The sequence below is a fragment of the Melospiza georgiana genome, chromosome Z (assembly GCF_028018845.1).
Source record: "Melospiza georgiana isolate bMelGeo1 chromosome Z, bMelGeo1.pri, whole genome shotgun sequence".
NCBI lineage: Eukaryota > Metazoa > Chordata > Aves > Passeriformes > Passerellidae > Melospiza > Melospiza georgiana.
The window spans coordinates 5,764,669-5,908,847 of NC_080465.1; the positions used below are offsets into that span (position 1 = coordinate 5,764,669).

Below are 144,179 nucleotides of genomic sequence, written 5' to 3' on the forward strand. Positions count from 1 at the left end.
TGGAATGTGAGTTCATGGACTAAATCTATCATTGAGAGTGTGATAATCTTACTGATTGTATTCTTAGCAATTTGGTTAGTTTACAGCATCTTAAAGTGAGAGATACAGAAGAAAACATCCTGAAACCAGAGGATAATAAAGGCACTAACACGAGATTCACGCCCACCATCTTCTGGTTCTCCAGTTCGTAACAGTATCCACGGCAACGTTTACATCAACCCTGATTTGAAGAACCAAGTACGAACTGAGGAATAAAGGACTGCATCAAGTGAAAACATTTACACCTATAGAAAAGTGAAAATGCTTTCAAAGGGGGGAGAATGATAATGGAGCCCTGGAAAAAGTAAAAGATAGAATCTAAAATGTTAGGCTTTGTGCTTTCCCAGATCAACTGCACCTGCGTAAGCAGTATGATAAATTATATAATTGTTAGATGTGATGATAGTTTAATAATTAAACATAATTATTATATAACCATAAGAAGAATAATGACAAACTATGTTGGAAATTCAGAGGGGAGCTAAGCTTAGTTGAAATCTATCTATACAATAGAACAATATAAGTTTAATAATTAACATGAAAGTTATATAATGATAGAGTATAAAAACATGATCATCGGATGTATGGTCGGAATCAGATTTGGGTAATACCCTGATTCCCTGAGCTCTTAAATAAAAAGCAGCGCATATAATCGCTCCGTGATTATGTGTTTTTGAACGCTAACACAGCAACCCCCTTCCATGATGTGCAGACATATCCAGCTGCTCCCTGGAACTCAGTCCCTCTGGGCACACAGGCTTCTGGAAACATCTGATGATTCCAGCCTTTCTCCTGCTCAAGAGAATCTAACCTAAGCTGAGCTCCAGTTTGTTCTACAAAGCTAAGGATGCTCACTTCCATGCAGCTGACAGTGTCCATGGAACTCAGCAGGTCTTCCTTATACTCCTCAGGCCAAGGAATTACTGTGTAATTTGGCAAGACATCAAGGGTACAATATCCAATGTGGTTCATGCGGAACCAAGCTCTAACACGCTAACAAGCCAAAGGGAGAGAGCTCATTCTGCTTTTGCAAGATGGCATTTAGAAACAGACTTGGAAGTCCTCAAACCTCAGCTTGCAGAATCCACCTAAAACAGACAAAAATAACAGTGGCAAGAGGCCTTGGAGGCTCTATTAAAATACCCACCAGGATAATAATAACTCTGCACTAGTGGCGGTGAAATAGCTGGTGGCCAAAGAGATTTGTTACTTTCCTCTTCCACAAAGGAAAGGAAAAATTCCAAGCCTAAATAGGCCAATACACTCTCCTTGATTAAAAGCAATTATGGCAATTCATTCAAGTATGCAGACACGAGCAGAACAGAGGGATCACAGGTCATGCCTGACATTCCCTCTTCATTGGTGGAACCTGCAAACTCTGATTTTATGCTATTTAGAAATGTGTCAATTGTTGATATAGAGCTATTTTTGGCAAAAGCATGGGGTTTTGTTTTGTTATGTTATGGATTCCCTCTCTTGGACTTAGAAAGGTAAAATTTTAGTTAAAGGTCAAAAGCAAAGGTTTTAAATTGAAGAGGATATGGGAGGATCTTTTAGCTCACGAAAAGCATGGAACAAAATCCAATGATACGCTGGTGTTGGTTGGTGGATTTAATTGCTTTTGTAGTGCAGATTTGCCTGTGGAACAACCAAAACCAAATGTTTGGGTGACTTAAGCCAAGGCATCAGGTTTGGATATCATGTTTGTCTAATGCAGAACCAGAAAAGCCTTTCTCAACCTGTCTAGTCGGTGTGACAGTAAAGGATTTGCCCTTGGTCAAAAAGCAAGTCAGTAGTAAGCCTGATGAAATTGACAATGGGAACCATCCCCAAAACCATTTAGGACAAAGAACTTCCCAAAGCAGTATCTGAGCCCCAAGAATTAGAAATCCTTGGTCCTTTAATGATGGATTTCTGCCTTGCAGCTACATTCTGCCTTACATTGCCGAGAAGGTGATCCTGAAAACTACAATATTACTCCCCATTATTTTGCATACAGAAATTCAAGGTTTTGGTGTAAATATTCAGACAGCACCGGTGTCTGCCACCATGTTCAGTTCAATGGACTTTCCCTTTTGGGAAATAACAGAAGAAATGAGAGGTCTTTCTTTACTTAAAATCTTAGAAAAAGAGATATGAAAGCCATTATCATCATCTAAATAGTCTTGTCCAGATAGGATGTACATTTGGGAAAATAGGGACCCTATGAACAGGGTATAGGGGGGGTCGTAACATTTTACTGTAACAGTGATTTCATTCCCAGGATCAATAGTTACTACTTCGGGGAGGATGGTAAGCTTGTCCAGTGTATGATGAGTGGCTCCAAGGAGGAGCATGGTGGTGATGTGATCATGGTGAGGGGGACCCAAGTATCCTGCAGAGACCCTTACCAGATCCTCGTCAGCAAATAGCAGATGGACAGAGCTATATGAAATTGGACAAGTGTCTTGGTTCAGGTTGCAGGTTCTCCTGAAGAACCTGAGTCCCTCTTCATGGCTCCAATCCTGGGAAATGAGCCATCTGGGAATTGGGTCTCCTGGATGGTACAGAGAGAGAGAGAGAGAGACTTTGGCAATATGCCCTGCCATTTGGTGTCTCAGTGAGAGTCTGCTCCGCACTCTGCCACTCATTTCCTGGATGGTTTGGGGGCTGGTAATCTCCAGGCATTCTTGGAGAAGGCATACATGGTTGATTAAAGTATCCGGGGGGCAAATGAGGGCAGTTAAATTGGAAATGGCCTAATTGGTCACAGTCAAAACACCTCACATTGTTTCTGTTCACCATTGCCTCCCCCACTCCTTTACTAAAAGGCAGTGCCAAAGTGTTTTTTGACAGACGAGGCTTTATTGCAAGCATCAACCATCTGGGGGATGGTCGGCTCAGGCTCTGAGGGAGAGTTCTGAGGATCTTTTCATTTCTACGTTGGCATTGGTTGTGGCCATTTTCCTCAAGAGCTCATCCCTGGCCTCAACATTATCAATTTGGTGCTCAGTGACTTCTCAGAGACGGTCAACAGACTTAATAAATGTCTCTTGAATCCCTTGATGGATGGAAGAAAAGTTCTGGAGGGGGGTATTTCCATCAGGGGCCTTTAAAAGAGCAGTCTTTGCAGCAGCTTTGCTATCATCTAAAACATCAGTGGGTAGCATGACCTGGTCTTCTGGTCTGGAGAACTCCCCCTCCCACACTAAATCCTCAAGGCCTTCTTCCCCTTCTCCTAGCACAGCATTTAAATCTTATTTAGAAAGAATGGGCTTTAACAGCTTTCCCCATTTCATCTCCCATATTAAAAATTCAGTGGGAGAAAGTAGCGCAGTGGCAATATATCATTAAGTTATGAGGGATTAAGATGTGTCCAGTAAAAGTCCAGAATATTTTTAAATTAAGGTGAATTGCAGCCATAATCTTTGGCCACCTTTCTCAGCTCCTTCACCTCGGTGTAAGGAATTTGCTCCCATTGCAGATTCCTCCCTTGTTTTGCAATGACCATTGCCACAAAACAATCAAGGTCTCACACCAAGCCCAAATCACCCTCCCATAAGGCTTCCTCCTTGATCCGCGTCCAGCTTCCTCCCGGTTTGATTGTGCTGCCAGGGGTGTTAGTGTTCCCATTATCCTCAGAGAATGAGACCCGGCAGGCTGGGGCACAGAGTCTCTGACTGACTGGTGGGACCTGGTGTCTTGGGTCCCAGCAGGCTAAGATGGCCTGCTTCTGGCCAGGCCTACTTCTGCTTCTGGCGGCATGGGAATTGGAAGAGGCTGAAGAGGGAGTGGCGTGGCCTGGTGGGGGGCCTGACCCACCCACTGGGGTGTGGCCTTCCTGGAGGCCAGCACACCCCACAGGAGGTTCACCCAAGGGTGTGGTGGAACGGACGGAAGGGGTGGGTCCCGACGGTGACACCATTGACGCATTTGCAACCAAAGGGAAGGGACCCGAGGGGCGGGGCTCGGTGCACAATAGACAGGAGGTGGAGGGGCCGGAACATGAGGGGGTGAAGGAGATACACCAATTTGTGGAAAATATGCTGAGCACCTGACCGTTTGGTTGGGACCATTTTGCACTTAACTGTTAACACTTTTAGAACTGGGGATTGAACTGGGAACAGGGGAGCTAGGGACAAGGGAGTGGACAGGGCTCGGGCTGGAGTGGCCAGGTCCAGCACAAGAGCGGGACTGAGTGGGGTGAGAGGCAGCAAGGAGCAGGAGAAAACCCTGTGCCTGTGGGCAGGATCTGGCTCCCATCCCACTCATAGGGGAAGCAGGGTTAGGATCAGGGAGGGAGGAACATGGGAGAGGAGAACTGGGGACCCTGTATTCCCACTTAGGTTTTAATAATTTCAGAATTGAATCTAAATTAGGATTAAACTGGCCTATTTTATAATTCCCCTTAACTTGTATATCATAAATGCTTCACCCAACTTTTCCCCAAAATAAAACAAGAGAAATGTCATCCCGAGTAATCTTGGGAAAATGTTCAAACAAAAAGCGAACGAAAGATTTGAGGTCCCTCTTTGAAAAAGAAACACCTCCCAAAACCAGGGTAGTTTTAACTTGGACATAGAACTTTTGTTGGTCTGGGGACAAACGATTACCCACCTTGGGCTGCCTTGACAACTCCCCCAGCCCACCAGATGCCTGAGCCTGGATGGTGAAATCAAAGCCTCACCAGAGTGATGAGAGGACTCTCTGCATGGCAGATCCAGCAGGGTTTATTGAGGGAAAATCCAAGGGTCCAGGTGAGGTAAGGGTGAGGCATTCCAGGTTCATCTTCTCCATGGCTGTCTCCCACACTCTGGCTTACTGTATGACATTGTGTGTCAGGTCAATGTATTTTATTTCTTCTTGTGTCTCCTTCCTGCTGTTTCACATCCTCTGAAAAGGGTTTAGTATGTCCTCCATAAATTTGACATGGAATTCTCTAATTGTCCTCTGGTGCTGTGGTTTGTGTCAGGGTTTTCTTATCACTTGGACAGGTTGGTCAGTGGATGACCTTATACTGTTTTTAGTTACACACAAGCCTTTTTTTTCCCCCCCTTATGTTTTGCTAGGGTCTATAACACAATACACTCATCACACGATTTTTTCCATAAGTGACCCATAGATATTATATTCATTACACTACTGTTTCTATCAGCAGCACAGTGCACACTTAAGCTGATAGATTCTATTAGTTTAACAAGCAGATAGAAAGAGTTGTAACTTAGGCTATTTCTAAATACTTATAATCACCAACAATATGCATAAGCTTATACATAAATGCCAAAGCCAATATTACCTGATTATTTGTCACCCAGATGTTCATCCCAGAGCTGGAGGTTGTTTTGGAGGAGCTGTGGCTCACTGCAGAGGGCAGGTTGCAGATGGCAGGGAACGGTGCTAGTTCATAACTCAGCTCCCAGCACCTTCAGCTTCAGCCATTTCAGTGAGGACTGAGGTCTCTCTATCAGCACAGAGAAAGAAGCAGGCTGGGCTTCTTTGTGGCAGCTGGCACTGTCTGTGTTTCAAGCTCTCATGGGGGCCCTTTGCACTGAGAGGGCTTTGAGTTTATTGGGATACTTCAAAACTTCAAAAGTTTTGAACACTTGGGATGAGTCTGGCTCTTTGAAGAGCAGGCTTCAAATTACCAAGTGAGATTCTGCCTTTCTGGCCATCTTTTACAGTCTTTGACAGAAGGACAGTTACCTCCAAAGGGAAAGATGGACACAGGCCAATATTGACCCAGCAGTCCGTATGCTTCCCAGATTTCCACCTGATCTGCCTTGCCAGGAGGGCTGCCCTGCATGGGAAGAAGGATCAGAGGGAGAGCCTGTGACCATCGGGCAATTGGAATCCTTTCTAGTATACATAATTTATAAATTTCTATAATTATATTTCTATATCCATGTTGCTACATCGATGGACTTATAGAGATGTGTTTATATGCGCATATATATACATCTACATAGTTAAAAAGATATATATTGTTATAGATGGGATAGTTAAACTTACAGTTACATTTATAGATAGTTACCTTTATAGACTGGGATTTCCATTGAAACTTACATTTAGACGTCTACTTTTAGATGCCTACATTTAGATGCTTACATTTAGATACTTAGATATAGATTTAGACATATGCATAGTTATTTAGTTAGAGGTATGTGGAAGTTTAGATGCATAGATTGAGCTGTGTAGGCCTAGGCTGCATTTTCACCTGTTTCCCTCCACGGCTGCAGCAGCGACGGCCTTGAAATTATTCACCCAGGCTAGCCGGCCAGCATCAGCTAACAGCACGGGGGGACCCGTCTTGATAGCCAGGCTTCGGGACAGTGCCTCAGGGAGACACCCAGCGCTATGTCGGCAGGTGCTGCCAGGTGTGGACAAGACCGAGTAAAAGCTGCAACAAACAGGAATAAAAGAGCGCTCTCCATTTGGGGCAAGCCCAGGCATTAATACAGTTCAGGGAAGCCAACAAATGAAGAGGCCAAGGGAGTGGCAACATGGGTTTATAAAGGGAGTGGGAGGTAGGGGTGGAACTGGTACAAGGACGAATGGGAATCCAGGGGGGAGTGGGGTACATAAGATGGACATACAGAGAAAACCAATGGATACAACTCAAAGGAGGGCCCCAGTCCCTAAGCCAATCACTCCAAGCCCTGGAGAGAAGTTTCTGGATGAAAAGGTGTGAGCAGGGAGTGACTGGCAGGGCCCTGGGGTGGAGTCAAGGGAAGGATACATTGGGTTGCTGGGGTAACTGGGGAGGAGTATAAATGGATACATTTGCAACCATGGGGACCAGGGAGATTGACACATAATGGGGAGGGGAGTGAGAACCTGTGCAGAACCATTCTAACATAGGGGGGACAGAACAATCCAACTTAAATAAAGGGAGAGCAAAACAAGTACAACACAACACACGGTTGCCTTTTTCACCTCTTGCTTTTCCCCCGGTGCCTCCTGTGTCCCCTATCCCTGTGCTGAGTTCGAGCTGGTGGCCGGGCCGGGCAGAGCAGCACTTCCAGCCCCGGCTGTCCCTGGAGCGGTGGGAGCTGCCGCTGGCCCCAGGCACTGTCCCCTGAGGAGCTGCTGAAGGACGGTGAGACAGAGGGGACTCAGGGGGCTCAGGGGGTGGTGGCGCCGAAGGGACACTGACCCTGAGCTGCTGCTGGGGCTGAGGGCTGTGGGGCAGCCGAAGGCCATGGTGGCCCTGAGGTGACAGGGAAGTGGCACAGGCTGAGGTGTGGCGGGTCTCAGGGGACGGGATGGCTCAGAAGGGACTGAGGGGGGTGAGAGGACTGTGAGGGGCTGAAGAAACTGAAGGGAGCTGGGGCTTCACCCAGAGCATGGTGGGGCTGAGGGGATGGAGCAGGCCAACAGGGAGCACAGAGGGCTCTGGGACTGCAGCTCTGCCAGGCCTTGGAAGCAATTCCAGATCCTCCACTTTTGCCACAGCTTGCAAGGAAGAGCTTGAGGACAGCCGGACTGACAGGAGGCAGCAGGGAGGAGCTGAAGGCCAGTGCAAGAGCAGTGAACGGGGACCTGCTGCTGCCAGCCTGCAGAGAGACCGGCTGAGGCCACAGGCCCGGGGAGGCAGGCTGGGGCTGAGGCTGCTGTGGGCTGTGGCCGTGGGCGCTGCCTGGCGGGGCAGGAGCGGGCCCTGCCTGTGCTGGGGCTGCTCAGCGCAGATGCCCCGGCTGGCACAGGGGCTGTCCTTGGGCAAGGCAGCTGTGCCGGCAGGGCCCGGGAGCTGTGCCGGCTCTGCCGGGCTGCCGGGGCTGCAGGACAGTCTCACTGTGACTGCGCTCACCACAGCCTGGCCCGCTGGGCTGCTCTCTTTCTGACTCTACTGTAGAGGCTCTGACATTTCCTCTTCCTTGATGGAAGTGCAGCTGCTGCCAATGAAAACATCCCCATGCTCACTCAGTGTTCCCTTTGCTTGCCAGATGTCCCATCTGCTGTTCCTGTCCAGGAGAGCTGCTCTGCACGGGAGGAGGAGCCCAACAGAGAGGCTTTGAAGATAGGGCAGCTGGGATCCCTCTGCTTGGAGTTCCCTTTAAACATACATAGACTTTCATGTGACAGGGATTATTATATGGACATATACATATGTAGCCTGCTATTTACACAGGCATATTTCTATACATATGGCGTTATATTTATCAATGTACTATGTATATATGTACGTATAGGTACCTGCATACATACAGGTTTGCAGTTACACATTTGTATGTAAATGTAACATTGCATCCTGGTCGTGGGAGGTGATTGGCACGCTCTCCAGAAGAGGTCGCATCCTGCCTTACACACCAGCAGGCAGGGTCACGGTACGGTCACTGGCTGGGATCCTAAACCACCGAGCGACTGCTAAACTTGTACCCAACACAGAAGGAATGAGCTAAAGGAAAAAGGAAGGACTCTGTGCTTGCATCTTCAAGCAGCTTTATTTCTTTCCCATGCAGAAGCAGTGCCGGGGCGGTGCCACTTGGAACCAGCAGCATGGCACAGGAGTTACTCTTTCCCATGGCAGGCACAGCGCTGAAGTGAGGCAGTGGAGGTAGTGGCAGTGGCAGTGGCAGTCTCTCCCCCGCAGCGGTTCTGTGCAGGCAGCAGCAGAGATTCCCTGTGACCGTGGTCAGAAGTGTTTGCAGGTGAAGAGAGAGGCGAGAATGTTGGTTCCATCATTAGAAGTCTTGATATATTATTTTATGAGATATATATTACGTTATGACTATACTAAAAAGAAATAGAGGGAAAAGTTCTCAGAAGGCTAGCTAAGCTAAGAATAGAAAAGAATGAATAAGAAAGGAGCTCTCTCCAACTCTGTGCCATAGAGATCTCGGTCCTTGATTGGTCATTAATTATACACATCCAACATGGGCCAATCACAGGTGCACCTGTTGCATTCCCCAGCAGCAGATAACCATTGTTTACATTCTTTTTCTGGGGCCTCAGCTTCCCAGAAGGGAAAATCCTAAAGAAAAGATTTTTATGAAAAAATGTCTGCGACAATTCCCTTCATGGTATGAGCTGTGCGGGCAATGGCAGCAACAGCAGTTGGTCACACAGGCCGTGCTGGCAATATGAGCGATCTCTCTCAGCAGGAGCCGCTGCAGTGCCGGTGGTTCAGAGGGAGCACTGGGGAGGGAGTGCAGGAGCGGCAGCATCTTTCCCCTCACCAGGACGGGACAGCTGATGCCACATGGGTGATCTCCTCTCTCGCAGCAGAGAGTGGTGCTGGCTGCATAGGGCTGCACTGCGACGGGTGCCGGTGGGCACAGGAGCTGCGCAGCTTGAAGGGAGACAGTGGCAGAGAGTGGAGAAAAGAGGAAAACAGTGGCTTTTATGCTGGAGGGGGATGGAAATCCGAGAGGGGGCTGTCTGGCTAGCTCTAAACATAACCTGAAGCAGGTAGGACACAGACCAATCGCAAAAAGGAAAAATCGTAACTGACAGGGAACTCTCCAGAAAAAGGGACCAGATCTTTGAGGATAGACAGGGAAGAATCTGGAAGTATTAACTGCCATGGTGAGACAGGGGGCAAACAACTTCAGACAGAGACCAAACATCTTCAAACCACCAATGCCACAGGCAGGGAGAGACCAAACATCCACAAATCACCACTGCCACTGAGGCAGAGTGGAAATTTTCCAGAGTAGAAATCCATTTTGATTTAGGTGGAATGTACGTCTTTGAGTTAAGTCTGTAGCTTGCTGTTTAGTCTGACTGCCTGTTCTTGCAAAGGACCTGCTCTTGGAGAGACTGCTTCAGCCGAAGGACAAGAGGTAGGGGGGGAGGGGGGGGGCAGATAGAGCAGGGGGCAGATTAATATCTCTGAACCTATTGTGAAATAGCATTCATATGTATTTAAGAAGGAAATAAAAGGTGATGTGTGTGGGAATCCATAAAATCAGAGGGTTTTAGGAAGGTTGTAAGAGACAGGCCTCAGATACACCAGAATTATGAACAGCACTAAAGCAGCAGAAAAAATTATTTAAGCTGTAGAGAAGATATGGGAATAAGAACAATAGAACTGTGTATTCGTATTTGTTTGGCTTTCTAAGTTGCCAGAAGTTTATCTAGGAGATATTAAGAAGGTTAAGCTTATGAATGGTGCTCTGTGTGTTGTCTCTTATAAACAGGTATTGTACTCGAAAATAAGCAAGCATTGTTTTAGCCAAAGGTACGTGTGCTTATGGTGATTGGATAGAATTACTGTCAATATGCTTTTGCTTTGTGTAATTGGCTTAGAAGGCTATATGGTATGCTGTAACAGTAAGTTTTCTGGTCTGCTGCCTGGACAGCGAGCTGTTCGCATCGTTCCATTATAATAATCATGTAATGAGACTGATGCTGAAAAATAAATAGCTCAAGACACTCTCCCAGCAGCCCCATCCTGTTCGCGTCTGTAAATAAACTGCCAGCATCAGATCTGGAGTTTCCGGAGGTACGCATGTGATTTTAGGGGAATGATTCCCACATGCGTCCAGCACTGTAATAAACATAAACAGCTTTACAACTTTGACAAAAGTTATGGAGTTTGTTTACTTCCACAAATCACCACAGGCAGGGCTTCAATCCCTCACTGCCACATGTATTTATCAAATTCTTTATGTATGTTGTAATATCTGTGTTTAGATTTCCATAAGTACACAGTTGTGTAGGTATCTATTTGTATTGATGTAGTTTTTGGTATATGTCTTTTTAAATAGCTATATTAGTATTTGTATTGGTATATATGTCTGATTTTATATTTTTAGCTGTGTACTGATCTATTTCTATATATGTTATATTTACATATATATCCGAATAGATACCTGTATATTTGTATTGATGCAGTTGTTTAGATTGGTAGTGCTTTTTGTCTCTTTATAGAGAGGTTTGTTTTATGTATCTGTTTCTGGAATGTAATACCTAACTTTTAATCTGTATTCACATCTGTATATTGTGGTACTTGTATATGTATTCAATTCTATGTAAATGTGTATGGAGTTGTACAGTGGTAGAATTCTATTTGTTGAGTTCTTGAAAAATTCACCCGGTATTTGTCAATAATTTGTGGCAAGAGATTTGACAATACCCTATTCCTGACCCAGAGATGGAGCAACTTAGAGGTGTTTTAAAAACTTTTATTCCCTTTTCAGTCTCATGAGAAGGGTGAGACAATACAGATGTTAAAATTCACACCATCACAATCAGAAGCCAACCATTTCCTAATTCCAGCATACTCGCAGCGCTTCTTGGCCTATCAGCTTTTTGCCACACCATGCTGTAGATGTCTTAAAGCCAATCACCGAAAACTACCCCTCGTACATCCCACTACAATGCATCTTTCATATTTCTGTTTCTCCAAAGTATCAAGTCTCATTTGCAAGGCCATCCTTTGAAACCTTTTTCTAGCTCCATTTCTTTTACAACAATATCTGTCCTATTCCATGGCTAAGTCAGCATTTCTTGTCTCAAAGTTTGCATACAGATGCATATTGTGTAGGCCTCCTGTCAGGCCCTGAGAACTCTCTACAAATCCATCTCCAATGCATGGTTATGACCAAGGTTATGACCCCATAAGTAATGATTATGACCATAGTTATGACCCCATTACAAATGCCACCACTGCCTTTGCACTTACCATACATAGAGCCACAACTGATGTTATCCACCCTATCATTAATCGTGAGAAGGTAGTACTTTACCTCTCTGAACATCGGGTATGAGCCAGAATGGTAGAAAAGAAATGGCAAATTGCAAACATAGAATTCTTTGTTACTCAACAACAGTGGGGATTCATCTGTGAAAGCAATACCATTGATGCCCAACACATATGCTTAGATACTGAACAGAGTGTGTGCCACTTTGAGATCCACCCAGACATCATTCAGAAAACAGCGCATATACACACTGGTCAAGGCTCTGTATGCTTGAGAACTGCCTGTGCCTCATTAAAAATAGACAATGAAAATAGATACTTACTTAATAAAACTTACTCCAACTTTTGCATTTGTAATTTTGTTAACATTATAGACTGTGATTTTACATATTCAGTACCAGTTGTCTCTCACCAACTGATGAAGGCCAACTATAAAATGTATCACCCTTTATCACTTGCACCCATTGGCATAAACCTTACTTTAGTAAAACAGTTGATTAAAGATAAAGATCTTAGTGAGATCTTGTGAAAAATGAAAGAGAATGGAGAGAAAATTTTAATAACTGTTCATCATGATGCAAAAGAAATTAGCAGGGTTCTGCAAAACATAAAGCAAGAAGCAAGTCATCATTGGTGGGATGTACTTTTCGGATGGTCACCAAAAGCAACTGGTATACTTAATGCCCTAATCCCTCCAATTATTGTTTTGCTCATTTTAGCTGCCAGAAGCTTAATTTTGTCCATTGCAACACTTATTTGGAATTGGAGGATGCTACAACTAATGGCAGTCTTGAATTCATTGCCAAGAACATATGGAATAGCCTTCAAAGATACTTACTGTATGACTTGGTTAGATGAGGAAGAAACTGTGTATTAGTAAAAGAATTTACTAACCCTATAGAAAAAGGGGGGAATGAATCAAGGATTTAACAAAACTGAAAGAATTAAAAGCCTACTAGATTTAGTATGGGGGGGAGAGTATAGCAAGAAGAGTAGAAATAATAAGGGATAGGTAATTTTTAGCAGGTAAAGTAGTTAAGGCTAGGGTAATATATCACTTGCCTGTCTTTACTACGTTTAAAGAAACAGGATGGGATGCAGATTTCTTTGTGACAAAGAGGAGGACCGCAGCCTGCACCTGGGCCCCAAAACTTCAGCTAAAGCCAAGGGGTGTGGAAGCCTGCAAACAGGTCATAAGTAAAGAGGTCAAATTCAGGAAAATGTCTCGGCCTTCATCAGAAGGAGACCATTCCTCACTTCAAAACCCACCAACCCATTTGAAGTGAAAGAATCCACTAACGTGAAGGAACTTTGAACTCAATTATAATACATTTTAAAGTGGGGGTGGGTGGATTAGCTAATGAATATGTATTAGGCATTTTGGGAATTATATGAATATATAAGACATTTTTAGATAAAGAGCCAGAGCCTGTGATTCTTCGCACATGTCGTTAGGTGAAGACTCATTGTGTGCCTGCTGCTGTAATAAACACACCAACATCTAACTTTAACTAGTGGCGAGTTTTATTCTGTGCTTCACCATGATGGCTCACGATACCAACCACGTGGCAACAACAGCTCCATTATGCACTGTTCCTCTTTCAAAGGTTAACTACCCACGTGTTGTGGTGTGATGTCATGGGTTGCCTCAGGTACCTCAGGTTTCTCCCTGTAGACTTCTTCCCCAGGTGTGTCAATCACCTCTCCTTTGCCCCACCCTGACCCCTGCTGAGCACTGTCTGTCAATCCTGGCATTCCAGAAGGACATTGAGTGATTGGCAGAGTTCAAAAGATGCCTTAGACCCTGGAGGACATTGGGCCATCCAGGTGCCATTTGTCTCCTGAGACTTCCCCCCCCTTACCTGGTTTGTGGGATCCCTACCCCTTCCCTCCCCCTCTCCCTGGGGTTAAAAGGAACAGCAACCACGCGGTTCAAGGGGTCTGTTAGAGCTGTTACTGGATTCAGAGGCCTGTGGGCCAGGAATAAAGCTCTGGATTGAAACCCTCTAGCAGAACCCGACTCCTTTCCTTCATCCTCGCCTTAAAGCTTCTCCACCAAGGTAAACAAGAGCTCCTGCATGTCTGGACTTGTCTCTAGCACCCAGCTGCAGCATCCAGCTTAGCCAAAGTTGTGTCTGAGGTGAAAACACCACAGTTGCCTCCTTTTTATCAAGCAGCAAGGGCCAGATAAGCCCAGGCACTTCTCTTCTGGCTATATTGGTAATAATTCCAATATATTGGTGCCGCAACCTGGCAGCCCCGAGAAGACACTCTGGAGCTCCCAGAACCTCGGAAAGACTTTAAGGCAGCTTAGTGTCCACTGGCAGAGCTTTGACAGCATAGCTCTCCAGCAGAGATTTTGGGACTTATCCCACAGAGGACACTCTGCACCTCTGAAAAGTGCAGTTCCTTTTTGGTGAGCAGACTTTCCGAGAGGGAGAATAGGGTAGCCCCTCCTGCCCGTGGGGTCCTATTCAGGTTGAAGAGAAGACCCTACCAGACCATGGCAACAACATCACCAGTTTGGGCTGAGTATCTCTGCTCCATAGAGGGGTAGACGCTCAAATACAGTCTCTGCCAAGAGATCTGTTGTTGTAGTATGCTAGGTTAGTTTGTTTAATTGCTCCCCCATTTTGTATAATGGTTCTGCCCTCAACTGTCTTTCCTGCCACTGTGTTGCCAGTCATTCTGTTGCCTTGGTTACTCCCGCCTTGAGTTATGTCAATCCCCTGGTTAACTCCCAGTTCCCCTCCCCTTGTTTCCTTACATAGAGCATACTCCTCCCAGCCTGGGCCCTGCCAGTCACTCCCTACTCCACCTAATTTTCTAGAAGGTTCCTCACTTTGGGAGTTATGATTGGCTGTGGGACCGGAGCCCCTCCTTTGTGGTGTATCGATTGGTCTCCCTTTATTGTCTATTACCATAGGTTCACTCCCTCTATGCCCTGGATTGGTTCTGGTTGAACCCCTTCCCTGGATTCCTCCCCCCTTTATAACTCTGTCACACTCAATGTTCTTTGTCACTCCCTGTTGGACTTATGTTAGGTGCAAGCCAGATTGTCACTCCTTGGCTGGCCTCCATCTAGGCAATAAAGCTGACCGTCCCCAGAGAGTGTCCGTCTCTCATCTCATCATTCCTTGCAGCTTGATATTGGACTCTCAGCGTGATCTTGTCCAGACGGATGCAGCCCAAAGCCACTGCCGCTGAGGGGCGTCCATAGGAGCAACCCTGGGGCCCTGCCACCGGGGTTGACTCCCCACTGCTGTAGCAGCCAGCTGGCTGCTCTGCTAGCCAGACGGATTTTATTTTAAGGCTGCTGACCGCTCCAGTTTGACGCCCAACGTTGGGGCCCAACTGGACCCCACGGACGAGATCGCTGGATCTCACTGGCCGTCAGACTACCCTCAGTTGCAGCAGACTCCGTTTTAGGAGTGGCGCTCCTGAGAGACGCAGGACCAGATCTCCATGCATCCGAGGAGGGTTCTGCCGACGGGACCTGCTTGCCCAGGATTTTGGTTTGCTGCCGTTGGTTTAGGTAAGTTAATCTGAAACCCCAGACTTGGGGACAGTTTATCTTACCCCCCTGTCTTTTTAATTTTTCCCACTGAAACCCTAGACCTGGGGACAGTATCCTCCGGCACCGCGCAGCGTTTCTCTGCCTGCCCCTTCCCTCTGCCGCTTTTTGTGTGCGTGGTTTCCCTCTGCCGCTTTTCATGCGTGTGGTTTTGCAATCACGGCACGCCGCCTGCCCCTTCCCTGCATGGCGGCGCCGGGGCGGGTTTCAGGCTCTCTCGGTGCAGCGCTGAGCAGCTCCTGCGGGTTTTTTTTGGTGCGGGGCGGCTTTTCGGCGTGGGGCGGCTTTTTCGGCACCGAGCAGCTCCCGTGGTTTTTTCAGCGTGGGGTGGCTTTTTGGCGTGGGGCGGCCACTTCCCTGCCCCCGCGGTGGAGCCCCTGCCGCTTTACGCGATTTCATAAGTGGCTCCAAGCTCCCGCGTGGTGATCACATGCCATGGGAAGCCTGGCAGAAGCCACCCGCCATTTTCCCCTGTTACTCTCTGTCCTTTTTAAAACTGCGCAGTTCCCTAGCAGGGGCCAGTGGCAGGCGTGTTTGTGGTTTAGTTGCTCCTTTTCCCTGAGCAAGCAGCAATAACATCAGAGTCGTCGCTCTTTCTCTAAAACCCCAGACTTGGGGACAGCAGCGATGGGTGCTAAACAGAGCACGGCTCAAAAGAGAGTTCTTTATCAAGTTATAGGTTATCTAGTTGGGGGAGGGTTCGATATCCCCAAAGTTGAATTAAAAGAGTTAATAAAATGGGTTTTAACTCAGTTGCCCGACACCTCCCCAGAACTTGTTAGAGAGCCGCAGTTTTGGGATGATGTTTTAGCTAAATTAGAACAAGCGGTTAATTCTGGTGAAGCACATCTTTCGTCCGCGGCATACTGGGCGGGCAAGGTACTGATTTTGCTGCGCCTGCCCGGGGAGCTGAAGAGGAGCCCATCCCATTTAAGTTTAGCCCCCAGTTTACCCAGTTCGTGTGTCCCTACCCCTTCTTCGTCACTCTCTTCCCCTCGGTCCGAGCCCTTGAGAGGAGCCCTTAAGGCCAGCAGCATGCAGAGGGCCCATCCTTCCTCTGCCTCCTCTTGATCGGGTCGACCTCCTCCTCCAAAGGAGGGTCTCCGAAGAGGTCCTGGCCAGACTCTTGGGAGCTCACTTTCCTATCCCACTGCCCTTCTCCCCAAGTCCCCGGTTCTCATTCCCAAAGTTGTCAGGTCCGCCTCATCACCCCAAGATGGGTCCCAGGGAGTCCAAGATGGCGGCAGCCATGTGGCTTTTCCCGCCACAGCCCCTTCTTTTTCCCAAAACCCTTTTTGCTCCAAGTTCAACCCCTTCCTATCCCCTGACCCGTCCCCTTCTTTGCCTTCTCCGCCCTCTGCTCCTTCCTCTGCTCCACCCCCTGCAGACTCCACCCCGAAAGACCAGCCTCCTTATGATGCTCCACCTCCTGACTCCACCTTGGAGGCAGAGAATTCAAAAATGCCCTGCCCATGTCGCTGCTCCACCCAGTCTCCCAGCCACACCTCCGATCCACTCCCTTCCGGTTCCCACGCTCCTCCTTCCAGTTCCCATGCTTTCGGTTCCGGGGGGGGGAAGGTGGGAGCTGGGAACTGGGGCAGGCCTCAGTACTATCAGCCGCCCTGGCGGTCACTTACCATCATAGTGGGGAGGGGAGGCCGCAGGCCCAATGGGTACCAGTATCGCAGGCTCAGATCAATGAGCTGTGCAAGGCCCAGAGGGAGTTTTCCCGGGACAGCGAATACTTCCGGGGACTCCTTCGGAATGCCCTTGCAGATCTGGTCCCTGCGGGCCATCTTCTCCAGCCTCCTAGGCGCCATTGAGTTTAGGGTTTGGGAGGTTGGGTGGAAGAAAGAGATTGTGGAAGCTCTCCCGGGGAAGCTTTCCATGGGGGAGCCCATCCACATCTCATGATACGGAGGGCTTGGTGTTGTCCACCAAACATCTGGTGGGCACTGGGAACTGGGCAAACGGGGCGGCCCAAGCTTGGGCCCTAACATCGGCCCAGATTAGTGAGACGTGTAAAGCTGCTGTGTGAGCTTTCTTCAGGCTTCCCTCTACCACTGCCCAGGGTGATTATGGGGAAATAAAACAGGGTCCTAACGAACCTTTTCTTTCATTTGTAGAACGGTTAAATAGAATAGTAGACGTACAGGTCCCGGGAGATGCGGCTAGAGAGGAGGTTTTACACCAGGTGGCTTTTTTGAACACTACCTCTGCGTGAAAGGAGGCCATCCAGTTACTTCCCTTGGCCCTCATCCCACAGTTGAGGAGATGATTGAGATATGCGCCAGGAAGGTGCCGCTAATGTCAACCAAGCTGGATCCGAAGGTTCATCTCCCACCCCGTCGGGCATCTGTGGCCTTCACCGCTGAAGCTGACCCCTCGGAACAACTAGAAGCCGCGGCAGCTACCGGCTCACAAACACTGGAGCCATCCTGACGGGCATCTGCACCCTGCCACCTCTGCGGGAAACTTGGGCATTGGATGCCGCAGTGCCCATTGTGGCAAAAATTCCTTGAATTCAGAAAAAAAGAGCGCTCTGCTGCTAAGCAGGACAGTGGGGAACAAAAAAACTGAGAGTGAAGAGCAATCCCTCCTTGTGCTCAGACAAAAATAAGGCGGGAAAAACATCATCGTGCAGGGAGGGAGGAGTAGGAAAACCGCCACATGACTTGTCTAAGCAAAATTTTACATTACCGGACTTGACACATTGCACCTGCTGGTTACAGCCCTAGCCTGTTTTAACAACCGTGTCATCTTTTTCACCCTACAGGCTGCAGCTGACCAAAGTGGTACATCTAACTAACGGCGATTTCCACCTGGTGTCTGCCGATGTTCAACATCCTGGCAGCTGGAGGAAACTTGGACGTTGCAGGTGGACCATTGTTGGTGACACTAAACATACACCGCACAATTTACACATTGTGCCGGGCCTTGTCACAATGGACCGGGACAGGTTTGCGGTGGGGCTATACTGTGTCCGACCCCCACTCTTCCTTCCCAAAGGCCAAGTTATCGCCCAGGCCATCCCTGTGCTGGAGGAGGTGCAGGAATCCAAGCCACCTAAGGGATCCTCGCCTCCAACGGTGGCCTGGGCCCAGGTCGTGGGGAGGGAGAAACCTAGATTAACATGCCAGTTATCACTAGGTAATGATAATAAGATAGTGAGGGGTATTTTGGACACTGGAGCAGATGTGACGATCATTCCCTCTCGGGAGTGGCCGTCACATTGGGATCTGCAAAATGCGGCCGGTCACATTCAAGGTGTAGGGGGCCTAAAATTGGCTAAACAATCGAGGAACTTTGTGCAAATTACGGGACCAGATGGGCAATTGGCTTCAGTACGCCCATTTGTTTTGGATTATACTGAGCCCCTGTGGGGAAGAGACCTATTAGCCCAATGGGGAGCCAAAATTGACCTTCCAAAGGCTTCCCAGGTTTTTCAGGCGGTGGCCACTGAGGAGCGCCGTACCTGGAAGCTGGAATGGTGGTCACATAAGCCAGTACGGGTATTGCAGTGGCCACTCAATAAACAGAAATTAAAGGCACTCAACGAGCTTGTTCAGGAGCAGCTGCTTAAGGGCAACATAATCTCCCTGGAATTCTCCAGTGTTTGTAATTAAAAAGCCCAATAAAGATAAGTGGCGGCTCCTGACCTACCTCCGTCAAATTAATGATCAAATTGTTCATATGGGGTCTCTTCAACCAGGGATGCCATTCCCTGCAATGCTCCCTCAAAACTGGGAATTAGCCGTTATTGACATTAAAGACTGTTTTTTCCAAATTCCCTTACACCCTGATGCCCCGCGTTTTGCATTCACGGTTCCTTCCATCAACCGTGAGTCCCCGGACAAGCGCTACTACTGGCGAGTCCTTCCACAAGGAATGAAGAACTCTCCAGTGATTTGCCAGTGGTACGTCGCTTCTCTGCTGTCTCCGATCCGTACAGCCCTTGGGGATGTCATTGTTCTCCATCACTATATGGACGACATCCTCATGTGCGCCTCTAACAATGATCTGCTTTCCCATGCGCTTGACCTGATAATCAATGCATTGATCGCTGCAGGGTTCGAGCTCCAAGCCGAGAAGATTCAAAGGATGCCACCCTGGAGATACCTGGGCCTTGAAATTACTAAGCGGACCATTGTGCCGCAAAAATTGGCTATCAGGACAAATGTCCAGACCCTAGCAGATGTCCACCAACTGTGTGGGTCCTTAAATTGGGTGAGACCCTGCCTGGGTATACCAACTGAAGACCTAGCTCCCCTTTTCAATGTATTGAAAGGGGGAGAGGAGCTTAATTCTCCTAGGGTTCTCACCCCAGAGGCTCAGGTGGCACTCGAGAGGATCCAGAAATCCGTTTCGGCCAGGCAGGCTCATCGCTACCATCCGGGCCTGCCATTCAAATTCATTATACTGGGGAAGTTGCCACACCTTCACAGTTTGATCCATCAGTGGGACAAGAGCTTGAAGGATCAGGGCTTGAGGGACTCCCTCTTAATCATAGAGTGGGTGTTCCTCAGCCACCACAGATCCAAAAGAATAACAAGGCCACAAGAGCTGGAAGCCGAACTGATCCGGAAAGCGAGATCTAGGATCAGGGAGTTGGCAGGTTGTGACTTCTCATGCATTCACATCCCAATTGAATTAGACTCGGGCCAACTAACGAAGACTTTTGATGAACTGCTGCAAACAAACACAATGGTCCAATTTGCCTTGGATAGCTACACTGGCCGGATTGCAGTTGATCGGCTGGCCTACAAATTGTTTAATTCAGAGTTTAAATTATCCATTAAAAGGATTCAGAGCAGAGCCCCTCTGGATGCCCTGACAGTTTTCACTGATGTGTCTGGAGCATCTCACAAGTCAGTGATGACTTGGAAAGATCCTCAAACTCAGAGGTGGGAGACTGATATTGCCATTGTGGAAGGTTCTCCACAAATTGCGGACTTGGATGCAGTTGTCCAGGCATTCGGGAAGGTCCCTGGACCTTTCAATTTGGTGACAGATTCTGTGTATGTAGCTGGTGTAGTCTCCAGAGCGGAATCAGCAGTTCTTCAAGAAGTCTCAAATCAAAATTTGTTTAATTTGCTCTCTGGCCTAGTAGAGTTGGTCTCCCACCGAGAGCATCCCTTTTATGTAATGCATGTGAGGTCGCACACAGATCTGCCTGGGTTCATCGCTGAAGACAACCAGAGAGCCGATTCTCTGGCTGCGGCTGCAGTCACGGTGGGCGCGCTCCGAGATGTGTTCGGCCAGGCTAAGATCAGCCACCAGCTCTTCCATCAGAATGCGCCTGGCCTGGTCAGACAGTTCAGACTGTCTCAGGATTAGGCCAAGGTGATCGTGGCTACTTGTCCCCAATGTCAAGCCCATCAAATGCCGACCATCGTGGCAGGGGCTAATCCCAGGGGCTTGGCAAGCTGTGAAGTGTGGCAAATGGACATGACACACATCCCATCTTTTGGGAGGTTGTGTTACGTCCATGACTCAGTAGACACCTTCTCGGGTGCTATCTTTGCCTCTGCCCACACAGGGGAAAAGGCAGCGGATGTCCAGAAACACCTTCTTCAGGCATTCGCTGTTTTGGGCATCCCTAGGGCTCTAAAAACAGACAATGGCCCTGCGTATACCTCCCAGGAGCTTCGGAGCTTCCTACAGCAATGGGGAATAGAGCATAAGACTGGCATCCCCTATTCCCCAACAGGCCAAGCCATGGTGGAGAGGGCACACCAGAGCCTCAAGAAGGTCCTAGAACATCAACAAGCGGCTGTGAAGGTGGAGACCCCCCATGTCCGATTGTTAAGGGCACTTTACACTCTAAATTTCTTGAACTGCTCCTTTGACAATTTGAACCCTCCAGTTGTCCGGCATTTCGGCAGTCACCAGCAGTGCAGCCAAAAGCCAGGCCACCGGTCCTGATTAAGGATCCGGAGACCTGGTGGACGGAAGGGCCTTTTACCTGGTCACTTGTGGGAGAGGGTACGCTTGCGTATCCACTCCCTCCGGACCAAAGTCGGTCCCATCTAAGTGGGTCAGGCCCTTTCTCCCCAAGCAAGCCAAACAACAGAGGGTTGTACCATAGGTGCATGTGGTATGTTGGTGGCGGAGAAAGGAATTCTCCTCACCTCTTGCTTCTCCATTTTCCTCCGACCTCAATCTGTTTGAAGAAACTGAGTTCTCTCCCTCCTCTTCCCCATCCCTTCCAGACTTACCTTTAATTTGTGTCACCAGACCATCCTCTCCCGTCTCCTCCCAATCTTCTTCTGAGTTGAATTTATTGTTTGAGGCAGAATCATCTGTTTAAGTTTTAAGTGTCTAAATTATTTTCCTTTTATCTTTTAGTACCTCTCCTCAAGTGCCCGCTTGCCACTTCACTGATGGCCCCCAACCCAAGCTACATCCTGCTACTGATGGCCTGCGGTGTCCTGACAACACCAATGGAGTCATGGGTCGTCCCCCAGCCGAAGGCCAACATCTGGCGCACCTTGGCGCAAATATTAGGGCAAGACCATATCTGCCTAGACACAGGTTCAGCAGAGGACCTGATGTCGTCTTGCCTTGTGGGGATCCCTTTTTCTCCAGGCGAGTTTCCTCCTACCTTTCAAGTTGTCCCTTGCCCCAATTTTGGCCCGGAGCCTTCCTCCAATTTTGGCCGGAGACATTCCCTTTGGATTTGATACCAATGCTGCCTGGAGAGACAGAGTAAAGGGGCTGGTCCCCTTAGCCTCCGAGCCTGCTGAGTTAGAACTACTCGGTTCCTCGAATGCCTCAGTATGTTTTCAGTTTGATTACCCATTTGCTCCTGTCAAGAAGGGCGTTGAAATTGTCAAACAACAGAAGAAAGAATATCAGGCTCAACAGTGGTGTGCAGCAGTTTTAAAGATCAACATACCCACCACCACTGGTGAGACCCCCTTCGCCCTTCCAAAGGGAGCGTTTTTAATTTGTGGCACCTGAGCGTGGGCAGGCATCCCCTCTCGTCTGATCAGAGGGCCGTGCACATTTGGGAGGCTGTCGCTGTTTACCCCCAACATGACACAAATTATAAATTGGAGAAAGTCAAACATCACATCAGAATTGGCCAGATCTAAAAGAGATCTTAAAGATCTCACAGCTGAATGTGATGACGAAATTACCCATTGGTCTGAAACTAAAGCTGTCGCCCTTACCCTGTTATTGCCTTGGGTATTGGTGGCCAAATCTCTAGGTGAATTGGGTTGCCTAGAGTGTTGGGTGGCTAACCAAGCCAATCTTACATCAGCTGCTCTTTACGACCTCCTTATGGACGAGGAAATAACAAGAAAGGCGACACTCCAGAATAGGGCAGCGATTGATTTCCTACTGCTGCTCCACCACCACCACTGTGAGGAGTTTGAGGGCCTCTGCTGCTTGAACCTGTCTTCTAGAGCCGAGGGCGCCAGACATACCATCCAACGCCGGCAAGACCAAATCCATCAGGTGAAGCAGGAAACTTCGGACTGGCTGGGGGACATTTTTAAGGGTTGGGGCCTGAACAGCTGGGCCAGTTCCATTTTAGAAACTGTTTGTAAGATTGTGCTGGGTTTAGTTTCACTTTTGATTTTGGTTTCTATAATCCGCGGGCTGGTCAAAAGACTTGTGCTTAAGATGACATTGCCAAGTGTGAATCAAGCGGTCGCTCAGTACAACAAGCTGATTGAAATGGACGACCTCTCTTCAGAGGCAGAGAGAGCCGCTAATGAAGAGGGGCCCACCGCACCACCATACAGCTGCCAGTGGGTCGATGGACTCGATCTAGAAGAAGAAAACACTTGGCATGACCAGCCGTGGGTCCCTTCATTTTAAGTTCTTTACGTGGACATTTCCGTTCTTTTCAATTTTATTTAACAAAAAATGGGGAGATGTTGTAGTGTGCTAGGTTAGTTTGTTTAATTGCTCCCCCATTTTGTATAATGGTTCTGCCCTCAACTGTCTTTCCTGCCATTGTGTTGCCAGTCATTCTGTTGCCTTGGTTACTCCCGCCTTGAGTTATGTCAATCCCCTGGTTAACTCCCAGTTCCCCTCCCCTTGTTTCCTTACATAGAGCATACTCCTCCCAGCCTGGGCCCTGCCAGTCACTCCCTACTCCACCTAATTTTCTAGAAGGTTCCTCACTTTGGGAGTTATGATTGGCTGTGGGACTGGAGCCCCTCCTTTGTGGTGTATCGATTGGTCTCCCTTTATTGTCTATTACCATAGGTTCACTCCCTCTATGCCCTGGATTGGTTCTGATTGAACCCCTTCCCTGGATTCCTCCCCCCTTTATAACTCTGTCACACTCATTGTTCTTTGTCACTCCCTGTTGGACTTAGGTGCAAGCCAGATTGTCACTCCTTGGCTGGCCTCCATCTAGGCAATAAAGCTGACCGTCCCCAGAGAGTGTCCGTCTCTCATCTCGTCATTCCTTGCAGCTTGATATTGGACTCTCAGCGTGATCTTGTCCAGACGGATGCAGCCCAAAGCCACTGCCGCTGAGGGGCATCCATAGGAGCAACCCTGGGGCCCTGCCACCGGGGTTGACTCCCCACTGCTGTAGCAGCCAGCTGGCCACTCTGCTAGCTGGACGGACTTTATTTTAAGGCTGCTGACCACTGCAATCTGGTTTTTTTCGCTCTTATTCAGAGCACAAAAGGGCTGCACAGCCCTGTGGAGTGGTAGCGATAGCGCGTTAGGCATAGCCCAGAGAAGCGCGGCTTTGCCGTTTTTAGAACTCACATGGCAGTGAGCTTGCAGTGCGGCGCCGGCTCGGAGGAGCCAGGGGGACTCTCGCTTACCCTTACCCTTCACAGCGGCACCAGCCTGGCTTCCTGGCTTTCTCAGTGTGGGGTGGCACAGCTCGCATGGCAGCGCAGGGCGGCTCCGGTTTCAGGTTTGCTGTGTGGGCGGGGAGGCTCTGTCTATCCCCCGGGCAGCACGGTGAGTTCCAATTCCGTGCTGCTGCCGGCAGCACTTTAAAAAGCTGTACAAGCAGCTGCACTGTGAAGGGCTAAAGGTCTGTGTGCTTGTACTTCTTAACCATGGTTTTTGGAAATCGCTAGCTGATTTGGTTTTATTTTTGGTAGGCAGGATATTGTGCTGTGCCTTTTACATCTAAAATGGACTCTAAGTTAAGCACAGCACAAAAAGGAGTATATTATCAGATTGTTGAAATTTTAGTTAGTGGAAATGTAACATTTTCTAAAGGAAAATTGAAACATTTTATAAGGTGTTTTTTTCTACACTTCCCACGAATTTCTCCTGAACAAGTCCACAATATTCAATTCTGGGACAAAGTAGGGCATGAATTGATAACCTTGGGAAAGTCCAGGGACATGTCCTCAGCTAAATTTGTGTTTTGGAGTTCAATCAGCCTTACTCAAAAAAGAAGAAGTGGAGAAAAAGCCACACAAGGAATGTACCTCTGCTCTTCCTGTTTCTCCTCCCCCCCAGCTCTGAACCCTCTACCCCAAATCTTGGTGTTTTTAGGAGAGCAGATTCTGCTCATGCCCAGGGAAGCCGGCTCCCTGAGCACCTTAAAATGCCTGAGTTCAGCTGTCCACAAAGTCCTGGCCAGACCACGTGGAACTCTCCCCATACTCCTGTGTCCCCTGCTCTGAAACCCTGAGCACGTGTTAGCTTTTCGGAGAGCAGTCACCCCTAAAATGGCTCCCAGACCCTAGGGGGTCAAGAAAATGGAGGATGCCATGTGGCACCATGCCATATCTGGTCTCCTTCTTCCCATGATTCCCTGCAGCATCCCAAAAATCCCTCCTCACCCCCCACCCTCTCTGATCCTCCTGACACCTTCCCTCCCCCCACCTTGCCTGCCATACCCTCAGCTCCACCCCTCTACCCCTCCCAGGGGGCGTCGGCCAATGTGGTGTCACCAGGTGTCCCCGCCCCTGCCACCCCCCTGTCCCCACCCCCTGTTCCCACAATGTCCCCGCCCCCTCCTGCAGTGGGGGCATGGCCACGGCTTGTCCCCATGGCTGCACCTGTGATCCCAATGCTTCTGATTCAAAGGATATAGGGCAGGGAACTGCAGACCCAATACAGGGTTCCACTTTGTCATTGGTCCCTGTTACATATCAGCATGCACGGCAAGGGGGAGGAGCCCCAACTGCTAATTGAAAAGTTTTTGGATGAGAAACTATAAGAGAGGTCTGCAAAGCACACAAAGAGTATGTGGCCCACATAGCCCACATAGCCTATACTTCTGTGGCCTTTTAAATGCCAAACGGGGTAGGACTGTAGTAGTCCCACATGATTTAAAACAGCTTTTTTCGTTCCTCATGGCCTCTACAGAATTCAAATTATGGGAATTGGCATGGAAACAACTGCTTAAAGAAGCTATCACAGACTTGCTGATACAAACACAGCAAAAGATGCCAATGGCATGCCAATCACCATTGAGCATCTCTCCAGTGATGGCCAATGGTCCTTAGTGCCAGTCCAAGCTGCAGTATTCCTGTAGAAGCACTTGAGAGAGTCAAAGAAGCAGCTGAAAAAGCCTTCTTTACCCTCCAACCTGAAGGCCCATTCGTGCCATACAGTAAGATCAAGCAGCTACCATCAGAGCCTTTTTTTTAATTTGTAGAAAGGTTAACTAGAGCTATTGAAATCAAAGTTGAGAAAGAGAAGGCAAGAGGTTTTAGAGGAAATGGCAATTACAAATGCAAATGAACATTGTCAAGCAGCAATTTTAAGCTTACCTCTAGAAACTCCCCTGTCCTAGGTTGACTTTATGCTTTTATCCCAAATCATCTTGTTCTGTTTATGCTGAATAATAAGTTTTGCACCTTTAAAACTTGTTCCAGAGAGTGAAGAGGGGAGAAAAAAAATGTGCAGTTTGTTTTCAGACACTGCACTCACTCCTCCACATTCCTGCTCCTACACTGTGTTGTCTGTAGATAGTCAGTGAGACAGAGCTCTCCTTTGCTTTTAGTTAGTTTAGCTAGCTGAGGCAAAGAAGTTCCCTGGACTGTAGTTTTTTTTATTTCTTTTTCCCCTTCCTTTAGACCTGTTCAAACCTGCTCTTGACTGAACACCAGAAGAGCACTGGTAGCTCGCACCTGTGGCCCACCGGGCCGGGCCTGGGCCGCAGCATTTCCAGTTCCAGAAATACTGATAAGAGACTGAGTGATCTGGGTTGCAACCTAGGGAGGGGACTTTCTGAATTTGTCATCTCTTTTGGTGCAGCAAGGAGTTTTATTGATTAATATTGTTTAGGTTTTATTGTTTAATAAACAGATTTTTTCCACTTTTCTCCAAAGAGCTATTTTCTCCTGGACCAGCTGGGGAGAGAAGTCAAATTAATCTGCTTTCCTAAAGGAACCCCTTTAGAAGTTCTCTTCCAAATCTGCCCTGAACCAAGACACCCCCCTACACTAAAAGATAATGCTTCTAGTTTGTAACAGGAAAGTGCCTCTGGTGAGTGTTGCTGAAGATGCCAGACCAAAGCTGCTGTCAAGACCAACAGAGAGTGGCCATTTCCAGCCCAGCACCCATTCCCTCTTCACAGCAGTACCCTGGGCAGCAGCAAAAACCAGCAATGGTTGACCCCACAAAGCCATGCCTACTTTGTAACCACCTTGGGCACTGGAGTAACCAGTGCCCCCTGAAAAAGCAGTTTGATGAATTTAGAAATAGCAGGGGAGGAGAACTACAAGCACTCTCTGGTGGTCAATAACAACAAAAAAACTGAGTGGGGAGTGCCGGCCTGCCAGGCACGCAGACACAAAAACAGTAGGCCAAGGGAATGAGGAAAGCAAAAAGGACCAAGTACGCAGTAACATCCCTATTCCTCTGAGTGAAGCAGATGCTTCAAGGACCAATTCTGCTGGTCCACCGCTGAAAGTGAAACCAAATAACCTTTGCTATGACTTAGGTGAACCTATGTTGACCACAACTTCTGTAACTGAGCCTATCACTTTGCAGCTGACAGAGCCACTCCTGAAAGACACTGACTGGCATTTTTTCTCCGTCAGCCCACAACAGCAGGGTACTTGGCACCGAATTCACTGTAAGTACATCATCATTGGGAACACCAAACACACACCACAAGAGATCAAAATTGCTCCAGGAATGACAACATCACATCCTGAGCAATTCGCTCTCGGCCTGCACTGTTTCCACCCACCCATTTCTTCCCAAAGGACAAATCCTTGCACAAGCTATCCCGGTGCCGAGTTTACCTGAAGGCACTGAAAAACAAGGGCCCACAGTCGCCCTGGTCCAGGCTGTTGGGAAGGACAAACCCAAAATCTGGTGTAACGTCAGAGGGAGTGGAGAGTCAAAACGTATTGAGATGCTCATAGACATGGGTACAGACTGCACAGTGATCCCAGTACAGGATCTGGGACTGGCCAGCACATTGGCCTTTGCAAAATGTGGCTGGTCACATTTGAGGTGTAGAGGGCATGCAATTGGCAAGAAAATCCAAAAGTGTCATCCAAAACAAGCAGCCAAATGGACAATTGGCAAATATACATCCGTTTGTGTTAGATTATCTGGAACCGTTGTTAGGGAGAGATTTAATGGCTCAGTGGAAAGTCACAATTGATATTCTGGACTCTCCACAGGATTTTGGGCAGTGGTCACTCAGAAGCACCTTACCCAAAAACTGAACTGGAAGACAGACACACCAGTTCGGGTAGAGCAGTGGCTGCTCAGTAAACAAAAACTGAAGGCGCTTGAGGAGCTAGTGGAAGAGCAACTGAAAAAAGGTCTCATTGTGGAGACCACATCTCTGTGGAACTCTCCAATGTTTGTCATCCAGAAAGCTGAAAATATGAAATGGCGGCTTCTCCACAACCTCCAACAAATTAATAATGTCATTGAAGAGTTGGGCTCTCTCCAACCTGGTATGCCATGCCCAGCGATGCTTCCCCAAGATCGGAAATTGGCCATTATTGATATAAAAGATTTTTTTTTCCAAATTCCCTACACCCTGATGATGCACTGCGTTTCGCATTCTCAGTCCCCTCTATCAACAGGGAAGCCCCGATGAAAAGGTACCATTGGAAAGTTCTTCCTCACGTACTAAAAGCTTTACCATCGATCTGTCAGTGGTATGTCTCTTCCTTGCTCTCCCTGGTGCTTGCAGCCGCAGAAAAGGCCATCATCTATCATTATATGGATGATATCCTTATGCCCCCAATGATGATTTACTCACCCATGTGCTTGATCTAACGATCGATGCATTGATTATTGCAGGGTTCGAGTTCCAGGAAAGGAAAATTCAAAAGATGCCACCTTGGAAGTATTTGGGAATATTCCAATTCCTTAGTAATTGGAAATAGGACCATTGTTCCTCAAAAATTAAAAATCAAAACAAATATCAAGACCCCTGCAGATGTCCACAAGTTGTGTGGGTCTTTAAATTGGGTAAGGCCCTGGCTAAGTCTGACCAACAAAGACCTTGCCCCTCTTTTTGATTTATTGAAAGGGGGAGGGGACCCGAGTTCTCCTGGGGCTATTACCCCAGAGGCACAGAAAGCTCTAGAAAAAGTTCAGACAGCAATGTCCACAAGACAGGCCAATTGATGTCGGCCTGACCTGCCATTCAAATTTATCATCTCAGGTAAGTTGCCACACCTCCATGGAATCATTTTCCAGCAGGAGAAAAAACAAACACCTAAGGTTAAGGAAACACCTAAAAAGGGCCAGGACCAGAAGGACCCTCTCTTGATCACAGAATGGGTTTTCCTCAGTCACCAAAGATCCACAAGAGTGACAAAGTCCCAAATGCTGGTAGCAGAAATGATCCAGAAAGCTAGGACCCGGATCAGAGGTGTCTAACATTGCACTTTTTGAATTGTTCTCAAAACTCGTAAAGTTAGTTTCCCACTGAGAGCAACCATTTTATGTGATGCATGTCAGGTCATACACTGACTTGCCAGGGTTTTCGCTGAAGGCAACAGAAGGGCAGATGCTTGTGCTGCGCCTACAGAGATGGGCGCTCTCCCAAATGTTTTTGAACAGGCAAAAATCAGCCACCAGCTTTTCCAACAAAAATGTACCTGGCCTGGGTTGTCAGTCTCACATCACTCAAGAACAGGCCAAAGCAATTGTGGCCACATGCCCCAATTGCCAACAACATGCACTCCCTACAGTGAGTATGGGAGCAAACCCAAGGGGGTTGAACAGTTGTGAACTGTGGCAAACAGATGTAACACACACACACAGTCATTTGGACGGCAGAAATACATTCATGTTAGTGTAGATATCTTTTCTGGAGCGGTCTATGCCTCTGCCCACACAGGAGAATCATCTTCCAAGGCCATAAAGCACCTCTTACAGGCTTTTTCTTTCATGGGCATCCCCAGAGTTAAAAACTGATAACGGGCCCACTTACAAATCCAAGAAATTTGGGAGTTTCCTGCAGCAATGGGGAGTAGAGTACAAAACAGGCATCCCCTGCTCCCCTACAGGTCAAGCCATAGTAGAAAGGACTTCCCGTGATATCAAAAGAGTCCTGGACCACCAACATCAGGTTCTGAAAGTAGAACCTCCCCACATCCGGTTATCCAGGTCTCTGTTCACAATCAATTTTCTGAACTGTTCTTTTGACAGCCTGAATCTGCCCTTCGTACGCCACTTTGGGGGGAGCAGTCAGATGTCAGTGAAAGAAAAACCTTCAGTCTAAGTAAAGGACCCTGAGACTTGGAAGACAATGGGAGCTTAGAAATTAGTTACATGGGGACGTGGATACGCCTGCGTGTCCAGCCCCTCTGGTTCAAAGTGGGTTCCTTCCAAATGGGTAAGCCCTACATCCCCAAATTCTCAGGGAAGTCTACAGAAGCACCCCAGGTTGCTAATGCTGCTTTGGAGAAGGAAATGCTGGGTGTGTTCCCTGGAAGAAATTCCATTTAGGCCTCCTATCTGGAATAGTTTGAGAAATATAGTAATAGTAATACTATGAGTAATAGTAATATATGTTTAAGTTCCTTGTACCAGTTGAGATCACGCTGTTCGTGTGCAGTGTCGAGACACCATGAGACTGAGCCTGCTCCTCACGATCATTTCACCAACGATCTCCTGCATTGTTCGTCATCCCAAAGCAAACATATAGACCACCCTGAAATTACGACATCAAGAGAGAAACAGATGACTGGCTGAGAGGACTGTTCAAGGGCTGGGGACTCTCAGACTGGTTGGGACCTATGCTGAAAACTGTACTTTAGTATTGTTTATTCCAGTTATTGTTATTGTAGTCATTAGCATTGTTTTCAGACTAATCAAGCGCATGGTTCACAAGTTAATTTCAAGCTCATCTTCCCCTCTGGAAGTATACCATTTGGAAGTCCTCAGTGCTCCAGTAGATGACATGGAAGTTGCAGAAGAAAACACTGACCCTCCTGAAGAGGAGGAACCAATTTACCAACTGTGGTTTGCCAAGAATTTTTCCCCCCAAACCCAGTCCTCTTCATTTTAAACAAAAAAAGGAGGAGATGTTGTGGTGTGATGTCGTGTGTTGGCTCAGATATCTCGGGTTTCTCCCTGTAGACTTCTTCCCCAGGTGTGTCAATCACCACTCCTTTCCCCCACCCTGACCCCTGCTGATCACTGTCTGTCAATCCTGGCATTCCAGAAGGCCATTGAGTGATTGGCAGAGTTCAAAAGATGCCTTAGACCCCTGGAGGACATTGGGCCATCCAGGTGCCATTTGTCCCCTGAGACTTCTCCCCCCTTACCTGGTTTGTGGGATCCCTGCCCCTTCCCTCCCCCTCTCCCTGGGGTTAAAAGGAACAGCAACCACGTGGTTTGAGAGGGTCTGTTACTGGATTCAGAGGCCTGTGGGCCAGGAATAAAGCTCTGGATTGAAACCCTCTAGCAGAACCCGACTCCTTTCCTTCATCCTTGCCTTAAAGCTTCTTTGCCAAGGTAAACCTTAGCTTCTGCATGACTGGACTTGTCTCTAGTGCCCAGTTGCAGCATCCAGCTTAGCCAAAGTTGTGTCTGAGGTGAAAACACCACAGCTGCCGCCCTTTAGTCATGCAGCAAGGGCCAGACAAGTCCAGGCATATCCCTTCTGGCTATATTGCTAATTAATTCCAATACCCACAGATTGATCAATACACTGTTTCTCTTTCAAAGATTAAGTTCCTACCCATTGAACAATATACTTTTCTTCATTTCTTGTTGACCTGCTCAAGCACGGATCAAATATGACAGGGCCTCGGACGCAATTCCATTCCTGCCACAGTTGTTTGCAAAATATCCCATTCCTCAAATTCTCCTTTGCTGGTCAAGAGCCTCCTAAAAACACTTTCTTTCCCTTAAAGGGGTTCCAGCTACCTTCTTAGAAGGAACACTCTCTCTATTCTCAAGGCCAAGAAAGCCACTTGCAGACATTAAGCACTGCAATGAGGAAATACAGGGTTCAGCACTGCCTGCTAAAGCTAAAGGAATTCACAAGACTAAGCCCCATTGGTTACAGCTAAATATTTTCCCAGCGCCTCTCCTTCCTATTGTAGGAATCAAACAAAACATTTGTCATAAAGTCCTGCAAGTGCTATTGAAACATTACAATTTTCTTTCTGAAATTAATGAAGCAAACATAGATTTCCTACTGAAATTATTCTGCTCCCTTCCTAATCACTACTCAGGCAAAACCCTCAGGCACATCCCCAACTCCCTCTCTCCCAGCAGCTCAGAGCTGCATTGCACAGCGCTTGCTTTGTGTCAGAGAGCACAAAGCAGGCTGGCCTGGATATTCCTGCAAAACATTCTGCATCTCACCCCTTTGCTCTGGCTCAGTGCAGAGCTGCAGGATTGCAGGCGCTTCCTCCCAGAGCTGCGTGAGGCGCTGGCTCCTGCAGATGTGCCCTGCCAAGCTGTCCCTGCCTCACGCTGGCCTCGCTTCCCCTGGCACAAGAGCCGGGCCTGAAGGAGGCTGCCCTGTGCTCCAGCCTGCTGAGCAGCCCGGCTCCCTGCCCCGGTGCCCAGAGTGCTGCACACACTGCTGACCTTTGTCAGGAGTTGCAGGGCAGCCAGCAGAAGAGGAGGAATCCTCAGCCAGCCCAGCGGCCCTCGGCTGCCCTGGGCCTTTCTCTGCTCCTGGGCACACTCCAGACGGCCAATGCCTCCAGGCTGGGCTGTGCCCAGCACGGCTGCGCTTCCCCTCGGCAGCAGCCAGCTGCCACCTGGGCTCTGAGAGCGGAGGATTCGCCCGCTGCCAGGAACAGGCACCCAGGGCCTGGCTGCTGCCTCTTGCAGCTCCAAGGGCCTCCTTCCAGCCTGCCTCTGCCAGGGCTCAGCCTGCTCCAGCCTCTGCCGGGGCTCTGCTGGGGCTCCACCCCGGCCAAGGCCGGGCCCGCTCTCACCTCACAGCGCTGACAGCTCTGCACCACAGGAGACCTTCCCGAGCACCCTCTGTGATCTTTCTGCTTTCTCACTTGAGCAAGGCTCTCCTTCCGCCAAAGACATTGCATTTAGGGATACAAATCCAAGTGGCAGGAACCCAAATGCTCTTGAGTGACGACTGAAGTCCTGAATCCACACAGGATGTCTTGGCTGCCTCACCCCTCCTTTGGTTTTGCCTTCAAATGCCATTACCTTTTCTGCCTCAACTACAAATACCACAGCTGTGCCAAAACCAGCCAGTGGGCCATATTCCAAAGGCTGTGTGGTCTGGAGAGGATGAATGAAGAAGAACCTTCTCCGCTTACGACCACACCAAAGAAGCCGTAAGTGTGACTTAGCATCAGTAAAACACAACTGGTAATTCAAAAGAAAATGCTGAGCTGTCTGAAGGGGTCCAAAGGAGGAGAATCTTCCAAATGAGTTGATGTTTCAGAAACTTTATTTAATAATAATCCTACTCTATGAACCTATACTATAAACCTACACTATAAACCAAAACTACTCAACAATCCTACTCTAGAGTCCTACTCTACAATCCTACTCTAAGTTGATAATGGAGATAACATCTTGATTATTATATTCTTCTTCTCCAATCCTCCTTCTTCTTCTTCATCTTGATTGAGTTGATGAGTGGTGCCAAACTGTATGCTGGCTTGGCTGAACGTACAAATGGATGCTGTCCACAGGAAAAAAATACAAAAAAGAACATTGAACCACGACTTTCCAAGCTCAGTGCTTCAGAGTATCAATCAGGATTCCTTTGGGTCCTAAAAAGACCGGGAAAGAGGAGCAGTGGGACCATCTACTCCCCCAGTCATCATGTGCATGACCTTGCCATCACAGGCAAAGGAGGCCCAGAATCCCACTCAATCTGTTTATTGTGATGTCTTCATCTCCCTGGGATTTTTGCCCTGCCAGTGCTCTAGAAATGGTGCTTTCTGTCCCTAGGATTTTTTCCTTTCAGGAAACTCCAAGGACTCACATAGGTCCCTGCCTTTGCAAGACAGGCACTGTGCTGATTTCCACAGGGACAGAAAGCAGTGTCTACCTTTCCATGCTCGGCCCCTTGTGTGCTGGATGGCACCTTCCTTCCCAGCAGGGCCAGCCCAGTGGCACTGGGCCCTGCAGTTCCCTCTCTGCCACACAACCTGGCAGTAACCCTGGCACAGTTCCCGTCTGCTTGAGGGTGCCAGGCAGCAGATGGGGCTGGGACAAGTCCCTCCCAGCTGTCCCTGTTTGCGTGGCAGAAACCTCTAAGGGTGGGCTGGGGGGCACAAACCAGGGCCTCTCAGAGGCTCACAGTGAGCCCCCCAGAGCCCCTGCTGCCCACAGCCAAATCTCTGACTGCTCAGCTGGGACTGGCTTCCCTGGGTTCCTGCACCACCATTTCATGTCTCTGTATCCTGCATTGCTCTACTTCAATTCTTTTGCCATTAGATAAAATGAAACATCCCACCAAATTACAAAACAGGGTGACAGAGACAGTCAGAAAGCAAAGCACCTCTCCTCTCAGGAAATGCAGAGAGGGGTGGAGTTATTCAGTTTTGTGAAGAACAGGCCCCAGGGAGTCTTTGCTGCCACTTTCCAAGACTTCAGAGTGGCTTTGAAGAAAGTGGGGACACCTTTTTTAACAGTTCCAGTTACAATAGAATGTGATGAATATTTTTAATCAAAATGGGAATCAAGTCTGAGTAGGTCTAAGGAAGAGCTTGTTTACTCAGAGCATAGTGCAATACTGGCACAGGCTGTCCCAAGAGCTTGTACGTGCCCCATTCCAGGTCAGGTGGGAAAGGGCTCTGAGCAACCTGATCACTTTTTAAAGATGTCCCTGCTCATTGCAGGATACTTGGACCAAAGGAACTTCACAGGTCCCTGCCAGCCCAGCCCAGCCTAGGATTCCTCATCATTTTCAGCTGAAGAGCAGCAAGAGTGGAGGTGAGGAGGAAGGGGGCTCAGCTGATGCCTTGGACTTCAGAGGAGGAAGAGCCCAACCCTCGGACCCCTGTTTCACCTGCAGCCCCTTCACATTTTACCTTCAGGAGCTCCCTGGCAGACCAGCGCTTCTGCTCATCTGTCTGCAGGCAGCAGCTCAGGAAGTCACGCAGGCAAGACGAGAATCTGTTGGGCTCCCGCAGCTGTGGTCTCTCTCCCCTGGCTGTCAGCTGAGCCTACAGAAAAAGGAAACACCAGGCTGCACCTGCTACTTTCACATCTCTAGGTGCTCTCCCAGATCCCATTGGTTAAGCTCCATTCTGCAGTGGCAGTTCCTGCCCTGGCAGAGACCCAGAGATGACTTTCCTTTACCAACCAAAAACCCAGACCCTGATGCAGCCACAGCTTTTCCACCATCCTGCAGATCTTGCCTTGGTAGCTGATTTCATTGACTGACCTAGTAAGTGGGAACTACTCAGCAAAGCATGTTTACTTCCCTGAGGATTCACACTAGCTTGAGAGGCTTTTTGGAAGAGGGACTTTGCTATACTAACTCTACTATTTGCAAGGATTAGTACATGAAAGGCATCTCTACAGTGCTTGTTGGTCCCTGAAGCACAACTGCCATAAAACAAATCTCATTGAGCTTCTTTTCCTCTTCTAGAAAACAGTGGTAAGTGGAAGGAAAAAAAGGAAATCCACCAGTCATTCCTCAGGAAAAGAAAACAAACATTTGGAATCTCATATTCAACACAGACACATTAAGATGCATGCACAAATATATTGAGATGAAAATGCCTGCTTGGGTGCACAGGAGCCACCTGTAGCTCTGTCTCTCAGCTGCACATTTTGGCTTCTTTATGTTACAAAAGGAAACCTTTTCATGGTCAAATCCGAAGAAGAAGTGCCGTCCTTTCGGCCACCCTCTGCTCATTTGGATGCTCAAGGCAACGCATTAAAGGCGTGCCCATTGCAGAAAGTGTCAGGTAAGAAATGGGAGGTTTGGCAGCATTTCCATGACCCCAGGCTGTGGCCTGATATTCATAAAAATGCCCGTTACAATGCTAACAGCTTTGTGCTGGTGACACTGAAATAGATGGTGACCAAAGAGACTTTGTTATTATCCTCTTCAACCCAAAGGAAAATTTCCAAGCCTAAAACAACAAACACATTCTGCTTGAGTATAAATAATTAGGATGACTTTCTTTCCTTTTCCCACACCACCAGAGGTCGCAAAGGGGTTTTATCCTGTCCCTCTGCAGCTGTGCTCAGCCACTGGCCATGGTGGGGAGCTGGAGTCCTCACTGTCATTAGAACTATGCAGGCCAGGGATGGCCCTGCCCCTGTGGTAAAGAAACACAGCACCGGTGTCAACTGCCCACGTTGGATCCCAGCCCAGGCACCTGCCTGCAAGCTCATCAACTTGCTAAAGTACCAAGAAACAGCCAAGGGTTTGGTGTACAATTCTAACTGCAGTTGGAGAAAAACACATCCTAAACTTATCCAGGCATCCCACACACATGACTGAACAATGTACAGATGACTTGAAAATCTGAAAGCTTCAAAGACCCACAGGACTTGGAAAAGATGCTACAATATGGAGGAAATTTGATGTGCTGTGGTTCAAAAAGGGAAAAGAAAGTAGAACTGCCTGGGCATTGCTTTACTGGTTGTTTCTTTTTCACTTTTTCTTTTTCTGTAAAACTGAAATTGGGAAGACTCAACATCCATTTTGAAGGATATTTATCACACATTCAACTATTTCACTGAAAAATTCTTGTCCTTCAGAGCCAGAGCTCCAACAGGGTTCAAAAAGCAAAAGAGAAATGTCAGGCATGGCTGGAGGCCAAAATGGCAACTTTCTGAACTGGCTAGGTTTCTGAACTGCCACTTCCCTTCTGATGCAACCAAATCTACAGCGGATGCTGCTGTGCTGCAGGGACATTTTTAGAAGGGGAACTTGGTGGAAGTGGGGCCAGCAGATGGCAATGGGATTTTGTCCTATGGCACACAGAAAATGGGACAGGTGAGAAAGACACTGGGATCAGTGAGTATTTGTTCCTTACCAAAACAGGAGTTGCGTTCCTGCAAGGAACTTCTCGTTCCACCATTTCAATGCCCACAATCCCAAAAGACCATATGTCCACTTTGGGGCCATATGGTTGGCCTGTCACCACTTCAGGCGCCAGCCACCCAGAAGTGCCGGCCACGGAGCTCCGTCTGCTCTGCTCAGGGGTGAGCTGAGCAAAGAGGCCAAAGTCAGCTGTGGAGAAAACAACAAACCATGAAAGCCAGCTCTAATTAGGAAACCAAGCAAAAGAATTCCCCATTCTCAGTCTAAGAATGTGCTGTTGAATCCCAGAGAACTTTCCACACTCAGTTTCCTTGGGGCTTTAGCCAAGGTAGTATGAAATTGGCCACATCCAAAAAATCCCAGTTTTTTAATGCTCCCTCCAACAGTGGACTTTATTCCCCTGAAGCTTTAGATTGTAGCTCCCTCCCTCTGGAAGGGACACACACAGACCAAGAGCAGTCTTGACTACTTGTGGTTCCTTCTCATACCTCTGTGCACATTGCAACTGTGCCCTCAGCTCACAGCGGGTGTCCCTGCACTGCCACCAGCACCATTTTTGGGGAGCTGGCAGTCACTCTAAGCAGCCCTACACCCACATCCCTGGAACACTGCACCAGACCAAGAATACACTGACCCAGCTTGACAGAACCATTGGTTCTGAGAAGGATGTTGCAGCTCTTCACATCGCGGTAGATCACATGGTTTGAGTGGAGAAAATCCAGTCCTCGCAGGCACTGAGAGAGAAAAGAGAAAGAAGAGGGGAAAAAAAAAAGTGATGGGATTTCATCACACAAGAAAGGAAACAATCTAAAAGATTCTCTCTCCAGGGCAGAACACAGTGCCACTGAGAGGAAGAGCTTGCTGCTCCAACACTTGCAGAGCAGGACCTTTCTGAGGAAAGGCATGTCAGCTTTTGAAAGAGCAACAGCACCTGCTGTTGTAGACTGTCCCCTGCAAACCAGCCAAGATGACTGCTGCTGCAGTGCATGTGCTATCTCCATGCAGAAGACAAATGAGGATTTTGCTGAGAAAGAAAAAGTCCCTCCCTTTGGTGTGAAGCAGATCACTTTTGGATAGGAGGCTGCATGACAAAGGTTATATTGCTGGCCTCAGCACAGACTTGGAAGTATCACATCAGTCACCTTCCTGAAGTAAAGAGCATTTTGGCTGCATTCCTATCCTTTTTAGATGAGGACTGTGAGAAAGGACTTTTTTCTTTGCTGCTTGTTTCAAATCCTGCCACCAGCACCTTTGCTTTCACAGGCAAGGAATGCAGTGAAGACAGACTCCAGGAAAACATTTAGAGAGGCAAAGTGGAGAACAGCAAATACAAATACATGAGACAGAGCGAGAATACAACAGCAGGAGAGAAGAGTACTGGACCTGAGTACAGGGAGTGCAGGGGCACTGGCAGGCCTTTCACTTGAAGTGCTTTTACTTGCCCATAGCATACCAGCCACACAGAAACAAAGCTTGGCACATGAAACCTCTCCTGTTCTGAGCCCCTGTTTCCCAGACAATCCTGCCCAAGCCCTCAGAAATACAGATGGGATTGCTGACCTCCCGACAGATGGCTGCCATCTGGTCTTCAGACAGGCAAGTCTTGCTGATGATGTCGCTCAGAGTGCCTCCATCCATGAACTCCATTACTAGCCAGAGTTCATCACCCACAAGGTAGCTGAAAGAAGGAAACAAGGGTGTGGAGATCAACATGCATGACTAGGTTGTTTTCTTGATTGATTCTTGTTTCAGGTTCCTTTGTGACTAGGACAGAATCAAAGGAATAGACATTCCCTCTCAGCTGTGCATTGTTTGCAGTCTGTGCAGTCTCAAGAAGAAAGGCATAGCTGTGAAAAAGGAGATGTCCTAAATGGCCAGCAAGTGAAAAATGCAGTTTAGTAACAGATAAAAAAACCTGTCACACTATGTGTTTCTGGAAATAAGCACCTAGTCTTCCTGGCATGCAAAGCAATGGAAAAGAGGGGACACAATCCAAGGGAAATTTATGTTAGTTTATGCAGATGTAAAAAGACACTTGATAAAAATCAAGCCCCAAAACAAAGTGGTGGCTGTGAACTTACAGGCTATTGATTTAGTAAGATATGACTGATCCAGGTTTTTGAGTAATTTTCGAACTATGTATGCCAGAGAAGACTCATGCAGACAAGATGCACTCTCCTCCCATCCATTAGAGGTGAGCAGAGCAATAATAATTAGCCAATAATTACAGCTCTATTTTCTGCCACTGACATAAGTGGGATTTTACCTTGCATGTTTGCTATATATAAAGAAACATTCACAAAAACTCACCAGTCTAAATAGTTGATCAGGTTGGGATTCCTATTAATTTTCATTACCATGAGTTCATTGACTTTTAATTTCTTGCTCCTCAGTCCTTTTAGATTTATTTTCTTTATGGCCACCTACAATGACATTGAAAATCAGCAACTTGAGAAGTTGGTGGCACGAGACCACAACGCACACGGAGCGAGTGATTTTACAATGACACAGCTGAGCTGTGCCAAACTGCCTTGTGATTAGGCACTGCAGTAATTAGGAACTGACATTCCAACAGCCCATTTCTCTGCTCCCTTGGGGGCCAGTTACAGGACACCTGCAGCCACTGACGTTTTGCCTTGTCCACTTGGTAACAGTGGTGTCTCAGCTATCACCCCCAAACCTCTGACCACACTCTCTGCTGCTTTGTTTGGGATTCAGAAGAGGTAATCCATGCCTTAATACTCTGTGGATACATCTTGGGCCACGGGCAGGGCTTAGGGCTTTTAGGGCACCTTGCAGATCTCTCCCTATGTGCAGTTCCCAAGTGCAGCACTGCAGGTGGCTAAGGAACTAGCAGTAACTTTCAGATGGATTTGCTGGCAGCCAGAAATGAGAATTCAGGACTCTGAAGCTGTAGCCCCAAAGAGCAGTGAGGTGCTCTAAGGCACCACCTTTGTTTTAGCAATGGAGAGAAAGTGAGTGCGTCCTTCTTTGAAAGGAAGCGCTGCCCTCCGTGCCTTCCTTCTGGCAGCTGAGGAGGACAAAGACTGTGCCAGATGTATTTTGCAGGCTGACACCACTCTGAGCTTCTTGTGCCTTTTCAGCACAGCTCTACCCAAAGCTCCAGCCACAGCTCACACCAGCGGGGAAAGCCCCTCAAGAGCAGCAGAGTCTGCAGGGCCTGTTGATATTTACCTCTCCTCCTGTGGCACTGTCAATTGCTCTGCACACATCCCCAAACGTCCTAAAAACAAAAAAGCAGCAAGGAAAGTAGAAGCCATTTAGATCTTGCAGTGAAAGCCAGCTCACATGAGAGATCTCTGCTGTGAGTGCTAAAAACCTGCAGGATGCAGGAGAACATTGCCAGAAGGCAGATGACGGATTTTCCTCTCAAGTGCATGGGCACTGGGCCTGTTCCTGAAGTGCTTGGATTTACTGCCTCAGCTCAAAAATAGAGCTGCTTCTTCCACCTCAGGTTTCACTTTCTAAACTGTTCAGTTTTTATCCTGACCACAGAGTATCTCCTTCAGCAAACTCTCAGAAAGAAATGTTCCTGAGAACTGTTATCTGACAGCTATCAGGGAGGAGGTTTCTCTTTCAGGCAAGCAAGTTTCTTCCCTCTTTATTAGTGTGGCAGTATGATTTAGAGATATAAAAAAATGCTAAGGAAATTAACACAGAAGTGTCTCACACTTGAGAGATGAGATTTTCCAGGTCCTGTTCCTTGCTGCAGGCAAGACCTCGGCAGCATGGAGGTGTCTCTGACAGTGCCTTCTGAGCAGCAAATACACAAATTCTGAGCAGCACTGAGAGATGTGACGGTCTATCTCCAATGTGGGAACATGGGGATAGATGTCTGTTTGCAGCTTGCCTGACTTCATGGTGGATAGACATTCCACCAGAAAAAGACCTGGCCCATGGTTATGTAGAAGTAACTGTGGTTGGACTCACCCACTGCCAATATATTCCAGTTTGGTGTATTTCATCCTGGGATTTTCCTTGTTTACTATTTTCCCTGAGGGAAACAAAATGAAGATGCTGACATTAAAGCAGAAACCTCAGCTTCCAGGAGATACAAAAGGCAGCCCCAGTGCTTGGAGCTCTGAGCCCTTTGTGCTCAACTGGGTAACAACAACAACAACCAGGCAGACAGCTCTGCAGCACAGGTGGCCAGCACAGAGACTGATTTTCTACAGCAGTTCCTGTGGGGACTCCTGAATGTGCCTGTGACACCAAACTCAGGAGAAACATTTGGTACAGCTATGCTGGCACCTGCACACAATGCACTGTCCCTCAGACAAGAAACACAGCAGACGTACTCAGTAGCTCCAGAGAATCACCCTCGACCTCCTGTTGCTGAGCAGCAGCTGGGTCAGTGCGGGAGGTGAACAAACTGCCCTGGCTCCACTTCTCAGGTCGGGGAGAAAAGGCTCCTTTAGATGATGCTGCTGCTGCTGCTGCAGCAGGTTTGGTGAAAGAGCCCGTGTAGATCTGGGACAAGAAATGAGTTGATATCAAAAAGGTGGCTGGCAGAAATTACCCTGAGATCCCTTTTTGAAATGCAAGCCCTTAGAAATGTGCTGTCAGCCACATGCAGGGCTTTTAAATGGTTTTTTTCTGATGTCCACTTCTCAAACTGGATGGATCAAAACCAAAGGCTAGTTTTACTCGAGTTCATGGCCAGATTCATGTTCCATTTTCATGGATTTTCCAAAGGATGACTGCCACAATCACCATTCTACTTCCTCTTAAAGATTCCTTTCCCCCTCCAAGAGCTGCAGACACACTTTCAGTTTCTTGTTCAAGTGTTCTGCCTCCTCCCACTGCATTCTCTTTTCCTGTACCATCTTCAGGTCATGCTCAACCTGTAGCACTTCTGGTGGGGATGGTACCTGTGCCTCACTCCTAACTTGGGGCCCTTCAGAGCCAGAGATTTGCTGGTAATCTTCACAGGCTGCCCGGTGAGATGCCAACACTCGCTCCTCAAATGAAACAGAGCAAAGCAGTCAGAGACTCCAGCTTGTCCCTGTCAGCCAGGAGTCATTGACTGTGAGGAAAGGGAAAGAACAGATTGACAAGGGATACAGACAGCTTGTTTCAATCCTCCATCTGGGTCACCATGTTCCACTGTAAAAACACCTTAAGAAACAAGTGGAGCAGGAACAGGCCAGCAGGAATCAATTTGGATGACTGCTGGCCAAAAGGCCAAAGGAAAAAATTCCACTATCCAGGGCAGCAGAAGAGATTGAGCACACCAGGAAAAGTCCTTCAGAGTGATTGTGATACACACTTCAGCAGGATGGCACTCAGAGGCATCACCCCACTCCCTGCTGCTCTGAGTGGAAAGGCAAGAAGGGCAGAAACCACCAGTTTGGTGACTGCAGTGACTGCATCCCTCTTTCACTCACTTGCTTTTGTAGAGACTGAGGGAGGGGATTAAGTTTCTCTCTGATGATTTTTATTTCATCCTCCAGCTTCTTCTCCCTTGCCTTCATCCGAGTTTGAGCTGTCTGAAGCTCTGCGTTCAGCTGTGCCTTCATCTGCTCTAAAAAACAAGAGAGAGGATGTTTTATGGGTGGGGTGTCCACCACTCTTTCACTCACCTGGTTTTGTTGATCGCCCCTCTGCTGACTGAGATTCTCCTCTTGAATTCTTCCCAGATCTTCCTTGCTCTTTCTCTTCACGTCCATGATGTCACTCTGTGCTTCGGGCAGCTCTGCTTGTGGCTCTTCCTTGATCTTCTGTACACACAAATGCAGAGCAAGTGACTGGCAGCTGCCATCAGCCTCAGATTTTTCCTCTTGCAGCCTCAAAATCACATTTATTCAGCCACTTCTTTCTGCTTCCCTACCCACCTCTGCTTCCGTTACAAACTTACTGTCCCAGGGCTGATCTCTGCAGATTCCAAGGCTCTGTGCTTCCAGTGCCTGTGGGACTCCTGGCCTCCTAAGTCTCAAGAGATCTGGTTTATGCCCCTCTTCCTGCCCTTCCCTCTGTGCCCTGGCCAGTCAAGCTTACCTGGCCATTCTCCTGTGGCTCTTCCACCTGCTCCCTGAGCTGCACTTCCTGCTCTTGGGCTGGGAACAGCTCTCCCTGAGTCTGGCATGGCATCTCTGTTGAAGCAATCTGCTCCTGCTCTTTCTCTAGAAACACCTGCACAGAAAGCAAGAGAAGATGGGTTTCAACGTCCCATACAAACTTTGTGGGCCAAGACTCAAAGACTGCTGGGCTCACACGTTCCCAAAGCACTGTGCTGCTGCTCTGCTGGGTCATTCTCTGTTTGAGGGGAGGCACAGATTCCAAAGTGACCCTGGCCCTACAATCAGGGCCATCTGGGACAGAAGCTCCAACAGCCTCTCAGGCAGCTGACAGGGAAGGTGTGGCATTTCTCAAGGGTCTGGTGAGGGCCTCCCTCTGCTTCTGCCATGTCCTGTTTGTCCTTCAGTAGTGACTGACAGCCCACCCTGTCCCACAGCTCCATCCTGGTTCTGCAGGTGCTTCCTGGGTGACCACAGCCCTTGTCAGATTCACTTCTAGAGCTCATGTTCTCTTCACCACCTAAAACATGGAATACTTCACCACTCTAGGACTGGCAGAAAATTAAAGAATTAACTGGGGGCTTCAGGGAAGAAAAGGCTGGAGGAGAAAAACAGCTCTAAGGGGAAAAAACCACAATATCTGAAGGGGGAGAAATCTCTGCCTGCTCTGAATTGGTCGAGGGAACATGTCTCTAATCCTCTCCTGAAAGGGATGCTTTAGGTGACCTTTGCACCTCCCACTGCCTTGGACCAGAACCGGGAATATTCAATTACGCAAATGTTACATAGTGTAGACAGACAGATAGACAGACAGACTGATGGATATCACCACTATCATCTCTGTTTACTATCCTCTCTTTTGCTACACACATCAACACTCGGTAGCAGTGCCCCACTCAGCAGCAATCCTGAGATTGCTCTCCTGTTGCTTCAATAGAGCACACTCTTGGGGAATCTGGAGCATGTAGTTCCTTTTGGAAAGGGATCAGGCTAAGAGTATTGCACGGGAATTGCACTCTCTGTGCATCTGTGCTTGAGCAAGTTCTTCTCCTGGACTCAACCACACTGATGGTGCTAAAGTTGCTGGAATCAGAAATGCAGCCCAGCGTTTGGAGAGTTTTGTGCAGATGTGGCTTGAGGAAAAAGGCCATGATCATATACAGCTGGTTAAGCAGTAAAAAGCAGCTGTAAGCAGTAAGCTCTCAGCCTTTTCCTTACGAGAAGAACAACAACACTGCGTCCTTGAGCAAATAACAAGAAAAACACAGTGCCCTTGAATGGATAACTGTAGTCAACAGCAGGATGTAAAAACAAGTATTAGCCTCAACAAGAAAACCACAAGTATTTTGAGAATGTAGCCACAAAGAAGAGGTTGACATGTAATCTGTAAGCAATGATGAGCTTAGCTTTTGCAATATGTATGAGCTTAATTACCACTACTATAAAAGTATGTAAGCTGGAACAATAAATTTGAGACCAATGATCATCATTAGGATGTGCTTGTCTCCCTTCACTTCCATCACCCAGCCCTTCCTATCTCATCAGATCTTTGAGTACCAGCTAGAATGGAAGGGCATTGATTTCCTCCCCAAATTAAACACAACAAAAACAGATTTCTTGGCTGCAAAAAGACAGAGGTAGTGTTAGCCTGAATGTGAATTGCAAGGCGTAATTAACTAGCCTGGCAGAAGAAAAGTTCCTTCTGCACCAAGACGCACACACCAAACTATGAGTTCTAATGCAAATATATATTGCATCTTCAAGAACTAAAAGTGTGCAAAATAAAATTCAATCAGAATTTCTCATGGTGCTGGAAACAGGGAGGAAAGATGTAGGAAAATCAGCAGAATCATCACCATGAACCTTATCAAAAGCCAAGAGACAGCTGGGGAAAAAGACTTTGTAGAACTAAAGAAGAATTCAAGAAAACCACAGAGCAGTCTCACAAGCTAAACACAGCTTTCCAAAATGGGAAAACAAACAAAGCCCCGTGACCTCCAGCACTACCACATCTGCCCTCAGACATAGCACTGCAGAAGCCCAGAGACAGAGCTTCCCTGAGCCAAGCAGCCACATGCTCTCCATGAGGCACCAGCCCTTTGGGGCCTCAACATCATTGGTCAAAGGCCAAGTTCTGCTGATGCTGCCTGCAGGAAATCCCGAGCTCCTGGCAGCACTCCAGCCCTCAGCATCCTCAGCCAGCAACAGGAAGCACTGGCTGCTCCAAAATTTGCACCTCTGCCTTGCACTAAAGACAGCACAACCCACATCTGGCACTTAGGACTCAGAATATTCCTACTCTGGTGTGACCAATGATGGAATCTGGCGTTCATCCACCTCAATTTGCTCCTCTTGGGCTTCTTCTTCAGGAGCAGTGAGAGCCAGGGGAGAGACGACAGTTGGTTCGGTCAGCTGTGGCATGAGAGAAGCATGAGGCACAGGCCATGACCTATCATTTAGAACTCATTTCTTTTCAGATCTTCCACTACATCTTTTAAGGAGAAATCAGAACATTTCGTTGCGACATAGCCGTTCTAAGTCTTACAGACTAAAAATAAATTGGCTACCTAAAAAGAACTGTGGATGTATATAAGGTTGCTATTGCTCCCTGACTGCTATCAGCAAGCAAGGTTGTCTCTGTAAAATGGAGCTTTTAGCTCTTGAAAGCTCTGAAATGGAAAAGTAGGGAAGCAACAATGGCTTTCCTACTGCTGCTGCAGACGTGGAAAACTAAAATTAGGTCAGAATCTCATCCAGGGCTGAAAAAGTGCAAAAAACGTAGTGCAGAAGCATCTTTGCTTGCTGGAAAAGGAGAAAATGAACATGGCAAACCACTCCTAGCAAAACAACAAGCCACCAAGCCAGCGAGCCAGCCAGCTTCAAGATGGAAGTGTCATCCATTCCAGTGCCTATTGCACTTGGATTCATTGAGGGGAAATTTAGTGGGGAAATGACACTTGTGCTGAGCACTGTCGTGTAGGGATTGGTGGAAGTCTGCCTGAAGGTCCCTCATGAGCCTCCCATTGTCCAGACTAAAGCTCCCTCAGCACCTCCTCAATGGCCTTGTGCTCCATTCCCTTGCCCAGCTCCCCTGTCCTTCTGTGCACACGCTGAAGCCCCTCCATGACTTTCTGCTTCCCAGGGCCCACAAGTGCACACAGCACTCCAGCTGTGGCCGCAGCGCTGCCCAGCACAGGGCCACGCTCACTGCCCTGCTCCTGCTGCCCCACTGCTGCTGACACAGCCCACCATGCCCTTGGCCTTCTTGGACACCTTGTCCCAGGCTGGCTCTTATCCAGCTGATCTTCTACCACACCCCTGGAGCCTTTTGACCCACATACTTTCCCAGCCACAGAGCTGCCCATTTGACTTTCAATACAGCATCCACCATTTCAAGATGTTCTTCTTGTTCTAAGCAAGACATCACAGCAGTAAAAGACTTGCAGCTTCACCCGCATTCCAGGCTCGAAGGCACTTGCCAAAGCTTCAGACTTCATCACTAAATGCACAAACACAAACTTGCCCGTTGATGCTTTTCTGCCTCACTAGGAGGCTTCATAACTACTCACTTTCTTTCTTTGGCCACACAGGATAAGAATGGCCCCCACATCTTCATGGACAGCATAACCATCTCAAAACCCAAAAGAAAGCTGGGCAAAATGACTTAGTAGAACCGAAGAAGAACTTGAGAAAACTGCTGACCAGTCTCACAAGCTGTGGTGGTTTGACATTGACAGGAAGTAGGTTTTCCGGGATGTGCTGTGGTCGCCAATAGGTGCTCTGATTTTAATATTGGCACCTGGTTTGGCCCCTGAGATTTGGACACACCACTGAGAACACACAGGGGTTAAAAGCAGAGCTGCGCCCCTGGAAGTTTTTTTTTTTGGATTTCTGGTGGGGGGAGCAGGTCAGACCTCCCCTGACCAGCGGGGGAGGGGAAAGCCATGCGGCCCGGGAGAGGTAGGCCTGGCCCTGAGGGGCCCATGGGGGGAAGAAAGAAGTACTGGGAGGCACCAGGCAGACCATTACCACCCCCCACCTCAGAAAGAGAGAGAGAGAGAGGAGAGAGCTGTGCTGGGGACTGTTATCTTGAAACCTAATATCATGTGCTGCCTGCATGGCTTGGCCTGTGGGAAGGGGGCCAGCAAGGAGTCCAGCCATTTGAAGGAGCTTTTAACCCTTTGTGGACACTGAAAACTTTACAGAACATTAACCCTTCATAGAAGAGAGATAAGAGTAGAGGCCGAAGAAGGAAATGGGCAAGTGATGAAGGTCTGGGCCAGAGAGAGAGATGCTGGAGGAATAGAGAAGACGGAGTGGCATTTTTGCTGGACTCTTTTTTGTACAGCTATGGACAGAGCAATGTTTCCTTGTGATACACAGACTGGATCCAGGGGGGCAATGTCCCAGACCCAGGAGGGTTCAGTGTGGGTACCCCTTGGCCCCAGGGGGTGCAAAAAATATGGGGGGGACAGATGTTCCAAAGTTGAGACTGTGCCTATTTTTAGAGTGGGATGAGGCGTCCTTAAAAGAGGAAACCCTGGAAGCTGCCCTGGTCCATGCACAGTGGTGGGAGCACTGGGCATGTAAGGAAGATGTCACAATGGCAAATGATTTCTGGGTGGTGCCATATGTGACAAGAAGCCCATGGCACAAAGAAGGACTCCTTCTCGTCTTAATGAACTGAGGATTGAGTATTCTAAAGGGCAGTGCCGGACCAAGAGTTGGTGATTTGGGAGATGTATTGCATTGGAATTTGGTGGGGGGAGGAGGAAAATGTTTTTGTAAGGTATTCATTTTCCTTGTGTGTGTTGTTTTTCTTTCCTTGTAGTTTAGTTATTTTCTTGTAGCTTAGTTAATAAAAATTTCTTTATTTCTAAGTAGGATCCTGCTTTGCTTATTCCAGGTCACATCTCAAAGCAGACACCAAGGAGAGAGTATTTTCATAGGGGCACTGGCATTGTGCCAGTGTCAAGGCATGACACAAACCAAAAACACCTTTCCAAAATGGGAAAACAAACAAACAAAGGCCCATGACCTCCAGAACTACCACGTGTGTACTTGGCCACGCCAAACACAACTTTCCAAAACGGGAACACAAACAAACAAAGGTCCGTGACCTCCAGCACTACCACCTGTGCCCTTGCCCTTAGCACTGCAGAAGCCTAGAGACAGAGATTCCCTGGGCCAAGGAGCCAGATGCTCTCCATGAGGCACCAGCCCTTTGGGGCCTCAGCATTGATAGTGGAACCCTGGAAAAAGTTAAAGATAGAATCTAAAATGTTAGGCTTTGTGGTTTCCCAGATCAACTGCACCTGTGTAAGCAGTATGATAAATTATATAATTGTTAGATGTGATGATTGTTTAGTAATTAAATGTAATTATTATATAACCATAAGAAGAATAGTGAGAAACTATGTTGGAAATTCAGAGAGGGGCTAAATTTATGTATACAATAGAACAATATAAGTTTAATAATTACCATGAAAGTTATGTAACAATAGAGTATAAAACATGATCATTTTTGATGTATGGTTGAAGTCAGATTTGGGTTGAATATACCCCGATTCAAAGAGCTCTTAATAAAAAGCACCGCATATAATCGCTCCGTGATTATGTGTTTTTGAACGCTAACAGCATCACAGGTCAAAGGCCAAGTTCTGCCGTTGCTGCCTGCAGGAAATCCCTAGCTCCTGGCAAGACTCCAGCACTCAGCATCCTCAGCCAGCAACAGGAAGTGCTCGCTGCTGCAAAACTTGCATATTTGCCTTGCACTAAAGACAGCACCACCCACAGCTGGAACTTACAGGCTCAGGATATCCAGGCTCTGGTGTGGGCAAAGATGGAGTCTGGCATTCATCCATCTCAATTTGCTCCTCTTGGGCTTCTTCTTCAGGAGCAGAGGGAACCAGGGGAGAGACGACTGTTGGTTCTGTCAGCTGTGGCAAGAGAGCAGCATGAGGCACAGGCCTCACCTATCATTCAGAAACTCATTTCTTTTCAGATCTACCACCACATCTTCTAAGGAGAAATCAGAACACTTCGTAACCACATAGCAGTTTTAAGTCCCACAGACTAAAAAAAAAAATGGGTAACCTAAAAAGAATTGTGGATGTATAAAGGGTTGATATTTCTCCTGGCTGCAGCAAGCAAGGTTGTCTCTGTAAACCAGAGCTTTTAGGTCTTAAAAGCTCTGAAATGGAAAATCAGGAAAGCAACACCAACACCATTGCTACAGCTGCTGCACTAGTGGGATATAAAATTGGATCAGAATCTCATCCAGGCCTTAAAAAAGTCAGAAACATTGTGCAGAAGCATCTTACTTGCTGGAAAAGGAGAAAATAAACAGGGCAAATCTCTCCCAGCAAGCAAGCAAGCCACAAGATGGAAGTGTCACCCACTCCAGTGTCTAAAGATCTTGGATGCTGTGAGGGCATGTTTATTAGGGAAACACCGTGTGTGGTGAACATTTTCGTATAGAGATTGATGGAAGTCTGCCTGATGGTCCCTCATGAGCCTCCCATTGTCCACACTAAAGCTCCCTCAGCAGCTCCTCAATGGCCTTGTGCTCCAACCCCTTGCCCAGCTCCTGTGTCCTTCTTTGAAAACACTTCAGCCCCTCCATGACTTTCTGCTTCTCAGGGACCCACAAGTGCACACAGCACTCCAGCTGTGGCCGCAGCGCTGCCCAGCACAGGGCCACGCTCACTGCCCTGCTCCTGCTGCCCACTGCCACCATGCCCTTGGCCTTCTTGGACACCTTGTCCCAGGGTGGCTCTTGTTCAGCTGATCTTCAACTGCATCCCTGGGGCCTTTGGACCACGCAGCTCTCCTGCCACAGATTTGACCATTTGACATCAAATACAGTATCTGATATTTCAAGATGTTCTTCTTGTTCTGAGCAACACATGACAGCAGTCAAGGACTTGCTGCTTCAACCCCACTCCAGGCTCCAAGGCAATTGCCAAAGATACAGACTTCATCAATAAATGCATCAAAACAAACTTCCCCCTTCTGTTTCTTGGCTCACAAGGAGGCTTCATAGCTACTCACTCTTTTCTTTGGTTAAACAGGATAAGAATGGCCGCCCAAAACTTCATGGACCATCTCGAAAGCCCAAAGAAAACTGGGCAATAAGACTTTGTAGAACTGAAGAAGAACTCAAAAAAACTGCAGACTAGTCTTACCAGACAAACACACCATTACAAAAAGGGAAAATAAATAAACAAAACCCTGTGACATGCAGAACTACCACGTGTGCCCTCGGCCACAGCACTGCAGAAGCCCAGAGACAGAGATTCCCTGAGCCAAGCAGCCAGAAGCTCTCCATGAGGCACCAGCCCTTTGGGGCCTCAACATCACAGGTCAAAGGCCAAGTTCTGCTGTTGCTGCCTGCAGGAAATCCCTAGCTCCTGGCGAGACTCCAGCACTCAGCATCCTCAGCAAGCAACAGGAAGCACTGGCTGCTCCAAAAGTTGCACCTCTGCCTTGCCCTAAAGACAGCACACCCCACAACTGGCACTTACAGGCTCAGGATATTCCAGCTCTGGTGTGGGCAAAGATAGAGTCTGGCGTTCATCCATCTCAATTTGTTCCTCTTGGGCTTCTTCTTCAGGAGCAGAGGGAACCAGGGGAGAGACGGCTGTTGGTTCTGTCAGCTGTGGCAAGAGAGAAGCATGAGGCACAGGCCATGACCTGTCATTCAGAAACTCATTTCTTTTCAGATCTACCACCACATCTTCTAAGGAGAAATCAGAACATTTCATTGCAACTGAAGGCTGTTCTAAGTCCCCCCAACCAATTTCTAAAGGGCCAATTCAACAGAACTCTAGATGGATATAAGGTTGATATTCCTCCCTGGCTGCTATCAGCAAGCAAACCTGATATTGTAAAAGAGACCTTTTAATTCTTGAATGCTCTGAAATGGAAAAGCAGGAAAGTGACAGCATCGCCTATGCCCTATGCCACTGCTGCTCCAGAAATGGTAAACTCCAACTGGATCACCATCTCATCCAGGGCTGGATAGGGGCAGGAAACATTGTGCAGAAATATCTTTGCTTGTTGGAAAAAGGGAAAATGATCAGGGCAAACCTCTCCTAGAAAACCAACAAGCCAACAAGGCACAAGATGGAAGTGTCACCCACTATATTATCTAAAGCACTTGGTTTCATTGAGGGCATGTTTAGTAGGGAATCAGCCCGTGTGGGGAGTACTGTCACATTGGGATTGATGGAAGTCTGCCTGAAGGTCACTCATAATCTCCCATTTTCCTGGGTAAAGCTTCCTCAGCACCCCCTCACTGGGCTTGTGCTCCCTCAGCCTTGCCCAGCTCCTGTGTCCTTCTGTGCACACGCTGCAGCCCCATCAGTGACTTTCTGCTTCCCAGGGCCCACAAGTGCACACAGCACTCCAGCTGTGGCCGCAGCCTGTTCCCCAGCACAGGGCCACGCTCACTGCCCTGCTCCTGCTGCCCCACTGCTGCTGACACAGGACACCAAGAACTCCTTGGCCTTCTTGGACACCTGGTCAAAGGCTGGATCTTCATCAACTGATCTTCTATGGCGCTCCTGGGGCCTTTTGACTCATGCAGCTCCCCAGCCACGGAGTTGCCCATTTGACTTCAAATAAAGCATCCACCATTTCAAGATGGACTTCATGTTCTGAGCAACACATGACAACAGTCAAGGTCTTGCAGCTTCACCCCCTCTCAAGACACCAAGACACTTGCCAAAGCTGCAGATTTCATCAATAAATGCAACAACAGAAACTTGCCCCTTCTTCTTTCTTGCCCAACTTGGAGGCTTCATAACTACTCACTTTTTTTTTTTTAGCAACACCGGATAAGAATGGCCCCCCACAACTACATGGGGAGGTATATATATGGGAAAATATATGTCCAATTGTGTCAGGAACCCACGCATTACCAAGGAAACCATGGGCCGTGGCAACTACATCCAGCTATGGACAACACTGGACAAACTAGACCAGTGAAGAGCTTTTTTTATTTTCAGCACATCAGTCTCAGGACATTGTTAGACAATGGAGACAGGATGTTAACAGCTCGCTGATCCACAGGGAATGCCAAGGAGGTGGAGCATTACAGCATAGCATAAAACCATGTCAGCATAGATTTCAGCCAATCCTACATAGAACAACTCATATTGACAAGCATTCTATCCAATCTCATAAAACACACATAATGGTAGTTAAAACGAAGACTGGTTCATAAGAGACAAAGAACAGAGCTCTATTCATGCTAACCTTCTAAAGATATACCTTAAATAACCTTGTTGCCATCCATAAGCCAATTCTACAGAGGCCTATTGTGATTTGTCACGTAAGCTCTACTGCTTAGGAAACTTTTCTGCTGTACTTGCAATGCTAACAAAACTTCAGTCTGAGGCCTATACTTTTTTAACTATTTCCTAAAAACCCTCTAACTTTATGGATTCCAGAAAACACAACCACATCTTTGCACCATATGAAAAGCAAAAGTCACCTGGTCCAAACGACTTTGTAGAACTAAAGAAGAACTCAAGAAAACTCCAGACTAGTCTCACAAGCTAAACACACCTTTCCAGAATGGGAAAACGAACAGACAAAGCCCAATCACTTAAAGTACGACAACATGGGACCTCAGCCATAGCGCTGCAGAAGCCCAGAGACAGAGCTTCCGTGAGCCAAGCAGCCAGATGCTGTCCATGAGGCACCAGCCCTTTGGGGCCTCAACATCACAGGTCAAAGGCCTAATTCTGCTGATGCTGCCTGCAGGATATCCCTAGCACCTGGCAGCACTCCAGCACTCAGCATCCTCAGCCAGCAACAGGAAGCACTGGCTGCTCTGAAACTTGCACCTCTGCCTTGCACTAAAGACAGCACAACCCACAACTGGCACTTACGGGCTCAGGATATCCAGGCTCTGGTGTGACCACTGATGGAGGGTGGGGCTCATCCACCTCAATTTGCTTCTCTTGGGCTTCTTCTCCAGGGGCAGCGGGAGCCAGGGGAGAGACACCTTTTAGTTCTGTCATCTGTGGCAAGAGAGAAGCATGAGGGACAGGCTTTCACGTAGCATTTGAAAACACATTTCTGATCAGAAACATCTTTCAGAGTGAAATCAGAACATTTTTTAGCAACACAGGGATTCTAAACACCACTGACCAAATTAGAATGGGCCAATGCAACAGAACTCTAGATGGGTAGATGGTTGATATTACTCCCTGACTGCCATCTGCAAGCAACACTCGGTCTGTAAAATTAAAATTTTAGTTCCAGAAAGCTATTAAATGGACAAGTAGGAAAGAGAAAGCAACTCCTTTGCTACTGCAGCTGGATACATGGAAAACTCTAACTGGATGACAATCTTATCCTGGGCTGCAAAAGGGTAGGAAACATCATGCAGAATCATCATTGCTTGATGGTAAAGAATAAACTGAAAAGGGGCAAATGTCTCCTAGAAGACCAACAAGACAACAAGGCACAAGATGGAAGTGTCACCCACTCAAGTGTATAAACCCCTTGGTTGCAGTGAGAGAAGGTTTAGTAGGGAAACAGCCCTTGTGCTGAGCACTGTGTGGTAGCGACTGATGGAAGTCTGCCTGAAGGTCCATCAGGACCCTCCCATTGTCCAGAATAAAGCTCCCTCAGCACCTCCTCCCTGGGCTTGTGCTCCATTCCCTTGCCCAGCTCCTGTGCCCTTCTGTGAAAACACTGCAGCCCCTCAGGGACTTTCTGCTTCTCAGGGCCCACAAGTGCACACAGCACTCCAGGTGTGGCTGCAGCAATGCCCAGCACAGGGCCATGCTCACTGCCCTGCTCCTGCTGCCACACTGCTGCTGACACAGCTCACCATGCCCTTGGCCTTCTTGGACACCTGGTCCCAGGCTGGCTCTTGTTAAAACTGATCTTCTATGGCGCTCCTGGGGCCTTTTGACTCATGCAGCTTCCCAGCCACAGAGTTGCCCATTTGCCTTCGAATACAGCATTTAGCATTTCAAGATGGCCTTCTTGTTTTCAGCAACACATGACAGCAGTCAAGGACTTGCAGCTTCACCCCCAATCCAGGCTTCAAGGCACTTCCTAAAGCTACAGACTTCATCACTAAATGCCTCAACAGAAACTTGCCCCTCCTGCTTTCTTGCTTCACAAGGAGGCTTCATAAATTCTCACTTTCTTTCTCTGGCCACACAGGATAAAAATGGCTCCCCACAGCTTCACGGACAACACAACCAACTCCTTGCAGCTTGTCAAAAGCAAAAAGTCACTTGGTCCACAAGACTTTGTAGAACTGAAGAAGAACTCCAGAAAACTCCAGACCAGACTCAAAAGCCAAACACAGCTTTCCAAAAACGAAAAACAAACAAACAATGACCTACAGCATTATCATTTATGCCCACAGCCACTTCACTGCAGAAGCCATGAAATAGAGCGTCCCTGCGCCAAGCAGCCTGATGGTCTCCCAGGGGCACCAGCCCTTTAGGGCCTCAACATCACAGGTCAAAGGCCAAGTTCTGCTGTCACTGCCTGCAGGAAATCCCGAGCTCCTGGCAGCACTCCAGCACTCAGCATCCTCAGCCAGCAACAGGAAGCACTGGCTGCTCTGAAACTTGCACCTCTGCCTTGCACTCAAGACTGGCACGTACAGGCTCAGGATATCCAGGCTCTGGTGTGGGCAATGATGGAGTCTGGTGTTCATCCATCTCAATTTGCTCCTCTTTGCATTGTTCTTCAGGAGCAGCGGGAGCCAGGGGAAAGACGGCTGTTGGTTCTGTCAGCTGTGGCAAGAGAGAAGCATGAGGCACAGGCCATGACCTATCATTCAGGACCTCATTTCTTTTCAGATCTACCACCACATGTTCTTAGGAGAAATCAGAACACTTCATAGTGATATAGGAATTCTTAGTCACACTGAACAAATTAATATGAGCCAATTCAACAGAACTCTAGATGGATATACGGTTGATATTCCTCCATGGTGGCTATCAACAAGCAATGTTGCCTCTGTAAAACAGAATTTTATGTTCTTGATAGCTCCATTTGTAAAAGTAGGAAGGAGACCCCAACTCTTTGCCACTGCAGCTGAATACGTGGAAAATTCCAACTGGATGACAATCTCATCCTAGGCTGCAAAAGGGTAGGAAAAGTTGTGGAAAATCATCTTAGCTACTGGAAAAGGAGAAAATGATCAGGGCAAACCTCTCCTTGCAAACCAACAAGCCAACAAGCTAACAAGGCACAAGATGGAAGTGTCACCCGTTCCACTGTCTAAAGCACTTGAATTCAGTGAGGGGATGATTGGCATGAAATGGCCCGTGTAGTGAGCGCTGTTGTGTAGGGATTGATGGAAGTCTGCCTGAAAGTCGTCATGAATCTCCCATTATCCCAGCTAAAGCTCCCTCAGCACCTTCTCCCTGGGCTTGTGCTCCACACCCTTGCTCAGTTCTTGTGTCCTTCTCTGCACACACTGCAGCCCCTCCTTGACTTTCTGCTTCCCAGGGGCCCAAAGCTGCACACAGCACTCCAGCTCTGGCTGCAGCAATGCGCAGCACATGGCCACACTCACTGCCCTGCTCCTGCTGCCCCACTGCTGCTGGCACAGCCACCATGCCCTTGGCCTTCTTGGACACCTGGTCCCAGGCTGGCTCTTTTTCAGCTGATCTTCTATGGCGCTCCTGGGTCCTTTTGACCCACAGAGCTGTCCAGTCACAGAGTTGCACATTTTCCTTCAAATACAGCATTCATTGTTCCAAGATGGCCTTCATGTTCTGAGCAACACCAGAAAGTAGTCAAGGACTTGCAGCTTCACCCCCAGTGCAGGCCCCAAGGCAATTGCCAAAGCTGCAGTCTTCATCACTAAATGCCTCAACAGAGACTTTCCCCTTCTGCTTTCTTGCCTCACTCAGAGTCTTCATAATTACTCACTTTCTTTATTCAGCTACAAAGGATAAGAATGGCCCCCCACAGCTTCATGGACAACAGAACCATTTCCTTGAAGCTTATCCAAACTCAAAAGACATCTGGCCCAAAAGTCTTCTTAGAACTGAAGAATTACTTAAGAATTATTGCAGAGCAATTTCACAAGCCAAACACACTGTTCCAAAAGGGGAAAATAAATAAACAAAACCCTGCGACATGCAGAACTACTACGCATGCCCTTGGCCACAGCACTGCAGAAGCCCAGAGACAGAGCTTCCCTGAGCCAAGCAGCCAGATGCTCTCCCAGAGGCACCAGCCCTTTGGGGCCTCAACATCACAGGTCAAAGGCCAAGTTCTGCTGTTGCTGCCTGCAGGAAATTCCGAGATCCTGGCAGCACTCCAGCACTCAGCATCCTCAGCCAGCAACAGGAAGTGCTGGCTGCTCAAAACCTTGCACCTCTGCCTTGCACTAAACACAGTGCACCCCACAACTGGCACTTACAGGCTCAGGATATCCAGGCTCTGGTGTGGCCATTGATGGAGTCTGACTTTCATCCATTTCAATTTGTTCCTCTTGGACTTCTTCTTCAGGAGCAGCGGAAGCCAGAGGAGAGATGGCTGTTGGTTCTGTCACCTGTGGCAAGAGAGAAGCATAAGGCACAGGCCATGACCACTCATTCAGGACCTCATTTCTTTTCAGATCTACCACCACATGTTCTTAGGAGAAATCAGAACACTTCATAGTGATATAGGAATTCTTAGTCACACTGAACAAATTAATATGAGCCAATTCAACAGAACTCTAGATGGATATGAGGTTGATATTCCTCCTTGGCTGCTATCAGCAAGCAATGTTGCCTCTGTAAAACAGAATTTTAAGTTCTTGAAAGCTCTGATTTGGAAAAGTAGGAAGGAGACCCCAACTCTTTGCCACGGGAGCGGAAGACATGGAAAACTCTAACTGGATGACAATCTCATCCTGGGCTGGAAAAGTGTAGGAAACGTGGTGGAAAAGCATCTTAGCTCACTGGAAAAGGAGAAAATGATCAGGGCAAACCTCTCCTAGCAAACCAACAAGCCAGAAGCCAACAAGGCACAAGATGGAAGTGTCACCCATTCCAGTGTCTAAGGCACTTGAAATCAATGAATGGATGTTTGGCAGGGAAATGGCCCATGTGGTGAAGCAAAGTAAAAATTTTCCAAGATAGAAAGCAATTTTAATTTAAGTGAGATATACATTTTTGAGTTGAGTCTGTAGTTGGAAATCATAATTATTTAGTCAGACTGCAAAGTCTAAGCTCAGTGAAGTTACTTCAGCGAAGGACAGAGATAAAGGGGGGAGACCGAAGATGATAGAGAGAGATAGGGACTGCTGTAAGGGCAAGTAAACATGACCTCAGAATTTTTTCTGATCAATAGGAACTAGTAGTAAAATTCACATGAAACCCATAAAAATAAATATGTATGAACCTATTGTGAAACTGTATGCATATGAATTTGAGAGAGAGATAATAAGAGACCTGAAGTTCTTAGAGGCACACATGACTTTTTTGAGGAGACCAATCTCTGTATGTGTCCAGCGCTGTAATAAACGCAACAAGCTTTACAACTTTTACAAACATGTGAGGTTTTCTTCTTTTCTCCACAAAACAGTGGTGAACACTGTTTGTAGGGATTGATGGAAATCTGCCTGAAAGTCCCTCATGAACCTCCCATTGTCCAGACTAAAGCTCCCTCAGCACCTCCTCATTGGGCTTGTGCCCCACACCCTTGCCCAGCTCCCCTGTCCTTCTCTGTCCTCCTCCACACTGCAGCCCCTCCTTGACTTTCTGCTTCCCAGGGACACACAAGTGCACACAGCACTCCAGCTGTGGCTGCAGCAATGCCCAGCACAGGGCCACGCTCACGGCCCTGCTCCTGCTGCCCCACTGCTGCTGACACAGGCCACCATGCCCTTGGCCTTCTTGGACACCTGGTCCCAGGCTGGCTCTTGTTAAAACTGATCTTCTATGGCGCTCCTGGGGCCTTTTGACTCATGCAGCTTCCCAGCCAAAGAGTTGCCCATTTGCCTTCAAATACAGCATCAGCCATTTCCAGATGGCCTTCATGTTCTGAGCAACAGCAGAAAGCAGTCAAGGACTTGCAGCTCACGCGCATTCCAGGCCCTAAGGCAATTGCCAAAGCTGCCGACTTCATCACTAAATGCCTCAACAGAAACTTGCCCCTTCTGCTTTCTTGCCTCACTTGGAGGCTTCATAATTACTCACTTTCTTTCTTCGGCAACAAAGGATAAGAATGGCCCCCCACAGCTTCATGGACAAAAAAACCATTTTCTTGAAGCTTATCAAAAACCAAAAGACATCTGGCCCAAAAGACTTCGTAGAACTGAAGAATTACTCAAGAATTATAGCAGAGTAGTCTCACAAGCCAAACACACCATTCCAAAAGGGGGAAAACAAAGAAACAAAGTTCTGTGACCTCCAGCACTACCTCGTGTGCCCTGGGCCATAGCACTGCAGAAGCCCAGAGACAGAGCTTCCCTGATCCAAGGAGCCAGATGCTCTCCCAGAGGCAACAGTCCTTTGGGCAACCAACATCACAGGTCAAAGGCCAAGTTCTGCTGTCGCTGCCGGCAGGAAATCCCGAGATCCTGGCAGCACTCCAGCACTCAGCATCCTCAGCCAGCAACAGGAAGCGCTGACTGCTCTGAAACTTGCACCTCTGCCTTGCACTAAAGACAGCACCACACACAACTGGCACTCACAGGCTCAGGATATTCCAGCTCTGGTGTGGGCAAAGATGGCGTCTGGCTTTCATCCATCTCAATTTGCTCCTCTTGGACTTCTTCTTCAGGAGCAGCGGGAGCCAGGGGAGAGACACCTATTGGTTCTGTCAGCTGTGGCAAGAGAGAAGCATGAGGCACAGGTCATGACCTAACTTACAGGACCTCATTTCTTTCCAGATCTACCACCACATCTTCTAAGTAGAAATCAGAACACTTCATAGTGATAAAAGGATTCTTACGCCCACTAAACAAATTAAAATAGCTGAATTCAGCAGAAGTCTAGATGGATATTGGATTGATATTCCTCCCTTACTGCTGTCAGCAAGCAACGTTGCATCCGTAAACAGAGGTTTTAGTTCTTAATATCTCTAAATGGGAAAAGTAGGAAGGAGACACCAACTCTTTTACTACTGCTGCTGCAGATGTGGAAAACCCTAACTCAATAGCATTCTTATCCAGTCCTCAAAAGGGCAGGAAATGTTGTGCGGAAGCATCCTCGCTTCCTGGAAAAGGAAAAAATGAACTGAGCATACCTCTTCTAGAAAACCAACAAGCCAACACGGCACAAGATGGAATGTCACCCACTCCAGTGTGTAAACCCCTTGGTTGCAGTGAGAGCAGGTTCAATAGGGAAACAGCCCCTGTGCCGAGTACTGTGTTGTAGCGACTGATGGAAGTCTGCCTGAAGGTCCCTCATGACACTCTCACTATCCAGACGAAAGCTCCCTCAGCACCTCCTCCCTGGGCTTGTGCTCCATTCCCTTGCCCAGCTCCTGTGTCCTTCTGTGAAAACACTGCAATCCCTCAGGGACTTTCTGCTTCCCAGGGCCCACAAGTGCACACAGCACTCCAGGTGTGGTCTCAGCGCTGCCCAGCACAGGGCCATGCTCACTGCCCTGCTCCTGCTGCCCCACTGCTGCTGACACAGGCAACCAAGCCCTTGACCTTCTTGGACACCTGGTCCAGGGCTGGCTCTTGTTCAACTGATCTTCTATGGCGCTCCTGCGGCCTTTTGACTCATGCAGCTTCCCAGCCACAGAGTTGCCCATTTGCCTTCAAATACAGCATTTAGCATTTCGAGATGGCCTTCTTGTTTTCAGCAACACATGACAGCAGTCAAGGACTTGCAGTTTCATCCCCACTCCAGCTTACAAGGCACTTCCCAAAGCTGCTGACTTCATCACTAAATGCCTCAACAGAAACTTGCCCCTTCTGCTTTCTAGCCTCACTTGGAGGCCTCATAGCTACTCAGTTTCTTTCTTTGGCCTCACAGGATAAGAATGGCCCCCCACAGCTTCATGGACAACACAACCATCTCCTTGCAGCTTGTCAAAAGCAAAAAGTCACCTGGTCCAAAAGACTTTGTAGAACTGAAGAAGAACTCAAGAAGACTCCAGACCAGACTCACAAGCTAAGCACACAATTCAAAAAACGGAAAACAAACAAAGACCAGTGACCTACAGCATTACAATTTGTTCCCACAGCCGCTACGCTGCAGAAGCCATGAAATAGAGTGTCCCTGAGCCAAGCAGTGTGATGCTCTCCCAGAGGCAGCAGCCCTTTGGGGCCTCAACATCACAGGTCAAAGGCCAAGTTCTGCTGTTGCTGCCTGCAGGAAATCCCGAGCTCCTGGCAGCACTCCAGCACTCAGCATCCTCAGGCAGCAACAGGAAGCACTGGCTGCTCTGAAACTTCCACCTCTGCCTTGCCCTAAAGACAGCCAAACCCACAACTGGCACTTACAGGCTCAGGATATCCAGGCTCTGGATATGTGGGCAATGATGGAGTCTGGCGTTCATCCATCTCAATTTGCTCCTCTTGGGCTTCTTCTCCGGGAGCAGCAGGAGCCAGGGGAGAGATGGCTGTTGGTTCTGTCATCTGTGGCAAGAGAGAAGCATGAGGGACAGGCTGTCAACTGTCATTTAGAACCTCATTACTTTTCTGATGTCCTACCTAAATTCTAAGGAGAAATCAGAACATTTCATAGTTACATAGGGTTTCTAAATCCCACCGACCAATTTAAAATGGGCCAATTCTACAGAACTCTAGATGCATTTGAGGTTGATATTCCTCCCTGGCTGCTATCTGCAAGCAACCTTATTTCTGTAAATTGCAGCTTTCAGCTCTGGAATGAAAAGTAGGAAAGCCACAGTAATGAATTTGCGACTGCAGCTGCAGATGTGAAAACTTAAAACTGGATCAAAATGTCATCCAGTGCCGCAAAAGGGGCAGGAAACGCTTTGCAGAAGCATCTTTGCTTGCCGGAAAAAGAGAAAATGATCAGGGCAAACCTCTCCTAGCAAACCAACAAGCCAACAAGCTACCAAGGCACAAGATGGAAGTGTCACCCACTCCAGTGTCTAAAGCACTTCGATGCAGTGGGAGGATGTTTAGTAGAGAAATGGCTTGTGTGGTGAGCACTGTTGTGTAGGGATTGATGGAAGTCTGCCTGAAGATCACTTGTGAGCCTCCTGTTGTCTGAGAAAAGCTCCCTCAGCACCTCCTCATCGGGCCTGTGCTCCATTCCCTTGCCCAGCTCCCCTGTCCTTCTCTGCACACACTGCAGCCCCTCCATGACTTTCTGCTTCCCAGGGCCCACAAGTGCACACAGCACTCCAGCTGTGGCCGCAGCGCTGCCCAGCACAGGGCCACGCTCACTGCCCTGCTCCTGCTGCCCCACTGCTGCTGGCACAGCCACCATGCCCTTGGCCTTCTTGGACACCTGGTCCAGGGCTGGCTCTTGTTCAGCTGATCTTCGACTGCACACTTTGGGCCTTCTGAGGAACGCAGCTCCCCAGCCACTGATTTGACCATTTGACTTTAAATACAGCATCAGCCATTTCTAGATGGCCTTCATGTTCTGAGCAACATCAGAAAACAGTCAAACACTTGCAGCTTCACCCTCCTACCAGGCCCTAAGTCAATTGCCAAAGCTGCAGCCTTCATCACTAAATGACTCAACAGGAACTTGCCCTGTCTGCTTTCTTGCCTGACTCGGACACTTCATACCTACTCACTTTCTTTCTTCGGCAACACAGGATAAGAATGGCCCCCCACAGCTTCATGGACAAAACAACCATTTCCTTGAAGCTTATCAAAAACCAAAAGATGTCTGGCCCAAAAGACTTTGTAGAACCTAAGAATTACACAACAATTATTGCAGAGCAGTCTCACAAGCCAAACACACCATTCCAAAGGGGGGAAAACAAAGAAACAAAGTTCTGTGACCTCCAGCACTACGATGGGTGCCCTCAGCCATAGCACTGCTGAATCCCAAAGACACACCTTCCCTGAGCCAAGCAGCCACATGTTCTCCCAGACGCACCAGCCCTTTGGGGCCTCAACATCACAGATCAACAGCCAATTTCAGCTGACACTGCCGGCAGGAAATCCCTAGCTCCTGGCAGCACTCCAGCAATCAGCATCCTCAGCCAGCAACAGGAAGTGCTGGCTGCACCAAAACTTACACCTCTGCCTTGCACTAAACACAGCACACCCCACAACTGGCACTCACAGGCTCAGGATATCCAGGCTCTGGTGTGGGCAAAGATAGAGTCTGGCGTTCATCCATCTCAATTTGCTCCTCTTGGACTTCTTCTTCAGGACCAACAGGAGCCAGGGGAGAGACGGTTGTTGGTTCTGTCAGCTGTGGCAGGAGAGAAGCATAAGGCACAGGCCATGACCTATCATTCAGAACCTCATTTCTTTTCAGATCTACCACCACATCTTCTAAGAAGAAATCAGAACACTTCATAGTGATATAGGGATCCTTAGTCCCACTGACCAAATTTAAATGGGCCAATGCATCAGAAATCTAGATGGATATGGGGTTGATATTCCTCCCTGACTACTGTCAGGAAGCAACACTGTATCCATAAAACAGAGGTTTTAGTTCTTAATAGCTCTAAATGGGAAAAGTAGGAAGGAGACACCAACTCTTTTACTACTGCTGCTGCAGATGAAAACCCTAACTCAATAGCATTCTCATCCAGTGCTCAACACGGAGGGAAATGTTTTGCGGAAGCATCTTGACTTGCTGGAAAAGGAGAAAATGAACAGGGCATACTTCTTCTAGAAAACCAAAACAGCAACACGGCGCAAGATGGAATTTCACCCACTCCAGTGTGTAAACCCCTTGGTTGCAGTAAGAGCAGGTTTAGAAGGGAAACAGCCCTTGTGCTGAGCACTGTGTTGTAGCGATTGTTGGAAGTCTGCCTGAAGTTCCATCAAGACCCGCCAATTGTCCAGAATAAAGCCCCCTCAGCAGCTCCTCCCTGGACTTGTGCTCCATTCCCTTGCCCAGCTCCCCTGTCCTTCTCTGCACACACTGCAGCACCTCAGGGACTTTCTGCTTCCCAGGGGCCCACAAGTGCACACAGCACTCCAGCTGTGGCTGCAGCAATGCCCAGCACAGGGCCACGCTCACTGCCCTGCTCCTGCTGCCCCCCTGCTGCTGACACAGCCCACCATGCCCTTGGCCTTCTTGGACACCTGGTCCAGGGCTGGCTCTTCTTCAACTGGTCTTCTATAGCGCTCCTGGGGCCTTTTGACTCATGCAGCTTCCCAGCCACAGAGTTGCCCATTTGCCTTCAAATACAGCATTTAGCATTTTGAGATGGCCTTCTTGTTTTCAGCAACACATGACAGCAGTCAAGGACTTGCAGCTTCCCCCCCTGTCCAGCTTACAAGGCATGTCTCAAAGCAACAGACTTCATCACAAAATGCAACAACAGAAACTTGCCCCTTTCTACTTTCTAGCCTCGCAGGGAGGCTTCATACCTACTCAGTTTCTTTCCTTGGCCACACAGGATAAAAATGGCTCCCCACAGATTCATGGACAAAACAACCATCTCCTTGCAGCTTGTCAAAAGCAAAAAGTCACCTGGTCCAAAAGACTTTGTAGAACTGAAGAAGAACTCCAGAAAACTCCAGACCAGACTCACAAGCTAAACACAGCTTTCCGAAAACAGAAATAAAACAAACAAAGACCAGTGACCTACAGCATTACAACTTGTGCCCACAGCTACTGCATTGCAGAAGCCATGAAATAGAGTGTCTCTGAGCCAAGCAGCCTGATGCTCTCCCAGGGGCACCAGCCCTTTGGGGCCTCAACATCACAGGTCAAAGGCCAAGTTCAGCTGTCACCGCCTGCAGGGCATCCCGAACTCCTGGCAGCACTCCAGCCCTCAGCATCCTCAGCCTCAACAGGAAGCGTTGGCTGCTCTGAAACATGCACCTCTGCCTTGCACTCAAGATTAGCTGTCACTTACAGGCTCAGGATATCCAGGCTCTGGTGTGGGCAATGATGGAGTCTGGCATTTATCCATCTCAATTTGCTCCTCTTTGTATTCTTCTTCAGGAGCAGCAGGAGCAAGAGGAGGGATGGCTGTTGGTTCTGTCATCTGTGAAAACAGAGAAGCATGAGGCACCTCATAGCTGCCACCTATCACTCAGAACTTCATGTCTATTCCAATGTCCCGCCACATATTCTAAGGAGAATTCTGAAATATTCATAGTGACATAGGGATTCTAAGTCCCACCGACTACTTTATATTGGGCCAATTCCTCCAGAGCTGCTATCAACATGCAATGCTGTCTCTGTACAATGCAGCTTTTAGTTTTTGAAAGCTGTGAATTGGAAAAGTAGGAAAGTGTCAGCAACGCCTTTCCTACTGCTGCTGCATACATGAAAAATTCAAACTGAATCACAACCTCATCCAGAGCTGGAAAAGTGTAGGAAACAATGTGCAGAAGCATCTTAGCTTGCTGGAAAAGGAGAAAATGAACAGAGCAAACCTCTCCTAGCAAACCAACAAGCCAACAAGCACACAAGCCAACAAGGTACAAGACTGAAGTGTCACGCATTCCTGCATGTAAACGACATAGATTCAGGGAAGGGATATTTGGTAGGGAAACGGCCATTGTGGTGAGCACTGTTATGAAGGGATTGATGGACGTCTGTCTAAGGATTCCTCATCTGCCTCCCATTGTCCAGACTAAAGCTCCTCAGCAGCTCCTCCCTGGTCTTGTGCTCCACACCCTTGCCCCGCTCCCCTGTCCTTCTCTGCACACACTGCAGCCCCTCCTTGACTTTCTGCTTCCCAGGGCCCAAAAGTGCACACAGCACTCCAGCTGTGGCCACAGCGCTGCCCAGCACATGGCCACGGTCACCGCCCTGCTCCTGGTGCCCCACTGCTGCTGGCACAGCCACCATGCCCTTGGCCTTCTTGGACACCTGGTCCCATGCTGGCTGTTGTTCAGCTGATCTTCTACCGCCCCCCTGGGGCCTTTTAACTCATGCAGCTCCTCAGCCACAGATTGTCCCATTAACTTTTAATAAGACATCGACCATTAGTAAATGGCCTTCCACTTCTGAGCAACAAGACAAAGCAATCAAGGACTTGGAGTTTCATCCCCACTCAAGCTTACAAGGCACTTGCCAAAGCAGCAGACTTCATCACTAATGCAACAACAGAAACTTGCCCCTTCTGATTTTTTGCCTCACCAGGGGGCTCCATACCTACTCATATTCTTTCTTTGGCAACTCGGGGTAATAATGGCTCCCCCACAGCTTCATGGACAAAAGACCAATTCATCATACCTTATCAAAAGCCAAAAAAACCACCTAGGCCAAAAAGACTTTGTAGAAGTGAAGAAGAACTCCAGAAAATTCCAGACCAGTTTCACATGCCATTGGCCATAGTGTAGCACAAGCCAGGAGACAGAGTTTCCCTGTGCCAAGCAGCCAGATGCACTCCCAGAGGCATCAGTGCTTTGGACCCCAACATCACAGGTCAAAGGCCTAGTTCTGCTGATACTGCCTGCAGGAAATCCCTAGCTCCTGGCTGGACTCCAGGACTCAGCATCCTCAGCCAGCAACAGGAAGTGCTGGCTGCTCCAAAACTTGTAACTCTGCCTTGCACCAAAGACAGCACAACTCACACGACTGGCACTTACAGGCTCAGGATATCCAGGCTCTGGTGTGGGCAAAGATGGAGTCTGGCGTTCATCCATCTCAATTTGCTCCTCTTGGGCTTCTTCTTCTACAGGAGCAGCAGGAGCCAGAGGACTGATGGCTGTTGGTTCTGTCACCTGTGGCAAGAGAGAAGCATGAGGCACAGGCCATGACCTATCATTCAGTACCTCATTTCTTTTCAGATCTACCACCACATCGTCTAACGAGAAATCAGAACACTTCATAGTGATATAGGGATTCTTAGTCCCACTGACCAAATTTAAATGGGCCAATTCAACAGAACTCTAGACCGATATGAGGTTGATATTCTTCCCTGACTGCTATCAGCAAGCAACGTTGCATCCGTAAAACAGAGGTTTTAGTTCTTAATACCTCTGAACAGGAAAAGTACAAAGGACACACCAACTCCTTTACTGCTGCTGATTTGGATAAGGAAAACTCTACCTCGAGAGCATTCGCATCCAGTGCTCAGCAGGGAGGGAATTGTGCGGAAGCATCTTGGCTTGTTGGAAAAGGAGAAAATGAACAGGGCATATCTCTTCTAGAAAACCAAAAAGCCAACACGGCACAAGATGGAAGAGCCACCCACTCCAGTGTGTAAACCCCTTGGTTGCAGTGAGAGCAGGTTCAATAGGGAAACAGCCCTTGTGCTGAGCACTGTGTTGTAGCGATCGATGGAAATCTGCCTGAAGGTCCCTCATGAACCTCCCATTGTCCAGACTAAAGTCCCCTCAGCAGCTGCTCCCTGGGCTTGTGCTCCATTCCCTTGCCCAGCTCCTGTCCCATTCTGTGAAAACACTGCAGCCCCTCAGGGACTTTCTGCTTTCCAGGGGCCCACAAGTGCACACAGCACTCCAGCTGTGGCCACAGCGCTGCCCAGCACAGGGCCACGCTCACTGCCCTGCTCCTGCTGCCCCCCTGCTGCTGACACAGCCCACCATGCCCTTGGCCTTCTTGGACACCTGGTCCAGGGCTGGCTCTTGGTCAACTGATCTTCTATGGCGCTCCTGGGGCCTTTTGACTCATGCAGCTTCCCAGCCATAGAGTTGCCCATTTGCCTTCAAAAAAAGCATTTAGTATTTCATGAGGCCTTCTTGTTTTCAGCAACACATGACAGCAGTCAAGGACTTGCAGGTTTGTACTTACTCCAGGCTCTAAGGCACTTCCCAAAGCTACAGATTTCATCACTAAATGCCTCAACAGAAACTTGCCCCTTTCTGCTTTCTAGCCTCACCAAGAGGCTTCATATCCACTCACTTTCTTTCTTTGGCCTCACAGGATAAGAATGGCCCCCCACAGCTTCACGGACAACACAACCATCTCCTTGCAGCTTGTCAAAAGCAAAAAGTCACCTGGTCCAAAAGACTTTGTAGAACTGAAGAAGAACTCCAGAAAACTCCAGACCAGACTCAAAAGCCAAACACAGCTTTCCAAAAACAGAAAACAAACAAACAAAGAACAGTGACCTACAGCATTATCACTTATGCCCACAGCCACTGCACTGCAGAAGCCATGAAATAGAGTGTCCCTGAGCCAAGCAGCCTCATGCTCTCCCAGGGGCACCAGCCCTTTTGGGCCTCAACATCACAGGTCAAAGGCCAAGTTCTGCTGATGCTGCCTGCAGGGCATCCCAAGCTCCTGGCAGCACTCCAGCCCTCAGCATCCTCAGCCAGCAACAGGAAGCGCTGGCTGCTCTGAAACTTGCACCTCTGCCTTGCACTCAAGATTAGCTGTCACTTACAGGCTCAGGATATCCAGGCTCTGGTGTGGGCAATGATGGAGTCTGGCATTCATCCATCTCAATTTGCTCTTCTTTGCATTCTTCTTCCGGAGCACAGGGAGCCATGGGTGAGATGGCTGTTGGTTCTGTCATCTGTCACAAGAGAGAAGCATGAGGCACAGGCTGCCACCTATCACTCAGAACTTCATGTCTATTCCAATGTCCCGCCACAAATTCTAAGGAGAATTCTGAAATATTCGTAGTGACATAGGGATTCTAAGTCCCACCGACTATTTTATATTGGGCCAATTCAAAAGAAACCTCGAGGCGTATACGGTTGATATTCCTCCCTGGCTGCTATCAACAAGCAATGCTGTCTCTGTACAATGTAGCTTTTAGTTTTTGAATGCTGTGAATTGGAAAAGTAGGAAAGTGTCAGCAACGCCTTTCCTACTGCTGCTGCATACATGAAAAATTCAAACTGAATCACAACCTCATCCAGAGCTGGAAAAGTGTAGGAAACAACGTGCAGAAGCATCTTAGCTTGCTGGAAAAGGAGAAAATGAACAGAGCAAACCTCTCCTAGCAAACCAACAAGCCAACAAGCACACCAGCCAACAGGGCACAAGACTGAAGTGTCACGCATTCCTGCTTGTAAACGACATAGATTCAGGGAGGGGATATTTGGTAGGGAAACGGCACTTGTGGTGAGCACTGTTATGTAGGGATTGATGGACGTCTGTCTAAGGATTCCTCATCTGCCTCCCATTGTCCAGACTAAAGCTCCTCAGCAGCTCCTCCCTGGTCTTGTGCTCCACACCCTTGTCCCGCTCCCCTGTCCTTCTCTGCACACACTGCAGCCCCTCCTTGACTTTCTGCTTCCCAGGGGCCCACAAGTGCACACAGCACTCCAGCTGTGGCCACAGCGCTGCCCAGCACAGGGCCACGGTCACTGCCCGGCTCCTGGTGCCACACTGCTGCTGACACAGCTCACCATGCCCTTGGCCTTCTTGGACACCTGGTCCCATGCTGGCTGTTGTTCAGCTGATCTTCTACCGCCCCCCTGGGGCCTTTTAACTCATGCAGCTCCCCAGCCACAGATTGTCCCATTAACTTTTAATAAGACATCGACCATTAGTAAATGGCCTTCCACTTCTGAGCAACAAGACAAAGCAATCAAGGACTTGGAGTTTCATCCCCACTCAAGCTTACAAGGTACTTGCCAAAGCTGCAGACTTCATCACTAAATGCAACAACAGAAACTTGCCCCTTCTGATTTTTTGCCTCACCTGGGGGCTCCATACCTACTCATATTCTTTCTTTGGCAACTCGGGGTAATAATGGCTCCCCCACAGCTTCATGGACAAAAGACCAATTCATCATACCTTATCAAAAGCCAAAAAAACCACCTAGGCCAAAAAGACTTTGTAGAAGAGAAGAAGAACTCCAGAAAATTCCAGACCAGTTTCACATGCCATTGGCCATAGTGCAGCCCAAGCCAAGAGACAGAGTTTCCCTGTGCCAAGCAGCCAGATGCACTCCCAGAGGCATCAGTGCTTTGGACCCCAACATCACAGGTCAAAGGCCTAGTTCTGCTGATACTGCCTGCAGGAAATCCCTAGCTCCTGGCTGGACTCCAGGACTCAGCATCCTCAGCCAGCAACAGGAAGTGCTGGCTGCTCCAAAACTTGTAACTCTGCCTTGCACCAAAGACAGCACAACTCACACGACTGGCACTTACAGGCTCAGGATATCCAGGCTCTGGTGTGGGCAAAGATGGAGTCTGGCGTTCATCCATCTCAATTTGCTCCTCTTGGGCTTCTTCTTCTACAGGAGCAGCAGGAGCCAGAGGACTGATGGCTGTTGGTTCTGTCACCTGTGGCAAGAGAGAAGCATGAGGCACAGGCCATGACCTATCATTCAGTACCTCATTTCTTTTCAGATCTACCACCACATCGTCTAACGAGAAATCAGAACACTTCATAGTGATATAGGGATTCTTAGTCCCACTGACCAAATTTAAATGGGCCAATTCAACAGAACTCTAGACCGATATGAGGTTGATATTCTTCCCTGACTGCTATCAGCAAGCAACGTTGCATCCGTAAAACAGAGGTTTTAGTTCTTAATACCTCTGAACAGGAAAAGTACAAAGGACACACCAACTCCTTTACTGCTGCTGATTTGGATAAGGAAAACTCTACCTCGAAAGCATTCGCATCCAGTGCTCAGCAGGGAGGGAATTGTGCGGAAGCATCTTGGCTTGTTGGAAAAGGAGAAAATGAACAGGGCATATCTCTTCTAGAAAACCAAAAAGCCAACACGGCACAAGATGGAAGAGCCACCCACTCCAGTGTGTAAACCCCTTGGTTGCAGTGAGAGCAGGTTCAATAGGGAAACAGCCCTTGTGCTGAGCACTGTGTTGTAGCGATCGATGGAAATCTGCCTGAAGGTCCCTCATGAACCTCCCATTGTCCAGACTAAAGTCCCCTCAGCAGCTGCTCCCTGGGCTTGTGCTCCATTCCCTTGCCCAGCTCCTGTGCCATTCTGTGAAAACACTGCAGCACCTCAGGGACTTTCTGCTTCCCAGAGCCCACAAGTGCACACAGCACTCCAGCTGTGGCCGCAGCCTGTTCCCCAGCACAGGGCCACGCTCACTGCCCTGCTCCTGCTGCCCCCCTGCTGCTGACACAGCCCACCATGCCCTTGGCCTTCTTGGACACCTGGTCCAGGGCTGGCTCTTGGTCAACTGATCTTCTATGGCGCTCCTGGGGCCTTTTGACTCATGCAGCTTCCCAGCCATAGAGTTGCCCATTTGCCTTCAAAAAAAGCATTTAGTATTTCATGAGGCCTTCTTGTTTTCAGCAACACATGACAGCAGTCAAGGACTTGCAGGTTTGTACTTACTCCAGGCTCTAAGGCACTTCCCAAAGCTACAGATTTCATCACTAAATGCCTCAACAGAAACTTGCCCCTTTCTGCTTTCTAGCCTCACCAAGAGGCTTCATATCCACTCACTTTCTTTCTTTGGCCTCACAGGATAAGAATGGCCCCCCACAGCTTCACGGACAACACAACCATCTCCTTGCAGCTTGTCAAAAGCAAAAAGTCACCTGGTCCAAAAGACTTTGTAGAACTGAAGAAGAACTCCAGAAAACTCCAGACCAGACTCAAAAGCCAAACACAGCTTTCCAAAAACAGAAAACAAACAAACAAAGAACAGTGACCTACAGCATTATCACTTATGCCCACAGCCACTGCACTGCAGAAGCCATGAAATAGAGTGTCCCTGAGCCAAGCAGCCTCATGCTCTCCCAGGGGCACCAGCCCTTTTGGGCCTCAACATCACAGGTCAAAGGCCAAGTTCTGCTGATGCTGCCTGCAGGGCATCCCAAGCTCCTGGCAGCACTCCAGCCCTCAGCATCCTCAGCCAGCAACAGGAAGCGCTGGCTGCTCTGAAACTTGCACCTCTGCCTTGCACTCAAGATTAGCTGTCACTTACAGGCTCAGGATATCCAGGCTCTGGTGTGGGCAATGATGGAGTCTGGCATTCATCCATCTCAATTTGCTCTTCTTTGCATTCTTCTTCCGGAGCACAGGGAGCCATGGGTGAGATGGCTGTTGGTTCTGTCATCTGTCACAAGAGAGAAGCATGAGGCACAGGCTGCCACCTATCACTCAGAACTTCATGTCTATTCCAATGTCCCGCCACAAATTCTAAGGAGAATTCTGAAATATTCGTAGTGACATAGGGATTCTAAGTCCCACCGACTATTTTATATTGGGCCAATTCAAAAGAAACCTCGAGGCGTATACGGTTGATATTCCTCCCTGGCTGCTATCAACAAGCAATGCTGTCTCTGTACAATGTAGCTTTTAGTTTTTGAATGCTGTGAATTGGAAAAGTAGGAAAGTGTCAGCAACGCCTTTCCTACTGCTGCTGCATACATGAAAAATTCAAACTGAATCACAACCTCATCCAGAGCTGGAAAAGTGTAGGAAACAACGTGCAGAAGCATCTTAGCTTGCTGGAAAAGGAGAAAATGAACAGAGCAAACCTCTCCTAGCAAACCAACAAGCCAACAAGCACACCAGCCAACAGGGCACAAGACTGAAGTGTCACGCATTCCTGCTTGTAAACGACATAGATTCAGGGAGGGGATATTTGGTAGGGAAACGGCACTTGTGGTGAGCACTGTTATGTAGGGATTGATGGACGTCTGTCTAAGGATTCCTCATCTGCCTCCCATTGTCCAGACTAAAGCTCCTCAGCAGCTCCTCCCTGGTCTTGTGCTCCACACCCTTGTCCCGCTCCCCTGTCCTTCTCTGCACACACTGCAGCCCCTCCTTGACTTTCTGCTTCCCAGGGGCCCACAAGTGCACACAGCACTCCAGCTGTGGCCACAGCGCTGCCCAGCACAGGGCCACGGTCACTGCCCGGCTCCTGGTGCCACACTGCTGCTGACACAGCTCACCATGCCCTTGGCCTTCTTGGACACCTGGTCCCATGCTGGCTGTTGTTCAGCTGATCTTCTACCGCCCCCCTGGGGCCTTTTAACTCATGCAGCTCCCCAGCCACAGATTGTCCCATTAACTTTTAATAAGACATCGACCATTAGTAAATGGCCTTCCACTTCTGAGCAACAAGACAAAGCAATCAAGGACTTGGAGTTTCATCCCCACTCAAGCTTACAAGGTACTTGCCAAAGCTGCAGACTTCATCACTAAATGCAACAACAGAAACTTGCCCCTTCTGATTTTTTGCCTCACCTGGGGGCTCCATACCTACTCATATTCTTTCTTTGGCAACTCGGGGTAATAATGGCTCCCCCACAGCTTCATGGACAAAAGACCAATTCATCATACCTTATCAAAAGCCAAAAAAACCACCTAGGCCAAAAAGACTTTGTAGAAGAGAAGAAGAACTCCAGAAAATTCCAGACCAGTTTCACATGCCATTGGCCATAGTGCAGCCCAAGCCAAGAGACAGAGTTTCCCTGTGCCAAGCAGCCAGATGCACTCCCAGAGGCATCAGTGCTTTGGACCCCAACATCACAGGTCAAAGGCCTAGTTCTGCTGATACTGCCTGCAGGAAATCCCTAGCTCCTGGCTGGACTCCAGGACTCAGCATCCTCAGCCAGCAACAGGAAGTGCTGGCTGCTCCAAAACTTGTAACTCTGCCTTGCACCAAAGACAGCACAACTCACACGACTGGCACTTACAGGCTCAGGATATCCAGGCTCTGGTGTGGGCAAAGATGGAGTCTGGCGTTCATCCATCTCAATTTGCTCCTCTTGGGCTTCTTCTTCTACAGGAGCAGCAGGAGCCAGAGGACTGATGGCTGTTGGTTCTGTCACCTGTGGCAAGAGAGAAGCATGAGGCACAGGCCATGACCTATCATTCAGTACCTCATTTCTTTTCAGATCTACCACCACATCGTCTAACGAGAAATCAGAACACTTCATAGTGATATAGGGATTCTTAGTCCCACTGACCAAATTTAAATGGGCCAATTCAACAGAACTCTAGACCGATATGAGGTTGATATTCTTCCCTGACTGCTATCAGCAAGCAACGTTGCATCCGTAAAACAGAGGTTTTAGTTCTTAATACCTCTGAACAGGAAAAGTACAAAGGACACACCAACTCCTTTACTGCTGCTGATTTGGATAAGGAAAACTCTACCTCGAAAGCATTCGCATCCAGTGCTCAGCAGGGAGGGAATTGTGCGGAAGCATCTTGGCTTGTTGGAAAAGGAGAAAATGAACAGGGCATATCTCTTCTAGAAAACCAAAAAGCCAACACGGCACAAGATGGAAGAGCCACCCACTCCAGTGTGTAAACCCCTTGGTTGCAGTGAGAGCAGGTTCAATAGGGAAACAGCCCTTGTGCTGAGCACTGTGTTGTAGCGATCGATGGAAATCTGCCTGAAGGTCCCTCATGAACCTCCCATTGTCCAGACTAAAGTCCCCTCAGCAGCTGCTCCCTGGGCTTGTGCTCCATTCCCTTGCCCAGCTCCTGTGCCATTCTGTGAAAACACTGCAGCACCTCAGGGACTTTCTGCTTCCCAGAGCCCACAAGTGCACACAGCACTCCAGCTGTGGCCGCAGCCTGTTCCCCAGCACAGGGCCACGCTCACTGCCCTGCTCCTGCTGCCCCCCTGCTGCTGACACAGCCCACCATGCCCTTGGCCTTCTTGGACACCTGGTCCAGGGCTGGCTCTTGGTCAACTGATCTTCTATGGCACTCCTGGGGCCTTTTGACTCATGCAGCTTCCCAGCCATAGAGTTGCCCATTTGCCTTCAAATAAAGCATTTAGTATTTCATGAGGCCTTCTTGTTTTCAGCAACACATGACAGCAATCAAGGTCTTGCAGGTTTGTACTTACTCCAGGCTCTAAGGCACTTCCCAAAGCTACAGATTTCATCACTAAATGCCTCAACAGAAACTTGCCCCTTTCTGCTTTCTAGCCTCACCAAGAGGCTTCATATCCACTCACTTTCTTTCTTTGGCCTCACAGGATAAGAATGGCCCCCCACAGCTTCACGGACAACACAACCATCTCCTTGCAGCTTGTCAAAAGCAAAAAGTCACCTGGTCCAAAAGACTTTGTAGAACTGAAGAAGAACTCCAGAAAACTCCAGACCAGACTCAAAAGCCAAACACAGCTTTCCAAAAACAGAAAACAAACAAACAAAGAACAGTGACCTACAGCATTATCACTTATGCCCACAGCCACTGCACTGCAGAAGCCATGAAATAGAGTGTCCCTGAGCCAAGCAGCCTCATGCTCTTCCAGGGGCACCAGCCCTTTTGGGCCTCAACATCACAGGTCAAAGGCCAAGTTCTGCTGATGCTGCCTGCAGGGCATCCCAAGCTCCTGGCAGCACTCCAGCCCTCAGCATCCTCAGCCAGCAACAGGAAGCGCTGGCTGCTCTGAAACTTGCACCTCTGCCTTGCACTCAAGATTAGCTGTCACTTACAGGCTCAGGATATCCAGGCTCTGGTGTGGGCAATGATGGAGTCTGGCATTCATCCATCTCAATTTGCTCCTCTTTGCATTCTTCTTCCGGAGCATAGGGAGCCATGGGTGAGATGGCTGTTGGTTCTGTCATCTGTCGCAAGAGAGAAGCATGAGGCACAGGCTGCCACCTATCACTCAGAACTTCATGTCTATTCCAATGTCCCGCCACAAATTCTAAGGAGAATTCTGAAATATTCGTAGTGACATAGGGATTCTAAGTCCCACCGACTATTTTATATTGGGCCAATTCAAAAGAAACCTCGAGGCGCATACGGTTGATATTCCTCCCTGGCTGCTATCAACATGCAATGCTGTCTCTGTACAATGCAGCTTTTAGTTTTTGAAAGCTGTGAATTGGAAAAGTAGGAAAGTGTCAGCAACGCCTTTCCTACTGCTGCTGCATACATGAAAAATTCAAACTGAATCACAACCTCATCCAGAGCTGGAAAAGTGTAGGAAACAACGTGCAGAAGCATCTTAGCTTGCTGGAAAAGGAGAAAATGAACAGAGCAAACCTCTCCTAGCAAACCAACAAGCCAACAAGCACACAAGCCAACAAGGTACAAGACTGAAGTGTCACGCATTCCTGCATGTAAACGACATAGATTCAGGGAAGGGATATTTGGTAGGGAAACGGCCATTGTGGTGAGCACTGTTATGAAGGGATTGATGGACGTCTGTCTAAGGATTCCTCATCTGCCTCCCATTGTCCAGACTAAAGCTCCTCAGCAGCTCCTCCCTGGTCTTGTGCTCCACACCCTTGCCCCGCTCCCCTGTCCTTCTCTGCACACACTGCAGCCCCTCCTTGACTTTCTGCTTCCCAGGGCCCAAAAGTGCACACAGCACTCCAGCTGTGGCCACAGCGCTGCCCAGCACATGGCCACGGTCACTGCCCTGCTCCTGGTGCCCCACTGCTGCTGACACAGGCCTCCATGCCCTTGGCCTTCTTGGACACCTGGTCCCATGCTGGCTGTTGTTCAGCTGATCTTCTACCGCCCCCCTGGGGCCTTTTAACTCACGCAGCTCCCCAGCCACAGATTGTCCCATTAACTTTTAATAAGACATTGACCATTAGTAAATGGCCTTCCACTTCTGAGCAACAAGACAAAGCAATCAAGGACTTGGAGTTTCATCCCCACTCAAGCTTACAAGGTACTTGCCAAAGCTGCAGACTTCATCACTAAATGCAACAACAGAAACTTGCCCCTTCTGATTTTTTGCCTCACCTGGGGGCTCCATACCTACTCATATTCTTTCTTTGGCAACTCGGGGTAATAATGGCTCCCCCACAGCTTCATGGACAAAAGACCAATTCATCATACCTTATCAAAAGCCAAAAAAACCACCTAGGCCAAAAAGACTTTGTAGAAGAGAAGAAGAACTCCAGAAAATTCCAGACCAGTTTCACATGCCATTGGCCATAGTGCAGCCCAAGCCAAGAGACAGAGTTTCCCTGTGCCAAGCAGCCAGATGCACTCCCAGAGGCATCAGTGCTTTGGACCCCAACATCACAGGTCAAAGGCCTAGTTCTGCTGATACTGCCTGCAGGAAATCCCTAGCTCCTGGCTGGACTCCAGGACTCAGCATCCTCAGCCAGCAACAGGAAGTGCTGGCTGCTCCAAAACTTGTAACTCTGCCTTGCACCAAAGACAGCACAACTCACACGACTGGCACTTACAGGCTCAGGATATCCAGGCTCTGGTGTGGGCAAAGATGGAGTCTGGCGTTCATCCATCTCAATTTGCTCCTCTTGGGCTTCTTCTTCTACAGGAGCAGCAGGAGCCAGAGGACTGATGGCTGTTGGTTCTGTCACCTGTGGCAAGAGAGAAGCATGAGGCACAGGCCATGACCTATCATTCAGTACCTCATTTTTTTTCAGATCTACCACCACATCATCTAAGGAGAAATCAGAACACTTCATAGTGATATGGGGATTCTTAGTCCCACTGACCAAATTTAAATGGGCCAATTCAACAGAACTCTAGATGGATATGAGGTTGATATTCTTCCCTGACTGCTATCAGCAAGCAACGTTGCATCCGTAAAACAGAGGTTTTAGTTCTTAATACCTCTGAACAGGAAAAGTACAAAGGACACACCAACTCCTTTACTGCTGCTGATTTGGATAAGGAAAACTCTACCTCGGAAGCATTCGCATCCAGTGCTCAGCAGGGAGGGAATTGTTGTGCGGAAGCATCTTGGCTTGTTGGAAAAGGAGAAAATGAACAGGGTATATCTCTTCTAGAAAACCAAAAAGCCAACACGGCACAAGATGGAAGAGCCACCCACTCCAGTGTGTAAACCCCTTGGTTGCAGTGAGAGCAGGTTCAATAGGGAAACAGCCCTTGTGCTGAGCACTGTGTTGTAGCGATCGATGGAAATCTGCCTGAAGGTCCCTCATGAACCTCCCATTGTCCAGAGTAAAGCTCCCTCAGCACCTCCTCCCTGGGCTTGTGCTCCATTCCCTTGCCCAGCTCCTGTCCCATTCTGTGAAAACACTGCAGCCCCTCAGGGACTTTCTGCTTCCCAGGGCCCACAAGTGCACACAGCACTCCAGCTGTGGCCGCAGCCTGTTCCCCAGCACAGGGCCACGCTCACTGCCCTGCTCCTGCTGCCCCCCTGCTGCTGACACAGCCCACCATGCCCTTGGCCTTCTTGGACACCTGGTCCAGGGCTGGCTCTTGGTCAACTAATATTCTTTGGGGCCTTTTGACTCATGCAGCTTCCCAGCCACAGAGTTGCCCATTTGCCTTCAAATAAAGCATTTAGTATTTCATGAGGCCTTCTTGTTTTCAGCAACACATGACAGCAGTCAAGGTCTTGCAGGTTTGTACTTACTCCATGCTCTAAGGCACTTCCCAATGCTACAGACTTCATCACTAAAAGCAACAAAGGAAACTTGCCCCTTTCTGCTTTTTGGCCTCACCAGGAGGCTTCATAACCACTCACTTTCTTTCTTTGGCCACACAGGATAAGAATGGCCCCCGCCAGCTTCACAGACAACACAACCATCTCCTTGCAGCTTTTCAAAAGTAAAACGTCACCTGGTCCAAAGGACTTTGTAGAACAGAAGAAGAACTCAAGAAAACTCCAGACCAGACTCACAAGCCAAACACAGCTTTCCAAAAACGGAAAACAAACAAACAAAGACCAGTGACCTACAGCATTATCACTTATGCCCACAGCCACTGCACTGCAGAAGCCATGAAATAGAGTGTCCCTGAGCCAAGCAGCCTCATGCTCTCCCAGGGGCACCAGCCCTTTTGGGCCTCAACATCACAGGTCAAAGGCCAAGTTCGGCTGTCACCGCCTGCAGGGCATACCGAGCTCCTGGCAGCACTCCAGCCCTCAGCATCCTCAGCCAGCAACAGGAAGCTCTGGCTGCTCTGAAACTTGCATCTCTGCCTTGCACTCAAGATTAGCTGTCACTTACAGGCTCAGGATATCCAGGCTCTGGTGTGGGCAAAGATGGAGTCTGGCATTCATCCATCTCAATTTGCTCCTCTTTGCATTCTTCTTCAGGAGCACAGGGAGCCATGGGTGAGATGGCTGTTGGTTCTGTCATCTGTCGCAAGAGAGAAGCATGAGGCACAGGCTGCCACCTATCACTCAGAACTTCATGTCTATTCCAATGTCCCGCCACAAATTCTAAGGAGAATTCTGAAATACTCGTAGTGACATAGGGATTCTAAGTCCCACCGACTACTTTATATTGCGCCAATTCAAAAGAAACCTCGAGGCGTATGCAGTTGATATTCCTCCCTGGCTGCTATCAACAAACAATGCTGTCTCTGTACAATGTAGCTTTTAGTTTTTGAAAGCTGTGAATTGGAAAAGTAGGAAAGTGTCAGCAACGCCTTTCCTACTGCTGCTGCATACATGAAAAATTCAAACTGTATCACAACCTCATCCAGAGCTGGAAAAGTGTAGGAAACAACGTGCAGAAGCATCTTAGCTTGCTGGAAAAGGAGAAAATGAACAGAGCAAACCTCTCCTAGCAAACCAACAAGCCAACAAGCACACAAGCCAACAAGGTACAAGACTGAAGTGTCACGCATTCCTGCATGTAAACGACATAGATTCAGGGAAGGGATATTTGGTAGGGAAACGGCCATTGTGGTGAGCACTGTTATGAAGGGATTGATGGACGTCTGTCTAAGGATTCCTCATCTGCCTCCCATTGTCCAGACTAAAGCTCCTCAGCAGCTCCTCCCTGGTCTTGTGCTCCACACCCTTGCCCCGCTCCCCTGTCCTTCTCTGCACACACTGCAGCCCCTCCTTGACTTTCTGCTTCCCAGGGCCCAAAAGTGCACACAGCACTCCAGCTGTGGCCACAGCGCTGCCCAGCACATGGCCACGGTCACTGCCCTGCTCCTGGTGCCACACTGCTGCTGACACAGCCCACCATGCCCTTGGCCTTCTTGGACACCTGGTCCCATGCTGGCTGTTGTTCAGCTGATCTTCTACCGCCCCCCTGGGGCCTTTTAACTCATGCAGCTCCCCAGCCACAGATTGTCCCATTAACTTTTAATAAGACATTGACCATTAGTAAATGGCCTTCCACTTCTGAGCAACGAGACAAAGCAATCAAGGACTTGAGTTTCATCCCCACTCAAGCTTACAAGGTACTTGCCAAAGCTGCAGACTTCATCACTAAATGCAACAACAGAAACTTGCCCCTTCTGATTTTTTGCCTCACCAGGGAGCTCCATACCTACTCATATTCTTTCTTTGGCAACTCGGGGTAATAATGGCTCCCCCACAGCTTCATGGACAAAAGACCAATTCATCATACCTTATCAAAAGCCAAAAAAAACACCTAGGCCAAAAAGATTTTGTAGAAGTGAAGAAGAACTCCAGAAAATTCCAGACCAGTTTCACATGCCATTGGCCATAGTGCAGCCCAAGCCAGGAGACAGAGTTTCCCTGTGCCAAGCAGCCAGATGCTCTCCCAGTGGCACCAGCCCACTGGAGCCTCAAAATCACAGGTCAAAGGCCATGTACTGCTGATACTGCCTGCAGGAAATCCCTAGCACCTGGCAGGACTCCAGGACTCAGCATCCTCCAGCCAGCAACAGGAAGTGCTGGCTGCTCCAAAAGTTGTATCTCTGCCTTGCACCATAGACAGCACAACTCACACGACTGGCACTTACAGGCTCAGGATATCCAGGCTCTGGTGTGGGCAAAGATGGAGTCTGGCGTTCATCCATCTGAATTTGCTCCTCTTGGGCTTCTTCTTCTACAGGAGCAGCGGGAGCCAGAGGAGTGATGGCTGTTGGTTCTGTCACCTGTGGCAAGAGAGAAGCATGAGGCAAAGGCCATGACCTATCATTCAGAAATTCATTTCTTTTCCTATCTACCACCACATCGTCTAAGGAGAAAGCAGAACACTTCATAGTGATATAGGGATTCTTTCACCCACTGACCAAATTTAAATGGGCCAATTCAACAGAACTCTAGATGGATATAGGGTTGATATTCCACCATGGTGGCTATCAGCAGGCAATGTTGCCTCTGTAAAACAGAATTTTAAGTTCATGAAAGCTCTGATTTGGAAAAGTAGGAAGGAGACCCCAACTCTTTGCTACTGCTGTGGAAGACATGGGACACTCTGACTGGATGACAATCTCATCCAGGCCTCGAGAAGGGTTGGAAATGTGGTGGAAAAGCATCTTAGCTGCTGGAAAAGGAGAAAATGATCAGGGAAAAACTCTCCTAGCAAACCAACAAGCCAAAAAGGCACAAGATGGAAGTGTCACCCATTCCAGTGTCTAAAGCACTTGAATTCAGTGTGGGGATGTTTGGCAGAGAAATGGTCCGTGTGGTGAGCTCTGTTGTGTAGGGATTGATGGAAGTCTGCCTGAAAGTCCCTCATGAACCTCCAATTGTCCAGACTAAAGCTCCCTCAGCACCTCCTCACTGGGCTTGTGCTCCACACTCTTGCCCAGCTCACGGGGCCTTTTGACTCCTGCAGCTCTCCAGTCACCGAGTTGTCCATTTGCTTTCAAATACAACATTTAGCCTTTCAAGATGGCTTGCTTGTCTTCAGTAACACATGACAGCAGTCAAGGACTTGCAGCTTCAGCCCCTCTCCATGCTTCAAGGCGCTTCCCAAAGCTACAGACTTCGTCACTAAATGCCTCAACAGAAACTTGCCCCTCCTGCTCTCTAGCCTCACCAGGAGGCTTCATAAATACTCAGTTTCTTTCTTTGGCCACACAGGATAAGAATGGCCCCCCACAGCTCCACGGACAACACAACCATCTCCTTGCACCATATCAAAAGTCAAAAACAGTTGGCCGAAAAGACTTTGTAGATGTGAAGAATAACTCAAGAAAACTCCAGACCAGTTTCACATGCCATTGGCCATAGCGAAGTAAAAGCCCAGAGACAGAGCTTCCCTGAGGCAAGGAGCCAGATGCTTTCCCACAGGCACCAGCCCTTTGGGGCCTTAACATCACTGGTCAAAGGCCAAGTTCTGGTGACGCTGCCTGCAGGAAATCCCTAGCACCTGGCAGGACTCCAGGACTCAGCATCCTCAGCCAGCAACAGGAAGCGCTGGCTGCTCTGAAACTTGCACCTCTGCCTTGCTCTAAAGACAGCACTACCCACAACTGGCACTTACGGGCTCGGAATATTCAGGCTCTGGTCTCACCAGTGATGGAGTCTGGCGTTCATCCATCTCAATTTGCTCCTCTTGGACGTCTTCTTCAGGAGCAGAGGGAGCCAGGGGAGAGACGGCTATTGGTTCTGTCAGCTGTGGCAAGAGAGAAGCATAAGGCACAGGCCATGACCTATCATTCAGAACCTCATTTCTTTTCAGATCTACCACCACATCGTCTAAGGAGAAATCAGAACACTTCATAGTGATATAGGGATTCTTAGTCCCACTGACCAAATTTAAATGGGCCAATTCAACAGAACTCTAAATAGATATCAGCTGGATATTCCTCCCTGACTGCTATCAGCAAGCAACGTTGCATCCGTAAAACAGAGGTTTTAGTTCTTAATACCTCTGAACAGGAAAAGTACAAAGGACACACCAACTCCTTTACTGCTGCTGATTTGGATAAGGAAAACTCTACCTCGAGAGCATTCGCATCCAGTGTTCAACAGGGCGGGAATTGTTGTGCGGAAGCATCTTGGCTTGTTGGAAAAGGAGAAAATGAACAGGGCATACCTCTTCTAGAAATCCAAAAAGCCAACACGGCACAAGATGGAAGAGCCACCCACTCCAGTGTGTAAACCCCTTGGTTGCAGTGAGAGCAGGTTTAATAGGGAAACAGCCCTTGTGCTGAGCACTGTGTTGTAGCGATCGATGGAAGTCTGCCTGAAGGTCCCTCATGAACATCACATTGTCCAGAGTAAAGCTCCCTCAGCAGCTGCTCCCTGGGCTTGTGCTCCATTTCCCTTGCCCAGCTCCTGTGTCCTTCTGTGAATACACTGCAGCCCCTCAGGGACTTTCTGCTTCCCAGGGGCTCACAAGTGCACACAGCACTCCAGCTGTGGCCACAGCGCTGCCCAGCACAGGGCCACGATCACTGCCCTGCTCCTGCTGGCCCACTGCTGCTGACACAGACCTCCATGCCCTTGGCCTTCTTGGACACCTGGTCCAGGGCTGGCTCTTGGTCAACTGATCTTCATAGCGCCTTTTGACTCATGCAGCTTCCCAGCCACAGAGTTGCCCATTTTCTTTCAAATGCAGCATTTAGCATGTCATGATGGCCTTCTTGTTTTCAGCTACACGTAACAGCAGTCAGGAACTTGCAGCTTCCCCCCCAGTCCAGCTTACAAGGCATGTCCCAAAGCTACAGACTTCATCACTAAATGCCTAACAGAAACTTGCCCCTTCCACTTTCTTGGCTCACAAGGAGGTTTCTCTCCTCTCTACTCACTTTCTTTCTTTGGCCACACAGGATAAGAATGGCCCCCCACAGCTTCACGGACAACACAACCATCTCCCTGCAGCTTGTCAAAAGTAAAAAGTCACCTGGTCCAAAAGACTTTGTAGAACTGAAGAAGAACTCAAGAAGACTCCAGACCAGACTCACAAGCTAAACACATCATTCCAAAAACCGGAAAACAAACAAACAAAGACCACTGACCTACAGCATTACAACTTGTGCCCACAGTCGCTACGATGCAGAAGCCATGACAGAGAGTGCCCCTGAGCCAAGCAGTGTGATGCCCCCGCAGAGGCAACAGCTCTTTGGGGCCTCAACATCACAGGTCAAAGGCCAAGTTCTGCTGTTGCTGCCTGCAGGAAATCCCGAGCTCCTGGCAGCACTCCAGCACTCAGCATCCTCAGCCAGCAACAGGAAGCGCTGGCTGCTCTGAAACTTCCACCTCTGCCTTGCCCTAAAGACAGCGCCACACACAACTGGCACTTACAGGCTCAGGATATCCAGGCTCTGGTGTGGGTACTGATGGAATCTGGCGCTCCTCCACCTCAATTTGCTCCTCTTGGGCTTCTTCTCCAGGAGCAAAGGGAGAGATGGCTGTTGGTTCTGTCAGCTGTGAGAGAAGCTGAAGAGAGAAGCATGAGGGACAGGCTGTACACTGTCATTTAGAACCTCATTTCTTTTCTGATGTCCTACCTAAATTCTAAGGAGAAATCAGAACATTTCATAGTGACATAGGGATTCTAAATCCCACCGACCAATTTAAAATGGGCCAATTCTACGGAACTTTAGATGCATTTGAGGTGGATATTCCTCCCTGGCTGCTATCTGCAAGCAACCTTATTTCTGTAAATTGCAGCTTTCAGCTCTGGAGTGAAAAGTAGGAAAGCCACAGTAATGAATTTGCGACTGCAGCTGCAGATGTGAAAACTTAAAACTGGATCAAAACGTCATCCAGTGCCACAAAAGGGGCAGGAAACGCTTTGCAGAAGCATCTTTGCATGCCGGAAAAAAAGAAAATGATCAGGGCAAACCTCTCCTAGCAAACCAACAAGCCAACAAGCTACCAAGGCACAAGACAGAAGTGTCACCCACTCCAGTGTCTAAAGCACTTGGATGCAGTGGGAGGATGTTTAGTAGAGAAATGGCTTCTGTGGTGAGCACTGTTGTGTAGGGATTGATGGAAGTCTGCCTGAAAATCACTCGTGAGCCTCCTGTTGCCTGAGAAAAGCTCCCTCAGCACCTCCTCATTGGGCCTGTGCTCCATTCCCTTGCCCAGCTCCCCTGTCCTTCTCTGCACACACTGCAGCCCCTCCTTGACTTTCTGCTTCCCAGGGCCCACAAGTGCACACAGCCCCCCAGCTGTGGCCGCAGCGCTGCCCAGCACAGGGCCATGCTCACTGCCCTGCTCCTGCTGCCACACTGCTGCTGACTCAGGCCACCATGCCCTTGGCCTCCTTGGACACCTTGTCCAGGGCTGGCTCTTGGTCAACTGATCTGTTATGGCGCTCATAGGGCCTTTTGACTCATGCAGTTCCCCAGCCACAGAGTTGCCCATTTGACTTAAAATACAGCATTTTGCATTTCAAGATGGCCTTCTTGTTTTCAGCAACACGTGACAGCAGTCAAGGACTTGCAGCTTCAGCCACACTCCAAGCTTCAAGGCACTTCCAAAAGCTACAGACTTCATCACTTAATGCCTAAATAGAAACTTGCCCCATTCTGCTTTCTAGCCTCACCAGGAGGCCTCGTAACTACTCAGTTTCTTTCTTTGGCCACACAGGATAAGAATGGCCCCCGCCAGCTTCACAGACAACACAACCATCTCCTTGCAGCTTGTCAAAAGCAAAAAGTCATCTGGTCCAAAGGACTTTGTAGAACTGAAGAAGAACTCAAGAAAACTCTAGACCAGACTCACAAGCTAAACACATCATTCCAAAAACCGGAAAACAAACAAACAAGACCAGTGACCTACAGCATTACAACTTGTACCTACAGCCACTGCACTGCAGAAGTCATGAAATAGAGTGTCCCTGAGCCAAGCAGCCTCATGCTCTCCCACAGGCACCAGCCCTTTGGGGCCTCAACATCACAGGTCAAAGGCCAAGTTCTGCTTTCACCGCCTGCAGGAAATCCCGAGCTCCTGGCAGCACTCCAGCCCTCAGCATCCTCAGCCAGCAACAGGAAGCACTGGCTGCTCTGAAACTTGCACCTCTGCCTTGCACCAAAGACAGCACAACCCACAACTGGCACTTACATGCTCAGGATATCCAGGCTCTGGTGTGACCAATGATGGAATCTGGCGTTCATCCATCTCAATTTGCTCCTCTTGGGCTTCTTCTTCAGGAGCAGAGGGAGCCAGGGGAGAGATGGCTCTCGGTTCTGTCCGCTGTGGCAAGACAGAAGCATAAGGCACAGGCCATGACCTATCATTCAGGACCTCATTTCTTTTCAGATCTACCACCACATCTTCTAAGGACAAATCAGAACACTTCATAGTGATATAGGGATTCTTTCACCCACTGACCAAATTTAAATGGGCCAATTCAACAGAACTCTGGTTGGATATGAGGTTGATATTCCTCCATGGTGGCTATCAGCAAGCAATGTTGCCTCTGTAAAACAGAATTTTAAGATCTTGAAAGCTCTAATTTCGAAAAGTAGGAAGGAGACCCCAACTCTTTGCTACTGCAGCTGAAGACATGGAAAACTCTAACTGGATGACAATCTCATCCAAGCCTCGAAAAGGTTAGGAAATGTGGTGGAAAAGCATCTTAGCTGCTGGAAAAGGAGAAAATGATCAGGGCAAACCTCTCCTAGCAAACCAACCAACAAGGCACAAGATGGACGTGTCACCCATTCCAGTGTCTAAAAAATCTGAGTTCAGTGAGTGGAGTTTTGGCAGGGAAACGGCCCAATGCGTGAGCATTGTTGTGTAGGGATTGATGGAAGTCTGCCTGAAATTCGTCATGAATCTCCCATTGTCCAGACTAAAGCTCCTCAGCAGCTCCTCCCTGGTCTTGTGCTCCCTCAGCCTTGCCCAGCTCCCCTGTCCTTCTCTGCACACACTGCAGCCTCTCCATGACTTTCTGCTTCCCAGGGGCCCACAAGTGCACACAGCACTCCAGCTGTGGCCGCAGCACTGCCCAGCACAGGGCCACGCTCACTGCCCTGCTCCTGCTGCCCCACTGATGCTGACACAGACCACCATGCCCTTGGCCTCCTTGGACACCTGGTCCAGGGCTGGCTCTTGTTCACCTGATCTTCTACGCTTCCCTGGCGTCTTTTGACTCATGCAGCTTCCCAGTCACAGATTTGCACATTTTCCTTCAAATTCAGCATCCACCCTTCTACGATTGCCATCATGTTCTGAGCAACACCAGAAAGCAGTCAAGGACTTGCAGCTTCATAATTACTCCAGGCCCCAAGTGACTTGCCAAAGCTACAGACTTCATCACTAATTGCATGAAAAGAAACTTGTCCCTTCTTCTTTCTTGCCTCACTTGGAGGCTTCATAACTACTCACTTTCTTTGTTTGGCCAGACAGAACAAGAATGGCCCTCCACAGCTCCATGGATAACACAACCATCTCCTTGCACCATATCAAAAGCCAAAAACAGGTGGCCGAAAAGACTTTGTAGATGTGAAGAAAAACTCAAGAAAAGTCCAGACCAGTTTCACATGCCATTGGCCATAGCGAAGTACAAGCCCAGAGACAGAGCTTCCCTGAGCCAAGCAGCCAGATGCTCTCCCACAGGCACCAGCCCATTGGGGCCTTAACATCACTGGTCAAAGGCCAAGTTCTACTGACGCTGCCTGCAGGAAAATCCCGAGCTCCTGGCAGCAGTCCAGCACTCAGCATCCTCAGCCAGCAACAGGAAGGGCTGGCTGCTCTGAAACTTGCACCTCTGCCTTGCCCTAAAGACAGCACCACCCACAGCTGGCACTTACGGGCTCAGGATATCCAGGCTCTGGTGTGGGCAAAGATGGAGTCTGGCGTTCATCCATCTCAATTTGCTCCTCTTGGGCTTCTTCTTCTACAGGAGCAGAGGGAGCCAGGGGAGAGACGGCTATTGGTTTTGTCAGCTGTGGCAAGAGAGAAGCATAAGGCACAGGCCATGACCTATCATTCAGAACCTCATTTCCTTTCAGATCTACCACCACACCTTCTAAGGAGAAATCAGAACACTTCATAGTGATATAGGGATTCTTTCACCCACTGACCAAATTTAAATGGGCAAATTCAACAGAAGTCTAGATGGATATGAGGTTGATATTTCTCCCTGACTGCTATCAGCAAGCAACATTGCATCCTTAAAACAGAGGTTTTGGTTCTTAATAGTTTGGAATTGGAAAAGTAGAAAGGAGACACCAACACCTTTAGTGCTGCTGATGCACATAAGGAAAACTGTAACTCAAGAGCATTCGCATCAGTGCTGAAAAGGGCGGGAATTGTTGTGCGGAAGCATCTTGGCTTGCTGGAAAAGGAGAAAATGAACAGGGCATATCTCTTCTAGAAAACCAACAAGCCAACAATGCACAAGATGGAATGTCACCCATTCCAGTGTGTAAACACTTGGTTGCAGTGAGAGCAGGTTTAGTAGAGAAATGGCCTGTGTGGTGAGCACTGTGCTGTAGTGATTGATGTAAGTCTGCCTGAAGGTCCCTCATGAACCTCCCATTGTCCAGACTAAAGCTCCCTCAGTACCTCCTCCCTGGGCTTGTGCTCCATTCCCTTGCCCAGCTCCCCTGTCCTTCTCTGCACACACTGCAGCCCCTCCATGACTTTCTGCTTCCCAGGGGCCCACAAGTGCACACAGCACTCCACCTGTGGCTGCAGCAATGCCCAGCACAGGGCCACGCTCACAGCCCTGCTCCTGCTGCCCCTCTGCTGCTGGAACAGGCCACCATGCCCTTGGCCTTCTTGGACAGCTTGTCCAGGGCTGACTCTTGTTCAGCTGATCTTCGACCGGACGCTTGGGGCCTTCTGAGGAACGCAGCTCCCCAGCCACAGATTTGACCATTTGACTTTAAATACAGCATCAGCCATTTCTAGATGGCCTTCATGTTCTGATCGACACCAGAAAGCAGTCAAGGACTTGCACCTTCACACTCCTACCAGGCCCTAAAGGCAATTGCCAAAGCTGCAGCCTTCATCACTAAATGCCTCAACAGATACTTGCCCCTTTCTGCTTTCTCGCCTCACTCGGACGCTTCATAACTACTCACTTCCTTTCTTCGGCAACACAGGATAAGAATGGCCCCCCACAGCTTCATGGACAACACAACCATTTCCTTGAAGCTTATCAAAAACCAAAAGATATCTGGCCCAAAAGACTTTGTAGAACTGAACAATTACACAAGAATTATTGCAGAGCAGTCTCACAAGCCAAAATCACTATTCCAAAAGGGGAAAACAAAGAAACAAAGGTCCGTGACCTCCAGCACTACGACGTGTGCCCTCGGGCATAGCACTGCTGAATCCCAGAGACAGTGCTTCCCTGAGCCAAGGAGCCAGATGCTCTCCCAGAGGCACCAGCCCTTTGGGGCCTCAACATCACAGGTCAAAGGCCAAGTTCTGGTGACGCTGCCTGCAGGAAATCCCGAGCTCCTGCAGGACTCCAGCACTCAGCATCCTCAGCCAGCAACAGGAAGCACTGGCTGCTCTGAAACTTGCACCTCTGCCTTGCACCAAAGACAGCAAAACCCACAACTGGCACTTACAGGCTCAGGATATCCAGGCTCTGGTGTGACCAATGATGGAATCTGGCGTTCATCCATCTCAATTTGCTCCTCTTGGGCTTCTTCTCCAGGAGCAGTGGGAGCCAGAGGAGAGACGGCTGTTGGTTCTGTCAGCTGTGGCACAGGAGAATCATGCCATGAGTTACAGGCCATGATATATAATTCAGAACCTCATTTCTTTTCAGATCTACCACCACATGTTCTTAGGAGAAATCAGAACACTTCATAGTGATATAGGGATTCTTACAGCCACTGTTCAAATTTAAAAGGGCTAATTCAACAGAAATATAGATGGATATAAGGTTGATATTCCTCCATGGTGGCTATCAGCAAGCAATGTTGCCTCTGTAAAACAGAATTTTAAGATCTTGAAAGCTCTGATTTGGAAAAGTAGGAAGGAGACCCCAACTCTTTGCTACTGCAGCTGAAGACATGGAAAACTCTAACTGGATGACAATCTCATCCAGGCCTCGAAAAGGGTAGGAAATGTGGTGGAAAAGCATCTTAGCTCACTGGAAAAGGAGAAAATGATCAGGGCAAACCTCTCCTAGCAAACCAACAAGCCAACAAGCCAACAAGGCACAAGATGGACGTGTCACCCATTCCAGTGTCTAAAACATCTGAATTCAGTGTGGGGATTTTTGGCAGGGAAATGGCCCCTGTGGTGAGCACCTCTTGTGTAGGGATTCATGGAAGTCTGCCTGGAAGACGCCATGAATCTCCCATTGTCCAGGCTAAAGATCCCTCAGCAGCTCCTCACTGGGCTTGTGCTCCCTCAGCCTTGCCCAGCTCCCCTGTCCTTCTGTGCATACACTGCAGCCCCTCCATGACTTTCTGCTTCCCAGGGCCCACAAGTGCACACAGCACTCCCCCTGTGGCCGCAGCACTGCCCAGCACAGGGCCACGCTCACTGCCCTGCTCCTGCTGCCCCACTGCTGCTGACACAGCTCACCATGCCCTTGGCCTTCTTGGACACCTGATCCCAGGCTGACTCTTGAACCTTCAGCTGATCTTTTACCACAGCCCTGGGGCCTTTTGACTCATGCAGTTCCCTAGCCACAGATTTTCCAATTTGACTTTTAATAAGACATCGACCATTAGTAAATGGCCTTCCACTTCTGAGCAACAAGACAATGCAGTCAAGGACTTTCAGTTCCATTCCCACTCAAGCTTACAAGGTACTTGCCAAAGCTGCAGACTTCATCACTAAATGCAACAACAGAAACTTGCCCCTTCTGATTTTTTGCCTCACCAGGCGGCTCCATACCTGCTCACTTTCTTTCTTTGGCTACTCAGGGTAATAATGGCTCCCCAACAGCTTCATGGGCAAAAAACCAACTCATTGCACCTTATCAAAAGCCAAAAAACACCTGGGCCAAAAAGACTTTGTAGAACTGAAGAAGAAGTCCAGAAAACTCCAGACCAGTTTCACATGCCATCGGCCATAGTGCAGCACAAGCCAAGAGACAGAGTTTCCCTGAGCCAAGGAGCCAGATGTTCCCCCAGAGGCACAAGCTCTTTAGAGCCCCAACATCACAGCTCAAAGGCCAAGTTCTGCTGTCACTGCCTGCAGGAAATCCCGAGCTCCTGGCAGCACTCCAGCACTCAGCATCCTCAGGCAGCAACAGGAAGCGCTGGCTGCTCTGAAATTTGCACCTCTGCCTTGCACCAAAGACAGCACAACTCACGACTGGCACTCACAGGCTCAGGATATCCCGGCTCTAGCGTGACCACTGATCGAGTTTGGACTTCATCCACCTCAATTTGCTCCTCTTGGGCTTCTTCTTCAGGAGCAGCAGGAGCCAGAGGAGTGATGACTGTTGGTTCTGTTACCTGTGGCAATAGAGAAGCATGAGGGACAGGCCATGACCTACCATTCAGAAATTCATTTCTTTTCAGATCTATCACCACATCTTCTTAGGAGAAATCAGAAAATTTCACAGTGACATAGGGATTCTAAATCCCACCGACCAATGCATAATGGGCCAATTCAACAGTACTCTATATGGATATGAGGTTGATATTCCTCCCTGGCTGCTATCAACAAGCAATGCGATCTCTGTAAAATGCTGGTTTTTGTTCTTGAAAGCTCTGAAATGGAAAAGCATGGAATCGACATCAACGCCTTTGCTACTGCTGCTGCAGACAGGGAAAACTCCAACTAGATCACAATCTCATCCATGTTGGGAAAGGGACCGGAAACGTTATTGAGAAGCATCTTTGCATGCTGGTTAAGAAGAAAATGAACATGGCAAATCTCGCCTAGAAAACCAATTGCCCACAAGCCAACAAGTCAGAAGATGCAAGTGTCCCCAACCGAGATCATGTTTAGTAGGGAACCGGTCCTTGTGCTGAGCACTGTCACGTAATGATTAAAGGAAGTCTGCCTGATGGTCCCTCAAGAGACTTCAATTTTCCAGACTAAAGCTCCTTCAGCACCTCCTCACTGGGCCTGTGCTCCATTCCCTTGCCCAGCTCCCCTGTCCTTCTCTGCACACACTGCAGCCCTTCCATGACTTTCTGCTTCCCAGGGGCCCACAAGTGCACACAGCACTCCAGCTGTGGCCGCAGCGCTGCCCAGCACAGGGCCACGCTCACTGCCCTGCTCCTGCTGCCACACTGCTGCTGACACAGCTCACCATGCCCTTGGCCTTCTTGGACACCTGGTCCCAGGCTGGCTCTAGTTCAGCTGATCTTCTACCACACCCTTGGGGCCTTTTGACGCATGCAGCTCCCCAGCCGCAGAGTTGCCCATTTTACTTAAAATACAGCATTTAGTGTTTCAAGATGGCTTTCTTCATTTCAGCAACACATGACAGCAGTCAAGGTCTTGCAGCTTCACCCCGAATCCAGGCTCGAAGGCACTTCCCAAAGCTACAGACTTCATCACTAAAAGCAACAACGGAAACTTGCCCCTTCTGCTTTCTAGCCTCACAAGGAGGCTTCAAAACTACTCACTTTCTTTCTTTGGCCACACAGGATAAGAATGGCACCCCACAGCTTCATGGACAACACAACCATCTCCTTGCAGCTTGTCAAAAGCAAAAAGTCACCTGGTCCAAAGGACTTTGTAGAACTGAAGAAGAACTCAAGAAAACTCCAGACCAGACTCACAAGCTAAATACACCATTCCAAATCCGGAAAACAAACAAAGACCAGTGACCTACAGCATTACAACTTGTGCCCACAGCCACTGTGCTGCAGAAGCCATGAAATAGAGCGTCCCTGAGCCAAGCAGCCAGATGCTCTCCCACAGGCACCAGCTCCTTGAGGCCTCAACATCACTGGTCAAAGGCCAAGTTCTGCTGTCACTGCCTGCAGGAAATCCCGAGCTCCTGGCAGCACTCCAGCACTCAGCATCCTCAGCCAGCAACAGGAAGCGCTGACTGCTCCAAAACTTGCACCTCTGCCTTGCCCTAAAGACAGCACAACCCACAACTGGCACTTACATGCTCAGGATATCCAGGCTCTGGTGTGACCAATGATGGAGTCTGGCGTTCATCCATCTCAATTTGCTCCTCTTGGGATTCTTCTCCAGGAGCAGTGGGAGCCAGAGGAGAGATGGCTGTTGGTTCTGTCAGCTGTGGCACAGGAGAATCATGAGTTACAGGCCATGACCTATAATTCAGAACCTCATTTCTTTTCAGATCTACTACCACATCTTCTAAGGAGAAATCAGGACCCTTCATAGTGATATAGGGATTTTTACTCCCACTGACCCCATTAAAATGGGAAAATTCAACACAACTCTAGATGGATAGAATGTTGATATTCCTCCCTGACTGCTATCAGCAAGTAATGTTGCCTCTGTACAACAGAATTTTAATTTCATGAAAGCCCTGAAGTGGAAAAGTAGGAAGGAGACAACAATTCATTTGCTACTGCAGCGGAAGACATGGAGAACTCCAACTGGATTACAATCTCATCCAGGGCTGGAAAAGGGTAGGAAACGCTTTGGAGAAGCATCTTGGCTTGCTGGAAAAGGAGAAAATGATCAGGGCAAACCTCTCCTAGCAAACCAACAAGCCAACAAGCCAAGAAGGCACAAGACTGACGTATCACCCATTCTAGCATGTAAATGTGGATCAGGGAGGGGATATTTGGTAGGGAAACAGCCCTTGTGGAGAGCACTGTAATGTAGGGATTGATGGAAATCTGTCTAAAGTTCCCTCGTGTCCCTCCCGTTGTCCAGACTAAAGCTCCCTCAGCACCTCCTGAAAAAATGTTGCAGACATTTTTTCACAGAAATCCTTTCTTTCAGATTTTTTCATCTTCTGGGAAGTAAAGGCCCCAGAAGAGAATGTAAACAATGATTATCAGTTGCTGTGAAATGCAATAGGATGCATCTGTGATTGGTTCGTGTTCCATGTGTACCATTAAGAGCCAATCACAAGGCAAGCTCTCTGGAACACAGGGACAGAGAATTCTCTTGTTTTAGTATCTATACTTAGCTTAGCTTAGTAAGCCTCTGCAACTTCTCTCTTTATTCTATTTAGTATAGTTATAATGTATTATATATATCATATATCAATAAATCCAGCCTTCTGATCAAGAAACAAGATTCTCCTCCTTCTCTCCCCAAGTGACCTCCTCAGGTCGCAGTAATAACCTCCTCCCTGGGCTTGTGCTCCACACCCTTGCCCAGCTCCCCTTTCCTTCCCTGCACACGCTGCAGCCCCTCCATGACTTTCTGCTTCCCAGGGACCCACAAGTGCACACAGCACTCCAGCTGTGGCCGCAGCGCTGCCCAGCACAGGGCCACGCTCACTGCCCTGCTCCTGCTGCCCCTTTTGCTGCTGACACAGCCCACCATGCCCTTGGCCTTCTTGGACACCTTGTCCAAGGCTGGCTCTTGGTCAACTGATCTTCTATGGCGCTCCTGGGGCCTTTTGACCCACACATCTCTTCAGTCACAGGGTTGCACATTTTCCTTCAAATACAGCATCCACTCTTCTAACATGGCCTTCATGTTCTGAGCAACACCAGAAAGCAGTCAAAGACTTGTGTCTTCACACTCACTCCAGGCTCCAAGGCACTTCCCAAAGCTACAGACTTCATGTCTAAATGCCTCAACAGAAACTTCCCCCTTCTGCTTTCTTGTCTCGCTTGGAGGTTTCAAACTTGTCACATTCCTTCTTTGGACATGGAAAGGGAATGGCCCCGCACAGCATCCTGAGCATAACAATGATCTCTTTGAATCTTATCAAAAGCCAAAAGACAACTGGGCAATAAGACTTTGTAGAGCTGAAGAATAACTCAAGAAAACTGCAGAGCAGTCCCAGAGGTGAAACACACCTTGCCAAAAGGGAAAACAAAGAAACAAATCCCTGTAACCTCCAGCACTATAACGCGTGCCATCAGCCACAGTGTTGCAGCACAAGGCAAGAGACGGTTTTCCTGAGCCAAGCAGCCACATGTTCTCCCACAGGCACCAGCCCATTGGGGCCTCAACATCACTGGTCAAAGGCCAAGTTCTGCTGTCACTGCCTGCAGGAAATCCCGAGCTCCTGGCAGCACTCCAGCACTCAGCATCCTCAGGCAGCAACAGGAAGCGCTGGCTGCTCTGAAACTTGCACCTCTGCCTTGCACTAAAGACAGCACCACCCACAACTGGCACTTACAGGCTCAGGATATCCAGGCTCTGGTGTGACCAATGACGGAGTCTGTCGTTCATCCATCTCAATTTGCTCCTCTTGGGATTCTTCTTCAGGAGCAGAGGGAGCCAGGGGAGAGATGGCTCTCGGTTCTGTCCGCTGTGGCAAGAGAGAAGTATGAGGCACAGGCCATCACCTATCATTCAGATCCTCATTTCTTTTCACATTTACCACCACATATTTTAAGGAGAAATCAGGAATTTTGATAGCAATGGAATACCAATTGAAATGCACTGCAAGTTGCTCTCATTTAAATACTTCACCCTGCCTCTTATCTGGTAACAATGTTATTTTTGTAACACCTTGCTTCAAGTTCTTTAAAGTTCTGAAATGGAAAAGCGGGAATTAGGCAGTGATTCCTTTGTTTTTGATGCTGCAGTCACCAAAAGGGATTTTTTTCTGGCCTATCCAGCTGGCCCTCTACTCTCTACTCCCACTGGCCAAGCTCTCAGCTTGCTCTACATTTCTTCATCACCCCAATATGAAATCTCTCTTTCTCACTCACCTCATGAGCAGCTTCTCTGAATGTACGCCTCACGTGACCTGTAGTGGGGAAGAGAAAATTAACCAGATGCTGTGAGAAAACTGCTTGGGCTGCTGAATCCCACAGAACAAGTCAACCCAAACAGAGATGACTTCCTGTTTCACAACTTCCCTCCAAAAGACACATTTCATTCACAGCCAGCAAGAGATCAGGACAGTACTCTTGGTTGTGCCTACACTTTGGCCTGTTTTGCCATAAATGAATACAAATATGATCAAGAAAATGCATATTGTTCTTTATCACTCAGTGCTCCTGTTCTACCAAACACATCAGGCAGCTTTTTTTATCCTCTCCCTCAGGTCCTTGTTTTAAAAATTCATGCACTAATTCTCATTCATTCTCTTGCTGGAAACAAGTTGCCCAGAAAAGCTTCCCGCAAATCACCTGGAGCTGTGGCACTTCTATTGTGAAACAGCACAGCAGCAGCTCCAGGGTTCTGCAGCAGACACTCACTGCTTTGGAATTTGCATTTCCTTGCAAAGGGAACCACTGTTTAAGCACTCAGTAAAAGATCAAGTTAGACAGTCAAATACTTTCAGGAGAAAATTTACAAAGAAAGAAGCTTTTCCGAAATTCTGGGAACAACTGCAGAGTTTTTAGAAGGCCCTCCAAGGAGATCTCCCATTCTACATTTTCAAAGGTGTCTTGCAATTCCAGTAAACTGAGGAAATGACAGACCCTGCTGCCCTGCTCCCTTCCTGTGGAGGGAACAGAAGCCCTGCAGGTTGCCTTGCAAATGCTGCCCCTGTGGCTACAGACGCTCCCTTTTTAGCTGAACTACTTGAAAGGACGTTTACCAAACTAGTGGCATTCTAATGTTCTAACTGTTTTAAAATCATAAACCCGGTCACTGAGAAAGAGCAGGAAGACATACAAAAGCCAGGATAGGTTACACCCAGGGAAAACCTCTACTTACATGCCAGCTGAGTCAAATAATAGCCGGAATAATAAACCGCATAAGCAGCGAAAATTGCAGCCTTGAGTTCCTCCATCTCTGTGGCACTGGTTTACAACTCTGCTGGCTCTGCTCACACAGTTGGAAAAAAACAGTTCTCGTCAGTGCACAGCTACCGCCGACAAATGCCTTAACCAGCAGGATGTGCCTGCTCTCAGCAAGACCTACAGCTGCTCTGACACTCAGGCACTCAGGCCTTCTGTGCACCAAGGCAACCTTCTGATGTCACTATGACAACGTGGAAACCATGCCCTGACATCACAAAGCAAACCTTCTATGTTGGTATGTGAGTTTATGCAAAGCAATAACCAACCTTCCCTACAGCAAACACAAAATAGCCTGCAAAGTTCTCCTCTGTCAAAAAGCAGCACAAATTCCCCTCACGGGCCAAACCCTGTTGTTCAAGAGATCCAAGAGGAACTCCAAGAGTGCACAAAGCACCTACAGCCTGGACCCCAACTGAGCACTCAGATGGGACCCAAGCAAAGGAAACCAGGCCAAGAAAATGGCCCACAGCATTGCACAGAACCAGGAGAGAAGCCACTGCTGGCATAACAGCTGAAATAATTCCTAAAAACTCTCCCCACATATTTGCACATTTATTGGACATGCCCAGGGCTCTGGTGCATGTACATCTCTGCCTTTATTCCCCTTTGGAAGCAGTCAAACTGGCAGCATCTGCCCGCCCACAGGAGCTGCTCCAGGCTGGGAATGTGATTGGCAGTGCTGATTTCCAGAGGCTTCTGTGTGCCAGGGGAAGCCAAGGCAGGAGCGGGCTGAACGGTGCTGCTGCTGCTGCTGCTGTTCTGTGCCAGAGAGCCCCGGCTGGGCAGGGCACGGTGCCCACTGCGCTGCGGGCTCTTTCTCCTGCCAGAGCTGGGCACACCTGGAACAAGGCATGACAACTTGTGGGCAAACCAAGGGGTTTCTGGGGCTGCTCTGCTCTGCACACACCCAGGACACCTTGGCTCCCAAAAAGATCAACCAGAGAAAAAACATAAAGTGAAAATGTTTCATTTTGACCTTTCTTACCTGCTAACAGAAGTTGCCAAAATGAAAGTTCCCAAGCAGGGTCTGATCCCTGCTGCCAGCTCAGGGTTGGAAAGGAGGCATTACTGTATTTTAGTACTCGGTGCATAGGGAATCACTTCTCTTACATATGTACACCCTTCAATCTCACTTACTACTTTGTATCTATGGAATTAAGATATATTCAATACAAACTCACAGGCTAAACATTGCCCCAATTTATCAAACACATTTCTATCACTTCTCAGAATTTATTGACATCAGAGCAGGAGCGTTCTCTAGCTCCTTGATGGTCACTGTCACAGGTTCAGGAGGAGACCCATGCACAAAAGAACCTAAGCCACAACCGGGCCTGCAAAGCAAATAATACATTCCAACCCCTGGATTCCCAAAATCTGCTGAGCAGGAAGAGATGGATTGTGGTGCTCGGCACCAGGGGCAGGTAGGCAGTGCACTTCCAGGACATCCCCTGGATCAAAACGCTGTGCATCTCATCCTTCTCACCCCTCCACCCCAGAACCAGGCGGTTCAGGAGTGGAATTTTCCCAGTTACAGCATCGGCCCACACATGGCCGGTGTGTGAGATGAGGCCATGATGGCTCACGATACCGACTCCCTGCCACCAAGGGCTCCGTTATGCACTGCTCCCCTTTCAAAGCCTGACTGCCCACCGATTGACCAATACATTGTTTATCTTTCAAGGGTCTCCTGGCCTGACTATATCATGCTTGTATCCCAGGTCTTCTGTTCTGGTTTTGCTGAATAATAAGTTTTGAACATTTAAGACTTGTTCCAAGAGTAAAGTGGCGGGGAGAAGAAGTATGGAGTTTCATTCAGAAACTGCACTCATTCCTCCACATTCCTGCTCCTGCACTGTGATGTCTGCGGATGGACAGACAGCAGGACAGAGTTATCCTTCACTTTTAGTTAGTTTTAGCTAGCTGAGGCAAAGAAGTTCCCTGGACTGTGGGTTGTTTTCCCCTTTTCTTTGGATCTGTTTAGACCTTCTCCAGACTGAACACCAGAAGAGCACTGGCAGCTCACACCTGTGACCCACCAAGCCAGGCTGGGCCGCAGCATTTCCAGCCCCGCAGGGACTGACAGGAGACTGAGTGAGCTGAGCCACAGCCCACGGAGGAGACTTGCTGAGTTTGTCTCACTTTTGGAGCAGCAGGAGGTTTTATTGTTTAATATTGTTTGGCTTTTATTGTTTAATAAAGAGTTTTTTCCACTCTTCTCCAAGGATGTGTTTTCTCCCAAACTGGTTGCGAGAGTGGCTGATTGAATGTGCTTTCTAGAGGAACCCCTTCGGGGCTTCTCTCCCAAATTTGCCCTCAACCAGGACAAAGGGTCAAGTTCCCACCCATTAAACAAGATACCTTTCTTCATTACCTTTTCAACCTGCTCAAACATCAAATACGGCAGGGCCTTGGACACAGTTCTTTGAGAAATATTCCCATTCCTCAAATTCTCCTTTACTGATCAAGAGCATCCTAAAAACACTTTCTTCCCTTGAATGCATTCCAGCTAGCATCTTGGAAGGACCATTCTCTTTATTCTCAGGGTTAAGACAGCCACTTGCACACATTAGGCACTGCAATGGGGGAAGGCAGCTTGGACACATTAAGCGCTGCCTGTTAAAGCTCAAGGAATTCACAAGACTAAGCCCCATTTGTTACACTTTAACATTTTCACAACACCTCTTCTTCCTACTCTCAAAATCAAACACAAGCATTATGCCAAGAAAGCCTGCAAGTGCTTTTGCTGAGTAAAGACACCTTGCATCCTTCCTTCAGAAACTAATAAAAAAACCACAAATTGCCTACTGCAACCATTCTGCTCCCTTCCTAATCAGTTCACTACTCAAGCAAAACCCTCAGGCACATCTCTGATTCCCTCTCTCCCAGCAGCTCAGAGGTGCATTGCACAGTGCTTGCTGTGTATCAGAGAACACAAAGCAGGCTGGCCTGGTGGGCCTGAATATTCCTGCAAAACACTCTGCATCTCACACCTTTGCTCTGGCTCAGTGCAGAACTGCAGGATTGCGGGCGCTTCCTCCCAGAGCTGCGTGAGGCGCTGGCTCCTGCAGATGTGCCCTGCCAAGCTGTCCCTGCCTCACGCTGGCCTCGCTTCCACTGGCACAAGAGCCGGGCCTGAAGGAGGCTGCCCTGTGCTCCAGCCTGCCGAGCAGCCCGGCTCCCTGCCCCGGTGCCCAGAGTGCTGCACACACTGCTGACCTTTGCCAGGAGTTGCAGGGCAGCCGGCAGAAGAGGAGGAATCCTCAGGCAGCCCAGCGGCCCTCGGCTGCCCTGGGCCTTTCTCTGCTCCTGGGCACCCTCCAGACGGCCAATGCATCCAGGCTGGGCTGTGCCCAGCACGGCTGCGCTTCCCCTCGGCAGCAGCCAGCTGCCACCTGGGCTCTGAGAGCGGAGGATTCGCCCGCTGCCAGGAACAGGCACCCAGGGCCCGGCTGCTGCCTCTTGCAGCTCCAAGGGCCTCCTTCCAGCCTGCCTCTGCCGGGGCTCAGCCTGCTCCGGCCTCTGCCGGGGCTCTGCTGGGGCTCCACCCCGGCCAAGGCCGGGCCCGCTCTCACCTCACAGGCGCTGACAGCTCTCTACCACAGGAGACCTTCCCAAGCACCCTCTGTGATCTTTCTGCTTTCTCACTTGAGCAAGGCTCTCCTCCAGCCAAAGAGATTGCATTTAGGGATACAAATCCAACTGTCAGGAACCCAAATGCTCTTGAGTCACAGCTCAATGCCTGAATCCACACAGGGTGTTTGGGCTACCCCATTCTTCCTTTGCCTTTTCCTGCAAATGCCATTGCTCTTTCTGCCTCAATATCACAGAAATATCACAGCTAGGCAAAAACCTGTCACTGGGTCCTATTCCAAAGGCAGTGTGCTCTGGGGAGGATGAATGAAGAAGATCCGTCCCCACTTTCAAGGCACAACAAAGAAAGCAATAAATTTCACTTTGCACATTTAAGAGACAGCTGATAACTCAGAGGGAAATGCTGAACTTATTCGCAGGGTGAAAAATAATGGAATCTTCCAGATGAGTTGAAGTTTCTGAAAATTTATTGATTTACAATCCTACTCTACAGTCGTACTCTAAGCTAGTTATGGAGTAAATGGTCCTGATGTCATTATCACAGTGTTACTGTCTCCTTCCTCCTCTTCACTGAAATTATGAATGGCACCAGGAATGAAGCAGGCTCAGCTGATGTTACAAATGGATGCTGCTCACAAATAAAAACCAAAACAACAACAAACAGTGAAGCATGACATTCCAAGCTCAAGTGCTTCACAGGCTCCATCGGGATTCCTCTAGTTTCTAGAAAGATGTAGAATAAGCATCAACAGGACCATCTGCACCTTCATCTTCATGTGCAGGATCTTGCCATCACAGGTAAACCTGGCCCAGAAAAATGCTCATCCATTTTTTCTGGTTGCTTCATCTTGCTGGGAATTTTGCTCTGCCAGTGCTCTAGAAATTGTGCTTACTGTCCCTGGGGTTTCTTCCTCTCAGGAAACTCAGGGCAACAAAAACAAAACAAGGCAACAGAAACAGTCAGAAAACAGAGTACCTCTCTGTGGGAATTGTCAAATCAGAGAGTTTTGAGAAAGCTGCAAAAGGCAGGCCTCAGAGACAGCAGAACTCTGAGTAGAGCTAACCAGTGTCACCAGCAGGGCACTATTTACAAATCACCAACAGAAGGGGACTGCTGTGGAATGTGCCTTGAACTGTTTTATTTTTCAGCATCAGTCCCATTACATGATTATTGCAATGGGAAGATGCCATCAGCTCACATCCCAGGCAGCAGACAAAGAATTTCATGTTACAACTTACTTTATAAGTTTCTTGACCAATCACACATAGCAAAAGCATACTGACAGTAGTTCTCTCCAATCATCATCATAAGCACGTATACTTTTGGTTAAAACAATGCTTGCTTATTTCGAATACAACACCTACTTGTAAGCCCTAAAACGCAATGCACAGAGCTCTATTATTAAGCTTCAATCTTCGTAATATCTTGCTAGATAAACTTTTCAGTAGCTTAGAGAGTTATTCTAGACAAGCATTAATACACAGACCATTGTTTGTCCTTGTTTTTCTACAGTTTAAATAATTTTTCTGCTGACCTATCTCATGGCTGCTGCTTAGCTCTAATCACAGTTCTACCGTATCTGAGGCCTGCCTTTTGCAGCTTTCCCAAAATCCTCTAATTTTGTGGATTCCCACAAAGCAGTAGCCATCAGATTTGTCAGCAGAAACCTATATAAAAAGTAGAAAAGAAATTATAAATAAAACAATGGTTTGTGTATTAACGCTTGGCTAGAATAATTCCTTAAGCTTCAGAAAAGTATATCCAGCAAGATATGAGGAATTCTAAGCTTAATAATGGAGCTCTGCGCATTGTGTTTTAAGGCTTACAAGGAGGTATTGTATTCAAAGATGTGGAAACCCAGGGCACCAGGAATATTTCTCTGTCGGCTCTGGGGGTGCCCTGATCCCCAGAGGAGCACTGACTTTGACCCTCATTCATGGAGAAAGTTGCCAAGATTTCAAGATAGACTAGAATCAACAAAAGTGTGGAATAGATTCTAGAGAGCAGTCTAGGTGAGAAATTTAGATTTGGGATTTTTAGGATGTTGTGGATGGAAGCAAGATGGAGGGCACAGGGTGTCATCCTGGGTTTCTTCTTCATGTTTCTTCTTCCTTCTTCTTCATGGGTTTGGGTGGCATTTTGTAATTGGGGGCAGAAAAGTCCGCATTGCAAGGTCTTTGGGATCAGTTATTGGGTTGAAAGGGAAAATAATCTAGGCGTCAGTTCTTAATTGGATAGTTTAGTCTTAAAAGACTTTATAATAAGAGATTGTTAGCCATATTTGCCTTCTGAAGAAAAGCTGCCGAACTCACAGTAGTGAGACTGTTTTACTGATAAGAAATAATAAACACCTGAGTGCGAACATGAGCTACTGTCTCAAGTGCCTTCAATCCAGACCCAGAGAAACCAACAACTGGAACCATCACAGAAATAAGCAAGCATTGTTTTAACAAAAGGGATATGTGCTTGTAGTGGTTGGATAGATCTACTGTCAATATGCTTTTGCTTTGTGTGATTGGTCAAAAAACTTTTGAAGTAAGTTATAACATTAAGTTCCTTGTCTGCTGCTGGGGATAAGAGCTGCTGGCATCTTCCCATTGTCATAACCATGGAATGAGACTGATGCTAGAAAACAAACAGCTCGAGGTGCGTTCCTCAGCAGTCCCGTCCTGTTTGGGATTTGGACACAGACCCCTGGCCAGCAATAGGGTATAGATGTTAAATTACATCTATGATAAATGAACATGCATTATTTCGTTCATTTTGATATATTTTTATTTCATATAGATTTGATAAATTCCTCCAGCTTGGGAGAGTGGAGATGTACAGCAGTCCAAAACCTTCTGCCCACACAGCAGTCAGCCCCGAGTGTGTGCATGCACACCCACCCACTGTGCTTGCTCTTCTCAGCATCTTGGGGCTGCTGTTTGCACAGAATTGGGATGAATTTACCTCAACAGAGCCATGAGTTGGGTATCCAGCCTGTTATGAACACTCATGCAGCAAGGCACAACACAGAGCTCTCAAATCACAAGACTACATCTTCTTTCATTCCTGTTGGGCACTGAGGAACTCTTAAAAGCACCACACACACACAAAAAAGTGGGAAAAATTGGCATCATGCTACTGCTGGTATCCTCCTGGAGGAAAATCTGTTGGGTTTCTTAAGGTCATAGCTTTCCAAAAACTAGGGGGAAAAACCTAGTGCTCAGCACCAGTAGCCCAATTGTGAATGATTTCCTTGGCTTGGCAAAAACTGGGGTCTTTACAGTGGACTCCATCCTTGGTTCAAATCACCTGCCCTCACCTGCAGACAAAAGCACCACCATCAGCAGCAGAAGCTACATCAGTCAATTTTCTCAAAGAGCTGTGTTAAATTTGGGAGAGGAAAGGAAAACATGTCTATCACTGAAGGGGTATGGGAGACAGACAAAGGTGATACAGAGACTCCATCATCAGAAGGCAGGAAAAGGTACTTGGGTTTTAGAAATCTACATTTCTTATATAAACAATGGTGGACCTAAGACCTGACTTGCCTTTAGGAATCTTCTCTCACAATATTGGTGAACTATGAATAGCACACTCTTTAGAACCATATCTATAAACAATGCTTACAGAAAGAGAAATAATCATTGTTTTAATTCTTTCCTCTAAGTTTCCCGGGCTCGGCTTGGGAGAAATTATGTCTGTTCTTTCTTCGACTGAACTAAGAATATCTACATTTAACTATGTAATTGACTGAATTTTTCTGCCTTTCTAAACAGGATATGATGATACTGGCCCCTTGTGTTTACAATTCTGCATCATGTTGTTTAATTGTAATTTCATGATTTCTTACAGTATTTGTTAATCAGCTTTTGTCTACTGGCACATTTCCTCCTATATAGCCATGGCAATTCAGAAATTTGTTTTGCTCTCAGCAAATTTGCTGACAGACTGCAAATCGGACCTATGAGGATTTCAGTTTACCTAAACTTCAGTTTACTTGCAATGTTGAACAGCTCCTGGGAATATCTCATGATGGCAGTCTATGTAATTTACAACACTTTCTGATACTTCACTGACAAATCAAGTGATACTGGTTCTGTTCTGCAAGCTGTAGCTGTGTGTTTGTCTTTTAAATCTGTAGGCTGTGACTAAAATAATCAGCATTAATTATTCAGCAACATAAAAGAAGTGATGAGTTTTCAAACACTATAAATCTAATCCATATAAAATACATTTTAAGTATAACTAAGATGAGCTAGATAAGCTCTTTTTATTGTTATCAAATGATTCTTGGAATCTTCAAGGGTCAGTGTCTCTTGTCTCCATCATTTATGAGACCTTCATATTAAGTTCTTTACTGTATCTAGGAGATACTTTGTGCAACCCTACTGTTAACAATGCCTGATGTTTACTAGAGATAACATGTCAATTTTGTTTTTCTTTGATGACAATTAAATTTATTGTTTGTACATTCCTAAATCAAACTTCAGACTTGTCAATATTTTAACTGGTTCATTTTTCAAAGAACAGCAGTGTTTTTCTTCCTGATTTTACTAAGAAAGAACACGAGGATAGCAAAAACATAAATGAGAACTTGCTTCTGTATAGCATTTATTCAGCTAATACTTCATACCAAGTACATATATACATTATTTTTAGATAATAGTGTAATTAACCAAGTTTACAAAGTGATGTAAAATAACTCTCAGTCATTGCTTTAAATGTTTTCCTCTCTTCCCTTCATTTAACTTTTCTATTCCTGAGAGCCATGAGTACTTGTAAATGATAAAGATGTTCCAAGGTATCAATTAGTCCAATGGTTTACTGTCTTTAAAATAAAAATCAAAAGTAGATACATGCCTTGTTTCCCAGAAAAAAAGAGAACAAAAGAGAAATCTTCATTTTTATTCCTGGGCATTAATCAGATTTAATGGAAATACTGCACAGAATTATATAGAAGTTGGATAAGATTTTAATCCAAAATACAGCCCTGAAATTCTTATCTTTACTAGTTTCAGCAAAGTGTCTTTATACTATAGGTATGTTAGCGTTCAGAAACATATAATCACGGGGGATTATATGCAGTGCTTTTTATTAAGAGCTCTGGGTGTAAGGGGTATATTCAACCCAAATCTGACTCTGACCATACATCCGAAATGATCATGTTTTATACTCTGTCATTACATAACTTTCACGTTAATTATTAAACTTATATTGTTCTATTGTATACATAAATTTAGCCCCTCTCTGAATTTCCAACATAGTTTCTCATTATTCTTCTTATGGTTATATAATAATTACATTTAATTACTAAACAGTCATCACATCTAACAATTATATAATTTATCATACTGCAACCAGTCCTGACGTCTTATAATTTCTATGATTTATGCTCAGGTTTGCTTCCTGCTGTGGTTGGAAGAAGCCAAAGAGAGCCTGCAGGACAGGTGACTGCACTGTGACTGCAGCCCCAGGAGGCGTCACCTTGGCGGCTCAGGAGCGGCTCCGCTGTCCATCCGCGATGTGCCCGCTGCTGCTGCGTCCTGCGAGTCCTGGCAGCAGGAGCTGCTCCCTGCCGCTGGCCAGTTCTTCTGCCTGGAGTCCCTTCCCCTGCTGGCAGTACAAGCTCCCTCTTGCCTGCAGCCAAATGCGTGCCTGTGCCTTGGGCTGGCTTTGCCACGTCTCTTTTTCCAAGTGTTCGACTCCCAGCCTTCTGCCCCAGCCCAGGGACGTTTGTTGTTTCCACCCCCAGGTAGGTTTACATGGTGGACCATTGTGTCTTTACCTAAGAGGTGAATCATTAAGATTGTGGTGCTTTCCTGTATACAATTTCCTGTTAAGACCAAGAACAGGCTGCTCCTGCAGCTTGGTTTGTGCCTATTCCCACACCATTTATTCTACACTGCATGACTAAAGAAAATCTATCTTTTTCCTTACTGAGTTTAGGCTATAGCTTAGTGAAAATACATGTTAAAGGAGAATAAATGCCATAATCCCCATACATTTTTCCCCTCTCCTCCCCAGAGAGGGTGCTGCCTGAAGGGGTTCTAGAGATAGACCACAACTCTTAGACGAATAACCTGAGAAGGATGTTTCACAGAGAAGACATGTTTATTACCCACAGCTGGACAGACCTGTGAGCAATTGGGTGCCACGGCTTGTCATACACTCATCAGAGCTTCAGGATCAGTGAAGAATTAGGCACAAACATTGGTGTGGTCACTCGTCATGAAAATGAGAAGTGCCCCAAAGCCAATGCCAGTTTAAAAGGGAACTTTATTACAGATTGCTACAACTGCGCTGCTTAGACAGAGTGACCACTGTTACAGGATGGCTACAGAATGGCACAACTCTGCTGACCCTATATATAAACAGAGAAGAATCCATTTCAGTTCACACAATCCCACAAGTATGGTACAGGTTACTAAGTGCTGCCTACATATATCTGTGTGTGTGTATGTATGTAAAGAACCAAACATGGACTGAATTATCTGCATATCCACAGAGCAGGAGTTCTGTGCTCCCAGAGTTTTCTCAGCAGGCCTCAGTGGAGTCCCGGAGTTTTCTCAGCAGGCCTTTCCAGTGAGTTCTGAGCCAACGTGGGGCTCTGCTGCCATCCCAAATCTGCGCTTCCCTTGCCCAGCCTGAGTGCAGGTGGGGCACGTGCTGGGCATGGCTGGAGATTTTCATGGCCAAAATCCTGCAGCATTTATATCTGCCCATGGCTTTGGGTAGCACAAATCACAGAACATCCATCTCACTTGACAAATGTGATATTTCTTGCAGACTGCTACAGCCACACTGCTGATCGACAAATACACGCTGTAGCTGCTGCTCTCTGTGAAGAGAGGTGTGGTTACAACTCACAAGAATCGATTTCAGTTGAAAAATGTCCTTTTTTTACAAATTGCTACACCCATGCTGACAAAATAGAAATCTCAATTTCTATATAGCAATTGAGAACTATAGAACTATAGCTCTATAGAAATCTCAATTTAGGTTAAAAACAGGAATTTATTACATTATTACAACCAGTCCATGTTAAATTATATAAACACCAACTTCAGTTAACAAAACCTAATTTATTGCCAATCACTACAACTCACCAAACACAAAGATCAATTAGGTGTTTAACAACTTAATTTATTACATAATTCTACAAGTATACAGCCCATATAGAAATACAAAAATATGCATTCCCTCCCCAAGTAATCTTGTACCAAAAACCCTATGGATAGAATTATACAACTATCCCACTCCATGCATGTTAAAATAGTACTAAATATATATATACCGAAAAAATATATAAATACATATATAACAAAAACCTATCTAGAAATATACAAATATCACTATGCCTAACTAAATATCCACACAAATGCATCAATACAAATAAACAACTATACATTTGGATACATAGGTAAAAATAATTACACATAGAAATGGATCTATATACATATAAAAACATAAGAATAGGCATGTATAGGCACGTATACCTATACAAATACCAATATACTTATTTAAAGGGCCATATATTTATGACTGCATCCAGAGACATAGATAGCAACAAAACTGTATACATAGGAAATAGAACTAAAGACAGATATATCAACTTCCATATGCTATGTATATGTTTATATATGGTCGTTATTACATTTATGTGTATATATGACACTTATATATATATAAATCTATACATAGCATACATCCATAAATATAATGACATATAGAAATATGCCTGTACAAATAGCAGGCTACATATGTACATATCCATATAATAATCTCTGTCCACATGTAAGTCCCTGTTTCTTTAAACAGAGCTCCAAGCAGAGGGATCCCAGCTGCCCCATCTTCAAAGCCTCTCCCTCGGGCTCCTCCTCCCGTGCAGAGCAGCTCTCCTGGACAGCGACAGCAGATGGAACATCTGACAAGCAAAGGGAACACTGAGTGAGTATGGGAACGTTTCCCTTGGCAGCAGCTGCACTTCCATCGGGGAAGAGGAAATGTCAGAGCCTCCCCAGGAGGGTGGGAAAGAGAAAGCAGCCGAGCGGGCCAGGCTGTGGTGAGCGCAGTCGCGGCGGGACTGTCCCGCAGCTCCGGCAGCCCGGCAGAGCCGGCACAGCTCCCGGGCCCTGCTGGCACAGCTGCCTTGCCCAAGGACAGCCCCTGTGCCAGCCGGGGCAGCTGCGCTGAGCACTCCCAGCACAGGCAGGGCCCGCTCCTGCCCCGCCGGGCAGCGCCCACGGCCACAGCCCACAGCAGCCTCAGCCCCAGCCTGCCTCCCCGGGCCTGTGGCCTCAGCCGGTCTCTCTGCAGGCTGGCAGCAGCAGGTCCCCGTTCACTGCTCTTGCTGCTGGCCTTCAGCTCCTCCCTGCTGCCTCCCGTCAGTCTCCGGCTGTCCTCAAGGTCTTCCTTGCAGTTGTGGCAAAAGTGGAGGCTCTGGAATTGCTTCCAAGGCCTGGCAGAGCTGCAGTCCCTGCTGTGCTCCCTGCTGGCCCGCTCTATCCCCTCAGCCCCGCCATGCTCTCGGTGAAGCCCCAGCCCCCTTCAGTTTCTTCAGCCCCTCACAGTTCTCTCACCCCCCTCAATCCCTTCTGAGCCATCTTGTCCCCTGAGATCCGCCAGCCCTCAGCCTGTGCCACTTCCCTGTCACCTCAGTGCCACCATGGGCCTCGGCTGCCCCACAGCCCTCAGCCCCAGCAGCAGCTCAGGGTCGGCGTCCCTTCGGCGCCACCGCCCCCTGAGCCCCCTGAGCCCCCTCTGTCTCACCGTCCTTCAGCAGCTCCTCAGGGGATAGTGCCTGGGGCCAGCGGCAGCTCCCACCGCTCCAGGGACAGCCGGGGCTGGAAGTGCTGCTCCGCCCGGCCCGGCCGCCAGCTCGGACCCAGCACAGGGACAGGGGACACAGGGGGCACCGTGGGAGAAAAAGTGTGTTTAAAAAACGACTGGATGTGGCACTTGGTGCCATGATGTAGTTGAGGTGTTAGAACATGGGTTGGACTCGATGATCTTAAAGGTGTCTTCCAACCTAGAAATTTGGTGGTTCTGTGATTCTGTAAAAAGCAAGAGGTGAAAAAGGCAGCTGAGAGGGAAGAGAGCTAAAAATGCAGCCTAGGCCTACACGGGTCAATCTATGCATCTAAACTTCCACATACCTTTAACTAAAAACCTATGCACATTTCTAAATCTATATCTAAGCGCTCAAATGTAAGCATCTACATGTAAGTGTCTAAATGTAACTCTATAAATATATAAATGTAAATCTCAAAGTCTAGAAATGTAACTAATTTTGTCCCATCTATAACAATATAGATCAGTTACCTGTATAGATATATATATATGCACATACAAACACACCTCTATAAATCTGTACTACATGGATTTAGAAATAGAATTGTAGAAATCTATAAATCTATGTGTACACTTAAGGATTCCACCTGCCCGATGGTCACAGGCTCTCCCTCTGATCCTTCTTCCCACGCAGGACAGCCCTCCTGGCAAGGCAGATCAGGTGGAAATCTGGGAAGCAAAGGGAACACTGGGTCAATATTGGCCTCTGTGCATCTGTCCTGTTTGGAAGTAACTGTCCTTCTATCAAAGACAGTAAAAGATGGCTGGAAAGGCAGACTCACACTTGATAATTTGAAGCCTGCTCTTCAAAGAGCCAGACTCCTTCCACGTGTTCAAAACTTTTGAAGTTTTGAAGTATCCCAATAAACTCAAAGCCCTCTCAGTGCAAAGGGCCCCCATGAGAGCTTGAAACACAGACAGTGCCAGCTGCCACAAAGAAGCCCAGCCTGGTTCTTTCTCTGTGCTGATAGAGAGACCTCAGTCCTCACTGAAATGGCTGAAGCTGAAGGTGCTGGGAGCTGAGTTATGAACTAGCACCGTTCCCTGCCATCTACAGCCTGCCCTCTGCAGTGAGCAACAGCTCCTCCAAAACAACCACCAGCTCTGGGATGAACAGCTCTGTGACAAATGACCAGGTAATATTGGCTTTGGCATTTATGTATTAGCTTATGCATGTTGTTAGTGATTATGAGTATTTAGAAATAGCATCAGTTATAACTTTTTTTAGCTGCTTGTAAAACTAATAGAATCTATCAGCTTAAGTGTGCACTGTGCTGCTCATAGAAATAGTAGTGTAATGAATATAATATCTGTGTATCACTTATGGAAACAATTGTGTGATGAGTGTATTGTGTTACAGACCCTAGCAAATCATAAGGAGGAAAAAAAGGCTTGTGTGTAACTAAAAACAGTGTAAGGCCATCCACTGACCAACCTGTCCAAGTGATAAAATAACCCTGATACCAATCAGAGCACCAGAGGACAATTAGAGAATACCATGTGAAATTTAAGGAGGACATACTAAACCCTTTTCAGAGGATGTGAAACAGCAGGAAGGAGATACAAGAAGAAATAAAATATATTGACCTGATGCACAGGACGTCATGCAGTAAGCCTGAGTGAGTGTGAAGAAGTCAAACAAATGAGTTTCCAAAACATCAGAAAGTTCCCAAGAATGTTTGAATACAGCATGACACGCATGAATATGCTTGCATCTCAGCAATGTAACCCTATAAAGATAACACTGTCTCTGTACAGCAGGTGCTCTTTGGCTGTTGGCCAGGAGCACCCAAGTGCTGCAAATATTGTCTTTTTTTATCCTATTAGTATTAAACTTTTAAAAATTCTAAGCAGTGAATTCTGTTTTTCACATGTGGGAGGGAAAGAGCTCCCTACCAGGCCTGCATTCTGCCCCAGTTTTGCTCAAGAATGCAGACCCAAAGTGCTCCTTTAGTTCTCTCTACTTTTAAGGGGTGATTTCAGTTTTTCCTTGAGGTACTGGATTTGTGACTAATGATTTCCTTGGCCTCAGAGCTTTTGCTGCTTGTATTTTTAATGTATCTCACTACACCTATCACCACAGTGGCACTACATTGATTTAATGCTTGGAGACAAAAAGCTCAGACTTCTACACTGACCTTTTGCTGGGCTTTTCCTCTCTTGCTTCAAGAGTCACTCAGGGTTGCCTCCAGGGCACTGACATCCTGCAGCAAACTTCTCCACGGACATCAGCACAAAACTGGGACACCTGGCTTGGTGACACAGCTGCCACAAGGTCAGGTTTATTCCCTGCTCTCTTGCCCCAGCAGAGGACTCAGTGTCAGAGCCTCTGGAGAAGCGTGGAGGGCAGGGCTCAGGCAGGTTGTGCCCATGCAGGATTTGAACTCAAGGCACCAGGAAGCACCAAGCCTGCAGACAGGAACTCAACCCTTCTCATCTCCCTCACTGCCAGAGGCAGGCTCAGAGCAGTCATCTCACCCCTCTCTAAACCAGTGGGGGCTCTGTCCTTACCAAGCTCCTCGGGCTCCTGGGAATTGTTCCTGCAGCTCTCGGTGCCAGGCAAAGCTCCCCCTGCTGCCGCTCTGCCCACAGGCTCCCCTCCTGAAGACTCAGGGGCAACAATAATATTGCCCTTGAAAGAGAAAGAGAAAGGAAGAAACCCTTCTCACCACTGACACAAAACACCTGGTCCAGCAACTCGATGGCTCACAGTTCATAGTCTCTTGTTCCTAACAAGAACTCTGGGCCCCAAAGGCCTTCAACAGTCAAAAAGATTTGACTTCTCAAACACAGTCCAAAAGCTGTCAAAGCTGGCAGTGTTGAACATGGGGGTGACACTGAAAACATGGAATGGCTGCTAAGGATGAGTCCTGCCAGCTCCTGCCACAGGGATGTGCTCCTTCCTCAACAGCCCTGAGCACAGCAGTCTCATCCAAGCTGCAGCTTGGCAGGGTCATCATCTTCCCACAGAGATGCCCAAGAGCAAGGGGAAAGAGCTCTGCAACATGGACAGCAAGACTGGCCAGTTTGCCCAGCTGAGGATTTCCCAGATGGAAACTGGACTGCAGGCAGCAGCTTCCTGAGAGGACAAGAAAGCTGCAGCTGCAGCCCAGCCCCAGCCACGGCTCTGGGAGTGCCCACACGCACGGCAGGGCTCACACAGCAGCAGCAGCTGCAGCCCAGCCCTTGCTTTGCCTTGGCCTTCCCACCCAAAAGAGGCACAGCCCACATCTGCAGCTGCAACAGAGGCACCTCTGGCATGCCCCTCCCTGCACGGGACGCTGGACCTTCAGTGCCACTTCTCCAAACACTCTTCTCTTCTTTCCCATCAAACAAAGCCTCTTAGAACCTGCAGAGCTTCCACTTCCTCACCAGAAATGCTCCTGCATCAGGGGTTCTTCCCAGGAAAAGGAGCACCCAAACTTGGCCAACACAGGCTCACACCTTTCCATCCTTACTCATGGATGACATTTTCATTCCCTCTTCTTTAGGAAGTCTTATTTTACCAGACAAAGCCTTCTTTGTCCATTCACAGCTGAACTCAAGAAGCCTTTGCTCCTCAGCCAAGCAACAACATTCAGAAGCTCCCAGTCCAGCCCCTTACTTCCCTGTTGAATGCAGTTACCTGAGCAGAGGGAGAAAATATCTCCTCCGGTGTCTCAAGCACCATGTCCAGATCTGGTGGTGGCAATTCCTCTTCCCCAGGAATATTCCACAGCCAGCTGTGGCTGTCCATGCTGCAGAACCTACACTGGCAGCTGGAGTGCTGGGGGTGAAGTTTCTGGGGTGGCTGCAAGAATCCAAACACATTGGTCAGGCTCCACAATGTGTCTTTGGGATGCAGAGCTCTAGTGCTGCCTTGGATCAAACATCACAGGAAGCACACAGCAACCTCCGTTCCAGAAATGTATTCAGACTTCCCAGGGGATTTGAGGAGTGAGTTCTTCCTCTTAAAAATATTTATCCGAATTGACATGTACATAGATTAAAGCATGGATTGTAAATCGGATACAAATACACACACAAACCCCTTATAATCACAGTCTTTTGCATCTTCCCAGCAGTTTTGGGATTTGGCTACATTTGGGTTCTTATCACAAAAGAACACAGCAAGTGGATTCAGCCAGGAAGAGCCCAGATCTTCAGACACACATGCTGAAATTAAACTGTGAGTTTTTCCTAAAACCATCCTTGAGGGTGAGGCTGTATTCTGCAGCTCCAACTGTTCTGGGGCACACAGAGCTCATTTCAATGACACAGCTTGATTTGCAGGGCAGACAGTCTTAAATATCTGCAGTATCCTATCAGGGTACTAGTTTGGTTTAATTCAGATAAAGAGGGGAGTCCAGCTAACACTGACTACTTGTTAGGCAATATCTTTCACCTTGCCTTTGTCCCCCTACAGAGAGGCTGTCTGGAAAATGCCCAGAACACCCTCCAAATCTGCAGCAAGGACAGGAAAAGCAGGAAGAGAATCTTTCTGTTTTCAAGGACCCTCTCCCTAGGCGCCTTGACACTTTCTACCTGATTCTCACTTGAGATGTACCCATGATAGAGCACTGCAGGAAAACACTTGAAAGGGTCATTTACTAGGACCTGCTTGGAAAGCAAGGGTAGAAGCTCTTTCCCTACCTGATGGGCTGCGGGCTGGCAACTGCTGCTCTGAAGATGTGCAGCTGCTCCTCTCTGGAGAGGCCATGGAAGGGTTGTGATGATCTGTGGGAACCAGAGGAAGGATGAGCTCAGGGTTGCATTTAAGGTCCATGGGACCAAGCAGAATGAAGAGCTCACAGTTGAGATGAAATTTGCTTGTGCCTGGCTCCTCCAATGAAATCCCAAGAAGTCCAGATGTGGCAAACACTTTCTTGGGAGAAGCTAGAAAAACCTCAGAGTCCTGAGCACCTGCGCTTAGCCTGGAGGCAGCTCTAAATCCTCAGGTGAAGCGGTACTGAGCAACTGTACTTCTGTCAGGGAAAACAAAAGCTCCCAACATCCCAAACAGGGCGAGAAAGCAGAACACAAAGACCCCCCATATATTCTGGGGCTATTCAATTAGCAATGCCTTTTCCATTTAGCTCTCCTCTATTTGTTCAACTGTCTGGGAAAACTGTGCTGCTGCTGTTTCTTGACAGGAGGCAGCTGCCAGAAAGCCAACTGGCAGGTCTTTTCCCCAGTGCCCCAGAGGGACAGGAGGCTCCCTCCAGCTGGGCGTGACCAGGACCAAGCCCTAGGCTCACACGCACTCATGGAGAGCTCCCCAAGCATCCCAGAGCAGGGCAAGGAGCAGCGCCAGCCACGGCGCACGGCTGGGCCAGCTGCAACCGAGTGGGCCAGGCTGTGGTGAGAGCAGTCGCAGCGGGACCGTCCGCAGCCCCAGCAGAGCCGGCAGAGCCGGCACAGCTCCCGGGCCCTCCCGGCACAGCTGCCTTGCCCAAGGACAGCCCCTGTGCCAGCCGGGAGAGCTGCGCTGAGCAGCCGCAGCACGGGCAGGGCCCGCTCCTGCCCCGCCGGGCAGCGCCCACGGCCACAGCCCACACTGCCCGCAAATCCCAGCCTGTCTCACTGGCTCTGGGTGGCTGCCCGGTGGGGAAGAGGGCACCACCTGCTCATTGTGGAGCTGCTGGAAGCAGCTGTGACCTTCCTGCCCTGCTGCTGCCTGTTGGCTGTGCTCCAGCGCTTGGTGTGGATAAGGAGGTTGGGGCAGTCGCAGCCATGCTGTAGTGGGGCCAGACCCCGGCATTGCCCAGCACAGCTGAGCCAACCCAGCCCGGCACCCTGTGGAAGCTGAAGCAGTGGAGCTGGAGCACGAAGCTGCAGAACTGTGTGGCTTGGAAGGAGTACAGAGCATCACACAGGCTGAGCAGCGCCCACTGGAAGAGGGAGAGGTCAATGAGCAGCCCCTGGGCCCGGCTGTCCCAGCGCACGGAGCGGACACGGGGGCTGTTCACCAGGTGCTCGGCTTGGCAGGGAAGGTGCTGACGCTGAGCCCGGCGGGCAGCGGCAGCGTGGCCCCAGCCCGGGCCAGACTTGGCGGGGACGAGCACGGCAGAGCCGGGGCTGCGGGCACAGCGCGGGCTGGGCAGCTCCCACGGCTGACTGGCCTCCGCAGGGCAGGGAAGGGAAGGGCAGGGCCTGGTAGTGCAGAGCAGGGCAGTGGAAGCTCTTGGCAAGGGCACTGGGAGCAGTGACAGGCTCTGTCCCCACGCTGCATGCCATGCCTGGGTCACCATCAGTGACTGAGAGGAAGGACATTGCTCTGTCTTGACTGGGGAAAGGATAAAAAGGGGGGAGGTTAGAAAGCATTCATTTGGTCCCCTTTTCAGCCGAGTAGGTCTTTTTATCTCACCATGTCTGCATCTCTTTGGCAGAGTTGGCACATTTCTTGTGATTTGGAGTCAGCTACAGCAGCAGAAAGGGGCAGGAAGTTTTTCAGCATTCATATCAAAGCTGAAGTGCTGCCCCATTGAGAGATGTTGCTTTATTCAAAAGATTTTTGGCCTAGAATTATGGGAAATTCACACTGGTGTCTTCCCAAACAGCGTTGCCTTTTTCTTTTCTCAGGAATCACCACTTCTTCTTCCCATCTGGAGAGAGTTCCCATGCAAATGCCTCCTGCAGCTAACTCTTGTCACTGTAGACTGACAAAGGAGATCTTGCAGTGGAGAGAGACTCCCTAGAGCTGCTGTGGAGAGGTGAAGGGGGAAGCTTTGTCCCTTCATCTTGAAGTCTTGTTGGGAGCTGCTTGTGGTCTGAGGGACGGAAACCAATGATGTTTATCCAAGCCTTGCAGTTCATTCCCAAGATTCCTGACACTGACATACCACAGACACTTTGAGGTTGTCGTATTGGCAAAGAAATTTCAGCCTGGGGACTTTTTGAAATGCTTCAAGTATTTTTTTTTTTTTTTTTTTTTTTTTTTTTTTTTTTTTTTTTTGCTTTTCTGCAGAAATATTGTCATCATCTTTTGCTTCCAGAGAATCTTTTCCTACTTTCTGGGGAATTCCTTTTGCTGCTCTCCCAGATTGGGCCAATTTCCAGGGCTCCTTCCCAGAGTGAGGTGTAGCCCATGGCCTCCATTCTCCAGCTTGAATAGAAGGAAGCACAGAGCTTGCTGTTGTGGGAGAGGAGCTTTTCTTTCCTGCCTGCTTTCCCTTTGGGACAGGTTGGTGTGTGCTCATTTGATAAAGGCAGGTTTAAACTCTGAAGCAGTTGTGTTTCAAACTGGTCCCTCCTCGAGCTCTTCTGTGGGTATCGTTGGACAAAAGGCCTCTTTGTGGGGGCTCCTTGTAGGCAGGTTAAGGAAGGAGGTTGATATTTCAGGGTTGTGAATGCTGAAAGCAGCTGGTTTCTGGAGGTGTCCAGAACTGGGAGTGGCTCCTTTTATTACCTGCCTGCAGAAAAGGAAGTTGCAAAGTGGGAATTTCATTTGTGGAGATGGCCGCCAGGGGTGTTTGCCAAGAGATGGGCTGGCAGAGAGGCAGGTCTTGTGCTAAACTGGCTGTGTGTTTGTTTAGATGGTGGGGAGGGTCAGACACAGACACCATCTGAAGGAACAGTGTAATTTACTGTAATGCAAAAGTGTGAAAAAGAGTCAGGAAAAGATAAGCTAAGCAATGCACCTCAGCATTATTACAAAAGGGTGCCTCTGGCTATTAAGGAAGATGCATCACCAGGTACCCCAGTGCTTTCCCCTTCATCCAGTGCTGCACATCAGCTGGGGGAAGCTGTCCCAGCCAAGCCCTGCAGAGCCACGGCCGGGAACCGGGAAATGCTGCGGTGCCTCCACCTTTGCCGGCCACGAGGCTCCCGAGTGCGCTGTGAGAGTAGCCCGGCTCTGACAGTGCTGGACGAGCAATGTGCCAGAGCTTCTGCTGGGGGCACAGCTGGTTTCATTCTCCTCTTGGTTTTCTCCCCGAGCCTGCCCAGGGCTCAAGGAGGAACCAAGGCCAGGTGTGGCCTTGTCCATTTTCCTCATGCGGAAAGGTGAAGACGTGTTTCACCAGTGAATGGATGCAACAATCCTTTTGATAGTAATACTTGGTTAAGGAGCAGATACATAGAAGACTGGGTTGGAAAGGTCATCTAGAGGGCAGCTTTGGCTCAGGTCCTGTTGTGGAGGCTTCAGTTAGGGTCTGTTGTTCAGGCCTTAGTCCTTCAGTACTTTGTGGTGTAAATCAATGCTGTGCAGAGCTGGAAACAAACAAGTCTGTCTTTAGTACATTTGAGACAGGGAACAGGATTAGCCCTGCAAGGCCAGGCTAGGGCCAAGAGCAGAAGGCCAGCACCCTGCTTTTGCCCACAGGCAGCCCTGCAGAGCAAGCAGCCACTCCTGCCCAGGGCTGAGGTGCCCGAAGCTGCCTCCCCGCTGTGCAGCTCTGCAGAGTCCGCGGGGCGCAGGGTCCTGGGCAGCCAGGGCAGCCCGGCCGCCTTGGAGCACAAGGAGTGGCCCAGAGAGAATGGCTGCTGCCCTTTGCTTTGGAACTGTTCCTCAGAGTCTTGTCATTAATCCACAGTGTCTGATGTGTTTTCTTTTCCTCTCCTAGATTTAACACAGCTTTTTGAGAAAACTGACTGATGTAGCTTCTGCTTCTGGTGGTGGTGCTTTTGTCTGCAGGTGAGGGCAGGTGATTTGAACAAAGGACGGAGTCCATTGTTAACACCCCAGCTTTGCCAAGTCAAGAAAACCGTTCACAACTGAGGTACTGGTGCTGAGCACTAGGTTTTTTCTACCTAGTTTTCAGAAAGGTGATACCTTAAGAAACCCAACAGATTTTCCTCGAGGTGGTTACCAGCAGTAGCATGATTCCAATGTTTTCCACCTCTTTTCTGTCTCTTTGGTGCTTTTAAGCATTCCTCAGTGCCCAACAGGAATGAAAGAAGATGTAGTATTGTGATTTGAGAGCTCTGTGTTGTGCCTTGCTGCATGAGTGTTCATAACAGGCTGGATACCCAACTCATGGCTCTGTTGAGGTAAATTCATCCCAATTCTGTGCAAACAGCAGCCCCAGATGCTGAGAAGAGCAAGCACAGTGGGTGGGTGTGCATGCACACACTCAGGGCTGACTGCTGTGTGGGCAGAAGGTTTTGGACTGCTGTACATCTTCACTCTCCCAAGCTGGAGGAATTTATCAAATCTATATGAAATGAAAAGATATATATTGATATGAAATCAAAATAGATCAAAATGTATGAAATAACAGATATTCATTTATCAAAGATGTAATTTAACATCTAAATACTATTGTTGGGGGGTCTATGAACAGGATGGGACTGCTGCGGAACGCGCCTCGAGCCGTTTGTTTTCCAGCATCAGTCTCATTCCATGGTTATGACAGTGGGAAGATGCTAGTAGCTCTTATCCCCAGCAACAGACAAAGAACTTAATTTTATAACTTACTTTAAAAGTTTTTGACCGGTCACACAAAGCAAAAGCATATTGACAGTAGTTCTATCTAACCACTATAAGCACACGTCTCTTTTGTTAAAGCAATGCTTTCTTATTCTGAATACAATACCTGCTTGTAACCCTCAAAACACAATGCACAGAACTCTGCTATTAAGCTTACAAGTTCCTCATATCTTGCTAGATATACTTTTCTGAAGCTTACAGACTTATTCTAGACAAGCACTAATACACGCACCATTGTTCTATTTGTCCTTTCTTTTCCATTTCTTATATAACTTTTCTGCTGACAAAAAATGATGGCTACAGCTCAGCTCTAATCAAAGATAGGCTGTCTCTGATGCCTGCCTTTTGCAGCTTTCCCAAAACCCTGTGTTTTGACAATTCCCACAGAGAGGTACTCTGTTTTCTGACTGTTTCTGTTGCCTTGTTTAGTTTTTGTCGCCCTGAGTTTCCTGAGAGGAAGAAACCCCAGGGATAGTAAGCACAATTTCTAGAGCACTGGCAGGGCAAAATTCCCAGCAAGATGAAGCAACCAGAAAAAATGGATGAGCATTTTTCTGGGCCAGGTTTACGTGTGATGGCAAGGTCCTGCAGATGAAGATGGAGGTGCAGATCCTTATTCTAAATCTTTCTAGCAACTAGAGGAATCCTGATAGAGCCTGTGAAGCACTTGATCTTGGAAAGTCATGCTTCACTGTTTTTTATTCTTTTGGGATTTTATTTGTGAGCAGCATCCATTTGTATTATCAGCCAAGCTTGCTTCATTCCTGGTGCCACTCATCATTTCAGTGAAGAGGAGGAAGGAGATGTTAACACTGTGATAATGACATCAGGACCATTTACTCCATAACTAGCTTAGATTAGGACAGTAGAGTAGGATTATAGAGTAGGATTGTAAATCAATAAATTGTCAGAAACTTCAACTCATCTGGAAGATTTCATTATTTTTCACCCTGCGAATAAGTTCAGCATTTCCCTCTGAGTTACCAGCTGTCTCTTAAATGTGCAAAGTGAAATTTATTGCTTTCTTTGTTGTGCCTTGAAAGTGGGGAAGGATCTTCTTCATTCATCCTCCCCAGAGCACACTGCCTTTGGAATAGGACCCAGTGACAGGTTTTTGCCTAGCTATGATATTTCTAGTTGAGGCAGAAAGGGCAATATGGCATTTGCAGGAAAAGGCAAAGGAAGAAAGGGGCAGGCCAAACACCCTGTGTGGATTCAGGCATTGAGCTGTGACTCAAGAGCATTTGGGTTCCTGCCACTTGGATTTGTATCCCTAAATGCAATGTCTTTGGCTGGAGGAGAGCCTTGCTCAAGTGAGAAAGCAGAAAGATCAGAGAGGGTGCTTGGGAAGGTCTCCTGTGGTGCAGAGCTGTCAGCGCTGTGAGGTGAGAGCGGGCCCGGCCTTGGCCGGGGTGGAGCCCCAGCAGAGCCCCGGCAGAGGCCGGAGCAGGCTGAGACCTGGCAGAGGCAGGCTGGAAGGAGGCCCTTGGAGCTGCAAGAGGCAGCAGCCGGGCCCTGGGTGCCTGTTCCTGGCAGCGGGCGAATCCTCCGCTCTCAGAGCCCAGGTGGCAGCTGGCTGCTGCCGAGGGGAAGCGCAGCCGTGCTGGGCACAGCCCAGCCTGGATGCATTGGCCATCTGGAGTGTGCCCAGGAGCAGAGAAAGGCCCAGGGCAGCTGAGGGCCGCTGGGCTGGCTGAGGATTCCTCCTCTTCTGCCGGCTGCCCTGCAACTCCTGGCAAAGGTCAGGAGTGTGTGCCGCACTCTGGGCACCGGGGCAGGGAGCCGGGCTGCTCGGCAGGCTGGAGCACAGGGCAGCCTCCTTCAGGCCCGGCTCTTGTGCCAGGGGAAGCGAGGCCAGCGTGAGGCAGGGACAGCTTGGCAGGGCACATCTGCAGGAGCCAGCGCCTCACGCAGCTCTGGGAGGAAGCGCCTGCAATCCTGCAGCTCTGCACTGAGACAGAGCAAAGGTGTGAGATGCAGAGTGTTTTGCAGGCATATTCAGGCCCACCAGGCCAGCCTGCTTTGTGCTCTTTGGCACACAGCAAGCGCTGCGCAATGCAGCTCTGAGCTGCTGGGAGAGAGGGAATCAGAGATGTGCCTGAGGGTTTTGCTTGAGTAGTGAACTGATTAGGAAGGGAGCAGAATGGTTGCAGTAGGCAATTTGTGGTTTTTTTATTAGTTTCTGAAGGAAGGATGCAAGGTGTCTTCACTCAGCAAAAGCACTTGCAGGACTTCTTGGCATAATGCTTGTGTTTGATTTTGAGAGTAGGAAGAAGAGGTGTTGTGAAAATGTTAAAGTGTAACAAATGGGGCTTAGTCTTGTGAATTCCTTGAGCTTTAACAGGCAGCGCTTAATGTGTCCAAGCTGCCTTCCCCCATTGCAGTGCCTAATGTGTGCAAGTGGCTGTCTTAACCCTGAGAATAAAGAGAATGGTCCTTCCAAGATGCTAGCTGGAATGCATTCAAGGGAAGAAAGTGTTTTTAGGATGCTCTTGATCAGTAAAGGAGAATTTGAGGAATGGGAATATTTCTCAAAGAACTGTGTCCAAGGCCCTGCCGTATTTGATGTTTGAGCAGGTTGAAAAGGTAATGAAGAAAGGTATCTTGTTTAATGGGTGGGAACTTGACCCTTTGTCCTGGTTGAGGGCAAATTTGGGAGAGAAGCCCCGAAGGGGTTCCTCTAGAAAGCACATTCAATCAGCCACTCTCGCAACCAGTTTGGGAGAAAACACGTCCTTGGAGAAGAGTGGAAAAAACTCTTTATTAAACAATAAAAGCCAAACAATATTAAACAATAAAACCTATTGCGGCTCCAAAAAAAAGACAAACTCAGAAAGTCTCCTCCGTGGGCTATGGCTCAGCTCACTCAGTCTCCTGTCAGTCCCTGTGGTGCTGGAAATGCTGCGGCCCAGCCTGGCTTGGTGGGTCACAGGTGTGAGCTGCCAGTGCTCTTCTGGTGTTCAGTCTGGAGAAGGTCTAAACAGATCCAAAGACAATGGAAAAAAAACCCACAGTCCAGGGAACTTCTTTGCCTCAGCTAGCTAAAACTGACTAAAAGCAAAGGAGAGCTCTGTCCTGCTGTCTGTCCATCCGCAGACATCACAGTGCAGGAGCAGGAAGTGTGGAGGAATGAGTGCAGTTTCCTCCGTGCTTCTTCTCTCCCCGCCTTCACTATTGGATCAAGTCTTAAAGGTGCAAAACCAGAACAGAAGACCTGGGATACAAGCATGATATAGTCAGGCCAGGAGACCCTTGAAAGAGAAACAATGTATTGGTCAATCGGTGGGCAGTCAGGCTTTGAAAGGGGAGCAGTGCATAACGGAGCCCTTGGTGGCAGGGAGTCGGTATCGTGAGCCATCATGGCCTCATCTCACACACTGGCCATGTGTGGGCCGATGCTGTAACTGGGAAAATTCCACTCCTGAACCGGAGATACAGGGCCTGGTTCTGGGGTGGAGGGGTGAGAAGGATGAGATGCACAGCGTTTTGATCCAGGGGATGTCCTGGAAGTGCACTGCCTACCTGCCCCTGGTGCCGAGCACCACAATCCATCTCTTCCTGCTCAGCAGATTTTGCGAATCCAGGGGTTGGTATGTCCCACTTCAGAATAGGTATGAGGTCCTGGATCTAGAGACGCAACTAGATGATTTAGGAGAAAATTGTCTGCCCAGTGAACCCGTCAATTATCATTCATCTGTGAGATGGATCACTGCCTCTAAGATCAAGAAGAAAAGAAGGGTAATCGTAGTCGGTGATTCCCTTCTGAAGGGAACTAAGGGCCCCATATGTCAGCCAGATCCATCCCACAGGGAGATCTGTTGCCTCCCTGGAGCCCGGGTACAAAATATCTCTGAGAGACTTCCTGGGCTGATTCAGCCCTCTGATTATTACCCACTGCTGATACTCCAGGCTGGTAATGATGAGATTGAAAGGAGGAGTGTCAAGGCAATTAGAAAGGACTTCAGGGTACTGGGTCAGGTAGTTGATAGGGCAGGAGCACAGGTAGTGTTCTGCTCAGTTCCTCAGGTGACGGAGGAAAATTATGAAACAGGAGAATCCACATCATGAACAAGTGGCTTAAGTGTTGGTGTCATTGGCAAAATTTTGGATTCTTTGATCATGGGGAAACTTTTACAGCATCTTCTCTGCTAGAACCAGATGGGGTACATCTCTCTGTTAAGGGCAATAGGTTTTTCGCTCATGAACTGGCAGACCTCATTGAGAGGGCTTTAAACTAGGTTTGAAGGGGGAAGGGGAAGCAGCTTAGCTGTCTGGAAGCAGGCCTAAGGGTTGCAAGGCTGAGTTAGGGGTGAAGTCAGTAGCCCAGATGAGGTGCATGTATACCAATGCACGCAGCTTGGGCAACAAACAAGAAGAGCTGAAGGCCATGGTGCAGCTGCAGAGCTATGATGTAGTTACCGTCATGGAAACGTGGTGGGATGACTCATAACTGGAATACTGCACTGGATGGATACAAGTGCCTCAGAAGAGACAGGAAAGGAAGAAGAGGAGGAGGGGTGGCCCTTTATATTAGGCAGATTTTCGATGCCATAGAAATTGAAACTAAGGAAGATGGAGTTGAATGTCTATGGGTAAGAATTAAGGGGAAGGCCAAGAAGGCTGACACCCTACCGGGAGTCTGCTGTCGTCCACCCAAACAGGAAGAAGAGGTAGATGACTTATTTTATAAGCAGCTAGGTAATGTTTCAAGATCATCAGCCCTTGTTCTTGTGGGTGACTTCAACCTACCAGACATCTGCTGGGAACTTAATACAACAGTAAAGAGGCAGTCCAGGAAATTCTTAGAATGTATGGAGGACAACTTTTTGTCGCAGCTGGTGGGGGAACCCACCAGGGGAGGGACTATGTTAGATCTGCTGTTTGCAAATAGAGATGGGCTGGTGGGAGATGCGGTGGTTGGAGGTCGATAGGGGCAGAGAAATCATGAAATAATGGAGTTCTCAATATTTGGTGAAGTCAGGAAGAGCGCCAGTAAGACTCTTGCACTGGACTTACGGAGGGCAGACTTTGGCCTGTTTAGGAGACTTATTCAGAGCGTCCCTTGGGAAACAGCCCTTAAAAACAAAGGAGTTCAGGAAAGGTGGGCATGCCTCAAAATAGAGATCTTGAGGGCACAGGAACAGACTGTCCCTGTGTGCTGAAAGATCAGTCAGTGGGGTAAATGTCCAGCATGGCTGGGCAAGGATGCTTTGGAGGAACTTCGGAATAAAAAGAGGATGTATCAGCATTGGAAGGAGGGTCAGGCCTCTAAGGAAGTATTCAAGAAGGCTGCTGGAGCATGCAAAAAAAAAATTAGGGAGGCCAAAGCTCATTTTGAACTTAAATGGCAACTTCTGTAAAGGATAATAAAAAATATTTTTACAAATATGTTAATGCTAGAAGGAGGAGCAGGACCAGCCTTTGTTCTTTATTGGGCAAGGGAGGGAACTTAGTATCTGTAGATGAGGAGAAGGCAGAAGCGCTTAATGCCTACCTTGCCTCAGTTTTTAGTGGGAAGATGACTTGCCCTCAAGACAACTGCCCACCTGGACTGGTTGATGGTGTCAGGGAGCAGAATGGTCCCCCCATTATCCAAGAGGAGGCAGTCATAGAACTACTAAAATGCTTGGATGTTCATAAACCTATGGGACCAGACAGGATCCACCCCAGGGTAATGAGAGAGCTAGCAAATGAGCTTGCAAAGCCACTCTCCATTGTTTACCAACAGTCCTGGCTCACTGGTGAGGTTCTGGATGACTGGAAGCTGGCCAATGTGGTACCCATTCACAAAAAAGGTGCAAAGGAGGATCCTGGTAATTATAGACCAGTCAGCCTGACCTCAGTACCTGGCAAAATAATGGAACAGTTTATATTAAGTGCCATCACACAGTATTTACAGGATGGCCAGGGTATCAGACCCAGCCAGCATGGGTTTAGGAGGGGTAGGTCATGTTTAACCAACCTGATCACCTTTTATGACCAGGTAACCCGCCTAGTGGATGCAGGGAAGGCTGTAGATGTTGTTTATTTGGATTTCAGCAAGGCCTTTGACACTGTCTCCCACAGCATACTCCTAGACAAGCTGGCAGCCTGTGGCTTGGACAGGAGCACTCTGTGCTGGGTTAGGAACTGGCTGCATGGCCAGGCCCAGAGAGTGGTGGTGAATGGTGCTGCATTCAGCTGGCGGGCAGTCACCATTGGTGTCCCTCAGGGGTCTGTGCTGGGACTAGTTCTGTTTAATATTTTTATTGATGACATGGATGAGGGTTTAGAGTCTTTCATTAGCAAATTTGCAGATGACACTAAACTGGGAGCATGTGTTGATCTGTTAGAGGGATGGAGGACTTTGCAGAGGGACTTGGAACAGTTGGATGGATGGGCAGAATCTAATGGGATGAAGTTCAATAAGTCCAAGTGCCGAGTCCTGCACTTTGGCCACAATAACCCCCTGCAACGATATAAGCTAGGAACGGTGTGGCTGGGCAGTGCTCAGGTGGAAAGGGACCTCGGGGTGCTGGTTGACAGTCGGCTGAACATGAGCCAGCAGAGTGTCCAGGTGGCCAAGAAGGCCAATGGCATCCTGGCCAGTATCAGCAATAGTGTGGCCAGCAGGAGCAGGGAGGTCATTCTTCCCCTGTACTCAGCACTGGTGAGGCCTCACCTGGAGTATTGTGTCCAGTTCTGGGCCCCTCAGTTTATGAGGGATATTGAGATGCTTGAGCATGTCCAAAGGAGAGCAACGAGGCTGGTGAGGGGCTTGGAGCACAAGCTGTATGAAAAATGAATGAGGGAGCTGGGGTTGTTCAGCCTGGAGAAAAGGAGACTCAGAGGTGACCTTATCACTCTCTTCAACTTCCTGAAGGGTGGCTGTGGTGAGCTGGGGGTCGGTCTCTTTCTCCGGGCAACAACAGACAGAACAAGAGGACACAGTCCCAAGCTGCACCAAGGGAGATACAGGCTAGAATTAAGGAGGAAGTTTTTCACAGAAAGAGTGGTCAAACACTGGAATCATCTACCCAGGGAGGTGGTGCAGTCACCATCCCTCGATGTGTTTAAAAAAAGACTGGATGTGGCACTTGGTGCCATGATCTAGTTGAGGTGTTAGAACATGGGTGGGACTCGATGATCTTAAAGGTCTCTTCCAACCTAGAAATTCAGTGATTCTGTGTATTATTTGCTTTGCAGGCCTGGTTGTGTCTTAGGTTCTTTTGTGCATGGGTCTCCTCCTGAACCTGTGACAGTGACTACCAGGGACCCACTCCTACTCTGATGTCAGTAAATTCTGAGAGTGATTGAAATATGTTGGATAAAATTAGAGTAATGTTTAGCCTGTGAGTTTCGCAAAGTATTGAATATATCTTAATTCCATGGATACAAAGTAGTAAGTGAGATTGAAGGGTGTACATATGTCAGAGAAGTGATTCCCTATGCACCGAGTACTAAAATACAGTAATGCCTCCTTTCCAACCCTGAGCTGGCAGCAGGGATCAGACCCTGCTTGGGAACTTTCATTTTGGCAACTTCTGTTAGCAGGTAAGAAAGGTCAAAATGAAACATTTTCACCTTATGTTTTCCTCTTGTTGACCTTTTTGGGAGCCAAGGTGTCCTGGGTGTGTGCAGAGCAGAGCAGCCCCAGAAACACCTTGGTTTGCCCACAAGTTGTCATGCCTTGTTCCAGGTGTGCCCAGCTCTGGCAGGAGAAAGAGCCCGCAGCGCAGTGGGCACCGTGCCCTGCCCAGCCGGGGCTCTCTGGCACAGAACAGCAGCAGCAGCAGCAGCAGCACCGCTCAACCCGCTCCTGCCTTGGCTTCCCCTGGCACACAGAAGCCTCTGGAAATCAGCACTGCCAATCACATTCCCAGCCTGGAGCAGCTCCTGCGGGCGGGCAGATGCTGCCAGTTCAACTGCTTCCAAAGGGGAATAAAGGCAGAGATGTACATGCACCAGAGCCCTGGGCATGTCCAATAATGTGCAAATATGTGGGGAGATTTTTTAGGAATGATTTCAGCTGTTATGTGAGCAGTGGCTTCTCTCCTGGTTCTGTGCAATGCTGTGGGCCATTTTCTTGGCCTGGTTTCCTTTGCTTGGGTCCCATCTGAGTGCTCAGTTGGGGTCCAGGCTGTAGGTGCTTTGTGCACTCTTGGAGTTCCTCTTGGATCCCTTGAACAACAGGGTTTGGCCCGTGAGGGGAATTTGTGCTGCTTTTTGACAGAGGAGATATTTGTAGACTACTTTGAGTTTGCTGTAGGGAAGGTTGGTTATTGCTTGGCATAATTCACAGAGAAACACAGAACATTGCTTTGTGATGTCAGGGCATAGTTTCCACATCGTCATAGTGACATCAGAAGGTTGCCTTGGTGCACGGAAGGCCTGAGTGTCAGAGCAGCTGTAGGTTTTGCTGAGAGCAGGAGCATCCTCCTGGTTAAGGCATTTGTCATTGGACAGCTGTGCAATGACAAGAGCCTTGTCTTTCTAACTGTGTGAGCACAACCTGCAGACTTGTAGAGCAGTGCCACAATGCGGGAGGAACTCACTGCTGCAGTTTTTGCTGCTTTTGCCATTTTTTATTCTGCATATTACCTGACTCAGCTGGCACGTGAGTAGAGGTTTTCCCTGGCTGTAACTTAACCGACAACTCTTGTATGCCTTCCTGCTCTTTCTTGGTGACTCCATTGAATTAGAAAGAAAAGAACATTAGGCGGCCATTGGTTGTGTAAGGCTCCTGTCAAGTCATTCAGCTAAAAAAGGGGTTTCTGTACCCACAGGGGCAGCATTTGCAAGGGAACCTGGAAGGACAAGCAAGACAGCTTTGGAAATGTAGACTGGCAGACTTTCTTGGAGGGCCTTCTAAAAACTCTGCAGTTGTTCCCAGAATTCAGGAAAAGCTTCTTTCTTTCTAAATTTTGTCACGAAGGGATTTGACTGTCTAACTTGATCTTTTACTGAGTGCTAAAATATTGATTCCCTTTGCAAGGAAGTGCAAACTCCAAAACAGTAAATGTCTGCTCCAGAACCCTGGAGCTGCTGCTGTGCTGTTTCACAATACAACTGCCACAGCTCAGGAGGATTTTGGGGAAGCTTTCCTGGGCAACTTGTTTCCAGCAAGTTAATGAGAATTAGGGTATGCAAATGATTTTTTTAAAAAAAGTACGTGAGGGAGAGGATAAAAAAAGCTGCTTGATGTGTTTGGTAAAACGGGAGCATTGAGTGTTACAGATGAATTTGCATTTTCTTGGTCATGTTTGTATTCATTTACTGTCAAAACAGCCAAAGTGTAGGCACAAGCAAGAATATTGTCCTGATCTCTTGCTGGCCGTGTGAATGAAATGTGTCTCCTGGAGGGATTTTGTGAAATGGAAAATCATCTGTTTGGGTTTACTTGTTCTGTGGGATTCAGCAGCCCAGGCAGTTTTCTCACAGCATTTGTTCATTTTCCCTTGCCCACTACAGGTCAACTGAGGCATGTATTCAGAGGTACTGATCATGAGGTGAGTGAGAAAGGGAGATTTCATGTTCATTTCTTGTGTTAAGGAATTGTAGAGCCAGCTGTCAGCTTGGCCAGTACAGTAGAGTGTAGAGGGCCAGCTAGGGAGGCCGAAAGGAAATCATTTTCATGCCTTCGACAAAAACAAAAAAAGCATAGTGGATATTTTTAAATTTTCATCTCAGAGCCCTGAAGAACTATAAACTCAGTTTGGCAGTGAAAATGTCGCATCCTGACAGCAGCTAGAGAGGAATACTGAACTAAGACCAATTCCCTATAGAGTAGAATTAGCCCATTTCAATTTAGTCAGAGTGATGCCAAATTTTGCCCCAAACAGGCAGAGTGACTGCCTAATCAGACTCAGCTTAAGTCAATTAAGCAGGAGGTATTTTTATTAGCGACGCGTCGGAGAAATCACAAAATGGATTTCTGAGTTCACATAGCAAAAGCAAGCCTTATATACAATTTTGGGTATAGGATTACATCAGATCAGATACATAATCATGCATATTCATATGGGGCGTGGTGTAGGCTGAGCGTGGGCGGAGCGTAGGTGGAGACATCTCTTTTGGGGAATTTTCAGGTGGTCATTCCTGTTGCCTTCATCATAGACGGGGTCTTTCCGATGAGTCTTCCTCTTTAAACTTTTGAACTCTTTTCCTAATTTGGTCAATTCCCGGTGTATTTGGCTTAGATCCCGTGGCTTGGCAAAACCCTTAGGGTCGTTTCGACATTGCTGGCTCTAAACCTGCTTAGCCCATTAGTTTCTCCTATACCTATCTCTTCCCCTGTCATGATGCTCTACCTCTTATCTAATTTGTTGCTCTGTTTTCCTAGTGCTGTGCTTTCTCCGTGTGTTCTAGTGCTAGGCCCTTCTTTACATGCCTCTCATTCCATGTTTTAACCCATTACTTCTGGAAGGCTATCTGCTTTAGGGCTTCATTTTCCCCCTTTTTCTTGTAACTTACGAATTCTTTCGTCAAGTTCTGGTCCCACAGGACGCTGATAGGCTCGTACCATTGCCCAAATCATTTGGGTCCTTTTCATTATGCTCCTTAGTGTCCACCACAAACAAATGTTTGTAAGAGTTAGTAATAACAAAGCTACAATTACTACTAGCATTGGGTGCACCAGGTAATGGAAGGCCTGTGTAGCTGTTGGGGAGTATCCTGTAAAGATGTCCCACCAGTGATGCTGGCCTACTTGTTCTACTTCGGTCAGGACATTCTTTATTCTTTCTGAATTGTGTTCTATCTGCCATACCATTCGTTTAGTTGTTTGATTCACCTTTTGCACCAATTTCTTTACTTCAGGGTGTGCAAGCATTGCTTTGAGAATCTTGACGTCCATCCCTATTTGTAATTTCGGTATCTCTTGATATAGGTTGAAATTTGCGTTAATTAGCTGTTGGGTAGTTATTGGGACAGTGTAATGAAAATCACAACCTACGATCTTGGTAAAGTTACATACACAAAAGTTAGTATTGTTAGTCTCTTCTTGGCAATTATCTATAGTGACGTTGTCACAAGCTGTCCTTACGCAAGCACACCCATTTCCTATATAGTAAACTTGTGATTGTGTTCTATCATGCGGAAGCATTTCTAAGGTACATACACTATTTTCAGCATCTAAGCATAAATCTTCGGCTTCTACCACAGCATTTTCGCAAACATAGCCTAATTGTCCTCTAGGGATACATGCTTCTGTGCTAACCGATTGCCACCTATTTTTGGTGTAATCATAACTGGCCCAGACGTTATGGTTTATTGGCCTGACAACGACTTCTTGGTGTATTGTCCCTAGAGTGAGGATGGGAAAGATAGCTCTTTCCTCTGCCGCACTAATGGTGAGGACATAAGCTTCAATGTGTTCTTGTTGAGGCTCATAAGTGAAGTTCACTAGTTGCCACCAAGCCTGATGGTCCCTCTCAAATTGTGTAGTGTGATTGTCCTTTAATATTGTTTCCCTTATTTCTTGAGGTAATATACCTGACGTTCCTTCTCTCATTATTCCTGCCGCTACTGATTGTACCCATTGTTGCGTCTGAGAGCATTGGATAGCGAGTGCAACGTCTCTGCTGAGTTCCCCTGTGTAGTCAGTGAGCTTTACAAAATCCTCTGCAGTATGGTTTGCTACCATGGTTAGTAATTTCACCACTAGCGATTGTGTTTCAGCTAATGTAAGCATGGATGAACTGAGGGGCATCTTGAGCTTTCCTAAGCTCGATGTGACGGTACTTAATTTGTTTACTAATACCTCTTGATCTATTGTGTTTACTATGCCAAATCCGGTGCCAATCCACCCACTTAGATCTCTTTTTGTTCTTCTGTGATGAGACCTTGTCGCTAGCCATGCATTCCATCCCTTAAGGCTTTGCTGTATAAATGGTCGGCAATCCTTTTGCAAATAAGTAATATCGGTGTGAATGTTCATTTGCACCTTTTTCAGGGAATAAGTGGGGTCTAACAATAATTTTAGTTCGTTAGATTTTCTTATCACCTGAGGCCCTATAAAGGTTAGGTTATGTACTGCTTTACATTCCACTGGTAGGGTGGTTTCTTGGGGCAAGTCTAGATCTGGATAAAATGGGATTACGTCTCCTGGTAATTCTATCCTATATTCGACAGCACACCCGGGGAAGCTAAAACCCCGTCCCAGTGTTTTCAACTCCCTTTCACATGTGAACGTCATTGACTGATCCAATCTAAATGCCATCTCACACTGTGCTTTTCCTTCCTCAGGACCACTAGATGCTACAATTTCTCCCGGAGAATGGAGAAGGGGGTGAGGGTTATAGGTTATGTTTTGAGGGTGTAGCTCCCCAAGTGAATCTTCTCTATAAATCACCGAGTTTCGGGGTTGTGATCCAGGTGGATCTTCCCTGAAGTCGCTCCACTGACATGAAATTGGGCCCTTTTGCTGAGTCCAGGCAATAGGCTTGCCCATTTTCACTAGACTAAAGGTAATTAGGTTATGTTCAGAGGCTGGCATCGAGGGTTGAATTGTTAATACCAGCCGCCTTGTTTTTCCTTCTCTTCCTTCTGCTGGGTCAAGCTCTCGACACCCAATTTGGATTTGGTCTCCCTTGTATGCTATCATGGAGGGCTGATCCCATACTTCACTTGCATATGGCTGATTGTTACGTAAGGCATAAACCTCGAAATAGGGTCCGCTCATTCCCAATTCCGGGTGGATACACTGATGTGCATGAGACCATGGGTCTATTGGGGAAGAGTCTTGGGGAAGAGCTATACTTATCGAGAGTCCAATGATCAGAGTTGTAAAGGTTTGAGGTGGAGTCGGGGTCATGATGTCTGGCTGTCAATTTTGTTACTTTTGGCGCTCTCGTTGCTTGATGTGAATTTGTTCTACCCGTAAAATAACCTTTTCTAGTTCAGTGTCTAAATCTCTTTGTTTTTTAAAGGGTCCAATTTGGTCACTTGTTAGTGGATGTCGTGGGACAGAAGAATAGCAACGGGTCGATAAAACCTTAGAACGACTAAGTTTTAAACAATATTGTAACCAGCGGTGTACTTTCCAATGGCACCACCCTAATACAATTTGTTCGGGAGCTTCAAACAATTCCCTAGCCTCTAAAATGGGTCTGTTGGCGAATTTCTCTAAGGCCAAATAGTCGTCATTTTCCCTTGCTTCTTTGCAGCTACACTCATAACATTGGAGGTCCAGTAAACAACTTTGTACGTTCCAAAATTTTCTATCACAACCTCCACAAAGAAATCCAATTAGTCCCACACAATTTCTTTCCCCACACCCAAAACACGGCTGATCGTGAATAGGGTCCTGTGGGTCAGGTCCTTGTTGACTGTATGTTTCAACCCACCCTGTCCACTGTATTGGCGTGCTACGCAATGCAGCTCTAGCTTCGGCATTAAATTCTGCTATGAGAGATAAAGGTTTTGGCAAAGTCAATGTTAGTTTATGTTGGATTCTCACGTGATCCTGCGGAGACAGCTGACTCAGAAGTCTGTACATCTAGGGCAGGTTTAAGCTCCTCTTGTTTGTTTTCCGGAGCTCTCTTGACCCGTGAATAGTGGATCCACGTAGGTCGTTCCTTGATCCGAACCGCGGTGAAGGTAGTCAGCAGCACTTGGAAAGGTCCCTCCCACTTTTCTTGTAGGGGTTTTCCTAAAAGATTCTTAACATACACCCAATCACCGGGGTTAAACGGATGCAATTTACAATCAGGTTGTTTAGGTTGGTGCTCTATCATCACAGTAGCATTCTTATCAAACTGTTTCCCCACCGCAATTACATAATCGTAAATGTATTGATTACCGATCTGGTCTATGACATCCCCATTTACAACTTGCATAGCATAAGGTCTACCATACAGAATTTCAAAAGGACTTAACTTTTCCTTCAATCTTGGCTTGACTCTCAGTCTCAGCAGAGCAATAGGCAAAGCTTGATACCACTGCAAATTAGTCTCTTGGCATATTTTAGCAATTTGCTGTTTGATAAGATGATTCATCTTTTCCACTTGCCCACTGGCCTGTGGACGGTAGGGCGTGTGCAATTGCCATTTGATTTGTAATGCTTTGCTTATTGCTCTCACTACTTTTGCACAGAAATGTGTACCTCTATCCGAAGAAATGCTCTTCGGTACCCCAAACCGTGGAATAATTTCATTCAACAGTACTCTAGTTACCTCTCTTTCCTTATTTGTCCTACAGGGGAATGCTTCAGGCCACCCAGAAAATGTGTCAGTTAATACCAACAGGTACCGAAACCCCCCTTTTCTTGGGAGTTCAGAAAAATCAATTTGCCATACCTCACCTGGGAATTTACCTCGGTTTATGGCTCCTTGGTGTACTTTGGTTCCTGTATTCGGGTTGTTCTTCAGACACCGTTCACACTGGGACGTAACGTGTTTTATAGTAGTAAATAATTTTGGTCCTGCTATTCTGGTCTGCAAATATTGGTAAAGCGAATCTAGGCCCCAATGGGCCTTCTCATGTTCTGCCTTCACAAACTGCCACATCACGTTTCCTGGTATCACTAACTGTCCTGTTTCTAATCGACCCCAACCATTTTCTAGTATTTTGCCCTTATTCCTTTGAATCCACCTATGATCTGATTCTTGGTAATCTGGCTGGATATTGATATCCAGCTCCCCTGGTATTAGGGCCGCTATTTCCGCTTCCCTATTTCTTGTGGCCGCCAATTTAGCTTCTGTATCTGCCTTCCTGTTCCCTATTTCTGGAATAGTATTGCCTTTCAAATGCCCCTTGCAATGCATTATGGCCACCTGTGTTGGGAGTTGGACCGCCTCCAGCAGTCGCAGAACCTCTTCTGCATGTTTGACTGTTTTTCCTTGTGTAGTCAACAGTCCTCTTTCTTTCCAGATGGCTCCATGAGCATGTACGACAGAAAAGGCATATTTAGAGTCTGTCCATATATTAATTTGCATGTTCTCTGCTAATTCCAGGGCTCGGGTCAGAGCTATCAGCTCTGCCTTTTGAGCTGAAGTCCCTGGAGGCAGGGGGTTTGACTCAATTACCCTTTCTGTAGTGGTGACTGCATAGCCAGCCATTCTTACTCCTTGCTTCACGAAGCTGCTGCCATCCGAAAACCAGTTGTCCGCGTCTTCGAACGGTTCTTCTTTGAGATCTGGGCGACTGGAGTAGACGGCTTCAATTGTTTCCAGGCAGTCATGTTCGATGGGTTCTGCTGGGGCTCTTCCTTCTAAGAATGAAGCTGGGTTCACAATATTAGTTACCTGAATGGTTACATCATCTGATTCAGCCAGGATGGCCTGGTACTTTAAGAATCTGGAAGGCGACAACCAATGGTTGCCTTTCTGTTCCAGCACAGCTGACACAGTGTGGGATACTAACACAGTCACCTTTCGGCCCAGCGTGAGCTTCGTGGCCTCCTCTATGTTAATTATCACTGCGGCCACTGCCCTCAGACAGCCTGGCCATCCTCTACTTACTTCATCCAATCGCTTGGAGAACTAGGCCACAGCTCTCTTGTGTGGTCCCAACTGCTGTGCTAGTACTCCTAGGGCCATCCCTTGCCGCTCATGGGAAAATAGCCAGAATGGTTTTGACACATCTGGGAGACCTAAGGCTGGTGCTCTCATCAGCTCCCGCTTCAGCCTCTTAAAGGCCCCTTCCGCCTTGGGAGTCCAAACTAGGACATTCTTGGTTTCCTTTAGCAAATCATACAATGGTTTAGCGAGTATCCCATACTGGTAGATCCATAGCCGACACCAACCTGTCATCCCCAGAAAGGCGCGCAGGTCTCTCACCGTCTCTGGTTTGGGCATCTGGCAGATGGCCTCTTTCCTGGCTGCTCCCAGGGATCGCTGTCCTCTGGAGATTTCGTATCCCAGGTACACCACTTCCTTTTGCACCAGTTGTGCTTTCTGTTGAGAGACTCGATATCCACTTAAACCCAGGAAATTCAACAAGGAAATAGTCCATTCAATGCATTCTTCCTCCGTCACTGTCGCTATTAGGAGGTCGTCTACGTACTGCAGGAGGGCGCCATCTCCCGGCGGCCCTTCCCATTGTTCTAATTCTTTGGCTAACTGATTCCCAAAGATCGTGGGCGAGTTAGACCAGCCTTGGGGCAACCGTGTCCAGGTAAGTTGGGTCTTTCTCCCCCTATCTACTGATTCCCACTCAAAGGCAAAAATCCTTTGACTCTCGGGGGCTAAGGGAAGGCAGAAGAATGCGTCTTTCAAATCTAATACGGTGAACCAGGCCAGGCTATCCTTTAGCCTAGTTAAAAGCGTATATGGATTAGCAACCACCGGGTGTAATGTCTTGGTTATTTCGTTTACTGCCCTCAGATCCTGAACGAGCCTATACGTTCCATTAGGTTTCTTTACTGGCAAGATCGGTGTATTAAAATCCGATTCACATTCTACCAATAACCCCAGTTCTAAAAACCTTTTGATTATGGGCTCAATTCCCTTTCTGTCTTCTATCCTCAGAGGGTATTGTTTCCTTACCACTGGTCTTGCCCCGACCTTAAGTTCGACAACAATCGGTGTCGCTCGTTTTGATTTTCCAGGTATATCCGTAGCCCATACTAATGGATAAGTCTTGCTCAGGATTCACTCGAAGTTGTGGTTCTCAGGTTTGGGTTCCACACAACTGATTGTTAGGCTTAGGGCTGTAATCAGTTGTTCATCGTTTACTTGAAATTCCAATTTGTCTTTGTTGAACTTTATTATGGCTCCCAGGTTTTCCAATAGGTCTCTTCCCAATAAAGGCTTTGGCGAATTTGGTAAATACAGGAACTGATGTATTCCCATTTGTTTCCCAATTTTGTATTTAATGGGTTTCAAAAAGTAAGCTTTTTCTGGTTGGCCTGTTGCTCCCACAACTTGTACAAATTCATCACTTTTAGGTACCAATTCCTGATTTAAAACCGAAAAAGTTGCTCCCGTATCAATTAAAAAGCTCAATTCCTTTTTACCTTCCCCTAGCTCCATTTTAACCAGTGGGTCTGCTAGGGTATGGCCCACCGGTCCCCGTCATTCACTATCCTGATGTGTGGTGGTGGTAGTGGCCATAAATCTTTCCCTCAGTTGGGGACATTCTCGCCTCCAGTGCCCCATCTGTAGGCAGTGCGCACATTGATTTGGCCCTACCCTAGTGGGGTGGGGCTGGAGTCTTCCTCCCCTTCCCATTGGGTTGCCTCTACCCCTTCCTCGAGTTCCAGGTTCCGGGTAACCTGTCTTTTGAGCTGCCACTGCTACAGCCACCACTCGAGCTATCCTCCTGTCTTCCTTTTTCTTCTCTTCTGCTTCTCTATTATTATATACCTTCCATGCCTCGTTTAGCAGTGTCTCTAGGTTTTTGTTTGCTGGATGCTCAAGCTTTTGTAACTTCTTCCTGATGTCTGGGTTACTCTGTCCCATCATTAACCCTAGCAAGTGCTGTTTCCCTTCTTCTGTTGCCGGGTCTAGGGGTGTGTATTGTCTCATTGCCGCCCTGAGTCTGTCCAAGAACTCCGATGGGGTCTCATCCTTTCCCTGCCTGATGTTATATAGCACTGACCAGTTGATAGCCTTAGGGATTGCATTACGCAAGCCCATCGCTATCAGTTTCCTATACTGCACTAACCGTTGATAATGATCCACGTTACCTGGGTCCCATTCTGGTTTACTGCTGGGAAAATTATCTTCTATTCTCCCCGGTAACACTTGAGCATGTTGTCTCCCTGTTTCCAACACAAGCTCCCTTTCTGTATCTGTCAGCTCCGACAGCATCACTTCTATATCCTCCCAATCAATATCTAAATTCTTCGCCATTAGTTCAAATCTCTTTGCTACTCCCTCCGGATTTCTCCTAAAATTTTTTGCTTCATCCCTCCAATTGTTCAAATCACTTGTCGAGAACGGCACCTTTACTCTAGTCTTTTCCCCTACCATTGGCATAATTTGTCGGAGAGGAGCTATCGTATGGTTCCCCTCCTCTCTTCGCTTTGCTTTCCCCCCGTGCCACAGATCTGGTATAATACGAGTGACTGGTCCTTGCCCCGGGGTCCTCTTCCTGTGCCTCTATGTCCAGTTCCTCATTTTCACCTCCTATCTCTATTACACAGTCCGTCCGACTCCCGTCCTGGGTCTGTCGTCCCCCTAATATCTGTCGGCTCCTATCCTGCCCCGGGCTACTACCCCTCTCATCCTCTGCTGCTTTCCCATCTCTTTTATCCTCTATCTGTATTATTATACTCAGTCTCTGCGAGTTGTTCTCTGTCTCCTTTTCGCATGTCACATTACCACTCCCCTTACTATATTTTAATTCAGAGACGTCGCCCCCCAATGAGTCGCTCTTGTCCCCAGCCTTTGGTGTGCTGGTTTCCATTCTGCAAACACCAGTCCTTGGTGTGCTAGTTTCTATTCTACAGTCACCCCCATTTCTGGATGTGTTACTATCCCCATATGGACTAAGCTCGGGCGGGCTGCATGTCTCCCCCTGGCTCTCTACTCCTGACGGACTGCCTTCTTCCCTTTCGAGTTCCAGTCTGGGTGGGCTGTCAGCATAGCTCCCCGACCCCTGTGGGCTACCTGGTTCCTGAGGGCTGCCCTTTCCCTCGCTAATCCCCGATTTTGATGGGCTACTCTCTTCTCAGCCGTTGTCTAGCTTCTGAGGGCTGTATCCAAACTTAGATTTCCACCACTGCTCCAATTCCTTTAATGGGCTAGGATCCCCTTGTTCCTCTTTTGGTCTGGGAAGGGGTCCTTCCCGCCCTGGAGCGAATGGATGGTATTCCCACAAGCTTATTTCGCTCTCCTTTCCACTATCTCTCCTTGTTAACTTGAGACACTGCTGTCCAATACTGCATGCATCACAGCAACGGTCCTTTGACTTCGGACCCTTATTATCTCTTTCCAAAGCCAATACTAGGGGGTCCTGAGGGGCTACATTAATTCCACATTCCTTTTGCCACTCAGGTTTATTCCTTAGGGTGAAAAACATGTCTGCGTACATTACCTCATCCCATTTATTGAGCCGCTGGAGGAAGAGCATAAGTTGTAAAATGGTATTATAGTTAGTTGTCCCCTCCGGTGGCCATTTTTCTCCGTCATCAAGACGGTACAGGGGCCACCTTAAGTATTGTGTGCAATACTTAAGAAGTGTCTTTTTACTTATGTTTCCCCCTGGAATCCCTCCCAGGTCCTTCCAGTGTTTTAGGATACATCCTAAAGGGGTTTTCATATTTATATCTTTACTCTGTTGGCTTCCCATGGCTATTCTTCTGTATTCGTGCTCTTTTCCACAAGTACTATATGCCAATATACCTTAACACTTCATTCACACAATTTCCATTCGCTTCGTCCAGGAAATGCGGATCGGGACTCCGCTCTCGTTTCGCAGCGATGCTGCGTCTCACTCGCTCCACACACACCCGTACAGTGAAAGGTTCCTACCTTATGGTCTTATGTCAGAACAGACTGTTTTACCGGGTTTGGTCACAAGAGGTCGCCGATAGACCGTGAAATACCGGGTTCCCAAGTTCATGCACATACATTTCCAATCTGTTTACATAGAAAGTAATAAAAGCGTCCCCTATAAGATTTTACAACGGACACATAAAACAAACACATAAAACCACCAATTAACACATCTTTCTCCCATTTTCAAAGAACAGTAGGCAATCTCCCATACAGCAAAACAAACCAAAGATACCAAGTTCAACTCTTCTCTACCATAACCTAGTCATTTCCTTTTGTACTCTTTTTACGGGACTTTAACCCGCGTTTACGGGACTTTAACCCGTATTTACGGGACTTTAACCCGTAAAATCAGGGATTTTTGCCGAGGCGTCCCTCCGGCTTACCCTGCGAGCGGTCACGTCTAACCCTCGTTTCCCAAACAAAGCGCTTTATCCCAAAACCAACAAACAATTCAAATACCTCTTAAAGCCAATAGGCAATTAAAATACCTCTTAATTGAGCAGGAGATGCAGCCAGCGTTCATCCGAGAGCACCGGTCCAGGGAAGGAGCTTCTCCCGACGAAAAGCCGTCAGAGGCGCCCAGAAGACCCCGGCCCCGGACCCGGCTCGGGAGAGGACCCTTAAGGCTTGGATCTCCTGTCTGGTGCCATATCTCCTGGCTGGCTCGCCAGAAATGATGCCAAATTTTGCCCCAAACAGGCAGAGTGACTGCCTAATCAGACTCAGCTTAAGTCAATTAAGCAGGAGGTATTTTTATTAGCGACGCGTCGGAGAAATCACAAAATGGATTTCTGAGTTCACATAGCAAAAGCAAGCCTTATATACAATTTTGGGTATAGGATTACATCAGATCAGATACATAATCATGCATATTCATATGGGGCGTGGTGTAGGCGGAGCGTGGGCGGAGCGTAGGTGGAGACATCTCTTTTGGGGAATTTTCAGGTGGTCGTTCCTGTTGCCTTCATCATAGATGGGGTCTTTCCGATGAGTCTTCCTCTTTAAACTTTTGAACTCTTTTCCTAATTTGGTCAATTCCCGGTGTATTTGGCTTAGATCCCGTGGCTTGGCAAAACCCTTAGGGTCGTTTCGACATTGCTGGCTCTAAACCTGCTTAGCCCATTAGTTTCTCCTATACCTATCTCTTCCCCTGTCATGATGCTCTACCTCTTATCTAATTTGTTGCTCTGTTTTCCTAGTGCTGTGCTTTCTCCGTGTGTTCTAGTGCTAGGCCCTTCTTTACATGCCTCTCATTCCATGTTTTAACCCATTACTTCTGGAAGGCTATCTGCTTTAGGGCTTCAAGAGTGACTGAGAATTCTATTCCTATAGATTTAGAATCCCATTGCAATCAAAGATTCTCATTCCTGCTTAGAAGATGTGGTGGTAAATGTGAAAAGAAATGAGGTTTTGAGTGATAGGTGACAGCCTGTCCTTCATGCTTCTCTCTTGCCACAGCTGACAGAACCAATAGCCGTCTCTCCCCTGGCTCCCGCTGCTCCTGGAGAAGAAGCCCAAGAGGAGCAAATTGAGGTGGAGGAGCGCCAGACTCCATCAGTGCTCACACCAGAGCCTGGATATCCTGAGCCCGTAAGTTCCAGTTGTGTGTGATGCTGTCTTTAGAGCAAGGCAGAGGTGGAAGTTTCAGAGCAGCCAGCGCTTCCTGTTGCTGGCAGAGGGAGCTGAGTGCTGGAGTGCTGCCAGGAGCTCGGGATTTCCTGCAGGCAGCAACAGCAGAACTTGGCCTTTGACCTGTGATGCTGAGGCCCAAAAGGCTGTTGCCTTTGGGAGAGCATCTGGCTGCTTGGCTCAGGGAAGCTCTGTCTCTGGGCTTCTGCAGCGCTGTGGCTGAGGGCACACATGGTAGTGCTGGAGGCCACGGGGCTTTGTTTGTTTTCCCTTGATGGAAAGGTGTGTTTGGCTTGTGAAACCGGTCTGCAGTTTTCTTCTGTAATTCTTCGGTTCTATCATGTCTTATTGCCTAGCTGACTTTTTGCTTTGATAAGCTGCAAGGAGATGCTTATGTTGTCCATGAAGCTGGGCAGGCTCATTCTTCTCCCATGTGGCCAAAGAAACAAAGCGCGTATTATGAAGCCTTCTTGTGAGGCAAAAAGCAGAAGGGGCAAGTTTCTTTGGATGCATTTTGTGATGTAGTCTGCCGCTTTGGAAAGTGCATGTGAGCCTGGAGTGGGGCTGAAGCTGCAAGTCCTTGACTGCTGTCTCGTGCAGTTCCAAAGGGGAAGGCCATCTTGGAAGGGTGAATGCTGTATCTGAAGTCAAATAGGCAACTTTGTAGTTGGGGAGCTGCGTGGGCGAAAAGGACCCAGGGTTTCTGCCGGTCTTGAGCAGCTAAAGATGAGGCAGCATATGGCCAGATGGGCAAGAAGGCCAAGGGCATGGTGGGCTGTGGCAGCAGCAGTGTGGCAGCAGGAGCAGGGCAGTGAGCGTGGCCCTGTGCTGGGCAGCGCTGTGGCCACAGCTGGAGTGCTGTGTGCACTTGTGGGCCCTGGGAAGCAGAAAGTCCCTGAGAGGCTGCAGTGTGTGCAGAGAAGGACACGGGAGCTGGGCAAGGGAGTGCAGCACAAGGCCAGTGAGAAGGTGCTGAGGGACCTTTAATATGGACAGTGGAGGCACCCGAGGGACCTTCAGGCAGACTTCCATCAATTCTTACATGACAGTGCTCAGCACAAGGGCCGTTTCCCTCACAAACATGCTCTCACTGAATCCAAGTGCTTTAGACACTGCAGTGGGAGACACTTCCATCTTGTTGCTTGCTGGCTAGTTGGTTTGCTAGGAGAGGAGGCTTTCATCATTTTTTGCATTTTCCAGCAAGCAAAGCCGCTTCCGCACAATGTTTCATTCCCTGTTGCAGCACTTTACAGAGACTGTGATCCAGGTTGAGTTTTCCACGTCTGTAGCAGCAGTAGCAACGGATTACTGTCTCTTTCCTACTTTTCAATTCAAGAACTAAAAGCTGCATTTTACAGAGACAACATTGCTTGCTGATAGCAGCCAGGGAGAAATATCAACTTCATATCCATCTAGAATTCGTTTGAGTTGGCCCATATTAATTTGGTCGGTGAAACTTAGAATCCCAGTGTGGCTACAAAATGGTCTGATTTCTCCTAAGAACATGTGGCGGTAGATCTGAAAAGAAATGAGGTTTTGAGTGATAGGTGACAGCCTGTCCTTTATGCTTCTCTCTTGCCACAGCTGACAGAACCAATAGCTGTCTCTCCCCTGGCTCCCGCTGCTCCTGGACAAGAAAACCAAGAGGAGCAAATTGAGGTGGAGGAGTACCAGACTCCATCAGTGCTCACAGCAGAGCCTGGATATCATGAGCCCGTAAGTGCCAGTTGTGTGTGATGCTGTCTTTAGAGCAAGGCAGAGGTGGAAGTTTCAGAGCAGCCAGCGCTTCCTGTTGCTGGCTGAAGATGCTGAGTGCTGGAGTGCTGCCAGGAGCTCGAGATTTCCTGCAGGCAGTGACAGCAGAACTTGGCCTTTGACCTGTGATGTTGAGGCCCAAAGGGCTGTTGCCTGTGGGAGAGCATGTGGCTGCTTGGCTCAGGGAAGCTCTGTCTCTGGGCTTCTGCAGCACTGTGGCCGAGGGCATACGTGGTAGTGCTGGATGGCACGGGCCTTTTTTTCTTTGTTTACCCTTGTTGGAAAGGTGTGTTTGGCTTTAGAAATTGGTCTGCAGTTTTCTTGAGTTATTTTTCAGTGCAACAATTTTTTTGGGCCAGGTGTCTTTTGCCTTTTGATAAGCTGCAAGGAGTTGGATGTTATGTGCGTGGAGCTGTGGGGGCCATTCTTGTCCTGTGTGGCCAAAGAAAGTATGCACGTAGTTGGGAAGCCTTCTTGTGTGGCCAAAAGCAGAAGGGGCAAGTTTCTGTTGATGCATGTAGTGATGAAGTCTGTTGCATTGGAAAGAGCCTTGGAGCCTGGAGTGGGGGTGAATCCACGAGTCCTTGACTGCTGCCTTGTGTTGCACAGAAGAGGTACATGTAGAAGTGGTGGATGCTGTATTTGAACTCAAGCGGGCCATGCTGGGAGCTGGGCAAGGGTGTAGAGGACAAGCCCAGTGAGGAGGTGATGAGGGAGCTTTGGTCTGGGCAATGAAGGAGGCTCACGAGGGACCTTCAGGCAGGCTTCCATCAATCCTCACGCAACAGTGCTCACCACTCGGGCCGTTTCCCTACCAAACGTATCCTCAGTGAATCCAAGTGCTTTAGACACTGGAGTGGGGACAATTCCATCTTGTAGCTTGCTGGCTAGTTGGTTTGCTAGGAGAGGAAGCCCTGTTTGTTTTCTCCTTTTCCAGCAAGCAACGATGCTTCTGCACAATGTTTCCTGCTCTTTTGTAGCCTTGAATGAGATTGTGATCCAGTTGGACTTTACCACGTCTGTAGCAGCAAAGACAATGGATTGCTGTTGCTTTCCTACTTTTCCAATTCAGAGCTTTCAGGAACAAAAGCTGTATTTTACAGGGACAACATTGCTTGCTGATAGCAGCTAGAACGAAATATCAACTTCATATCCATCTAGAGTTCTGTTGAATTGGCCCATATTATTTTGGTGGGTGGGACTTAGAATCCATATGTTGCTATTAAATGTTCTGGTTTCTCCTTAGAATATGTGGTGGTAGATCTGAAAAAAAATGAGGTTATGAATGATACGTGACAACCTGTCCCTCATGCATCTCTCTTGCCACAGCTGACAGCACCAAGAGCCATCTCTCCCCTGGCTCCCGCTGCTCCTGGAGAAGAAGCCCAAGAGGAGCAAATTGAGGTGGAGGAGCACCAGCCTCCATCAGTGATCACACCAGAGCCCGGATATCCTGAGCCCGTAAGTGCAAGTGGAGTGTGGTGCTGTCTTTAGAGCAAGGCAGAGGTGGAAGTTTCAGAGTAGCCAGCGCTTCCTGTTGCTTGCTGAGGATGCTGAGTGCTGGAGTGCTGCCAGGAGCTCGGGATTTCCTGCAGGCAGCGACAGCAGAACTTGGCCTTTGACCTGTGATGTTGAGGCCCAAAGGGCTGTTGCCTTTGGGAGAGCATCTGGCTCCTTGGTCCCGTGAGGCTCTGTCTCTGGGCTTCTGCAGCGCTGTGGCTGATGGCTCACGTGGTAGTGCTATATGATACGGGCCTTTGTTTCTTTGTTTTCCCTTGATGGAAAGGTGTGTTTTGCTTGTGAAATTGGTCTACCGTTTTCTTGAGGAATTCTTCATTTCTACAAAGTCTTTCGGGCCAGGTGTCTTTAGTCTTTTGATAAGCTACCGAAGATGGTTATGTGTCACAATCCATCCAAGTGAATGGATGTTTTGATGGTTCATAGGAGGTGATCGCAGGGTGCAAAAGAATACGGTACAAGGGGGTTTGCAATAATTATCAAAACAAATGCACCTTTATTGAATGACCACTGCAAAACGCGATTGAGGGATTAAGGGAGAGAAAAAGATAGAGAAAGAGAGAGAAGAGAGAGAGAGAGGGGGAGATATAGCTACCGACATAGAACAAAGTCTTTTGGTCCAGTCCGGTCGAGGATCTGCCTGATACGCTCGGGAGATCTCAAAATCTGTAGCTAACTCAGAGGTTTTTATTATTGAAAATTGTGGGGGGGTGGGGGGGGGGGTGGGAAAGAGATACAATAGGGAGTAGATGTAACAGGTAGTCTATATTCTCAGCAGTAAATGAGAGCCATTGTTTTCTTGGTCCAATGGTCACACCTGCAGGCAAACATCTCGCTTTGATCAGCTTGCCTCCCCCCACACACCTCTCTCAGGCTGGGGGTTTCAGTCCCAGTCCTTGATGGAGAGGCTTCTGACATCTCAGTCTGTCTGTCACGGTGGTTGTAAAGCAGGTGAGGGTCTTCTGTGGGAGACCACCTGAGACTCAGGACAAGTCCAACCAGGCCAAGAGATGGGACAGATTCCAAAGCCGTTGTTCTAAACGGGACACAGTGCCCCCTTCTTAGCAGACAGCAAACTACACCTGGGAAAACAAAGAGCTTAACGCTGAGCTTTCAGGTGTCCAAGCCTTTGGCCTGTGACTTTCTCCTTCAGAACCAGAGATTATTGACGGGGCGGGGTGGGGAGGGTCTTCTCTTCAGTGGTCTCCCAATGACAGTCGTGAGGCAGATGAGGGAAAATTTGGACAGACTCACATTATGTTGTCCATGAAGCTGTGGGGAGCTATTCTTGTCTTGTGTGGCCAAAGAAAGGAAACGCACGCAGTTGGGAAGCCTTCTAGTGAGGGAAAAACCAGAAGGGGCAAGTTTCTGTTGATGCATTTAGTGATGAAGTCGGCTGCTTTGGCAAGAGCCTTCGAGCCTGGAGTGGGGATGAGGCCGCGTGTCCTTGACTGCTGCCTTGTGTTGCTCTGAAGAGGGACATGTAGAAATGGTGGATGCTGTACTTGAACTCAAAAAGGCCATGCTGTGGCTGGGAAACTGCATGGGTTAAAAGGCCCCAGGGGTGCAATAGAAGATCAGCTGAACTAGAGCCAGCTTGGGACCAGGTGTCCAAGAAGGCCAAAGGCATGGTGGGCTGTGTCAGCAGCAGTGGGGCAGCAGGAGCAGGGCAGTGAGTGTGGGCAGCGCTGCGGCCACAGCTGGAGTGCTGTGTGCAGCTGTGGGCCCTGGGAAGCAGAAAGTCCCTGAGGGGCTGCAGTGTGTGCAGAGAAGGACACGGGAGCTGGGCAAGGGAGTGCAGCACAAGGCCAGTGAAGAGGCGCTGAGGGAGCTTTAGTCTGGACAATGCGAGGTTCATGAGGGACCTTCAGGCAGATTTCCATCAATCCCTACACGACAGTGCCCAGCACAGTCGCTGTTTTCCTACCAAACATGCCCTCACTAAATCCAAGTGCTTTAGACACTGGAAGAGGTGATACTTCCATCATGTGTTTTCTGGCTAGTTGGTTGTTTGGAGAGTAGCTAAGAATTGGAAAAGTACCAGGCCGTGGCCAATTCCAAGTCCTACACCTGCAAGATAGTGTGTCCTTGTGCCCAGCTGTAGTATGATAACAAATAGGTAAAGAGACATGAGAAAAGAGAGATGTAACATCTGAAGAATGGAGAAGAGCTGATGTAGTGGTGTGGCCAATGGACAGTGTAAATTACAGAATATTCATGAGCTTATTACTTGCTGTATAAATATCTGATGCTCTCTTCAATAAAGGAAGCTTGCTAATTCTCATATTGACCGTGCCAAGTTTTCTCTGCAAGCGACAAAACACTCATCCCTGACAAATGGCTCAATGTGCAACAGTTGGTTTGCCAGAAGAGGAAGCCCTGTTTGTTTTCTCCTGTTCCAGCAAGCAAAGATGCTTCTGCACATGGTTTCCTGCCCTTTTGATGCCTTGAATGAGATTGTGATCCAGTTGGAGTTTTCCACATCTGCAGCAGCAATAGCAATGGATCGCTGTCTCTTTGCTACTCTTCCAAATCGGAGCTTTCAAGAACTAAAAGCTGCATTTTACAGAGACAACATAGCTTGCTGATAGCAGCCAGGGAGAAATATCAACTTCATATCCATCTAGAATTCTGTTGAGTTGGTCCATATTAATTTGGTCAGTGGAACTTAGAATCCCAGTGTGGCTACAAAATGGTCTGATTTCTCCTAAGAACATTAGGTGGTAGATCTGAAAAGAAGTGAAGTTTTGAGTGATATGTGACAGCCTGTCCTTTATGCTTCTCTCTTGCCACAGCTGACAGAACCAACAACCGTCTCTCCCCTGGCTCCCGCTGCTCCTGGAGAAGAAGCCCAAGAGGAGCAAATTGAGGTGGAGGAGCGCCAGACTCCATCAGTGTTCACACCAGTGCCTGGATATTGTGAGCCCGTAAGTGCCAGTTGTGTGTGATGCTGTCTTTAGAGCAAGGCAGAGGTGGAAGTTTCAGAGCAGCCAGCGCTTCCTGTTGCTGGCTGAGGATGCTGAGTGCTGGAGTGCTGCCAGGAGCTCGGGATTTCCTGCAGGCAGCAACAGCAGAACTTGGCCTTTGACCTGTGATGT

The 144,179-nt window shown here is 48.0% G+C and overlaps 1 protein-coding gene and 1 pseudogene across 1 annotated transcript; both read right to left on the reverse strand.

Moving 5' to 3' along the window:
- Window positions 1-33,180: 33,180 nt before the first annotated feature.
- On the reverse strand, window positions 33,181-104,012 carry LOC131095720 (uncharacterized; annotated as a pseudogene).
- A 3,932-nt stretch (window positions 104,013-107,944) lies between these two features.
- On the reverse strand, window positions 107,945-134,529 carry LOC131095721 (uncharacterized). Its single transcript, XM_058043781.1, is given in 7 exon segments — window positions 107,945-108,015; window positions 109,858-109,978; window positions 110,972-111,136; window positions 113,109-113,403; window positions 113,693-113,745; window positions 131,032-133,301; window positions 134,364-134,529. Coding segments are annotated over 7 exon segments (3,141 nt in total).
- Between the last annotated feature and the right edge of the window lie 9,650 nt (window positions 134,530-144,179).